We start from the raw sequence: 137762 nt of genomic DNA on the forward strand, positions 1-137762 counted from the left end.
GGAACTTCCAATGACACGGACGGATGGAAATATGCGTCCTTGAGGTCTATCGTGCCAAACCAGTCCTCGGACCTGATCTGTGGCACGATTGTCTCAATGTCAACATTTTGAACTTGAGCTGCATGACTGACTCATTCAGAACTCGAAGATCTAAAATGGGACGCAATCCCCCGTCCTTCTTTGGAACTATGAAGTACCGGCTGTAAAACCCGGTTTCCCTGTTGGAGGGAGGTACATATTCTATGGCCCCTTTCACTAACAGAGTGTTTACTTCCTGTTCCATAACCAGAACCTGCTCGGGGCCCACCACTGTGGGCAGGACCCCCATAAACCGAGGTGGGCATTTCTAGAATTGTATCTGATACCCTTTTCCCACGGTCTGCAGGACCCAACGAGAAACATTTGACAGTACCTTCCACGCTGTCAAAGATTCTACTAGAGGTACCAGCCTCTCGAGACTGGTTTCTGGATTGTGTTGCTGTTGAGTAGTCGGTTCGTCACCCTGTAACGGCGCACCGGCAGGGAACGACCGAACAGACTGCTCTTACACCCTCCTCAGAGGGGGCGGGCATCCCGAGGCCACTACGTCTCCGGGTGGTCCTTGAGATATGTGCTCGCCGGAGACCGCTGCGCCCTGAAACACCGGAGGCGGCAGGGTTGGCAGACTGGTCCCCTGAGGGCACCGAAGAGAGACGGGCACCGTATTTTTCTCCTGCTGTTGAGTAGTCGGTTCGTCGCCCTGTAACAGCGCACCGGCAGGGAACGACCGAACAGACTGCTCTAGCACCCTCCTCAGAGGGGGCGGGCATCCCGAGGCCACTACGTTTCCGGGTGGACCTTGAGATATGTGCTCGCCGGAGACCGCTGCGCCCTGTAACACCAGAGGCGGCAGGGTTGGCAGAACGGTCCCCTGAGGGCACCGAAGAGAGACGGGCACCGTGAAAAGAGGTGTTAACCGCTCTGCTTCGGGGGGGACTACCCTCATTTGTCCTGAGCCCTCAGACATCAGGACTTTTTCGCAGCAGCCTTCTTGGCGGTAATAACGGTCCGCAGATCCGTTTTACCCCTCGAAGACTGCTGGGTTTGAGAGCGCCCTCCGTGTCCCCGAGATTTTTGTGGGGGAGCACGGGAGGAAACGGTCTTTTTCTGAGTGGCACGGTGCTCAGCACTCTTTTTAGATGAGTGAGGCTGCTCCCGCTCAGCAGCTTCAATGCAAGAACGGCGGGGGAGAAGTTTCTGAAGTGCAGCTGCCTGTTTTGAAGCTTCTTGTGATTTAGCTACAGCACTGTTAACTGCATCTCCAAATAACCCTTGAGTGGATACTGGTGCATCTAAAAGAACATGTTTTTCTTTGTCCTTTATGTCACTTAAGTTGAGCCACAGATGCCTCTCAGTGGCCACCAGGGCTGCCATAGAGCGGCCGATGGATTTAGCCGTCTCCTTGGTGGCCCTGAGAGACAAATCTGTGGCTCTACGTAGTTCAGACACAGTATCAGCACTAATACCCCCGCCCTCTTCAGAATCACCCAATAATTCAGCCTGGTAAGCTTGCATTATAGACATTGTATGTAAACACGCTGCAGCTTGGCCGGCAGCGGCATAAGCTTTATGAACCAGAGAAGATGTAAATTTTACTGGCTTGGATGGAAGTGCAGGAGCCTTCAGAGAAGATGCCGTTGCTGGAGAGAGATAGCTCGCGAGCGTCTCTTCCACCTTCGGCATTTCCCCATAACCATGCTCTTTATAATTGTGAATGGATGAATAGTGTGATGTTTGTGCAGTATACACTCGATATGACACTGGTTTCCCCCATGATCTCGACACCTCGGTGTGGAGACCGGGGAAAAACGGAAGGCTTCTGCACTGAGGCTGTGCACGAGATGGCAGGAAACGTTCGTCGAGCTTGCTTTTCGAACGAGCGCCCTGCCTATCTTCTGGCCACTCAATAGATAATCGCTCGACAGCTCTAGTGATAACATCAAGCAATTCTTCAAACGCATGAGACTGAGGTGGCGAATCCTCAGACTCAGCGTCAATACTAACAACGTCCAACTCCTCAGAGCTGGACAATTGCAGTTTTGGTGCCTCCATCGGGGGGGAAACACCCTGATGAGAGGCACTGGATCTATCAGAAGGAGGCTGAGATAAGGCAGAGCCCGTCTCAACATCCACTGATAGATCCATTTGCGAACCCCAGGTCTGTGATTGACGCCGGGAACGCGATCGGGATTGAACCGAGTCAAGCGGGATCGGAGCGTACGCAATGGAAGCGTGTCGCAATGCACACAGTCACCACCCTCGAGTGCTGACTGGGCATGCTCCTCACCCAAACAAACAAAACAAAGAGTGTGAGTATCACCTCCCGTTAAATAACGCGGGCAGGGATGGACACACACTCTAAACTGCTGCTTGCTCGCCATACTGAATATATATATATATGATATAGACAGACAACTCCAAATATACAGATACAGATTTCACACAGAGCGCAACTGAAGACTCAGAAAGCTTTCGTTTTCTGTTTCGGGCCGGCTTTTATAGCTTCCTGGTACGTGACGTCACCCGCCTCTGACGTTCCGCCACACCATTGGACTGATTTTACATGTGCTTCAAGACGTCATCACGCAAAGCGTTCCCCATAGCGTCAGTTTCGACGCAACGCGAGTTCCCTCTTCAGGGAACCCTTCTGTCACCTCACGTGACATACCCTAGTTTGAGAATATATAATAACCACCCAAACACAATACAAACTGCAGGATACCAGTGCTCTGTGAAAAAGTCAGTAATTATTTAATGCCATTATTAAAATTGAGGCATTCTCACATAAAAACAAATATATTGGAAAAACTTTCCATTTGCATTTGAAAATTAACTCAAACTGTTTAACGTTATTTACTTTCTCAGACAGGTGCTTCATATCCCTCACTCCGGTAACTGTCCATGCTGGATCTATCCCCGTTGTTTTAAAAAGTAAGAATGGAAAGCAAATGAAGGCATTACCAGCTACGAGAGAAGCCTCGCGCGCACAGCTTCCCTTTATCGCTAGCCTGCTGTTTGATAGAGACGGGCGCGCGCTTGGGCCGCTAAAAGAATAGCCCATAGCGGACTAGATTTGAGCTCGCTGATATGCTACAGTTTATGCCAAACATTTATTTATTTAATCAGCAATTGGCTAAGCTCCAGTTTTGAGGGAAAGGGAAGCTAATATGCATTCTAAAAATCACAACAATTTGGATAATATTGTGTTTAGAATATATAATAAAATTGTCTTAAATAATGGTTAAAAGGGTTGAAATGTGATGTTTATTATTTTATATGCTTTTTTTGTTTTGAGGACTGCTGATTCTATTAAAAATAAAAATAATGTTTCCAATAAACATTTTATTATTAAACAGTCGTTGGGCACTTTATATCCACTTTTCAAATATTTTCTTCATTTTTATTGAAAATAAATGCCTTTCCAATCAGATATGTGATGGGAAAAAGGCGATTTCAAACTTTCAAACATGCCACACTCCCTACAGCCTCCTCCACAGCAGACGTTAAGTGGACTGTGCACTGTTTTCTTCCCCCTGTTTGGGCCCCAAGTGCGCATTGGCCCCTGGCCCCGTGCCCATAGGATAATCCGGCCCAGACTCTCAGTGGCGGGAGTGTGGGGCTCGCTCCAATCCCCTCGAACTCCACTGGGACTCCCACGATGATGGATGATACAGCAGGATCGCACAATTGGTCAAACGGACTTCCCTCAGGCTAAAAATCCACATGTATAAGTAGCATAAAGCAGCACAAAGAGAGCAGCATAAAACACATCTAGACACAGACGAGACAAGACAGCAATGAACAGAAACAGGAACTCTGGAACACGTGCAAACAAGGATATATAATAACACACCTGAAATGAATGACAACTAATCTGAAACCATGACAATAAACTACACAGTGGAAACAGTGCAGACTGAACAAACTGAAAACAAAGTCCATTGGGCATGACAGATTGCACACAATATTATAAATATTAATATCGATATATAAAAAAGCACTATTAAAACAAGGTAACATTGGAATTTTTTTCTATTATACTGTATTTATAGGCCTATGTATGTATACAGATGTATGTACAGTACAGTATAAATAATTATCATCTCACACATTGTTGATCTGCATTCAAAGTTGATGTTTTTTTTTGTTTTGTTTTTTGCAACAGAACGTTTCCCAGACAGCAAGCCAACATTGAATAAACATTGTTTTTCCATCTGAATCATCATTATGGTTGATATTGAAATTTCAATGTAAAATAAATGTTGAATCAACATTACCATATCGATGAAAACCTGATGTTATTAATGTTGATGGCAACAATATTGGAACAACATTGATCTATAGTTATCTTTATGATTGATTAAGCATTGGTATTTGGTTTACCGGGCGATCACTGAATGTGTTGATAAGTCATTGATTTATAGTTGACCGGGAAACGACGCATTGTTGAAAAGTCATCGACATATAGTTGACCGGGAAATATGATTGAAAATGCATCGATATATAGTTGACCGGGAAATGTGATTGAAAATCTATCGATTTTTGGTTGACCGAGAGATCAACACCAACATACAGCACCGGACACAGCTCGTTTCTGGACCCTTGCCACAAGCGTACAGGTAAGCTTGCTTAATGTTCGATCATATGAATGAATTGTACCTAATCAAATACTATTAGGCTGATCATTAACATAATGCTTAGTGTAACCGACGCAGTGCTGGTCACTGAAATAGATTTTTGTTTTACCATGCGTCAAAATCTGCCAAACGTAGGCTACTATGTGGTTCTCATCTAAGGCTATAAAGTTAGCAAAACCTCAGAGTCCAGTCTATTTTTGTGATAGCTCAAAATACATGTCTGTACCCATTGCTAGTGTCGTGAAATTTAATAACACAGCACCGCCACGAAATGCCGATTAGACCATCTCGTCGTAATACAAATACAAAATATTAATAATCCTCGAGCAGGGCTGCGATATGTGTGCGATACAGTTTTGTAACTCAATTGTGTTTGTTTTCAGAAATGATAACAATCGTTTTATACTAGTGCTTATGCGATATCACGATTTTTGATGATCTTCTCCAAGATCTGCTTTTGAGGAAAACATTTCATTGGCGTTCTGTTCTGCACCTTTTCTGAGCGCGGGGAAGCGCGCGCGCACTGTCAGCGCCTGACAACCAGGCCTGGCGACAAGGGGGGCTTAGCCCCAAATACTTCATAGAAACAATTAAAATGCCTCGTTAATTTTAAAGAAATAGCCTATTTATTATTATTAGCCTGTTTTTGCCTGAGATTTGCGGTGAGATTTACGCATGTGCTCGGGCGTATGCTATATTCCTCCATGCACCCAGTATTTAAGCAGAAATTAATAATTTAAAAAATATATATTTTGTCTGGTAACTCTAATCAATACATTTACTATTTACTTAGTTATAAGTATCCCGTTATTATTGAATTTGAATTTGTTCCAAGTGTTTAAATATGTGTTCTGTTTAACTTAAATGCTAATTTTTTGCATTGTGATTTTATTTTCTGTTTTAGATGCTCTACTCAGCAGATGGGGACAGCCGCCGTCACCCACAGGCTGTGCAAAAGTGGCTGTGCTATGCGCCAGACCGGGCAGGAGGGACTGGACGACAAAATATTCGGCATCAGAGGACATTGAAGTGTAAATAAAGAGTACAAATAATTCAATAAAAAGGCTTATAAAAATGAATTTGTTTTAGTGTGGTGTGTTCAGTGTTTTATACGAGATTTCAAATGTTCTCCTACTACTGGCTGTAGATAAAGCAGGCTATTTAAATTATGGCATTACATTTAAAATTAACATTTTAAAATGATTGAAATTCCATTGAAATCACGTTGATCCTTAGTTTAGTTGAAATTTCAACATTGTTTCAATATTCCTGATAATTGAAATACCATTGAAATTCCGTTGATCTATGGACAGGATTTCAACGTTGTTTCAATATTAAAACAGGGTGCAAAATGATGTAGAATCAACATCAGATTTCGATGTTGATTCAATGACTTATTGTTGAAAAAGGAATGTTGATTTAACATAGTTTCAATGACTGTTTGCTATCTGGGTTTCTATGCATAATGTGTTTCTATAATAAAACCATCTATGATATATCTTAACTTTCAAGCAATATGGAGGCAAAATAACCAAACATAAAGAATAAACTTCACAGCCATGTTATCTTTGCAAGCACAGACTGTTTAATCAGTCTTGCTTTTTATTATATGATTAGCATCAAACAAACAATATAGTTCTTATTCACAGTGATTAAAGATTATTAAAATAAAAGACTGAAAAATTATTACAACCACCAAAATAGGTGGCGATATATTTACCAAGTAGCCTATGTAAATCGGCATTAAACAAAAATAGAATAAAGTAGAATGGCGTGCTTTTTTTAACCTCCGTTTTCATGGTGACTCGTCGATTCGTAGAGCATGTCTTGTGAATTAACCGTGAACATTCAATCTAGGTTGGCTGATGTTACTCCTGGACGAGTATTTATAACCAGCATAGCTTGAGTAAGCAAGGTTTGATTTAGTCAACCAAGAGTTCAGTGTTTGACGGCAAGATAACTTTGCTTTCTTCAGCGGCAGCGCAAATGCAGATTTCGCGATCTTTTAATGATTAATCGTGCTGCTGCTATACAATATGTGCCTCAGTCTCTTTTCAGGCTAGACATCATTATTAAAAATTGTTTACATTAAATCCGATTAAACCTAGTAATTTCAGATAGGCTACGTAAGTTTAAACAACAACACATTTTCAGTTACGCAGAACCCCGCCCACACAGTGACTAATCAGTGACGCGTTACGCGTAGCCTGGCAAGCCTGCAATGAAATGCGTCATAGACGGATTCTATTAATTACTTTGATAGTTTTCTACAGGCATTTCTTCATTATCATGTTTCATATTCTTTGCAGACAGCTTACTAGCATTTCTAGCAGCGTCGTTATTTAGAATTTGAAAATGGGTTCAAAAAATTCTCGTGTTAAATGTGTAGATGTTTCTAACTGTGTGGTCAATTTACACAAAAAAGAGAAAGTCAAAAGGAAGGCAAAAACCAATAAGACCAGCTCAAGTCAAGGTAAGAAAGAGATCTAGACATGTCAATGTTATTATTGGTATATGTAGAGTATGTAGAATATGTAAAGTTTTGTTTTTAAAGTCTAATAAATAATAATAATGCTCAACCATGAATTGAAAAACTACTAGAGAATTCAGTAACATACGGTAATATACTTGACATATAGTGATGAAAGATGGGTAAATGCCTTTAAACAGACATTAAAATGTATTACCTCAGATTTTTATTGAAGTTTTAATGCTGTCTTTACAACTTAAGTCCTAACAAGGTGAAATTGCTCAAGAATAATAATAAATATGCCGCGTTACGTTTGCCCAGTGGGCCGAATTCAAGTCTGAAAATGAAAATGTTGTGCTAATTAGATGGCAAATTAATGAATTCTACATTTGAGCATGTAGGCCTAACTGTTATGGTTACTTAAGGGTTACCAAGCAATATCTGGATTTCCCCATTGATATTGACACAAATGAATGAAACTTAATGTAAAACTTAACTTAATGAATGTAAACTTAACTTAATGAAACTTATTTGGGGTATGTTTTGAAAAGTTGAACTATTTTTAATTTGACACTTAAACAGAGAACAGAACATTCCTGCATGTGCTCACTGACCGACAACTGAGAAAGCGGAATGCACGAATTAGACCTGTCTAAAAAAGCCCCAAAAACTCGCTTCATAATTTCCAGCAAGCTTAGCTGCAGCAATATTAGTGTCTAGTAATGTATACGGTTATCAATCTTTTATTAATAGTATTTCATTAAAACCATCTTTTGGTTATATCATTTCCCTCTTTAGATCAGACTTCTCAGCATGTCACCAGTACCAGTGATGCCGAAGTCCTCAGCGTTGCAGAGGAACCTGGTCATGCTGAAATCGATGACGAGTGGAGTGATGACGCCTTCCAGGACTTAGTCAGAGATTCGTCAGATTGGGGTGCCGACGTCCTCAACTCTTTGAGCTGTATCTTCTCAGACTTAAATGTCAATAATCTCCAAACTCCAGTCTGTGTTGCGACTGACTTGAGTGTTGACGTCCTCCAAGCTACAGTCTGTGCTACATCCGACTGTAGAGTTCCAGTCCGAGATGTGGCCTACTATAGAGCAAATATCCCTCGAGTTCCAGTCCGTGAAGTGGCCTACGATAGAGCCAGTGTCCCTCGAGGTCCAGTCCGTGATGTGGCAGACTGCAGTGTGGACGTTCCCCAGGTCCCAGTCAGTACCACATCAGCTCCAGGCTTGGATGTGGCGGACTGTTGTGTTGATGTCCCTCAATTTACAGTCTGTGCAATATCAGACTGTAGAGATGATGTCCCTCAAGTTACAGTCTGTGCAATATCAGACTGTAGAGATGATGTCCCTCAAGTTACAGTCTGTGCAATATCAGACTGTAGAGATGATGTCCCTCAAGTTACAGTCTGTGCAATATCAGACTGTAGAGATGATGTCCCTCAAGTTACAGTCTGTGCAATATCAGACTGTAGAGATGATGTCCCTCAAGTTACAGTCTGTGCAATATCAGACTGTAGAGATGATGTCCCTCAAGTTACAGTCTGTGCAATATCAGACTGTGGAGATGATTTCCCTCAATTTACAGTCTGTGCCACTTCAGCTCCAGGGTTGGATGTGGCTGACTGTGTTGATGACCTTCAATTTGAAGTCTGTGCCACGTCAGACTGTAGAGTCAACGTCCCCCATGTCGGACAGACAGGGGACACTGTATCACCTCAGTTGAAGCAACTGGAGGTTAAAGAGATTATTGGTAAGTTGACTGTCATGACTCCAACATAACACAAACAGACAAACTTTTGATATTATATCTGTCTTTACTAAAGTCAACTCCTATTTTTCTTTTAACAGACATCGGTTCATGCAGCTATGAAATCGGCAGGAAGCTCGGTGAAGGAGGCTTTGGAAGCGTTTATGCTGGGATTTGCTTGAAAGATGGCCTTGAGGTATCACTTATTTTACTTACATTATTTATCTATCAAAGGCCTCGTTTACACTGTCAGTGAAATGTGACCCAATTCCGATTTTTTGCTCACGTGTGACGCAGATCGGATGTGTTCTATGACCGCGTAAACAGGAAAAAAACGCATGCGTTCGAACATTTCGTGATCGTTTTCAGGCCTTGATCATATGTGGAAATAAATCAGATATAAATCAGATATGTGCCAATGCGACTGTCATGTAAACAGGCAGATCGGATTTTCTGAGGCATTATCTACATCTCCGCAGTTAAATTACGAGAGCAATCCCGTCTCGCATCTGCGAAGGGACGAAACGTTGTGTCGTCATAGGAGAGGAATGTGGACAAATGTTGACACAACATATTAAAGGTTGGCTTGCTCATCCTAAAATTTCGGACCGACCGCTCCTCGTTAAAGCCAATATTTTAAACACAATATGCTCCCACGAGTCCTGAGATCTCTCTCATACTCAATAACTGAAGCATGAGCACAGGCTGCAATGATGGCTCCTTTCGTCCTCCGCCGCCTCAAAATCATGGTGATGTTTGGTGAACTTCGCATCGCAGAGCTAGCATCAAGCATATTTCGTGTTTGTCCATCTGTGCAAGAGAATTTAACCCTTTAAAGGACAAATTCGGTATTTTACACTTAAAAACCATGTTTACAGATCGTTTCTGATGAAATAGAACGGTTAAGATTAAATTTTGGACACATGCTGCTGTATGTGAATCCAATACAAGTCAATGGAATTGGACAAAAACTACGATAAAACCTGTTGGAAAGTGCAAAGTGTTCTTGCCCTATTTTATACACGAATCATTCTCTTCTTTTCAAGCATTCTCAGTGTATCTTATATTCACTACTTAGAGCACTTGACCTCTCAGACCTGTTTAAATTGTTAGACATGCTCTACATGATTAGAATTTAAATTCATGAAACTGAACATGTCTGTTCAAGGTTAATGACTGAAATGATATGAACTCTGCACACACATTGTAAATAACTAACACAAATCCATTTTTTTGTTTTGTTGATCAGGTGGCGCTGAAATTCGCTGACAAAGTGGGTATAGAATGGATCGACATTGTAAGTACTATGTTTCTCTCAGTCTATTTTTCAATAGACAAACTGGTATTGTCAGTAGTTTAGTAGTGGTCTACCATCCTTTCTCCATGTAAGATCATAACAATTGACTTTCTTCTAGGAGGGTCATCCTGAACCCGTTCCACAGGAGATCGGTCTGCTAATTCTTGCCAACAAAGGCCCCAGGGTTCCCCAGATCATCCAGCTTCTGGACTGGGTCGAAGAGGCAGAACGATACATTATGGTTCTAGAGCTGCCTACACCCTGTGAGAACTTGTTCGAATTTCTAGACCGCCACAAAGGCACCCTCGAAGAGAACGTAATAAAGGCTATCGTGAAGCAGGCAACACTCGCAGCTCAAGCATGCTGCCAACGTGGAGTGCTGCACCGCGACATAAAGCTGGAAAACCTGCTGATTAACCCGGACACCCTGGAAGTCAAACTGGTTGACTTTGGGTGCGGCGAAATCCTGACCAATGCGGGATACACGTCCTTTGTTGGTATGTATTATTCCTCAGAGCTGTAAGGTGGGTCTCAAACTTTGATGACGAGTTTGAGACCGTTCGCCTTGAATGAGTCAAGGTCTTACAAAGCATCATGTAATGGAATCCACCATTGTGAATCAATAGCATCAAATTATTCCATCCATGCTAATGATTACCTAGTCAAAATGTTGCTTTAAAACAAGCTGATAAATCAGACAAAATGTCTTTCTTCCAGGCACAGAACCGTACTGCCCCGCTGAGTATTATTTAAACGGCAAGTATCACGGGAAACCAGCGACAGTTTGGTCACTCGGGATACTCTTGTTTGTGCTGCTGTGTGGGAATTTTCCAAATTCAAAAGACGTGGACAAGCTCAATGATAACATCTGGACCAAAGATGGCTTGTCACAAGGTGAGATCTTAATTTCAGCAAAGGAAACTTATAATTCTAAATCATACAAAATAGAACAAAGTAATACAAATGGTTGTGTGGGTAATGCAGTAATATTTAGATATTTCAGCTTAATCAAAGAGAGCGAGTGTGAAGTTTAAGGTAATAATAGGACTTTTCTTCTCTTTCTTCACAGAATGCTGCAAATTACTTTGCTCTCTCTTGCAAATAAACCCAAAGAAGCGGCTTGAATTGGACAATGTCGATCTCCACAACTGGTTTAAGTATTTTAATTGTCAGCCTGAAGAAAAGATTATTGGTAAGTTTACTGTCAAAACTCCAACATAACACAAGACAAACACACGTTTGATACAATATATGTCTCTACTCAGGCACAAAGCAGTTTTCATGTCAACTCTTCTTATTTTTCTTTTAACAGACGTCGGTTTCTCCAGATATGAAATCGTCAGGAAGCTCGGTGAAGGAGCCTTTGGAAGCGTTTATGCAGGGGTTCGCTTAATAGATGGCCTTGAGGTATTACTTATTTTACTTGCATTATTTATCTATCAAAGTGTTCTTGCCCTATCATATACTCGAATCACTCTCTTCTTTTCAAGCGTTCTCAGTGTATCTTATGTTCACTACTTAGAGCACTTGACCTCTCAGACCTGTTTAAATTGTTAGACATGATCTACATGATTAGAATTTAAATTCTTGAAATTGAACATGTCTGATCAAGGTTAATGACTGAAATGATATGAACTCTGCACACACATTGTAAATAACTAACACAAATCCATTTTTTGTTTTGTTGATCAGGTGGCGCTGAAATTCGCTGGTACGCTTGTTTGTGCTGCTGTGTGGGCAATTTCCAGACTCAGAAGACTTGGACGAGCTCAGTGGTAACAGCTGGACCAAAGATGACTTGTCACAAGGTGAGATCTTAATTTCAGCAAAGGACACTTGTAATTCTAAATCATACAAAATAGAACGAAGTAATACAAATGGTTTGTGTGGGTAATGCAGTAATATTTAGATCTTTCAGCTTAATCAAAGAGAGCAAGTGTGAAGTTTAAGATAGTAATAGGACTTCTCTTTTCTTTCTTCACAGAATGCTGCAAATTACTTTGCTCTCTCCTGCAAAGAAACCCAGAGAAGCGGCTTGAATTGGACATTGTCTGTCTCCACAACTGGTTTAAGTACTATTTTTATTCATTTAATTAATTAACAATTTGCAGCCAAGGACCGGGTGGGCCACCCCAGCTCCAGAACTCCCTGTCCCCACACACCAATGCACACCCTGTTTCAGGCAACATTACAGGTCAGAAGTCAGATTGGATTAGAACATTCAGAATATTTATCAGGGGTGGAATTTTTCCAGATAAATCCGGAAATCCGGCTTTTCAGACCTGAAAATTATGCTCTCGTAAATCGGCGCGATGCGCACGCAAGGCACAGGTCGGGTATTGCTAAACATAATGACCGCTCACCACTGTCAACGTTTTTTGTGCCTCTGATTCATGTCTTCATGCGTGCACGTGTGTGTGTGTGTAAAGAAATGTGCTTGTGACATGGATCTACAAAAAATAATACACAAAAAGTGGTGCTGTCGCCGTGTCATGGTAGGTGCGGCGTATATTTTCCTGCTTTTTTGTCCTTTGCCAATCACATCTATGATTTATCCAGTTCCATCTGGTTGAAGATTGAATCATTATTTACTATCATTCCTTGTTGTTTATACTGCTAAATATAACTTACTCAACATCACACATTAACCTGACTTCGCTAGCTTCAATCAGGCTAGTAATTCGCTAGCCTGTTGGCGTGCCATCTGTGCGCTCTTTATTTCTTTCTTTCTTTTTTTTTTGCGCCTTTTACAAGTCCATCAAACAATTTAGGTGAGTAAGATCTGTCAACAAACACGGTAAGTCATGTCATCTTCTCCTCTTATTGTTACTTGCACCTAATGCAACATGTTTAGCATATCCTTTTCTGTCAGCACAGGATTTACATGTGATAAATGCAGGGAGATAGTAAAGCTGACGGGGAAGATTTCAGAACTAGAGAGCTTTAATCAAGGTTAATTGTAAGAGTGCAAGGGCTTTAGATACTGCTTTGGATGCGACTAGCTTAGTGAACTCTTTACATTGTTCGGTTCCGGCTGAAGTAGAGCCCGTGCAGAAGAAAAATTGGGTGACGGTGAGACGCTGTAGTCGCGGGACAAAACACCGCCCTCCCCACGATTACAACTTCAAATAGATTCTCCCCAATCAGTGAAACACCCACTGAGAATCCTGTTGAATATGCCCTAGTTATTGGCGATTCTATTACACGGAACGTGAAAATAGAGACACCAGCCACCATAGTCACATGTTTGCCGGGAGCCAGAGCGCCTGACATCAAAGCAAATTTAAAAGTGCTGGCTAATGCTGCCAAAATGTTAAATACCCTTTGACTAGTAACCAAAAGTCCAAATCATAGTCTCTGCTGCACCAATTTAACTGATATAAATACTAGTGTAGAACATTGCATAGAAACCGTGTCTATTCCTCGTTTAGTGAGATCAAATAATAAATCTACTGCAGGATCTAGGAAAAATCTAATTGTTATTAAAACAGAAAATGTTGCTATTAGTAAACAAAAACTATTTCTAAAGCTAGGTCTTCTAAACATTAGATCACTCACACCTAAGGCAGTTATTGTAAATGAAATAGTCACAGATAATAGCTTCGATGTACTTTGCCTTACTGAAACCTGGCTTAAACCAAATGATTATTTCGGTATTAATGAGTCTACTCCTCCTGGATACTGTTATAAGCATGAGCCCCGTCTGATTGGTCGTGGCGGAGGTGTTGCAACCATTTATAGAGATATTCTAAATGTTACTCAGAAAACGGGTTATAAGTTTATTTCATTTGAAGTACTTGTACTAAATGTTACGCTCTTAGATGTTAGAAAAACATCCCTATTATCTCTAGCCTTGGCTACCGTATATAGACCGCCAGGGCCTTACGCTGATTTCCTAAAAGAGTTTGCAGATTTTCTCTCAGACCTATTAGTCAATGTCGATAAAGCATTAATTGTTGGAGATTTTAACATACACGTAGATAATCCAAATGATGCGTTAGGGGCTGCGTTTACAGATTTATTAAATTCATTTGGGGTCAAGCAAAACGTCACCGGACCGACACATCGTCTTAATCATACACTCGATTTAATTATATCACATGGAACCGATCCAACCGATATAGATATCATTCCACAAAGTGATGAAGTCACTGATCACTACATGGTAACTTGCATATTACGTACTGCTGTAATATGTCATGCGGCGTCGCGTTATCAACCAGGCAGAACAATCCTCCCATCCACCATAGATAATTTCTCAAATTGCTTATCTAATCTGTCTCAGCTGCTGCCTGAACCCAAACAAACAGATGAACTAGAAGAACTAACTAGCACTATGAGCACCATTCTCTCTAGAACATTGGATGTGGTTGCACCTATTAAATTAAAAAAGGTCAGAGAGAAAAATAAAGCACCATGGTATAACAATACTACGCATGTTTTAAAGAGAGAAACCCGTATTTTAGAGCGTAAATGGAAACAAACTAATTTAGAGGTCTTTAGAATCGCGTGGAAAGACAGTATGTCACTTTATAAAAAAGGCCCTAAAACCGGCCAGGGCTGAGCACCTCCGCAAACTAATAGAAAACAACCAAAACAATCCAAGGTTTTTATTTAACACCGTGGCTAGACTAACAAATAAACAGACGTCACCCGAACAAAATATCCCGTTACAGTTCAGTAGTAATGATTTCATGAACTTCCTCACTGAGAAAATAGAAAGCATCAGAACCACAATTGTAAACGTTCAATCTTCAATCGCGCCTTATAATTCAGCTTCAATTATCACCCCGCAAGAACAATTACAGTGCTTTACAACTATAGAACAAAAAGAGTTCAATAAACTTATCACTTCATCTAAAACAACAACATGTTTATTAGATCCTATACCAACTAAACTACTGAAAGAAATGTTACCTGTTGTGGAAGAGCCTCTCCTCAATATTATTAACTCGTCTTTATCTTTAGGTCATGTTCCAAGAACATTTAAACTGGCAGTTATAAAACCTCTCATTAAGAAACCACAATTAGATCATAATAATCTAGCAAATTATAGACCCATTTCAAATCTTCCATTTATGTCTAAAATATTAGAAAAAGTGGTGTCCGCTCAACTGGGCTCTTTCTTGCAACAAAATGATATCTATGAAAAGTTTCAGTCTGGATTCAGACCGCATCATAGCACTGAAACTGCGCTCGTTAAAATCACAAATGATTTACTTTTAGCTTCTGACCAAGGCTGTATCTCAATACCAGTTTTACTTGATCTTAGTGCTGCGTTCGATACTATAGATCACACATTACTCTTAGATCGACTACAAAATTATACTGGTGTTCAAGGACAAGCACTAAGCTGGTTCAAATCATACCTATCTGACCGCTACCATTTTGTCTATTTAAATGGAGAAAAATCGATCATAACTCCAGTAAACTATGGAGTGCCGCAGGGATCTGTATTAGGCCCTCTGTTATTTTCCATATATATGATGCCACTTGGAAATATAAGGAAACATGGAATTAGTTTCCATTGTTATGCTGATGACACTCAAATATATATTTCATCACGGCCGGATGAAAACGCTAAATTTTCCAAATTGACAGAGTGTGTTAAAGATATAAAAGATTGGATGACGCGTAATTTTCTTTTATTAAATCCAGACAAGACAGAGGTAATACTTATCGGTTCAAAAAACCGCCCACAAAACCTCGCACAATACAACTTTAATTTATCCTCTACAGTAAAAGACCTTGGTGTTATACTCGATTGCAACCTGTCTTTTGAAAATCATATTTCATATGTTACAAAAACAGCCTTTTTCCACCTTAGAAACATTGCTAAGCTACGTAATATGCTATCAGTTTCTGATGCAGAAAAGTTAGTTCATGCATTCATGACCTCGAGACTGGATTACTGTAATGCTTTATTAGCTGGTTGTCCTGCATCCTCAATAAACAAGCTACAGTTAGTCCAAAATGCCGCCGCTAGAGTTCTTACGAGATCAAGAAAATATGATCATATAACACCGATTTTATCATCACTGCATTGGTTACCTATAAAGCTCCGTATTAATTATAAGATATTGATACTGACTTATAAAGCCCTAAACGGCTTAGCTCCAGTCTATTTAACGGATCTTCTATCACCCTATAATCCATCGCGCTCTTTAAGATCACTAAATTCAAGGCTTTTGGTCATACCTAGGATATCCAGAACCACCAAAGGAGGGAGAGCATTTTCACATTTGGCTCCAAAACTCTGGAATGGTCTTCCTGATACTGTTCGTTGCTCAGACTCGCTCTCCCAGTTTAAAACTAGATTAAAGTCGCATCTCTTCAACCAGGCATTCATATAATCCTACAGTTCAAACTACAATCCGGCCTCTAGCTCATAAATGCCAGAGGAGAACTGGCCCCCGACTGAGCCTGGGTTCTCCTAAGGTTTTTTTTTCTCCATTAGGTCACCTGATGGAGTTTTAGGACACCATTAGGTCACTTGATGGAGTTTTTCGGTTCCTTGCCACTGTTGCCTTTGGCTTGCTCAGTTGGGGATATTTTGGGGATATTTAATTAAATTTTATCAATCAATAAATTCCTCTTGAAACAAACTTTGTTGTATTATTTTAATTTAATACTGTGAAGCTGCTTTGATACAATCTGTATTGTGAAAAGCGCTATACAAATAAACTTGACTTGAAGTTTATTTGTATAGCGCTTTTCACAATACAGATTGTATCAAAGCAGCTTCACAGTATTAAATTAAAATAATACAACAAAGTTTGTTTCAAGAGGAATTTATTGATCGGCAAGGAACCGAAAAACTCCATCAAGTGACCTAATGGTGTCCTAAAACTCCATCAGGTGACCTAATGGAGAAAAAAAAACCTTGGGAGAACCCAGGCTCAGTCGGGGGCCAGTTCTCCTCTGGCATTTATTAGCTAGAGGCCGGATTGTAGTTTGAACTGTAGGATTATATGAATGCCTGGTTGAAGAGATGCGACTTTAATCTAGTTTTAAACTGGGAGAGCGAGTCTGAGCAACGAACAGTATCAGGAAGACTATTCCAGAGTTTTGGAGCCAAATGTGAAAATGCTCTCCCTCCTTTGGTGGTTCTGGATATCCTAGGTATGACCAAAAGCCTTGAATTTAGTGATCTTAAAGAGCGCGATGGATTATAGGGTGATAGAAGATCCGTTAAATAGACTGGAGCTAAGCCGTTTAGGGCTTTATAAGTCAGTATCAATATCTTATAATTAATACGGAGCTTTATAGGTAACCAATGCAGTGATGATAAAATCGGTGTTATATGATCATATTTTCTTGATCTCGTAAGAACTCTAGCGGCGGCATTTTGGACTAACTGTAGCTTGTTTATTGAGGATGCAGGACAACCAGCTAATAAAGCATTACAGTAATCCAGTCTCGAGGTCATGAATGCATGAACTAACTTTTCTGCATCAGAAACTGATAGCATATTACGTAGCTTAGCAATGTTTCTAAGGTGGAAAAAGGCTGTTTTTGTAACATATGAAATATGATTTTCAAAAGACAGGTTGCAATCGAGTATAACACCAAGGTCTTTTACTGTAGAGGATAAATTAAAGTTGTATTGTGCGAGGTTTTGTGGGCGGTTTTTTGAACCGATAAGTATTACCTCTGTCTTGTCTGGATTTAATAAAAGAAAATTACGCGTCATCCAATCTTTTATATCTTTAACACACTCTGTCAATTTGGAAAATTTAGCGTTTTCATCCGGCCGTGATGAAATATATATTTGAGTGTCATCAGCATAACAATGGAAACTAATTCCATGTTTCCTTATATTTCCAAGTGGCATCATATATATGGAAAATAACAGAGGGCCTAATACAGATCCCTGCGGCACTCCATAGTTTACTGGAGTTATGATCGATTTTTCTCCATTTAAATAGACAAAATGGTAGCGGTCAGATAGGTATGATTTGAACCAGCTTAGTGCTTGTCCTTGAACACCAGTATAATTTTGTAGTCGATCTAAGAGTAATGTGTGATCTATAGTATCGAACGCAGCACTAAGATCAAGTAAAACTAGTATTGAGATACAGCCTTGGTCAGAAGCTAAAAGTAAATCATTTGTGATTTTAACGAGCGCAGTTTCAGTGCTATGATGCGGTCTGAATCCAGACTGAAACTTTTCATAGATATCATTTTGTTGCAAGAAAGAGCCCAGTTGAGCGGACACCACTTTTTCTAATATTTTAGACATAAATGGAAGATTTGAAATGGGTCTATAATTTGCTAGATTATTATGATCTAATTGTGGTTTCTTAATGAGAGGTTTTATAACTGCCAGTTTAAATGTTCTTGGAACATGACCTAAAGATAAAGACGAGTTAATAATATTGAGGAGAGGCTCTTCCACTACAGGTAACACTTCTTTCAGTAGTTTAGTTGGTATAGGATCTAATAAACATGCTGTTGTTTTAGATGAAGTGATAAGTTTATTGAACTCTTTTTGTTCTATAGTTGTAAAGCACTGCAATTGTTCTTGCGGGGTGATAATTGAAGCTGAATTATAAGGCGCGATTGAAGATTGTAGAACGTTTACAATTGTGGTTCTGATGCTTTCTATTTTCTCAGTGAAGAAGTTCATGAAATCATTACTACTGAACTGTAACGGGATATTTTGTTCGGGTGACGTCTGTTTATTTGTTAGTCTAGCCACGGTGTTAAATAAAAACCTTGGATTGTTTTGGTTGTTTTCTATTAGTTTGCGGAGGTGCTCAGCCCTGGCCGGTTTTAGGGCCTTTTTTATAAAGTGACATACTGTCTTTCCACGCGATTCTAAAGACCTCTAAATTAGTTTGTTTCCATTTACGCTCTAAAATACGGGTTTCTCTCTTTAAAACATGCGTAGTATTGTTATACCATGGTGCTTTATTTTTCTCTCTGACCTTTTTTAATTTAATAGGTGCAACCACATCCAATGTTCTAGAGAGAATGGTGCTCATAGTGCTAGTTAGTTCTTCTAGTTCATCTGTTTGTTTGGGTTCAGGCAGCAGCTGAGACAGATTAGATAAGCAATTTGAGAAATTATCTATGGTGGATGGGAGGATTGTTCTGCCTGGTTGATAACGCGACGCCGCATGACATATTACAGCAGTACGTAATATGCAAGTTACCATGTAGAGATCAGTGACTTCATCACTTTGTGGAATGATATCTATATCGGTTGGATCGGTTCCATGTGATATAATTAAATCGAGTGTATGATTAAGACGATGTGTCGGTCCGGTGATGTTTTGCTTGACCCCAAATGAATTTAATAAATCTGTAAACGCAGCCCCTAACGCATCATTTGGATTATCTACGTGTATGTTAAAATCTCCAACAATTAATGCTTTATCGACATTGACTAATAGGTCTGAGAGAAAATCTGCAAACTCTTTTAGGAAATCAGCATAAGGCCCTGGCGGTCTATATATGGTAGCCAAGGCTAGAGATAATAGGGATGTTTTTCTAACATCTAAGAGCGTAACATTTAGTACAAGTACTTCAAATGAAATAAATGTATAACCCGTTTTCTGAGTAACATTTAGAATATCTCTATAAATGGTTGCAACACCTCCGCCACGACCAATCAGACGGGGCTCATGCTTATAACAGTATCCAGGAGGAGTAGACTCATTAATACCGAAATAATCATTTGGTTTAAGCCAGGTTTCAGTAAGGCAAAGTACATCGAAGCTATTATCTGTGACTATTTCATTTACAATAACTGCCTTAGGTGTGAGTGATCTAATGTTTAGAAGACCTAGCTTTAGAAATAGTTTTTGTTTACTAATAGCAACATTTTCTGTTTTAATAACAATTAGATTTTTCCTAGATCCTGCAGTAGATTTATTATTTGATCTCACTAAACGAGGAATAGACACGGTTTCTATGCAATGTTCTACACTAGTATTTATATCAGTTAAATTGGTGCAGCAGAGACTATGATTTGGACTTTTGGTTACTAGTCAAAGGGTATTTAACATTTTGGAGATGTTATCTGACAGAAGATCCGCTCCGAATCTGCTTGGGTGTAAGCCTGATGCCGTTCACTCCCACGTGCAGGACCACAGTTCCGACGCGCTCGTCACCGTTCAGGATCTCGGGAACACGAGCAGCGATTTCAGAAACACGAGCACCAGGAAAGCAGTGACTGTGCACCTTACTTTTACCTAACGTAGCGTGTACGTGCCGAACGATGGAATCGCCGATGATCACAGCATCGCGTTCTGTTTCGCGTAGAGGGGAGAAGCGGTTTTGTGTGGATAACTCAAAAACCGGGAGGGTCGGAGAAAGTCTTGGTCTAAACCTGACTCGCGTCTTCCACTGCGGAACCACCCAGGCTTCGTGGTGGCGTGTTGGAGCCGGAGTGAACGAGACCATGGCTGATTGCGACCGATGCTGAGGAACGCACGGAGTAGACGCGGTCGGAGTCAGCGGGTTAGTAACGTTAAACACTGATTTGTGTGCATTGGCGCGTGATGTTTCAAGAGCCAAACACCGGTCTCTCAGCTCGGCTTGTCTCAATAAAAGGTCGTGGATCTGTTTCTCAACAGCTTCCAGCTCAGACTGCAGTGCGTGCAGCTCAAATGTGTCCTCACCTGCACCAAAAGGTAGACTACTTACATCTGATATATTCGCCATTTTAACAGATGGACAGTGAGTTAGCAACGAAGCTACCAGTGATGCTATCAATATTAATACTAATTTATGACTGAAGTCTTGGATATAATCCGTTTATTTTGAGGAATATTGAGGAGATTCCCCACTTCTATGTAAAGCGCTTTGAGGTCTCAGAAAAAGCGCTATATAAATGTAACAAATTATTATTATTATTATTTTATTTTTATTTATTTTATTTATTTTATTTTTATTTATTTTTTAGTGGTAGGGGTGTAGAGTAGACGCACGATAGGCGAAAAAAATAAAATAAATGTTTGTTTGTAAGTGAGTGTGGAGAAGACGCGTTCAGCCGTGATCCACTGGAGTAACCTATAAGAGTATCCGGAGTTGGATCACTAACTCGCTCTCCCAGTTTAAAACTAGATTAAAGTCGCATCTCTTCAGCCAGGCATTCATATAATCCCACAGTTCAAACTACAATCCGGCCTCTAGCTCATAAATGCCAGAGGAGAACTGGCCCCCGACTGAGCCTGGGTTCTCCCAAGGTTTTTTTCTCCATTAGGTCACCTGATGGAGTTTTAGGACACCATTAGGTCACTTGATGGAGTTTTTCGGTTCCTTGCCACTGTTGCCTTTGGCTTGCTCGATTGCAACCTGTCTTTTGAAAATCATATTTCATATGTTACAAAAACAGCCTTTTTCCACCTTAGAAACATTGCTAAGCTACGTAATATGCTGTCAGTCTCTGATGCAGAAAAGTTAGTTCATGCATTCATGACCTCGAGACTAGATTACTGTAATGCTTTATTAGCTGGTTGTCCTGCATCCTCAATAAACAAGCTACAGTTAGTCCAAAATGCAGCCGCTAGAGTTCTTACGAGATCAAGAAAATATGATCATATAACACCGATTTTATCATCACTGCATTGGTTACCTATAAAGTTCCGTATTAATTACAAGGTATTGCTACTGACTTATAAAGCCCTAAACGGCTTAGCTCCAGTCTATTTAACGGATCTTCTATCGCCCTATAATCCATCGCGCTCTTTAAGGTCACTAAATTCAAGGCTTTTGGTCATACCTAGGATATCCAGAACCACCAAAGGAGGGAGAGCATTTTCACATTTGGCTCCAAAACTCTGGAATAGTCTTCCTGATACTGTTCGTTGCTCAGACTCGCTCTCCCAGTTTAAAACTAGATTAAAGTCGCATCTCTTCAGCCAGGCATTCATATAATCTTACAGTTCAAACTACAATCCGGCCTCTAGCTCATAAATCCCAGAGGAGAACTGGCCCCCGACTGAGCCTGGGTTCTCCCAAGGTATTTTTTTTTTTCTCCATTATGTCACCTGATGGAGTTTTAGGACACCATTAGGTCACTTGATGGAGTTTTTCGGTTCCTTGCCACTGTTGCCTTTGGCTTGCTCAGTTGGGGATATTTTGGGGATATTTAATTTAATTTTAATTTTATCAATCAATAAATTCCTCTTGAAACTAACTTTGTTGTATTATTTTAATTTAATACTGTGAAGCTGCTTTGATACAATCTGTATTGTGAAAAGCGCTATACAAATATACTTGACTTGACTTGACTTGACTCGGGCCCTTAAGAGAGCAGCCAGAAAAATGGAGTGCAACTGGAGGAAAACTAAATTAGAGGTATTTCGCATTTCCTGGAAAAAGAGCTTGATTGCATACAGAGAGGCCTTAAAAGCTGCTAGATCTGCTTATTTTTCAAACCTATTAGAAGAAAATAAGCAAAACCCTAGGTATTTATTTGAAACAGTGGCTAAACTAACAAAAAATAAAGCTTCAAGCCCAGAAGTTTCCAAGCAGCACAGCAGTAATGACTTTAGGAACTTCTTCACTTACAAGATTGATAATATCAGGGAGAAAATTATAACTATGCAACCGTCTACTACAGTATCGCATCAGGCAGTGCATTGTAGTGTCCCTAAGGAAACATTTTATTCATTCATTGCTATAGAAGAGAAAAAAACGCAACTTGATCGTACAGAATTAGTCAATTACAGGCCGATCTCGAATCTACCTTTTCTCTCAAAGATACTAGAAAAGGCGGTATCCTCACAACTATGTTCCTTTTTAGAAAGAAATGATATCTGTGAGGATTTTCAGTCAGGATTTAGACCGTACCATAGTACTGAGACTGCTCTCATTAGAGTTACAAATGATTTGCTCTTATCATCCGATCGTGGTTGTATCTCTCTATTAGTGTTACTCGATCTTAGTGCTGCATTTGATACTATTGACCACAACATTCTTTTAAAGGGGACATATCATGCTAAATCCACTTTTTTAGCCCTTAAATGCATTTTGTTGTATATTTGGAGTGTTTAGAAGTACAGAAAAGTTGAAATTATTCTCTTCAGGTGCTTCGTTGATATCTTTATATTCTGTTTTGGTCATATTTTTCAACCTGTTCCGATTTTTCTGTTCTCTATGACGTTTTTTTTTACTATTATGTCACAGTATTTGCAGCGGAACTGCCAAATAAGGACATTGACTTCCGGCCCACCACTTCGAGCAATCCGCCATTTTTATTTCTCGCTGCAATTTTGTAGTCCAAGCTAAAGGATGCAGAAGTTACGAGAGGGTAAGTTAAAATGTTCGGTTGTTGGATATAGTAACCCGCACGCTTCATTACACCGTCTAATGTAGATGAACAGCACGCTTGTGACAGGGCGCATGTTTAAGTGAAAGAACGAGCAGAGAGAGAGACACGGCACTCTCTCTCTTCGGAGCCAGGCGAAAGTGTAAACAAGACTTCACCGTCTCCAAACTAGGCGCTGTCTTGCTCTCTCTCCCTCGCACATATTAATCAAAATAAATCAACACGGTGGTAAAAGGTCGGAAGACCAAAGTTTCATGTGTAAATACAGTAACACACCATTGCGATACATACATCCATATGAAGACGTTGTTCTGCAGGTTCGTCGTCTTCATTTTCATCTCGCTCCGGCTCCGACTCTGGCTCGAACATGTAAAGCTGGCTGGACAAGTCTTCCGTTGTTGACATTTTGTTAATAACGTGTGAATAAAACGTTTCTGTGCCGCTAGATAATCGTATATCTGCTATCAAACTACAAAAATGGCTGAACGGGGTGGAGTTGAACCGAGTGTCGCCTCTGCAACCTGGAAAGGGGGCGGGGTATGAAGTGTCTCAATTGTATTTAAAGAGACCGCACCAAAACGAGTTGCTCTCAGACGCACATCAGAAAAGGGGTAGAAAAGGGGCCTGTGGAGCTATAATAATGAGGAATTCAGACCCAAGCATTGCAGTTCCGCTTTATATAGACTACAAATGTATGATTTATATGTAAATAGACTCGAAAATGATGTTGGCATAATAATCCATGAGCGAGGGCCCCAAAATTGGTCTAATGTAAAATGTTTAATATACCCATACTATGTATTTGTGAGAGCCTTAAAGGTGATCTAAGTAACTTTTTTACCTTAACTGAACAGCTTCGGAGTCATTGGAATGGTTATATTACTTATTTCGGGCTGAATGGTGGTCGTTTCGCACCCCCCTGGTGCCCGTGAGCGGAAAATACGCACTTGCAACTTTGAGCCGGCGGGTCGCCGGCCGCCGCGTCAGGAAGTATCGCGTGATATCAGGTCTCGCGATGTAAACAATTGCTTTACGGCCAAAAGAAATCTGCTAAAATGCATTTCATTATTGCGCTCCCTCACGCTGTTTGAACCCGAATGAAGAAGACGTTTTAAAGAATGTCCCATCTGCTTTGATGTCGTTGATCTACTAGCCTCTGGTGTCTAAGAATCGCTAACGAGTTTTTACAACAGTGTTGTCAAATATCTATTCCGAAGCTGTGGGGGGAGCTCTAGAGAGAAACCTGCGAGTAAAAAGCGAGAAAACAGCAAAGAAATCCCGAAACTACTGAGCCCTGCTTTAAATTAGACTTGTGCAGCCAGCACAAGTCTTCAAAATAGAATAGAGTGAATAGAATGGACAAATAGGATGGAGACCTATTAGTTGTAAAAGTCAATAAAGAAACAGGTTGTAAAGTGAATATATTTAATCAAAGACTGGTTTGTATGTTGATGTCCATTATTTTATTATCTAATCATCATCATTTTCCATGTCGTCCTCGTCTTCATCTGAACTTTCTACACAGGTCACCTGGTTTTCACACTCTGTCAGTTTACACATGTCTGTACACCTGAGGCCATTTGCAAGACACATACATCGTGGGAGTGAAAAATGTTTTGTGCAGTTGCAGGCGAGTAGATCCAGGACAGCTTCAGGTGCTGGCTGGCCTTCCATCCAGTGCAGCACCAACTGTTCACCTTCCTCCTCTGTCTCCATCTTCCATCCTCTGCCAACAGGGCTTGGCACTTGTGGGTCCTTTTCTAAATATCTTTTCCAAATACCAGCCTGATAGTTAGCTCGCAGTGTGTGTTGCCTCAAGCTATCCTTGCACGGGGGGAATCGATGACTCTTGATTTCACCTTTCTTTGCACAGAAAAGGTGGTACCTGAGCTTGTTGATCATGGTGGTTGATGCTTTTGGGGCATAGAGGACACATGGAAATGCCTCCAGTTTGTTGCTCAGTTCTGGTGAGAGGTCCCATTCCTGGCCCAACTTCAAGAATGTGTCTTGTGTTTCTTTGTTGTTCATCAGGAGTGTAAGAGCCCTTGTCTTCCCTTTGCCTGCAAAAGCGCTTACAGTGTCACATCCTGTGTAGGCGTGCAACCCAATGAGAGCCCGACAAGTGTCCATGCCAACAGTGGCTGCAACCTTCCTGATAGCTACCAGCCTTGTACGGGTTCTTGTGCCACACTTCAGGAACAATGGGGCCTCAATCTAAAGACATGATAAAGACATCTGTGTCTTCTGAACAGATAACTATAGATTGGTATCCCTCTCTTGCGGCATGGAGAAGTAGTCGTCCATCTGCTTCTTCTTGTTGACATTGACAAATGTTACAGAATCACATATCAAGACAGTGAGGAGGTGTCAACTCTTCAATCACAGTTGCATATAGAATCTTCTCCTGTAGCTTTTCTCTGTATTCTGGCTTCCTCCATTCATTCACTATGAAGCTAATGAGACTAGTTTTGTTATTGACTTTGGTCTGGAAGTTCCTCCACTGCCTCACCATCTGTGTGCTTATGATATCCTGCAACTCATGACCAGTCTCTTCACCCCGTAGAGATCTTTCACTATTTTTGATTGAGTTCTGCTTGTATGTGTCGAACACAACATCTATTCTTCTACTCTGACTGCCTTCCCTCAGAGCCATACCCAGGATTGTTGTGGCATTATCTCTGAAAGTAACTTCATCACCTTTCACTCGTTGGACTAAGTTCATCCCATCAACCACTGTGGCAGAGTTTTCTGGGTGTTTTTCCTGTAGTGCTAAATTTTTCTGCAAGGCTGTGGCCATAGTAGCTTTGTTTTGTTTTTCTCAGCAATCCATCCGGTGTGGAGAGTGCCCAGGGCAATGGACCAAGAGGATGAGAAAGGATTTCCTCCATGTTAAGACTACGTACCGTTGCCATCACTATGATGCGTCCAAACAGAGACCTGTCTGCTTTCAAGATGACTGCCCTCCCACTTGATTTCACTTCTCTCTTCTTACACATATCACTGAATGTTTTCAGCTTGTTGGTTTTCATTAACCAACAAGAAGTTTATAACCTCTAAAAGGGTAAAGGGAAAAGGGGTATAGCACGTCAGAAATTAACATTCATTTTGTAATAGCTTTGTCCATCAGGGAGACAGAGACATCAAACCAGTGTCATTCAGTAAAGGGGGAAAGGGGACAACTTTCACAACTTTCACAACTTCCCCTTTTACCTCTACTGGCTGAAATGGGTATTGCATGTCTAAAATTAACTTTATTTTATGGCGCTTTTCCACTGCATGGCTCGGTTCGGCACGGTACGGTTCGGCGCGGAACAGTTCGGCTCGCTTCGCTTTTCCACTGCGTGGTACGACTCGGCTCGGTACGGCACAGTTCGGTTCGCTTTAGCTCGGTTGCTTTTCCACTGCAGTTAGTACCGCTTCAAAGTGGGTGGGACTGATCGTTATAGTTGCCGTCTCTACTGCCATGACATCATCATATTAAATGCGAATTTTTCATTCCGTGTTTCCCCATCCGCTCCTCTGCAACCAACGAGAGGAACGTCTGCACCTCGTCCACTGACCACGATTCAGCCATTTATTTTTTGAAGTTTATACTCTTTTTTTTTTTTAAGCAAATACTTTTAAAACAGGCGCTACAGCGTTGGCTGTTGTCTACTGGCTATTTAAATCTAGCGGGTTTAGTGTCTCGTGTCGTAAATACAATGACGCTGGTAGTGATGATTCTGTCTGACCAATCAGTGATCTGCAGTGTTTTCACGTCACATTTTAGTATCGGTACGGTACGCTTGGAACCTCAACAGAGGTGGTACCATTTAAAGCGAGCCGAAGCGAGCCGTACCGTACCGTACCATGCAGTGGAAATGCGCCATAAGTGAGCCGTACCGAACCGAGCCGTACCGTACCATGCAGTGGAAAAGCGCCAAAGCGTGCCGTACCGAACCGAGCCGTACCGTACCATGCAGTGGAAAAGCGCCATTAGTAATAGCTTTGTCCATCAGGGAGACAGAGACATCAAAGCATTCACATAATACTTACCTTTTATACTACAGTTGAATAAGATTGAATGCATTAATATTATGAACAGCAGCTATGCTAATTATTTCCCATCTGCTTTTCTGTCGTTATCTCGGGACGCTAGTCCCGAGGTAAATAGAGTTCGTCAGCTCCAGTTTGTATCCAGCCTCTCATGGAAACTTCAGATGCCCCAACACCCGTGAAGAGATGACTCGACGCCCGTGAAGAGACGACTCGACGACGGCGATATTTTATGCCCTAAATTAATACATGATTAACTAACTGTATTTTTCTATGTACATTTCTGAAATGCACTTTCTGTAAAGCTGCTTTGAAACAATATGTATTGTGAAAAGCGCTGTACAAATAAATTTGAATTGAATTGAATTGAATTTATTGCCATTTGCTTTCTTTCTTCATTGTCCCATTTCCTTAATGTGGCTTTACAATTGCTGCATATTGCTGATGTCTACAATCAAACAAAATTAACTTTACTGATACAAATCATTATAAGAATAATTATACATTCACATAACCATAAAGAAAATCTTTAACCAAATTAGTTATCAAATTAATATCAATACAAAAGGTTTAAATAAACTTACAAAGCATAGACACAGCAAGCAGAGGAGCAAACAGTCAGCACAAAGAGAGACACATTAGTGAGGCTGATTGGTAATTATCCTCAGGTGAAGAAAGTTCCAGGAAGTGGGCGTGTCTCCCAATAGAGTGACAGGAGAGTGACTAATTGGGATTTTTAACATAATATCTTTGTCCATCAGGGAGACAGAGACATCAAACCACTGTCATTTTGTAGAGGAGGACAGGGGACAACTTTCAAAACCTCTCCTTTTACCCCTACTGGCTGAAATGGGTATTGCATGTCTAAAATTAACTTTATTTTAGTAATAGCTTTTTTCATTGGGGAGACAGAGACATCAAACCACTGTCATTCAGTAAAGGAGGACGGGACAACTTTCACAATATCTCTTTTCACCACTACTTGTGTTTTTGTACAAATTGTACCTTATTTATATTACTATATGATCATTGATTTATATCAATGACAAAATTTGCTGAATTTTCCTGTTAATACCATAAAGCTGCTTTGAAACAATCTGAATTGTAAAAAGTGCCATATAAATAAAGGTGACTTGACTTGATATGAAATTAAAAATGAAAAAAAATTACCATATGTTGATAAAAAGTTCCGAAAATTATCCGGACAACAGCCATTTTGACAGAACTCATGTTTATGCAAAGACATAGGAGGAGATTGAACAAACTGATCAAACAAAATAAAACATTTAAAAAACATAAAAGAGTAAAACAATATTTTTTTACAGCGACAATTTCAAATGATTTTGTGGTTTTTACCTACAGAATACACACAACCACAGCGTTTTCTTACATTTTCGAATGTCTCTTTTTGGAATGTTGACACAGACAGAGTGGTACCACCTTTCACAGTTGCTGCACTGAATCTGGTGAGGGAAAATTGTGACAATTAAACTTTGTATACTTTTATATTAAATCGAACATATTAAGTTACAAATAAACTTTAATCGTTTTTTTATTTTATTTTTATCCTACATGAATAATAAAGTAATATTATTTTCAAAATGAAAACATCTTATTAAATAGTAATCCAATGTACAGTACAATAATGAAAATATTTGATCTTTATTTACTTATTAGAAAAGTACTACAGAGCTTTTGCTATAAAGTTATTTCAAAGTTAACTGCATAATAATTACATCATTATTTGCATGCTAATTATTTAAGTACTTTTAATAATTTAACACTTGATATCTATGTCTAATAGCTCATTTAATAAGAAAATGTACAAAGAAAAGGACACAAACCCATGTGCATGTCCAACAGGAGACTCTTGTCCACAAATGGAGCAATGATCCTTGGGGTTGAACACTGTAATTACATTTTCACAAATCAGTGCTCTATTTTAGCTGATTTTTAACAGACAGACAGACAGACAGACAGACAGACAGACTAGATAGATAGATAGATAGATAGATAGATAGATAGATAGATAGATAGATAGATAGATAGAAAAAAACAAATATGCTACAAAAAACGAATGCATCTTCTTTGGTGAATGTTCTAACATGTCCAATATGAATTGGCTATATAAATAAAAATAAAAAACGGCAGCCAATCAAATTTCTTCCAGTAAGTACATAAAACTGAAATGGCCTACAATTACCAGACAAGAAATAATCTTATATTATGGTAAAATTAATATTTGTACAAAGATTTCTGAAAACTGTAATAAGCTGTAATTCAGCTAGCTTTTTATTATTATTATTTTTGTACTCAGAAACGGTGAAAAAAAAATACACTTTATAGTAAGTATATATAGTAATAAAAGTGTTTCCAAATCAATTGGAAATTTTACAGTTAATTCATGGTTTATCTATTGTAGTGTCTTAACTGTTTATGTATAAATAGATTACTATATACAAATAGTGAGTTCTTCATTCTTTTTCAGGGTAGAAATCAAAATATTTGAATTAGGTCATATGTAAATACTAAGATGATGGTTTTTATTCTTTGTTAACAACATAAGTAAATAATTATCACTGTACATTAGCTCATGGAGAACTATGACAGTTACTTGTGGTTAATACATTCTTGACATACACTATGAGCTTTTGTTTATAGTTAAATTGTAGTTTATTTATTGTATTCTCTACATTGTTAATATATTAATAGGAGTTGTATACTGTGCAGAGTATGTTCTTTCCCATATCCCTAACTCTACCACTAAACCTAACTGATGTATTTTAATGTTATCTCAGGAGAATTAGTATCTATTTTTCCTTTCACATACTTTCCTTGCATTTGCATAGACATAAAAACATAAATTGTTAACACATTGAAAGGATTGCGTTATATACGTATAGTGAAGTGAAGTGAAGTGAAGTGAAGTGAAGTGAAGTGAAGCATGGTGATGGTCAATTATGGTAAACCATACTCGGAATTTGTGCTCTGCATTTATCCCATTCAAGTGCACACTGTATATACTGTATTTCTTTTCTAAATACTCCCTTCAGTGTGCCAATATATGGTTTTATGTCTATATGCTTCATGCATTTGTAACCATTTTAAGGACAACTAAGTTGTAGTGCAGTTAATGTCCTTTAAAGTTTTCGGATTTTCACCTAATCTGAAGTTGAGAACACTTTGCGGTTAATGAGTTTATTAAACTCAGAATTATCAAACTCTTCATATATGAGCTAATTAAATAAATGTAATTAAAACAATCTTGTTAATTGCAGTGACAAGGAATAAAATCACTATTTGTATATATCCTCTTCTTAATATATTAACAATGTACATAATGAAATATATAAAATGTGATTTAACTATATTTTGCAAATGATATGTATGTGCTGTACTACTATATTACTTATGACATTTTACCATGTTTAAAGTTTTATTACAACATCAACAATGACTGAGTAATGGGGTTGATTTGGATCCATTTAATCAACTTTGAGAAAATGTTTATGGCTTAGGTCTCTGATGACTAGACAGAGAATTTCTGCAAATACAAAAGGTTTTCAGTACGTTTGATGCTTGGACCCATTATAATAACCAATAAATATATAAACATTATGTTTTCAGTAGGCTACCATTGTAAAGCCAACATAATAATAAAAATCAAACTCACCACTCAAAAATGACTATAGATCAGTTTGTGGGAACCTTGGCTTTTCATGTCCATGTGTAGTAAAAGAGCACTCACACTCAGGGTTGGGGAGTAATACATGTAACGGCGTTATGTAATCAGGATACAAAAATCCAGTAACTGTAATTCGCTACAGTTACGTCAAAAAACGTAGCCTAGTAATCAGATTATAGTTACATTTTGAAAAAAAAAAAATTACTTTCAGGATTACAATGGTTTAATTTAAAACTTAATAAATCAGTATTTTGGCATAATAACACTGTATATTAAGCGCTGCTTGATTATACAGTAGTTCCTGTTTCTGTTGACAGTAATGACTCATGTGCGCTGGTGCATGCGCAAATAACAGCTGTCTACAATCTCCTCAGACGCTGAATGAATCACTGCTGCTAGTAGAAACGTTGCCCGCGGGACAAAAACGCTTTCAATTCATGGAAACTCCGCTGACATTTTGTTTTCAAAGAAGAAAATGCAAACAACATGGTTGTACCAAAATGTCCTTTCTTAATCTCTTCTCACTTAAAGGGATGTTCGCTGCCTAGGTAACGTAGGGTAACTCCCACTGCCAACGCCCCAAGTTTAGTCAGGCAAATTAAGAAAGATCACGGCTTTAGTCAACATGTAGCCTAGGCCTATTTTCAAATAAACTAATATTTAGATTGTGTAGAAATGTAAAATGTTGTGTTTTTTGTTTTTTCCTTGTTAAAAATAAAACAAAAATAATCTGTAATACCTTACAGTAGCCACTAGATGTCTGTATAGCCCTCTACATAAATATTCAGGGCTGTGTGTTCCCAAGTTGTGGAAATGAGACATGATTGCTTAGTTTTAATAGGTTTTTAGCTACAACATAGTTAATTACAGCTATAAGACGTTTTCTTAAATAGTTTATATTTTGCAAATATTTTACACAGGACCAAATTCTTAATAAATAAAAGGTTTTCAAAAAAATTATATTTCTTCTTGCTTGACTTTATTTATATATGTGACCTTGAAGTAATCCAAAAGTAATCAGATTACATTACTTTCATATTGTGGTACTTGTATTACGTTACTGAATACTTTTTTCATTAAGTAATTTGTAACTGTAACGGAATACATTTTTAAAGTAACCCTCCCAAGTCTGCTCACACTGAAGGATCAGTGCAAGATTCTCCTTAATTGTGTGCTTACCTGATGCTTCTAGGATTGTTACAGCCACCCCCTTACGCAGCTCTGACAGGAGACGCTTATGGGACGGTATCATTATTTCAGATGGTGTCACTGGAAAGGTATGGAGCTTATAATATGACAAAATGATTTGAATTTGAATTGTGTAAATTTGAATTATTTGCAAGTGTAATCTAACAAAATTGAATTTTAGGTGGTAGTTTAAATAGTTCTGAATTAGATTTTTTTTAAACGAATATTGAACATTTGAAATTTAACAAATTGAAATGTTTTTATGGCTGAATTGTATAGACATGTATTTTCAAACAGCTAGTTTTTTTGTTCTGAATTCGTATAGTGCAAATATTCAGTTTAAAAAAATACAGATTCAAATTTTCAAGATGAAGAAATTCGGAACTTCAAATTCAGTTTTCTAAAATTCAAGTTCAAAAATTCAAGTTCAAAAATTCAGATCTTACAGAAAGTAGGTCACAGGTCATCCACAGGGAAGAGTAAAGGATCTCAGATAAGTCGAACAGAGCATTTTGGCTGCACTGCAGTAGTTTTCTGCCGCAAACGCGGTGGTGGTTCAAGAGAATCCGTGTATCTTTCGTTCAGTCGTTTTTTTATTTAATATTAAGAGTAGAAAAATGAGAAAACAGCTTGAGTATTAGATTTCTTCTAATATTCTAGTAATAATAGTCCGCTGCAGCAGTTGCACGGAGCTTACAAAACGCGTGTATTGCAACTATAGGCTACATTTAATTTTCTCATCAAACAACTAGACTAGCGAATGGCTCGGCACAACAGAAGAGCTTAGACAGGGCTTTCTCTCTGTGTAGACCAGCAGTTGGTCTGAATTTGCTATAACCTATAGCCTATTTTCTCGACTGTATAGGCTAAGTCACGTTTTATCATGAAACACGCTGTGATTTATTCCAAAGTGACTCAGGCATATATAATGCATTTAACGTTAAATAATCTAAATGTTGACTTTCAAAAGTAGGCGCGCCAAGAAGGCTATTCTCTGTATTTTGGTTCATTTTTGGTGAGCGCCAGAAAGATCTAAAGAGACCGAGACGCGCTAAAGCAGCGCATCATGTTGTTTTATTTATTTTTCAATGACATGATATTTTGCAGTCATTTTGAATGTACACAAATAAAAATATACATTTTACTGTTTCGGATGATGTCATATTATCTGTATGACTAAATAACAGAGTATTAAGTTATTTCCCAGCAGTGGAACAAATCCAAGTGATGGCGCTCGCGCATCGCGCTCTCACACAACATAGCCTATAGTATCAGTTCTGGCGTTGCTTCATATCGCAGACTGTTCATTATCAAAATGAAACACAGTCAACCAAACATATAAAAAGTTATTCTGCATAATTTAATTGGTCTGTTGTACAATATAAAGGGCAAGCTGTGCCACACACAGTCCTACTCCAAACATTTCCCTTGCTGTGAAGACGCTGATTTAGCCTACGTGTATTTTGGGACTCGACTGAAGTATGAAGCCTTCTTTATATTAATAGTTAGCATCCACATGTTACATTGCAATGAAAACTTTTGACTGAATGAGAGATGCGCGACCGTTTCGATTTAAATAAATTTGTTTAGGCTTGGCGTTTATAAAGGGCACAAAGATGTACTCCGGTACGAACTAAGAGCGCGGGTCTTTTGCCCCCTGGTTGCGTGGGCTTAACTGGGGCTACACAGATTTTTGACGGGGCTTTAGCGCCCCCTAGCCCCGGTGTAGCGCCGTGCTTGAATTGAACCCTAAATTAACGAGAGCCTAGACCACTATATTTAGACCGTAGCCTACGTTCAAAATTAACGTATCTCTTTCTTTCTCATTTTTTTTTGCGTCCTCATCCCGAGTTAAACAGAGACAATTATCCCAAAATAAACGATAGTAATGGTTTACGATCTATGCACCAAGTGTAGGCTATCCGTAGTGGCCATAAGTTTTAAGGAGCACAGATATTGGCTTGGAACAGAATTATAGGGGTTTCTTTTTGTTATTAAAAACAAACAAGCAAGCCCACCGTATATTGCAGCCCACCCCAGGTGAGAAAAACTAGGCTAACACAAACATAACGTAACGCATTACTTTCCATAAAAAGTGGCAACTAGCCTACTTACTTTTTAGGGAGTAAAGCAACAAATACATTACTTTTAAAAGCAATTTTTTCCATCACTGACTATGTTTATGCCAGGTTGTCCAAGAAACATCCAATTAACCAACCAAGCATGTTCAAATAATGTCACTCTTGTAGAAATGTTGCTGCTCTGCTCTTAATATTAAGTTAATGTAAAAGTCTGCAAAAAAAAAGAAGAAGAGTCCTGATCTTCCTTCCACACACACACAAACACACACACACACACACACACACACACACACACACACACACACACACACACACACACACACACACACACACACACGCACACACGCACACACACACACACGCACACACACACACACACACGCACGCACGCACACACGCACGCACGCACGCACGCACGCACGCACGCACGCACGCACGCACGCACACACACACACACACACGTAAAAAAAAAATAACTAAAAAAATATGTTTTGCCGTTATTGGTTATTAGCATACTGTCTATTAGTCACCACGCGCCCCCTGCTGGCAGCAACTTTGCACACACAGCGCATGCGCCAATCGTCCACATAATATTTCAGGAAGTAGACGCACCGGTTCACACCCAAGCGGGAAGGAAGTCGACCGGAAGTTGAAGCCGGCCGCGTGCCACCATCTTGTAGCAGAACTTCACCTGCTGTTAGCATCCCATTGACTCCCATTCATTTTGGCGTCACTTTGACAGCGAATAACTTTACATCTGAGGCGTTTGAAGACTCCATTTGTCCATTATTTATTTCTAAAGAAACACGACAATGTATAAAATGCTCCATTACCATGTAGCTTACGTTATGGCCCAGTAAAAACAGTTTTTGTAAAAGTAGGCTAACGATTGCGTCATAACCACACGACTCTCTGTCGCACAGTAGAGAGATTACCGTATTGACGGGAGGAGAAGCTCGCGGGCAATCGGGGAGACGTGGAGGCAAAATGACAAAATAATTAATCAGAATACCTAGCAAAAGTTTCTCCTGCTCGTAGCTCATGGACACCTCCTACTCACGATCTCCGTCTCTGCAAGATTCGGAAGGGAATGCTTCAGATTTCCATGCCACAGCCACTAGAAGACAGACGGGTTGCTCACGTCACATCTACGTCGTCAAGCTTGGTTTGAGTCTGCGCGTCAGGAACGGAAGTCCTAAAAAATCGCTGAAAATGGGCTTCACTTGCCTCAATTGAGTTCCAATGAGATGACTCTGTCCATTTCTTATACTGTCTATGGTTCACACGTGTGAAGAAGGCAAAACATCGAACCGGATTTTACTATTTTGAAGCTGCGGATGTTTTTTATCTTGTAAGGGAGATGGCACATTTTTTGATAAGCACCCTATTGTCCCACTATCCCGATGACCCGATCCCGAGAGTTTGATCAATAATTTGTGCTGGGCAAGCTCATCACGCCCCGAAATAGAGGAGATTGAAGCTTTAACTGTTTTGATCAAGCAGCTTTCCAATAAATCACAAGAGGAGCGCTTTATTTGTAAGGTGAAGTCAGTTATATGGGATCAATGCATGCCGCTACTGAAAATTATCTCCAGTGCAGAAGATGGAGGTAAGGATCTGCTCAGCTCTGTCTGTGGACTCTTTGCAGTCTGTGTCAGTACCTGTCAGGCTGACGATGTACCTGAGCAGGTAAGTCATGGTCTTCTGCAAGTGCTGATGACGAGAGATGATGGCAACAATGAAACCGGCAGGTTAGACGTAGATGTTGCCATTGAAGTCACTGCAGTGCTGTTATCTAGCATCTCATATGACGGAGACATCATCTCCAGGACTCTATCCTGCACACTTTGCTGTGTCAAAGATCTATCTGACTCCATAGTTTCAAAAATCATAGTGCGGATCTGGTTCACCATACTCAAGTCCTGCCATAAAGAGGCTGAATCAGAGGTCCTACATCAGATATGGGAGGATTTGCTGTCTTGGCATCAGAGAGATCGGACAGAATCAGTGTCAGCTCGGGTTCTGTTGTGTCTCACTGCTCTCTCTGACCACCTCTACTCCCCGGAAACCTCTCAGGACCGGCCAGATCCTAGAAGATCTCAAAGGTTTTTTAGGGCAATTCAGGCCGGATTGACTCACAAGGACAGTGTGACCCGCAAACGGGCGCTTTACCTGCTCACCAGGTGTGTGGCACTGGCAGAGATCAAGAAAGAAGATGTGTTTACCAGCGTGGAACCCCACACAGGTAGGATGATCTTCAGGATCTGTCTGTGCAACATGTTCATGACTTCTAACGTTGTTCACACGTGTCTTGGATCTCTGCAGATGAAATCCTGTTCAGATGGATGCCAGAACAACAGCAGTTATTGAGAGAATTCTGGGAAGATTTTGCTCTAGTGTTAGAGACTCTAGAGGAGAATCAGGTAGGAATACTTTATTTAGAGTTTTAGAATCTTGAAACCCAAATGGCCTAAACTACCATACTAGTCATACTACTTCTGCCTATTTATATACGAAAAAAAAAAAGTAGGGCGGGAATTGATTTTGTCCGGTAATTGATTGGATGGTTGTGGTTTGCAATTTCTGTGATGTCATGTGAGTGACAGGCTGTCCCGCCCTCGTGGCTGTAAACACATCATCAGAGAAAAGAAAATATATTTTGATTATTTGATTCAAATTTCATATTAACTGGCCAACAAACTGAATATTTGTCGGATTATGGAAATTAAATATTTTTTAACTGCATTTTATGTTCACTTTAATAATTAGATTTTATGCTAATATATATTTAACCTCTCTATTTGTGTCTTATGCTGTTTATTTATCTTTTTTTTTAAAGATTCACGTGATTCGACCTGTACTCAACAGGATTGACGTGCTTGTTGAGACAGCGGCAAAAGATACAGTATTCAAGGTTTGTCATGTTTCTTACATGGCAGCACAATATTAGTTTTACTCTAATTTGTCTTAAATCTGTTCCCCGACTCTCTCCATAATCAGGTGGGCTGTTTTCTCCGTCCTGGCTGCTGTGTGTGTATCAGCGCATGTTTCACAGTGAGAACAAGGCAGTAATGAAAGAAGGAGTCAATCACCTGTTAGAGCTGAAAGCACTGCGTCGTTCTGCGTTTGCTTTGGCATTCTCACAGGTATCCATCCATCCTTGAATCTTAAAGGCATAGTTCACCCAAAAATAAAAATTCTTTCATTAATTACTCACTTTCATGTCGTTCCAAAACCGTGAGAAGATCTTCAGAAGATCTTTTTGATGAACTCTGAGAGCTTTCTGTCCTCTCCATTGACAGCTTTGCAACTACGACTTTGATGCTTCAAAAAGTTCATAAAGATATTGTAAAGTGTGGTTTAGTCAATATTTTCTTAAGAGACTCGATCGCTTTATATGATGAAGATTTATTTTAGTCTTTTATTCACATTTAAACATTGATTAGCGAACATAGAAGCTCAACCATACATGCTTGATGCGCGAGAACAAACCTCATTAGTTCTTGATAAAGCTCAAACGTGCTGCGTAACACGAGAATGAACCTCATTGGTTCTTGATAAAGCTCAAACGTGCTGCGTAACACGAGAATGAACCTCATTGGTTCTTGATAAAGCTCAAACGTGCTGCGTAACACGAGAATGAACCTCATTGGTTCTTAATAAAGCTCAAACGTGCTGCGTAACACGAGAATGAACCTCATTGGTTCTTGCTGAAGCTCAAATGTGCTGCGTAACTCGAGAATTAACCTCATTGGTTCTTGCGGAAGCTCAAACATGATGCGTAACACGAGAATGAACCTCATTGTTTCTCGCATGCCAAATGAACATATTTGAGCTTCCATTTACCACATTCTGATGTGTGATTTGGTGAATGTTTATTTGTCAGTACAAGTCTAAATTCAATCTGTTCATCATATAAAGCGATCATGTCTCTTCAGAAAATTTGGACTAAACCGCTCAATTCATATGGATTAGTTTAATGATCTCTTTATGAACTTTTTGAAGCGTCAAAGTGGTAGTTGTCAATAGAGGAACAGAAAGCTCTCAGATTGCATCAAAAAGATGAAGAAGAATGAAAATCTTACAGGTTTGGAACTGCATGATGGTAATTAATGAAAGAATTTCCTTTTTTTGGTCAACTATCCTTTTAACCCTGTAAAATCTGACTTGAATCTGAATTAATAGTCTGAAAAATAGTTTTTTTGAAATAGAACAGTATAGCATACCTTTAGACAATTTTTTTTTTTAAACTTTAAAAAAAGTTTACATATTGATTTTTTTTCTTTTCATATTTGATACATCAGACTTTTACATCAGGCTCATCTAGTATGATATGGGAGAATTTTGAGCTCACACTTGAGAAGGAAAAAAACATTGTGGGGGAAAACATTCAATTCAATGCAATGCATATACTTTCATTAAAAGACTGATGTATCATATTTGACTCACATTTTAGCATGATTTTTATCAAAATGATGCATGGATAATCATGCAAACCAAAGTTGCTTCAGTCAGTAAAATTCAGTCAATATTCAGTATATATTTAATATATCACTAACAATATAAAATAGGGGTGGAACGGTACACAGAAGTCACGGTTCGGTTCATACCTCGGTTCAGACATCACGGTTGGGTACGAGCTCGGTACAATGGAGGGAAAAGCAAAACAAAAATGCAGAAGGCTTGTGCATGTCTCAGGCTGTACCACCAAAGGAAAATAAATTACTTAAGCCTTGTATTTTTTAAATAAGTTTTATTAATAAAGTAAAGTCATAGAACCAGTTTATTTGTAGTGCACTGACAATAGTTTTATATAATTAGTTTATTAATTAAATTAATAAAAAGACCAAAAGACCTAGAGATATGTTTGGTAATTGTACCTGAATGAATTGAAAATTTCAGATTAATATATGTTTTCCTTCAAATTTTAATTAACAGTAACTTAAAACACACGGAGTATGTTTTTATGTTTCCACTGTTCGATCGCGCCCACGCCTCACACAGGCGCACACACACACACAAATATAAGTAAACACTTTGCGACTTTTCGATCGTGCCCGCGCCTCTCTCTCTCTCATTCATATATATATGAATATATATAGATTACAGGTGTCCCTAAAGAACCCGCGTATCTAACAGTAGTTCCGCATTACATTAATTAATTTGCACGCGAGTTTTATTTATTTTTATACCGTGTATTCTCCGTGTAAATTTAAGCACCGAATCATGACGCCCGTACCGTTTCAGTTCAATACAAATACATGTACCATTCCACCCCTAAAAGCTACTGGGGTGGACAAACCAGAAAGAATTAAACAATTTATCACTGATATGGAATAAGAAAGCATGATTACAAAGTCTAACATCAGCTTTTTTTGAACTGTCATTATGAAATGTATTATAATGTATAATTATAATTTTACAATAGCTCGAATTAATATGAAATAATGTTATAATATTTTCTAAATACTGTATGCGCTAAACAATGATGTACATTAAAAAAAACCTCCTGATTTAATTTTAATCTAATAGGCTCTATGCACACGGACATTCCCCGCTTCTGATTTGCAGACACACTGAGGGGGCGGGGCATTACGTAAACAACGACAAACGAAATGGCCAATCATTTCGCAAGAACGCGAGTATTTTGCATATGTCTCAGAATGCTTGTCACAACAGTAGTAAACCTTCTTAAAATGTACGTTTTTATTATTTATTTTTTATGTGCCCAAGATTTCTCATAAACAGCTCTGCGATATAACCTACCGTCATGCACATTGATAGCCAGTATCCGAACTATAAATATAGGTTGTCCGCACAGTTAAATTGTGATGTCTAGGCACTAAAAAAATCAAACCTGACAGTCTGTATATTGGAAAGACAAATTAATGAGTGTTTTTAATTTTTGTGTTTTATGCACTTACATTTATAAATGTTTTCAATTATTTAAAATATCTTTATGAACTGTCATAAAACGGATTTACTGTTAAAGGCATGAAATTAGGAGAGATCAACTGATCATCTGATCGTTTTTTTCACCTTGCCTGGGAAAACAAGCGGTGTTGCGAGGGCGTCGCTCTCTATTTGGGCGCACTTTTCGCACATCTACATTTTAAATAACGAACGTGAGAACGGCCCCTAAAGCAGCTCAGACGAAGTCGGTTATCGCCGATATGCAATATCATAGCAGCACCAAAGTAGAGTTAACATTAGGCAATTATTTCACAACCTTCATTATATGCACTTCGAAAAATTACCGAGGACCTCAATGGTGGGTCAACCCTGCCTACATCCGCTCTATAAAAGTCCTGCGATAGACAGTAATTCTATAAAGCTAAAAATGTATAAACTATCAATCATATGATAGAAGGTTAGAGGTAGATTGAGCACAAAAGGTTGTTCAGCAAAGTTTTGATAATGTTGATAATTTAGAGGCCTTAGAAACTCGCAAATCAAATATGATACAGAAGGCTTTATAGGTTTAGGATAGTGGGATCTTATGCCTTATGAGATAGTCATAACCCAGAAATATGTCACATTATGCAAGTAAAATAGTTTGTGAAAGCATTTATTGATAATGAATGTTTTTCTGGTTGTCAGTTTGTTATCGGCCCTCTCATGGATGTTCTTGCAGAGAGCGCCCTCTATCACAGGTAATTGTCCCCTGGTGTTAAAATTCATACTAGGTGAAGTTTTATTACATAAAACAATTAGTTTGGTCTCTATCTTTGAATGTTTTTAAGCTGTTTGTTTCCACAGGGCACCACAGCAGAACATCAGAGATTGTCCAGAGCTGGGAGTGAAACTCCAAATCTTTATGGTGAATTTCTTCAGCAGTTTGCCAGAAGAGAACAGAGGTAAAGAGGGTTTTGGTCTCTGTTTTAGGCTATTAAATAAATCCATCAGAAAGAGTTCAGGATATTTTGAGTTGGTCTAAATCCTGCAATTCCACATCCAGAAATAATTGCTGTTATTGTGTTCAGGTTCAGTGTTGCTGCAGCTCATTCAGCGTTTGGGTTCACGGCAATGGTGCGCAGTCCCGCTGCTCTTTCTGTCCCAGGCCCTGTCCTGTCTGTCCCCTTGTCCTTTACTGGGATCTGATGGACTCCACGCGTTCAGGTACAAACTACTAGCTGCTGGAATCATGAAATCCTGCAAATTGGAGAAATATAGAGAGAGTTAAAGGAAAGGTTCTCCCAAAAATGAAAAGTTAGACATCATTTACTCACCCTAATGTCGTTCCAAACCCGGTAGACTTCTGTTCATCTTGGAAACACAAATAAAGATATTTTTTAATGAAACCTGAGAGAGTTCTGGCACTCCATTCAAAGTCTATTCACCCAAAACTCTGATGATTCGAAACCTAAAATCGTACAATAAATACTTGTGAATCAAGAGTTTTAAACCAAGTCTTTTGAATAGACACGGCAGACTGTAACAAAAAAAGATGTTTGTAATTCACATGATCTGCTCATAGTATTTTCATGTTTGTGTTTTTTTCAGAGAAGTTCTGCGCTGTACTATGATCACTCACCAGGTTCTTTTGAGAGGAGCTTCACAGTGTTTTCTGCTCCATGCCGCTCTCTGCCTGACAGATGTGGTACTGTACAGTTGCATTTTTCCTTCAGATCCTTAACACAGGGGTTCCCAAACTTTTCCATGACAAGGCCCCCCAAATACCACTAGGTTCTGGCCAAGGCCCCCCTTTTGCAGGATGTGTTATTGAACCCATCGACAATACTATGGCAAATGTAGAAATAAATAAATAAAACATCTAGGTGAACATCAGATTATGTGATGGTGTTTGATACCAGCCAATCAGAAATATTATAGAGATGAACCGATTACAATTTTCAAGGCCAATTCCGATTTGTCATTGAGTTTGACCTGCCGATACAGATTTTAGCCGATTCTGATTTAATTTTTTCTAACCACTTTACAGCACACACAAATATTTATTTTCTATATATATATATATATATATTATAAAACACCACTTTTATCCAAACTGATTAATAAAAACAAGTTTAAATGGGTACATTTTCTATAAATATTTTTGAGTCTTCATTTTCTTGAAGCCTACTGAAGTTCTTGTTAAAACACACTATACATGCAAATTATGTGCATTTTTGGTACTTTTTGTGTGAAATCATATTTATTTTGTCCATCAAAAGTGTGCTTTCACTTTAATTGAGCGTGAGCAGCGCAGCAAAAATAGACTCGGCGCCGAAACCCTCCGGTTCACTGCTGCTCATGCGACGCTCCTGCTTGACGCTCACGCGCTGCTCCTACTCGCGGTGTGAATGCACTCACTGAACATGCACGGCGAAAAAAATTTGCGCTACTCACGCGCCGCTCGCGGTCTGAAACGGCCGTAATTCACAAGGTTTCCTACATGTGCGTTCTGTGTGCACGTGTGATGCTGATGTTGCGCGATGTTAATCATGCGGCGCCCGAGTGCATTTGAATCCATTATGTCAGACTGAAAATCACGTGAAAATCGGCCAATTCTGGTCACCAGCCGATCAATCAGTTAATCTCTAAAAGATTAGCATTAAAAGTATAATGTTCAGATAAGCTATGCAACAAATGATTAAAATGTTATTTTATAACAATACTCATATTAACACATTTTTTTTCCAACTTGCTGCGGCCCCCCTGGCGCCCCCTGGCGGCCCCCCAGGGGGCCGCGGCCCCCAGTTTGAAAACCCCTGCCTTAACACAGTTAAGTCTGATATTAAATAATAGTCAGAATTATCTCTTTAAATGGAGCAGCTTACCTTTAGACAACATTTTTTTATCATATTTGATTGTACATCTGGATTTTATGGCCCTGTAGTATGACACAGTGAGAATATGTAGTTCGCACCTAATTTTTATTTTTATTTAGGCCCAAAGTGAGCAGAAAAAATGCAATTAGGTACAGATGTTGTTATTCATATGTCCAAAATGTAAGATGAAATTCTGGTAGCATTTATGTAAATGTCTTCGTAAGATTATATTTAAATACTTAGTTTTATGCTTAAATTTTCATTGTAGGGGGCAAAACATGTAATGCAATGCAATATAATGATGATTGAGAGATACACATTTCTTAAAAGCCTGTTGAATCATATTTAATACTCACATATTATCATGTGACGTATATAAGTAATGCATTCATGGATAACCTGTGATGCGTGGATAATCAGTTGCTTCAGTCCAGTAAATGTTCATCTTGAAATATTACTAACATTATAAAGTTATCCGCAAGTTATTGTTTACTTTATAAAAATAATTTCACAGCAAAGCATATATTAATATTATAATTATTCTAAAAGTCCTTTTACTTGCTAAAAAGTAAAGTTTGATTATGTTGACAGTTTAGAGGCTTTAGAAATTCTCATATTAAATATAATACTATAAGCTTTATAGGGTTAGTAATAGTTGACTTGTTTTCATCATAAACTCACCCTCACTTTGTTCCAATCCCTTTCTTTTACCATACAATAGCTGAGGTGAGGCAACCTGACATTTAAATAACCCTGTACATCTTGTGCCTCCACATGTTGAAACATGGCTCATTGCCATTAGTTATGAAACATGCACACAACCTCCTTAATGTCATTTCTTAGCAAAGTCATTTAATAGTTAATTTAATGATCAAACAGAACAGATATCTGAATGATTTTCTTGTTTTGGCAGTCCACTGTGTCTCTAGATGAGATTTTTGGTTTCCTTGCACATTTTCGAGCTGATGAGAGTCTATGTCGGGGTACAGCACTTTGGGAGGAGGTAAACTCAAAGTCTAACTAAACCAGAATTTATAAGTCATGCACTAAATGCAAAGTATTTGTATCTTAACTAATATTCACAACGTACTAAAGCTCAAACTTTGCTCCCATCACAGCTGTGTAATTGGCTCCAGACTAATGAAGGCCGTTTTCTTCTGACTGACGGGGATTTAGGCTCTTCTGAACTTTGCACTGCAACTTCAGATTGTAAAAGTGTCTCTATATTCAGCTACGTCCAGCAGCGACTCAAGACCTTTCTCGCAGTTCCAGCCAACTCAGGTGAGAGACAGCACAACATTTTGGCCGAATAGGACATTTCTACATCGACATCCTTTGTCAATCCTGTAACAACATTCCTGTCTATGCTCATTCACACTAAAAGGATGACAACTATAACGATAACGGCACAGAGGACCGATATCCTATCTTCCAGAAAGCCGCTTCTCAGACTCCGTGTGGATGCCCTTCTTGCGTCAAAAAATGCTGGTCTTGGCGAGTATCCTAGTAAACATAGTCTGTTATATCTTAAGTGAGCAAATTGTTCACCTATAAAACGCAGGTGTAACAGTATTTTGGATCCTTGCAGCTCTTAAAGTGACAGCAGCTTAATAAACCAGTTGCTGTCTTTATTTAATGTTAATCAAACAACAAAGGACACAGAAATTCTCACTCATTGCTCTTCTTGACTGAATAACTTTTGTAACTTTAATAAGGATTAATCTATATTTAATTTATACAATGAAGACTATGCAGTGCTATTTTACATTTGATTATTCATTTTCTCTACATGAAAATTACTGTTAGACTTACCTGAAAAATATGAAAAGCTGTGTTTATTTTATTTGTATGTTTGTCTTTGTTCAATTGTATTTGTGCTAATAGTTTTTGCTGTAACAACCTTATTTATTAAGGTTATGGGTCCAAAACAACGAAGACTATAACTAGGCCTATTTGATTTATTTATTACTTTTTTGTGGTGGGGCCAGTAAAACATTATTTTTCAGCGCTGAGCCCTGAAATGACTTTTAATTTCATAATTTTCATCAACTTTTTTTCATTTCAGTGAACAATCCATAAATAAACCCATTGAAATGTCACATTTAGCAATGTCTTTAAAATAGTATGTTGTATATACAGTCAAACCGAAATTTATTCAGACACCTTCAACATTTCTCACATTATCACAGTTTATTCGCTATAGTTTAGAAAATGGAAATAAAATGTGAAAAGAACTCAGAGTTATCAAATCAGTTGATATTTCACTGGTTTTGGCCATCCTTCTGTTAGACTGTCTCACAAATAAATTATGTTTAATAGCTGCCAGCTGTTAAATTTAAGTACACAATTAGATAATACCAATTTAGCTCAACCAATTACCAAGCAATGCTTAATTTTGTTCAGTCGTGGTGTAAAAAGGTCACATTAGCAATTAAAGAAAAAACACTTAAGCAAAACATGGTCAGGTGAAAGTGTCTGAATCATTTTTGGTCCCACATTTTTATACATTTTACTGGTAGTCCACTGGTTGAAGAGTTTTTGGGTATAATATGTCACAGTTTACTTTATTTTGCGATCCTCACTTACATAAATGAACTATATTGTCCTGTACCCACTAGTAAAAAATATATATATATATATATATATATATATATATTCGAGTTTAGGCTGTACGTGAGTATAGTTTCTTCTCTTCTGGCAGATCAAAAAGGAAGTCTACCTGATCCAGCTGAGGCCGAGCTGCTGGCGCGGGCCGTACTGCTTACAGCAGACCTGCAGAAGACCAGGAATGAGGAACCTGGTCTAGAACTGCTTCTCCAGCCTCTACTGGATGTCTTACAGAGACTTAGCACTAATGTCTATCTGGTGCTTCACAAGACGGACAAGAGCCTGCAGTTACTCTTGAGCTTGCTGCGGCTGCATCGCAGACGCTCAGATACAGAGCAGGAGAATGGTGTGTGTTGTGTTTGAGAAAAGAAGACAAACATGCTGTGTTTGGACATGCTGAATGGAAGCTGATGTGTTTGGATGTTTGTAGAAGATGTTGTGGCTGTCGCTTTGAAGACGCACATGCTGTCGGTGGGGGATTCAGTGCAGGAGTTTCTGCTGAGGAGGTTGAGTGGGGAACTGAGGGAGGTGAGTGTTTTCACACAGTAACACACAGAATCCTACCGGGAAAAACTAAGCCTGGGTTGTCAAAACTGGTTTATTGCTGATCAAAGGTGGTGTACCAGCACTAATCAGCGGGTCGACCATGTCGAAACCTGTTCCATCAACCATTTAGACTAGCTGATGACCATCAATTTGAACCACCTAAAACCATGTAAAATAAACTACCATCCGGTTTAGCTGGATTTTCAGGGGATTTTTACACTGTTGTGTCTGTCTTCTCTCTCTAGTTATGTGATGTGGAGAGGTCTGAACTTTATCTCTCAGTATTAAGGGAGCTGGTTCTCACTTACTCCACTGTTTCGTGGTACGGCTCAAATCTGCAGCAGAACTACATCCCAAAACTCACCACTCACTGCTTGAGGATCCTCAATGAACCTTCTGAACAGGTGCAGCACAAACATATTAACTGTTAAATGTGTTCAACATTGATAACAAAAATAAATGTTTCTTGTACACCAAATCAGCATATAAGAATTTCTGTAGGATCATGTGACACTGAAGACTGGAGTAATGATGCTGAAAATTCAGCTTTGACCTCACAGGAATAAATGACATTTGAAATATGTCACAATATTACTGTTTTTACTGTACTTGTCTTGGTGAGCTTAAGAGACTTCTTTCAAAAACATAAAAAATCTTTCCAACCCTAAAATTATCCCTAAAATGCTCTTGTGTATATGCTCTATTTCCCTTCACTTTTAAGTCAAATATAAAGTTAGGCTGTCGTTACAGAAATATTTAATTTAGATTCAAGTATTTAAAAGAACCATAAAGTAAGTCGAGCAGCACAACAGTCTTGTTTAGTTTTTTTTCAAAGCAGATATTCTTTCCCAATTCTTTGAGCTAAACCTCAGTTGTGTTGGTTCATTTTTTTCCCAGTATATTTTCCATATATATATTTGTTTCCGTGTAATTTTGGATGTTTTTTGCATCTCAACCAGACATTACTGAAGCCCACAACTGCGACAGTCAGGTCTGTTCAAGCTCTAAAACAATTTTGGTAGACCTTTGCAATAAGGCTCCATTTGTAATAAGGCTCCATTTGTTAGTTAAAGGGATAGTTCACCCAAACTCGCCCTCATGTCGTTCCAAATGCGTAAGACTTTCATTCATCTTCAGAACACAAATAAAGATATTTTTAATGAAATCTGAGAGCTTTCTGTCCCTCCATTGACAGCTACTCAACTGACACTTTGACGCTTCAAAAAGTTCATAAAGAGATCATAAAACTAATCCATATGAATTGAGCCGTTTAGTCCAAATTTTCTGAAGCGACATGATCGCTTTATATGATGAACAGATTGAATTTAGGCTTTTATTGGAGGGACATGGAGGGACAGAAAGCTCAGATTTCATCAAAAAGATCTGTTCTGAAGATGAACAAAAGTCTTACGGGTTTAGAACTGCATGTGGGTGAGCAATTAATGACAGCATTTTCATTTTTGGGTGAACTTACCAATTTTACATTACATTACACACTACATTGGTTAACATAAACTAACAATGAAAAATAAGCATTTATTAACCTCAGTTAATATCAACATTTACCAAAACATTATTACAATTAAGTTGTATCTAATATTATGAACTAACAATGAAGATTTGTTATTTTTATGAACTAACCTTAACAAAGAGTGTTGCTCATTGTTAATGTTAGGTAATGCTAACTAGGATTTAACTAATGGGACCTTTTTGTAAAGTGTTACCAAAACATCTTAAATCAGCTACCTACTTATATCATGGCTGCTGTGGGTCTTCAATGAAAAGTTCACCCAAAAATGTCAATTCTATCATAATCTTCCACATCCATATGGAGGAGAACTTTTATCAAAGTTTTCTTTTCTGAGGAGGATTATCACTTATTAATTTATGAATGTGTGTTTACTCCAGTCATCCAGAAGATGGCCTCTTGCTGAAGGACTGGGGGCGAATTGTGGCCCAGTTTATTGGAGATCAGTGGACGTGTCTGAGTTTCCTGCAGAAGTCTGCTGGGACCGTCCGGGCTCCTGAAGCTCCTGAGGTCCTGAGGGCTGCGGTGGACGCTCTGGCATTATTGCCTGGCCATCTCGTTCTCCCGGTGCTGGACTTCATGGCATCAGTCCTGCCACAGGTGGGGAAGCAAAAGAGAAGGACATAGACTGTACTCTTGAATTAAATTAAAAGGTTTATTTTTGTGTTCAGTGCCAAGTTAAAAAGGTGAAAAATCTATATTTACAAGAGACAAATAACAACAATACAAATAACAACCTAAGATAGGAAGGCGAGCATGAGAGGTACCAAACAAAATAAATAAATGAAACTCATCTAACTAGTTTTATCAACTAAACTGACAATTAAATAAAATGTAGAACAGAAAAGTCTTCAGCGTGAAACGCCCTAACTAAACTATTCTAAATATTAAAATAAACAAAACAAACAGGGGTGTGGCACTCTCTCCTAAACCTAGTGTGTCTAATACAACGGGACGTTCCTGTGTGGTGCACAATGAATGTTGCACGACTTGCTTACCTACTCGCTCCTCTTCAGCCTTCACACAACGTGACGACTTGAGAAGAGAGAAACTTGCACTTTAATTTACAGGAAGTGTTCTACACTGGGTAATGTAAGGTAACTACATGGGTTACAGGGATAGTTCATCCAAAAATGTAAATTGTGTCATGATTTACTCACCCTCAAGTTGTTCCAAACCTTTATGAATTTCTTTCTTCTGCTGAACACAAAAGAACATATTTTAAAGAATGTCGGTAACCAAACAGTTGATGGGCCCTATTGACTTCCATAGTTTTTTTTCCCCCATACTATGGAGGTCAGTGGGGGGCCCCTCAACTATTTGGTTACCGACATTGCTCAAAATATGTTCTTTTGTGTTAAAAAAGAAATTCATACAGGTTTGGAACAACTTGAGTGTGAGTAAATGATGGCAGAATTTTCATTTTTGGGTGACCTATCCCTTTAAGGTTAGGTTTAGGGGTAGGTTCAGTGTTAGTACCTAGTTATTACCCAGTTATTTTAGTTACTATAATAAGTACATAGTATGAACATTTGGAACAGGACTTAAAGTGCTACCGACAGAACATACACAACTGGACACTTTACATCCACATATACATGATAACATAGAATGCATCGGGCAAGTACTGTAAAGGAACACATAATAAACTCTAGCAACAGCATGTAATCACAAAAACACAGATTCGCGCTAACAAGGTGTGTTCAAGATGGCAGCAGTCAAACAAATCTAGCAAAAAGCTTCCGGGACAGAGGAGATACGGGTATTTAAACGGGTACGGTAAAAGGTGATTTGCAACGTGAACCGGGCCGTCAACTTCTGTGATGAAAAATGACAAGCTGTTCGTCCATTGGAATCTGAAACACAAAACAGATGAACTCCTCGGTGTACTTTAGAGTACGTTACAATTATCATTTCAGATTTAAAGGGCAACAAATACATATTCCACTGTTATCTAAGTAGTCTTCCTTAAAGTCAACTGATAATCTTAGTTGAGGTTTCTTGTGCCAAACAAGTGTCAGTAACATTATAACAACACCAGGAATTTCAGGGAATTTTACAATTGTAGAAATATGATTTTCTGTTGGTAAAAAAAAGAATATATGTGTGTATATTATTTTTCTGTGCCTTTTTACGGACAGGTTATGTTGTTGTGATGCGTGTTTAGTTCATGGGTGTATTTTCACCAGCAGATGGTGCAGTGTGAAGAATCTCTGTGCGTCGAGGCCGTATGTGCATCATGGAAGGTGGTTCAGGCTCTGAGCACAAACCCTCATGACTTCTGGTCCACACTGCAGGGATTCGTGCGCTTAGCTTTTGACCATGGGCTTCTGCAGCTCACAGAGGAACAGAACCCCAGCATCACGGCCTGCATACAACAGGTCAGGGAAAGATCTACAAGCACTTCGCCTTCTCCCTTTACATCCACAACATATTTTGATCAAAAATATATATAGCTAGTGTATATAATAAAAGCTTTCTGGTTTTTGACAGATTTTGAGTGAGCTCATGGAGTTGGCTCAGGTCCGATCAGGGGTGTTTAATGTTCTGATCCAGCATTGTTGTGAGACGTGGCTTCCAGCAGAGGGTGTCCAGTCAGACGCTGTGTTCAGTACGGCTCTCTTACACCTCAACATCCTGACTGAGGCCTGTGTGTACGGCCCAGTGTTCAGAAGAGACCAAAGGTCAATTTGAACAACATTAAGAAAGATATTCAAATAGTAAAATGTTTATATTAATATTTAAATAAATACAGAATAAATATTTTGAAAAAATACTAACAACTCTATATATACTGTGTATATGTATATATATATATATATATATACGCACCAACAGACTTTTTATATATATATATATATATATATATATATATATATATATAAAAAGTCTGTTGGTGCATCAGTGACTACTTATAGAACCTGTCAATCACAGCTGTCAATCATGACGTTACATCACCGTTTTTATAGCATCGCGTAATTAACTAAAAACAAGCTTATTTAAAAAACAGACACTTGAACTTACATCAGCGTGATAAAAAAAACTACAGTAAATGACAGAAACCACCTTTGGAAAAAAGATATTTGAAGTGTAATTTAATTGTTTAGTTGGTCTCACGGTGGAGAATAACACGGGGAGGCGGGGCTTATGACCTTTACTAGGACCAGTCACCGGGGGCGATCGAGACGTTTTGATCGTCAGTTCTAAAAGACCTGCTTTAATTTGTCATTGCACTAACGTAAAATGGTGTGTGAAATATTTATTGTCAGATGATGAATAAACTTGATGAAAAACATACAATTAGTTTGATAGTTTGTGTACAATATTTGTCTTAAATCAATCAAACAATTAGATGATCAGTTGATCCCTCCTAATTTCATTGAATTTATTTAGCAGTAAATCCGTTTTATGACAGTTGATAAAGATATTTTAAATAATTGAAAAAATGTAGAAATGTAAGTGCATAAAACAAAAATTGAAACGCTCATAAATGTGTCGTTCCAATATAGTCATTCTGTCTGGTGTTTTTTATTCCTAGACAACATAATTCTACTGTGAGGACAACCTATATTTATAGTTCGGATACTGGCTATCAATGTGCATGACGGTAGGTAAAGTTAAGGATAAGAGCTGTAAGTTAAAAAACAAGTTGGTTATAGAACTGTTTATGAGAAATCTTGAGCACATAAAAATAATAATAAAAACGTTCATTTTAAGAAGGTTTACTACTGTTGTGACAAGCATTCTGAGATATATGCAAAATACTCGCGTTCTTGCCGAAATGATTGGCCATTTCGTTTGTCGTTGTTTACGTAATGCCCCGCCCCCTCAGTCTGTCTGCAAATCAGAAGCGGGGAATGTCAGGGAATTGGATTACAAATAAATCAGGTTTTTTTTTTTTTATGTACATCATTGTTTAGCGCATACAGTATTTAGAAAATAACATTATTTCATATTAATTCGATCTATTGTAAATTATAATACATTTCATAATGACAGTTCAAAAAAGGCTGATGTTAGACTTTATAATCATGCTATTTTCTTATTCCATATCAGTGATAAATTGTTTAATTCTTTCTGGTTTGTCGTATGTATCAGTAGCTTTTAGGGGTGGAACGGTACATGCATGTTTTCGTATTGAACCGAAACGGTACGGCCGGGTGTCACGTTTCGGTGCTTACTCTGAAGCAGGCAGCGATGTGCAACGCTGAGAGAGAGAGAGAGAGAGAGAGAGAGAGAGAGAGAGAGAGAGAGAGAGAGAGAGAGAGAGAGAGAGAGAGAGAGAGAGAGAGAGAGAGAGAGAGAGGCGCGGGCGCGTTCGAAAAGTCGCAAAGTGTTTACTTATATTTGTGTGCGCGCGCGTGTGTGTGTGTGAGGTGTGGGCGCGATCGAACAGTGGAAAATGAAAACATACTCCGTCATTTTTTTTATACAGGACATCATTCAAACTGCAAAGTGTTTAAGTTACTGTTAATTAAAAAGCAAATACATTTTCAATTCATTCAGGTACCATTACCAAACATATCTCAAGGTCTTTTTGTCTTTTTATTAATTTAATTAATAAACTAATTATATAAAACTATTGTCAGTGCACTACAAATAAACTGGTTCTATGCCTTTACTTTATTAATAAAACTTATTTAAAAAATACAAGGCTTAAGTAATTTATTTTCCTTTGGTGGTACAGCCTGAGACATGCACAAGCCTTCTGCATTTTTGTTTTGCTTTTCCCTCCATTGTACAGAGCTCGTACCCAACCGTGATGTCTGAACCGAGGTATGAACCGAACCGTGACTTCTGTGTACCGTTCCACCCCTATATATATATATATATATATATATATATATATATATAGTAACAAAGTATGTAAGTTACAAAAGTTGCACAATATATCGAAATATCGCAAATGTATATGCATATCGCAACGGCTTGCAATAACTGGGGTCATGAGCAATAGACCAAAAATCACTCACTGCTCTTTGCTGCATAACTTTTGTAGCTTTAATAAGAATCAGTATACTATATAGCCGATATTTAATTCATAGAGTGAAAACTAAGCCGTGTTTTATTTTTAAATTTGATTATTCAGTTTCTGCTGTTAAATAAACCTAATGTAGGATAACCTGAAACCCTAAACCCCGTAGTTTACACTGATGTTAAAATAACACTTATACTTATGCTACAGTAAAACACTGATGTTCACTTTCAGAAGTTGTTGGGATGTTTTCTTGTCACAAAAAGAATGTGAAACACGTATGTAGGTTATATCATTTTGAATATATTTTAAAGATCATTTAAATTAATTTTACACACTTTAAGCATTATCGTATCGAATATCGCATTTTCTTTCGATATCATGCAGCCGTAGTATTTGTCTTTTTATAATACCCATATCTTTTTATATAATATTTTATATTAATCTATTTGACTGCTCTAATACATACGCATATGTGCATAAATAAATCAATAAATATATATATATATATATATATATACACACACTATTATTATTTTATTCATTTATTTTCCTTTATTCTCTTGCTTTCAGGCTTGTTCAGGAGGTTCAAAGCTATGTTGAGCAATTTGGTGATACTTGTGCAGCAAACACAGCTGTCAGCAGGTAAACCACAACACTAGCTGTTTGTAATGTAAGATAGTTGTCACTTTTGATACACTAGTGAGTAATGTTTCATTAAAGCATTCCATAATTGTGAAGAAATGTTGTGGTATGCACATTTTAGAGGTTGGCATCATTGACTAAGCATGACTTTTATAAATAGACTGTGGTTCAAAACTACTTGAATTAAATATATTCATTGTACTTTTCCTCATACAGTAGCATGTCAAATACTTTGATGCTGATTTACATTTATTATTCTGAATCTCATTTCCAGTGATAACAGAGACGATCAGTTTCCTCGAGTGTGTGCTTTGGCTTTTCTCTGCCGCTTGAATCCATCTAATCGTCTCCACCAGCGTCTGATGGAAGAGCTCGTGCAACGATTACTGAGGAAGGTTTGTGTTCAGTTCTTAACTACAGCTCTTACTGGAAATTGGGTGTTCAATTCTTAAAGAAAGCACTTCCTGAAAACAATGAGTGTGTGTTTGATTCTGTTCTGTTCTTCTCATGGTTATTGCATGTGTTTATGATTAAAGTTCCCTCCTGTTTCTCTTTTCCTTCCCTCAGGATGCCGAGATTTCAAAATCCAAAGTACGTTACTATAGCAACTCCATCCAGCACAGAGTGAAGAACCGTGTGTGGCAGACGCTGCTGCTGCTACTGCATAAACTCAGACTGGTTAGATCTCTACACACACGCACATGCATATTAATACACTTGGATTTCAAGGATTTTGGCCGATACCAATTTGATAACAACCTCACAAAGTAATATTAACATTCAGTCATTTCTACTAAACATTACTCGATTAAATCTAGTGGATGTATAACAGGCCTACATAGTTAGACGGGCACAATGAAGAAAAAATATGAATTAATTAAATATTCTATAATGACGACTTATATATATATATATATATATATATATATATATATATATATATATATATATATATATATATATATATATAAAGGCTGTTATTTGTAATAGAGTGCAACAGTTGGGTTCCGGAAATACTTTTTCTATTCATTTTCTCCATAGGGAAACTGATTTTTAACAATAACTTATAAACCATTTAAGACAGCCTTACTGGATTGTAGTTCTCAGCCGTAAAGCCATAAAATTAGGGCTGGGCGATAAAACGATAACGATATGTATCGCGATAGACACGTAATCAATATCAATAAAAAATGCGTTCGATAAAACGTTCGATAATTATTTATTTATTTTTTTCGTTGGAAGAAACCAGCAAAGCAAGTTTGATTGCATGAACAAAGGCACTCACTCTCTAGTAACTAGATAAAACAGAAAAAGTCAGCTCGCCTGACTTAAAGTCTGACCGTAGTCAGACCAATGTCGTCTGCAGATTATGCAAGACCGTCGTCAGTTTTTCTGTTATTCGCGTGCTTATGCGCTGTTCTAGCTAGTTTCTCAGCGCATACATGTGAAGCTCACATGCACTAAAAGCCTGTCTACCAGCGCCTGAATACTAAGTTATCTTTCGAGTCTTATTTTGCTAATACTGTTATACACACAAGGTTTACATAAACTAGTCGGATATGTCTAAAGTGAAAGCAAACTTGAGAAAATTGAGAGAAAATCTGCTTGTCAAATGCGTGTATAATAGACGCGTCGCGCGCAGCTCTTAAAGAGACAGTAGTAATAGTAAACACGCTGCCGCTTGTCCTTAAAGATGAACTGAACTGAAAAAAAAAAATTTGATAACGTGTTGTTTATGACAATTAAAAGTAAATGACACTAAAAAAAATTATAAAAAATATCAATATAGCTTTTTTTAAAAGCAACACAAAAATTGCGTTTGTTAGTATAAGAACGCTGGCAATTCTGATGACGTCACTGGAATGGTAGGACCTGCGAAGGTATATGGCAGCTGCAACTGCAGGTCCTATACACACGAAAATGAGTCATTTTGGTTACGCGTTTGAGCCTGTGAGGGACAGGCCAGTAGTACTGACTACCACCACAAGGAGAACGATCAGTTTCAGGCTTCACCTACAGTACAGGATCGTTTGGGGGGAGCGGCGCGCGCTGTATCGATTCGCCTCACTGATCAAGTGCAAAAGAAACTACGAGCATGCAACGCCGTTACGTTGTAAATTACACGAAAAGTAATGCAGGTATGATCCAGATTGTATTTACAATGTACATAGTCAATTATTAATGGAGCAATAGTGGTTCATGGTGTTATAAGAGGGAAATGTGGTGGGAGGTTGGAGGGCTGTAGTAGCCTGTCATGCACTCTCATTTATTGTATACAAGCACATTATGCATTTTATTAAATAGAGACTGCTTATATATGTCGTGTGCATTTAGAGAAAAATACTAAAACATGGTTGAGGTACTGTGCGTTTTAGAAAGTCGAGGCAGATAAATGGCAAATGTGATTGGACGAATTCATCCAATGGGATCGCTTGTTCAGTTAGCTGCACGCAAAATGTTAAAATCAAAATACTCCCTGCATCAACAATGTTTCCTGACACGATGAACATCAGCTAGCTTCAGGGTGAGTAGAGAGGGACATTGGATTCTGTTGACAGACCTGCTGTGGTTTAGTTAGCTGCTAATAAACGCATCAATCTGTGATATCGTCGGAGTCATTATTTATTTATACAGTTTATATGGTCGGAGTGGTGGCTAGCTTGTGGAGTTTGACAAAAGTGCTTCCAACGTGTTTAGCTGCTAGCTCTTTACCTAGGTTGGATCGTTTGGTATCTAGCTTGGTTTTGTGACTCAATTTCAATGAATGCCGAGTGTGTCAGTCTCAGTTTTGTTGAACGCTATAAAGCCTGGTTTCCTTGTCAAAGTTAACGTTAGCCTGTGCAAATGTATCGTAACCCCAGCTGCCTTAATAATGCGTTTACTAGCAGCTAACTAAACCGCAGCAGGTCTGTAAACAGAATCCAATGTCCCTCTCTACTTACCCTGAAGCTAGCTGATGTTCATCGTGTCAGGAAACATTGTTGATGCAGGGAGTTCAACTCGCAGAACTAACGTTAGCTGCTAGGTTCATAGTAAGAGGTATCTGTGTGCAGTAACCGGCCGTGCAGTATTTTGATTTTAACATTTTGCGTGCAGCTAACTGAACAAGCGATCCCATTGGATTAATTCGTCCAATCACATTTGCCATTTATCTGCCTCGACTTTCTAAAACGCACAGTACCTCAACCATGTTTTAGTATTTTTCTCTAAATGCACACGACATATATAAGCAGTCTCTATTTAATAAAATGCATAATGTGCTTGTATACAATAAATGAGAGTGCATGACAGGCTACTACAGCCCTCCAACCTCCCACCACATTTCCCTCTTATAACACCATGAACCACTATTGCTCCATTAATAATTGACTATGTACATTGTAAATACAATCTGGATCATACCTGCATTACTTTTCGTGTAATTTACAACGTAACGGCGTTGCATGCTCGTAGTTTCTTTTGCACTTGATCAGTGAGGCGAATCGATACAGCGCGCGCCGCTCCCCCCAAACGATCCTGTACTGTAGGTGAAGCCTGAAACTGATCGTTCTCCTTGTGGTGGTAGTCAGTACTACTGGCCTGTCCCTCACAGGCTCAAACGCGTAACCAAAATGACTCATTTTCGTGTGTATAGGACCTGCAGTTGCAGCTGCCATATACCTTCGCAGGTCCTACCATTCCAGTGACGTCATCAGAATTGCCAGCGTTCTTATACTAACAAACGCAATTTTTGTGTTGCTTTTAAAAAAAGCTATATTGATATTTTTTATAATTTTTTTTAGTGTCATTTACTTTTAATTGTCATAAACAACACGTTATCAAATTTTTTTTTTTCAGTTCAGTTCATCTTTAAAGGGATAGTTCACCCAAAAATAAAAATTATCTCATTATTTACGCACTCTAATGTTGTTCCAAACCTGTATTAATTGCCTTCTAATAATTTCTAATATTAATATTTTGAAGAATGTGGGTATCCAAACAGTAGCTGGTCCCCATTGACTTCCATAGGAGGAAAAATATACTATGGAAGTCACTGGGGTACATCAACTGTTTGGTTACCCACATTCTTCCAAATAACTTTTATTTTCAACAGAAGAAAGAAACTTATTCGAGTTTAAAACAACGTGAGAGAGTAAATTATGAAAATTAGAATTTTTAGGAGAACTATCCCTTTAATGTTAATAAAACAACAAAATGTTAAGAGAAAATCACTCACTGCTCTTGACTAATAACTTTATTAATAGCTTTAATAAGTATCAATGTATAATTTATAGAAAATAGAAAGAAATAGATTTATATAATTTATAGAAAGAAATCGTAATATTATATTTTTGCCATATCGCCCACCCCTTTATAAAGCATTTCTTACGTATTCTTTAATTTTGCACCTTAATGTTAAGAGATAATTGTTAAGTGTTCATTGTGATTTTAGACTTTTGAGTTTTCCATGGTCGTGTTGACATTTCTGCCTTTTTAACTGATGGGATTATAATCAGAGGTAGGTTAAATTTAAAATAAAAAATCTTTAAATGTAATATATTTGTCTCCTGGACTGGTCCTTATTTTAAATATGTTATAAAAAAAATTCAATAATTATCGATATCGACCGATATGAAACACTTATATCGTGATACAGTTTTCAGCCATATCGCCCAGCCCTACATAAAATACACAGTCTTGTACCGAAAGTTTTTATTTTTTTGCTTCAAATCGAAGTTTGTAAAGTTATGATTCACCTCATGGCTGATTGGCTTGGTTCATGGCTTATAATACTTTATCAAAAACTTTTTTTTAAATCCCTATGGGAAAAATGAATGAAAAAAATTCTTCCGGAACCAGCGCTGCTGAAAGAGTGGGCGGGCACTAATGCAGTCTATACTAAATAAAACAATCTTGCTATTTTTGTTTTGTTTGTAATCTTCTTTTTTTCTTTTTCTTTTTTTTTTTACAAACATGAGATGCAATCTAAATTGCAATATATATATTTGAATTAGATTTTTTAATGTATAGATATATATGATGTATAGATCATGTATGTGTGTGTGTGTGTGTGTATATATATATATGTATATGTGTGTGTATATGTATATATATATATATATATATATATATATATAATGCAACTTATTTTATATAAATTATTAAACCTTTTTTTAAAAAATCAAACCATTTTCTATTTACACACACACACACACACACACACACACACACACACACACACACACACACACACACACACACACACACACACACACACACACACACACACACACACACACATATATATGTATGTATATATATGTGTACATATATGTATATATATATATATGTGTGTGTGTAGAAGAAATGTAAAAAAATTATATGTGTGTGTTTGTAAAAAAAATTAAATTCAGTTTTTCCATATGAAAATTAGTTATGTTTTTCTAGCAGGTAAGACTTATATAGTCACTTTAATAGTGTACTTTGTTATCTGCCACAGGAGTTTGTGTCGGACTGTGTGTTGAGTCACGTGTGTGAGGCCGGGTTCTGCAGTAACCAAGCATCCGTCAAGTACCTGATCGAATGGACCCTGATCCTGATCCTCCATCTGAACCCGTCTCGCATCCAGAACCTGTGGAACTGTTTCAGTCTGGTGAGTCTGAACTTATTAACTCACAAACCTCAATCTACAAACAGGTGCAACACATACGCAACAAAACCAGGCTTGAATGCTTCTCATTCCAAGTTCTGCGGTAGAAAAAAAGAACTAGATTAAACTCGGACAGGAGGAAGTATTTTAACACCTAAAATGTTACACACAGCAGCTTGAGTTATGTAGATATGTCTATTTACTGGTAAATAATTTGTTTTGCAGGAGCATGAGAAGACAAGAACAAGCATTTGCACTTTTTTCTCTGTCCTCGTGCACCTGAACGTCCTCTTCCCGAAACTGCAAGATAAGGTGCAGTTTTTATAATTTTAATCTAATTTCTTCCTCTGCGAACAGGAAGAAATCAACATTTATTTGTGTTTTCTCTCAGGAGGTGCAGTGGCGTAGAGCGGTGGAGGTGAGCCTGCAGTGGTGTTTCAGTCATAACTTCAGCGTTCGTCTCTATGCCCTGCTCGCCCTTAAGAGGGTGTGGGAGCTGGAGGACGCCCGTGCCCTGGAGGAAAACCTGGGTGGGCTGACCACGGTGGTCCAGGCCTGTTTACAGCAGGCTGAAGCCATGCAGAACACTGGGTGAGAAAAGATTCACTCATTAACCCTGTAAAGCGCACTTCATCTTATTTGATTCGGGAATTTCTAAGGCCTCTAAATTGTCGACATGATCAACTTTGAAAAATGCCTTCTGATGTCTAATTGATAGTTTATGCTTTTTTAGCAAGCAAAAGGCCTTTTAATAGAACTGTAAAAATGTCCCCCTTCAGGCCGTGGTAAATCGGAAATCTTTACTGATTTTTGTTTAGTAAATTTAAGAACTTTAATATTTCAAGATGAACACTTATTGGACTGAAGCTATTTAGGTTTAATTGATTATCCATACATAATTTTTTTTAGAAAGATCATATTAAATTGTGACCTTCAGGCTTTCAATGAACGTATATTTGTCAGTCATCATATGTTTTCCCCCCACAATAAAAACTACAGAGCTTTGATCAGAAAAATCTAACGCATATTATTGGGAGATACAGAGTGACAACAGATATTTATAACCATTTTATGTAAGTAGTCTGCTATACTGTGATACAGATCTCATTAATTTACATTAAAGGTGCTCTAAACGATGTTGGGTGATGTCACTTGTTGTTCGAAGTATTGTCAAACAAAACAGAGGCTAGCTTGATCCCCCCCCCCCCCTTCCGTGCTTCCTGAAACAGTCATGAACCATTTAGAAAAAACAAACTGGATTTACCCACCTGTCCAGCAAAAACAGAGCCACCTGAATGTCGGATTGGAAGCCCTTCTGCCGTCGGAATTCTCGCCACCTTTTGAATGCTTTTCCTTTTCAGGACTTCACTGTTCCTTTTCCCTCATCTTTGTTATTTGTTCATCGGAAAGTCGTCTCTTTGGTCGTGTGTCGGCCATATCAAAATTCTCAAGAATATACATTTGTAACGTTAGTCGTTGTCGTTGTCTAGGACATCTCTTCTCTAGCTAACTTCCCTCTACATGCTTCTCTCTCCTCCACTCCCCACACGTGCATGCGAACTAACCCCCAAACCCCCACCCCCAAATCATTCTAGTCTGTTATTGGCAGGAACACTGTTTGTTATGTTTCGTGGTCCAGGCTGGGCCAGTTTGTTTTTCTTGCCGTTTGTGGAGCCTGGGCTGTCTACAGAGACCGTGTTTTTTTTACAGTGTGTTCAGGGGACAGGCAGCTAGCGGATAGTGAGGAGATGTTTGCTGTATGTGACAAAAAATGTTTTAGCCTAAAAAACGCGTGACATCGCTTAGAGGACCTTTAAGTCTATCAGAATTTTTTATCAGCAAGTGCACCAAATTACATATTTTTTTGCTCAGTTTGGGCCTCTGAATAAAACTAGTGTTTTTTCCTCCTTTAAAGGGATACTCCACCGAAAAATGAAAATTCTGTCATCATATACTCACTCTCATGTTGTTTCAAACCTGTATGAATTTCTTTCTTCTGCTGAACAGAAAGGAAGATATTTAGAAGAATGTCAGTAACCAGACAGTTTTAGATACCATTGACTTCCATAGTATTTTTTTTTCCTACTATGGAAGTCAATGGTATCTAAAACTGTCTGGTTACCTACATTCTTCTAAATATCTTCCTTTCTGTTCAGCAGAAGAAAGAAATTCATACAGTTTTGAAACAACATGAGGGTGAGTATATATGATGACAGAATTTTCATTTTTCGGTGGAGTATCCCTTTAATATGAACTCCATATCTGCTTTACAGGGTTTAATAGACCTGTGAATGCGATCCTAAATTATAGCGACAAATTTTGGGACTGGTTTTTCTTAGATTCTCAGAAGAAACCTGGAGATACCAGAGACTTGTAAAACCTTTTTTTTTTTTTTTTTTTTTTTTTTTTCTCCACAGAAATGCAATGAAAAATTGGTCTAGAATCCAGGAGCATTTCTTCTTCAGTGCTTTCCACCCAATCAGGGATTACAGTGTTGAGGTGAGATCTCTCTCTCACACACACACACACACACACACGGTTTTGCTATCTTTGTGGGGACTCTCCATAGGTGTAATGATTTTTATACTGTACAAACTGTATATTCTATTCCGTTACACACACACACCTTTTTTTCCTATTGTCTGTGTATAATGTCATTTGTTCTGACCTGTCATAATCCATCAGCATCACGTTCTCTGCTTCTCCAGACAATATTCCAGACCTTTCCCAGTCTCTCAGAGTTGTCAGAAGATGAGTGGCTTCCACTGTGGAAATTTGAGAGTTTTGTTGTCTTCCCGATGTGCGCCGCCCTGCCTTTGAAGAACCGTGTGAGGGATCTCTGTGAACTCCAGCCTGGTGACTGGATCCAGCAGGACAAAGGTAATCACCACATGAGGGCAGCAGAGAGCAGGAACCTCACCACACTTATAAAAACCATGAGAATCTTCAGCTATTTCCCTGGTTTCAATCAGTGTGAGGGATACGGTCTTGTCAGCTCTAATGTTCAGTGTTTTACAGCACCAGCTAATTTGTTAGAAGAAGAGTGAAATCATTACATTACAAGCACACATGTTATATGTCTGATATGTCTGACGAGCGCTGGGCAGAAGTTCAGAAGAAAATCACCCCGTGGAAGATGAGCATCCAGGAGCAGGAGCCTGAGCTCATGGCCCAGCAGAGGGCAGCACGCCTGGGCAAACTCACCAGCAACCTCCTGGTGGTCGCATCACTCATCGACAAGCCCACCAATCTGGGCGGTAAGACAAATAGACAAAATGAATGATAGTAATATTATATAGGAGAAGGGATCAATAAAATTGTTTATGATGGCTAAACCCTAGAAAACATCTGATCATATCGATGTGGATGTTTGAACGAGCTCAGCAATTCAGCACTCCAGTGAAGGCATATTTAATATAGCACTTTATACAATAGATTGCTTTAAAACAAGCAGCTTTACAGTATTGAATATAAAACAGTGTCATGTAGTCATGGATTGGACTATGCACTTTCTGTTTCTGTCTGTAATATATATATATATATATATACACACATATATACACATATATACACTAGTGCTGGGCAACGATTAATCGTGATTGATCGCATCCAAAATAAGTCTGTGTTTACATAATTTTTGTGTGTATACTGTGTATAATTATTTTGTAAATACACACATATGCATGTATATATTTAAGAAAAATGTGTTATTTAGATATAAAATATTTATGTATAATATAAATTATGTATTTTTTTATATATATATATACACACATGCAAATATTTCTTAAATATATTTTTATTTTATATTATCTTAAACTTATTTTGGATGTGATTACAGGGTTCCCGTGAATCCTTAAAAAGTCTTAAATTAGATTTTTTTAATTTTAGGCCATAAAAAGTCTTGTTTTAAATTTTAGATGACACTTTGACTTAAACATATCTAAATGCTTTCCAAATTAAAACTATCTAATTCGCATACATATTATCTTTTAGAAAAAAATGTCCATAGGTGAAAATGCTCCTGGAAATCAATTTAAGGTGGCAAATATCGCCCCTTAATAAAAATGTTAATTTCTGTCACTTCTTTGAACTGACCACTGCATAGAATATGAAAAATATGAATTTCTTTGTGAGTCTGCTGTCAACAACAGGCCTAAACCAGCCATGGTACCAGTACAAAAATACACTCAGTAAAATATCATCTAATTATTATCAACAAAACTATATTGAAATTTCGCCCCTAATGTACGGTATTAATTTTGATTTCTTCAGGTCTTAAAAAGGTCTTAGAAAGCCCTAAATTGGACTCTAAAAAGTGTGCAGCAACCCTGGATTAATCGTGATTAATCATTGCCCAGAACTAATATATACCTAAAGAAAATAGTGATTAGTGATATAGATATAAATGCAGATCCCACTGTTTTGATTAAATAAAATTAAATACGAGTTTTTGCTCTAGTTTTATGCATATAGGTGTTCCCTAAAATTTGATTCAACAAGAAATAGTGCAATATATTATCACCTTTCTTGCAGTACCACAATATATCAAATTGTGATGCATATCATATCACCAGATTCCTGGCGAAACATAGCCCTATTATTGAGTGCATCCTGTTATGGTCTTCATTGTCTTTGCTGTGACAGATGCTAGTGTGTCTCACACTGTTTTCATTCTGTTTGATCTTTGTTGTTTTCTGAATGTCATCATTGCAACTATAACAGAGACATTCAACACACACATCTTCCCTTCTGAATCAACCAACAAATCTGTTTTAACACAAGCTCATCAAAAAAGGCTCATTCATCACATTCAAACATTCTGCACAAGCCAACTATTGTTTGTTTGATAGGCATATGGTTTTCATTCATGCTTTATCTCAGTCACATTCTATGAATAAATATCAGCGCTCAGTTGCCTTCAATAAGACTGATAAAAGAAACCACAGATGAATATGAATGTCTGTATCATATAATATAAGTGAAATGTTTTATTTGATGTGTTTTTGAAAGAAATCTCTTATGCTCACCAAGACTGCATTTATTTGTTTGATCAAAAATACTGTAAATTTAAAATCATTGCAATTGTATTCTATTTTACTATATTTTAGATTTTTTTTTTTTTTCATGTGATCAAAGCTGATTTTTCAGCATCATTACTTCAGTCTTCAGTGTCACATGATTCTTCATAAATCATTCTAATATTCTGATTTGATGTTGAAAACAGTTGTGCTGCTTTTTTCCCCCCTCTAAGGATTATTTGATGAATAAAAAGTCAAGATAACAGCATTTATTTGAAATATGAAATATAAAAATATCTATCTATCTAGACGTGTTACTATTAAGATTATCAGAGGACTAAACCGCAAGTGTTTGTGTGTCTTTTCCAGGTCTGTGCAGGACGTGTGAGATCTTTGGGGCCAAAGCTCTGGTTCTGGACAGTTTGCGACACATTAATGATAAACAGTTCCAGGCGCTCAGTGTGTCTTCAGAGTTGTGGCTGCCAATGCTTGAGGTGTGTTTTTATTTCTGGCCAGATATAGATTCTTTATTTGTATAGAGTATCAATTCTGTTCAGTTTATTTTGCAGCCTTTTTGACAAATATATCAGTTGCTCAAAACTAATCCAAACTGCAAAAATTGTGTGTTTTTTTTTTTTTTCAAAATCAATTGTTTCCACAATTGTGGTACTAGGGGTGCAGAAATTACACACTGCAGCTTTAAAGAAATAGTTATATTTTCATATTTCCTCTAAGTGTGAGTTGAAATAAGCCTAGATGTTATTCTTCATAATCATGCATTACATCAGCCAAATATGTACCACACAAAACCATCAGAAGCTCGGTTTTGTGGGGTGAAATGTAGAAAATGAGCATTCTGTTGATTGAATCTGTCATGATTAATGAAGCTGTTCAGAAATCTCAAGTTATCTGCCTTCATTTTCCAGGTGAAGCCCGCCGAGTTGTCAGATTACCTGCAGCTGAAGAAGAGAGAGGGATATTGGGTAATAGGTGTAGAGCAGACATCCAACAGCCAGAGTTTACAAGATTACACGTTTCCTGAGAGAAGCCTCCTTTTACTCGGGTAAACCAACACCTCCAACTCACCACCCAAATTCTGTCTATATGCAGTGGCCCCAAATAGTGTTTGTACATCTCAGCCATCTCAGAATGTTCAATCATATTAGCAAATGTCCTAGCAGAGTAGCTACAGAAATGTTTGACAACCACATTTTAAGTTTTTACATTTTGTTATGTAATGCAAATATATTTATACATTTTTAAGGATCAGTGACTCTAATAATTATTTGATGACTTTGATAAAAAAGGATGCGTCTTTTAAAAATGTAGCTTAAACGTACATTATGTAACTTTTTTCAATCCTTCTTCCAAAACATATTTTTTGTCTTACCCTAATTCACTATGGTAAGCCTATAAGTGTTTGTTTTAGACAGGTCGGGATGGTTTTCGCTGGAAATTGCGTACATAGGCCACTCGCCTGTGCATGTCTAGTCATATCTGTAAGTAGAGAAAAGATGCTATGTGGGAGTGACATAGGTTTGTTGTCTCAATGAGGAATAAAGTTTATCATGGAGCGTGCTAAATTAAAAAAAATAAAAAAAAATAAAAAAACACTGATCAGAGGAGAGTCTGCTGGCAAAAAGAGAACACGGCAGAGCTCGTCATAAAACAAGAATCAACATTAGCTTGGCTTTTCGGAGATGGCAAGAATTGAGGGGTTTGAAATGTTGTAAAGGCGACGCTGAGATGGTGGTTTTATTACTCAACTGGTGAACCGATAAATTGCCTTTTGTAGCTTTCTAACGGAGTTTATTGTAAAACATTATCTATTGTGAAGGGTCATTTCATTATGGGTTGTTGTAGTGCAGGAAGTTCTGTGTCTATTAATGGGTATGTAGATACAATAACATTCAGCTAGTCAGCTTGAGATCCTTTTCATCTAAACTGGTTATATCTCTCAAGCCTATTTGTAAATGTTTTATGAGCAGTAGGATAATCTCTGTTTTTTGTTGGTTTTTTTTGTTATGAGAGAGAACCATATTTATCCGCACAGCTGAAGCACAACCAAAAAGAATTTCTTCCGCAAAATGCATGAAGTTTTGTTTTTAAAACACTAGAGGTTCATAGGGATTAAAGTTCTCCATCGCTACGACGGATTTCCGTTAATTGCAGCGAGTCTGCGACGGATTTCCGTCAATTGCAGGGTTCCCGCCTGTCCTTATGTCTTAAATTCACTTTTCACAATTTTAAGGCTGTAATTATGCATACCTTTCTCAAACAGTGTAATAATTGTCTTAATTTCAGTTTGAATAGGTCTTAAATTAAGGAAAGATAAGGTGTATTCACCCTGCTGAGGGGGATGTGATCAAAGCCTGGAGTGGAGCGAAAGCACGTTCCTCTCTGGACTCTAAGCGGTCTGTAATCCACCCTGGGTTTTCTATTCCGTGCACGGAAAAACCTTGTTCACTCCATTTTAAAAGGAATTTAATATCGCGCCGGCGCCTCCATGTCCTGATTGTATTGTCTGCTATATTTGCTTCTCATTTATTAAATCTAGGCGATTGGTTGATGAAACATTGGTTAAAATTAAGATACAAGTTATACAAATGAAGTTCACTTTAAAGAAAGGTTTTATACAAAACAAAACTTAATGAAGTGGTCAAAATCATGTCTGACCCACTCCATATGTCTCCCGATATATTGCGCTAGAGTTCTCAACGGGTCGGGTCGGCCCGACAAACCCGACGGGACCCGCGGGTTCGGGTCGAAAATATAAACAAATGACTCGGGTCGGGTCGGACGTCGGGCTTAATCTTTTCCGCTCAGTAAAAAAAAAAAAAAAAACATTTATTAATCATCGCACCGTAAAGAAAGGCTGGCTACTGCGTGCAACGTGCATCATGGAGAGGGGCGGAGGCAGACCTGACGCCGCTGCGTGAACGCCTTTAGCCTGGCCTGGAGAAGAAGATGGAGTTGATGAAAAGTAAATAAAAGTAAGCATACGATTATGTTTGTAGGCTAGGCCTATTTTGTTTAAAAACTCTTCAAAAATTGTGTGGTGTGAAAAGTAGCCCGCCCGCTGGCTGGGTACATGTTTGAGTTCTTTTTATTTATTATTGTGTGAAGATTTTTATTTAAGGCATATTTATATAGCTTAAAGTTTATTGTTTCAGTTGTTTGTATTGTTAAAAGGCGTGAATATTAAAGGTTGATTTGAATTCCCGTCTGCTGGTCATGATAATAGGCTACGTGTATGAGAAAAAATAAATAAATGCGTTGATCCGTTTATAACGGATATAACGCAGCGTCGGGCCGCGGGCCGGGTTCGGTCAGATAATCATACCTGTCAAGTATCCCGTTTTGGCCGGGAAAGTCCCGTATTTTACCCTTCTTTCCCGCCGTCCTCCCGTATTAGTATTTTCCCGTAAATCTCCCGGTTTTTAACCTTATTAAAAATAATAATAGCTACGGGCCCGGACGGAGTAAAAAAAAACAAAAAAACATTCCTAATCTGAGTCTGTCAGTAGCCTCGCTATAACTGCCACCTGCAGTAGCCTACTACAGGTGCTGTAGGTGGCAGTTGTCGCGAGGTTAGTGTCTGAGGTCAGATGATGAGTGACAACCCTTACAGTCTATGGTGACAACGCGGGAAAAAAACAGAAGAAAAAAAAACAGAGACGGATGATGGACGCTACAGAGACGGAATGGCACGCACAGTATTTGTAGTGTTCTCTGTACCTATTATCCTGTGCATTGTTCATAATAAAGTTCGTTAAAAAAAAAAGAAAAAAAAAAGACGGAAGGCACTCCTGCCAAAAAACAAAACCCTCATGTAAATACCGTGAATGCAAAGTCTGCAACAAATTTGTACAATAACTCACTAAAAGAGTAAAGAAAAGTTAGGCTATGTGAAATGAAAAACTGTAAAAGAAAAGCAGTATGAAAAATGAAAAAATTGTGTGGATTGAAAATAAATTGTAAATGTAAAGACAAGCAATGAACAGAAAATATGCAAATAAGCCTTTAAATAAATGCTCTTCATATACACCATTTTGTGTTTTCATTTAGGCTATAATATATTGGGGAGGGGGAGGGGGAGGGGGGGGGGGGGGATTTCCCTTATTTTCAAATCCAAAACTTGACAGGTATGCAGATAATTCATGTTGATGTGTCGGGTTACATCGGGTCCGGGCTTTAAAAGCCACCGGCCGGGTCGGGTCGGGTTGTAATTTTCAGGCCCGTTGAGAACTCTATATTGCGCATCTAATGATCCTATCTTTCTCATGCCCGCACCCACCATTGAGGTCCACGAGGTCAGGACTTCGGTAATTTTTCGAAGTGCATATAATGAAGGTTGTGAAATAATTGCCTAATGTTATTTACGCAGAATCTGATCCATTCACCAACTTAACAATGTTTTATTACCTCGTGTAGTATTGAGAAAAATAACGTACTGGAACATACAACCTTTTTTTTTGTTTAGTCATTTAAAACATAAGAATAATAATGGTAGACCTGTAAAAATAAATTCAATAAAACATAATGTATAAAAGCGATAATGTAAAATAGTTGTGACAATCATCACTCCAGTTACTTTAGCGTAGGTTTATTTTTTAAGTCAATTTCTTTAGACATAGGCTACCTTAAAGGGATAGTTCACTTTGAAATTAAATTTTGGTATGTTTTAGCTTACCTCAAGGGCATCCAAGATGTAGGTGTCTTTTTCCGCAGTAGTTTCAATTTTGATATTTTTAGGTCAAACCGTTCTTGTCTGTCAGTCATATAATGCAGGTCTATGGTCACCACCTCAAAGAGTATGCACAGAGTCCAAATTAAAACAATTCCCCGTCGTCCAAATTAAACAATTCCCCATCGTAAGTACACATTGATGGCCTAAGACACGAAACGAGCGGTTTGTGTGAGAAAACGAACAGTATTTATATCGTTGTTACCTCTTGTACACAGCCACGTCCAAGTGATCTGAGAGCGCGGGCGGGTATAGATATATACAATAGAAGTCGCCTTGGCTACTGCAGTTCATTGGAACGGTACCGTGGCCAAGGCGACTTCTATTGTATATATCAGGGATGCAAACACATGTATGGTCAAAAAAGAGAGAGGTTATCGAAGCCCTCGCCCCGCGGCAAATATCCAGATACTTACATAATTGTGATGAATTTAATCCTTTGTAAGTTATCATTTTGCAGTGTAAGATTACAGTTAACACCTTTAAATATTACATAAATGTATTATTTATTTTTATTAAACTTAGTGAGTGTATAAATCAGCAGCAAAAAGTAATTCTTGAGAAAATCTGCACAGTAATTTTATAAAATCTAAACATGTTAATAAAAACAAATTACTATTAGTACTCTTATAAAATTCAATCAGGCAATCATACATTTCAAAATGTTATATTTATATATGAATGTCAAGAATTCAGAAGTGTATATATTTATATAGCCTACACTACACTACAAAGAAATAATATACAATTAAATTATGCTTATTTTAAATGTATTGTGCAGGCTAGGTATAAAAAATATAGGCTTTTAATAATCTTTCAGTGCGCAAAACCATGATAATATGAAACGCTTCAAAACAGAGCGCACAAAGCGCGTATGCGCATCGCGGGTGCAAAATGATGTGCTCAAAGCAACATGGAGTCACAGTGTGCAGCGCTGCTCAAGTGCGCATTTTAAAAGTTCACATTATAATGTGAATATTATATATTCACATTATCAAGTTCAAGTTCTGTTTATTTCTAAAGCACATTTACTACCGGCCAACATTATAATGTGAACTTTTAAATGCGCACTTGCGCACATTGGAGAGAGTTTTACCGTGCATCCTGCTGTAACCGGACGAGGCACGCGCGCTGTTTGAATACTGAATGGAGAATGATTGACAGTCGCAGAGGAGGGAAAACGAGTTTCCGTAAACTTTAATTTAATTATGTAATTTAATTTAGACTTCTGTCCCTCACATTAAGCTATGAAATGGCTTCAGATGACTTTGTGAAATTATAATCAGACGCTCTCAGACCCAAGTCACCCAAACTGACGTGAAAAAAGCGGGAGGCGCCGAAAAGCGCGCTGTTTGCATCCCTGATATATCTATGCCCGCCCGCGGGCGGGTATAGATATATACACTAGATGTTAAATAGACTTTAACACTAGACGCACCAAAATGTTAAATACCCTTTGACTAGTAACCAAAAGTCCAAATCATAGTCTCTGCTGCACCAATTCAACTGATATAAATACTAGTGTAGAACATTGCATAGAAACCGTGTCTATTCCTCGTTTAGTGAGATCAAATAATAAATCTAATGCAGGATCTAGGAAAAATCTAATTGTTATTAAAACAGAAAATGTTGCTATTAGTAAACAAAAACTATTTCTAAAGCTAGGTCTTCTAAACATTAGATCACTCACACCTAAGGCAGTTATTGTAAATGAAATAGTCACAGATAATAGCTTCGATGTACTTTGCCTTACTGAAACCTGGCTTAAACCAAATGATTATTTCGGTATTAATGAGTCTACTCCTCCTGGATACTGTTATAAGCATGAGCCCCGTCTGATTGGTCGTGGCGGAGGTGTTGCAACCATTTATAGAGATATTCTAAATGTTACTCAGAAAACGGGTTATACGTTTATTTCATTTGAAGTACTTGTACTAAATGTTACGCTCTTAGATGTTAGAAAAACATCCCTATTATCTCTAGCCTTGGCTACCGTATATAGACCGCCAGGGCCTTATGCTGATTTCCTAAAAGAGTTTGCAGATTTTCTCTCAGACCTATTAGTCAATGTCGATAAAGCATTAATTGTTGGAGATTTTAACATACACGTAGATAATCCAAATGATGCGTTAGGAGCTGCGTTTACAGATTTATTAAATTCATTTGGGGTCAAGCAAAACGTCACCGGACCAACACATCGTCTTAATCATACACTCGATTTAATTATATCACATGGAACCGATCCAAGCGATATAGATATCATTCCACAAAGTGATGAAGTCACTGATCACTACATGGTAACTTGCATATTACGTACTGCTGTAATATGTCATGCAGCGCCGCGTTATCGACCAGGCAGAACAATCCTTCCATCCACCATAGATAATTTCTCAAATTGCTTATCTAATCTGTCTCAGCTGCTGCCTGAACCCAAACAAACAGATGAACTAGAAGAACTAACTAGCACTATGAGCACCATTCTCTCTAGAACATTGGATGTGGTTGCACCTATTAAATTAAAAAAAGGTCAGAGAGAAAAATAAAGCACCATGGTATAACAATACTACGCATGTTTTAAAGAGAGAAACCCGTATTTTAGAGCGTAAATGGAAACAAACTAATTTAGAGGTCTTTAGAATCGCGTGGAAAGACAGTATGTCACGTTATAAAAAGGCCCTAAAACCGGCCAGGGCTGAGCACCTCCGCAAACTAATAGAAAACAACCAAAATAATCCAAGGTTTTTATTTAACTCCGTGGCTAAACTAACAAATAAACAGACGTCACCCGAACAAAATATCCCGTTACAGTTCAGTAGTAATGATTTCATGAACTTCTTCACTGAGAAAATAGAAAGCATCAGAACCACAATTGTAAACGTTCAATCTTCAATCGCGCCTTATAATTCAGCTTCAATTATCACCCCGCAAGAACAATTACAGTGCTTTACAACTATAGAACAAAAAGAGTTAAATAAACTTATCACTTCATCTAAAACAACAACATGTTTATTAGATCCTATACCAACTAAACTACTGAAAGAAGTGTTACCTGTAGTGGAAGAGCCTCTCCTCAATATTATTAACTCGTCTTTATCTCTAGGTCATGTTCCAAGAACATTTAAACTGGCAGTTATAAAACCTCTCATTAAGAAACCACAATTAGATCATAATAATCTAGCAAATTATAGACCCATTTCAAATCTTCCATTTATGTCTAAAATATTAGAAAAGTGGTGTCCGCTCAACTGGGCTCTTTCTTGCAACAAAATGATATCTATGAAAAGTTTCAGTCTGGATTCAGACCGCATCATAGCACTGAAACTGCGCTCGTTAAAATCACAAATGATTTACTTTTAGCTTCTGACCAAGGCTGTATCTCAATACTAGTTTTACTTGATCTTAGTGCTGCGTTCGATACTATAGATCACACAATACTCTTAGATCGACTACAAAATTATACTGGTGTTCAAGGACAAGCACTAAGCTGGTTCAAATCATACCTATCTGACCGCTACCATTTTGTCTATTTAAATGGAGAAAAATCGATCATAACTCCAGTAAACTATGGAGTGCCGCAGGGATCTGTGTTAGGCCCTCTGTTATTTTCAATATATATGATGCCACTTGGAAATATTATAAGGAAACATGGAATTAGTTTCCATTGTTATGCTGATGACACTCAAATATATATTTCATCAAGGTCGGATGAAAACGCTAAATTTTCCAAATTGACAGAGTGTGTTAAAGATATAAAAGATTGGATGACGCGTAATTTTCTTTTATTAAATCCAGACAAGACAGAGGTAATACTTATCGGTTCAAAAAACCGCCCACAAAACCTCGCACAATACAACTTTAACATCATAGGATGTCCTGTTACTTTATCCTCTACAGTAAAAGACCTGGGTGTTATACTCGATTGCAACCTGTCTTTTGAAAATCATATTTCATATGTTACAAAAACAGCCTTTTTCCACCTTAGAAACATTGCTAAGCTACGTAATATGCTATCAGTTTCTGATGCAGAAAAGTTAGTTCATGCATTCATGACCTCGAGACTGGATTACTGTAATGCTTTACTAGCTGGTTGTCCTGCATCCTCAATAAACAAGCTACAGTTAGTCCAAAATGCCGCCGCTAGAGTTCTTACGAGATCAAGAAAATATGATCATATAACACCGATTTTATCATCACTGCATTGGTTACCTATAAAGTTCCGTATTAATTACAAGGTATTGCTACTGACTTATAAAGCCCTAAACGGCTTAGCTCCAGTCTATTTAATGGATCTTCTATCGCCCTATAATCCATCGCGCTCTTTAAGATCACTAAATTCAAGGCTTTTGGTCATACCTAGGATATTCAGAACCACCAAAGGAGGGAGAGCATTTTCACATTTGGCTCCAAAACTCTGGAATAGTCTTCCTGATACTGTTCGTTGCTCAGACTCGCTCTCCCAGTTTAAAACTAGATTAAAGTCGCATCTCTTCAGCCAGGCATTCATATAATCCCACAGTTCAAACTACAATCCGGCCTCTAGCTCATAAATGCCAGAGGAGAACTGGCCCCCGACTGAGCCTGGGTTCTCCCAAGGTTTTTTTTCTCCATTAGGTCACCTGATGGAGTTTTAGGACACCATTAGGTCACTTGATGGAGTTTTTCAGTTCCTTGCCACTGTTGCCTTTGGCTTGCTCAGTTGGGGATATTTTGGGGATATTTAATTTAATTTTATCAATCAATAAATTCCTCTTGAAACAAACTTTGTTGTATTATTTAAATGTAATACTGTGAAGCTGCTTTGATACAATCTGTATTGTGAAAAGCGCTATACAAATAAACTTGACTTGACTTGACTAGATGTCGCCTTGGCTACGGCAGTTCATTGGAACGAAACCGTAGCCAAGGCGACTTCTATTGTATATACCTATACCCGCCCGCGCTCTCAGATCACTTGGACGTGGCTGTGTACAAGAGGTAACAACGATATAAATACTGTTCGTTTTCTCACACAAACCGCTCGTTTCGTGTCTTAGGCCATCAATGTGTACTTACGATGGGGAATTGTTTAATTTGGACGACGGGGAATTGTTTTAATTTGGACTCTGCATGCTCTTTGAGGTGGTGACCATCGACCTGCATTATATGACTGACAGACAAGAACGGTTTGACCTAAAAAGATCAAAATTGAAACTACTGCAGAAAAAAAGACACCTACATCTTGGATGCCCTTGAGGTAAGCTAAAACATACCAATATTTTATTTCAAAGTGAACTATCCCTTTAAGTGAACATTAAGCCGTAAAACACTTAGAAAACAATTGAATAAAACAAGGATGTAAAAAGTAACCTAAAATTTTTTTAAATAAATAAATAAATAAATATAAATATATATAAATATGTATAAATAAATAAATTATATATATATATATATATATATATATATATATATACACAGCGGGGAAAATAAGTATTGAACACGTCATCATTTTTCTCAGTAAATATATTTCCAAAGGTGCTATTGGGGATATTTTGGGGATATTTAATTTAATTTTATCAATCAATAAATTCCTCTTGAAACAAACTTTGTTGTATTATTTTAATTTAATACTGTGAAGCTGCTTTGATACAATCTGTATTGTGAAAAGCGCTATACAAATAAACTTGACTTGACTATTGACATGAAATTTTCACCAGATGTTGGTAACAACCTAAGTAAGCCATACATACAAAGAAACAAACAAAAATAAGTTCAGAAATTAAGTTGTGTAATAATGTGAAATGACACAGGGAAAAAGTATTGAACACATGAAGAAAGGGAGGCGCAAAAAGGCATGGGAAGCCAAGACAACAGCTGAAAACTTACAGTAATTAAAAAGCAATCCAGCCCCCTGTCAGTGGAAATTAATAACAGCTGGTTCAGTCCCAAATGATGGCCTACAAAAAGGTGTCATTGCCAAGGTGTCACACAAGACACATCTCATGATGGGTAAAAGCAAAGAGCTGTGTCAAGACCTTCGCAACCTAATTGTTGCAAAACATAATGATGACACACACACACACACGCACGCACGCACGCTCACAAATATAAGTAAACACTTTGCTACTTTTCGATCGCGCCCACGAATATATATATTCCAGCATTGCAATCTTTACATCGCAGCCTGCTTCAGAGCTAAGGCGGGGCTACAGATTAGGTGTCCCTAAAGAACCCGCGTATCTAACAGTAGTTCCGCATTACATTAATTAATTTGCACGCGAGTTTAATTTACTTTTATACCGTGTTTTCTCCGTGTAAATTTAAGCACCGAACCGTTTCGTTTCGAATACATGTAACGTTACCGTTCCACCCCTAATATTACTCATAAAAAAAACTAGATATTGCGAATACATGTTTGCTTCTAAAATAAAATATCTGCTTTAATTTGTCATTGCACTAACGTAAAATGGTGTGTGAAATATTTATTGTCAGATGATGAATAAACTTGATGAAAAACATACAATTAGTTTGATAGTTTGTGTACAATATTTGTCTTAAATCAATCAAACAATTAGATGATCAGTTGATCCCTCCTAATTTCATTGAATTTATTTAGCAGTAAATCCGTTTTATGACAGTTGATAAAGATATTTTAAATAATTGAAAAAATGTAGAAATGTAAGTGCATAAAACAAAAATTGAAACGCTCATAAATGTGTCGTTCCAATATAGTGATTCTGTCTGGTGTTTTTTATTCCTAGACAACATAATTGTACTGTGAGGACAACCTATATTTATAGTTCGGATACTGGCTATCAATGTGCATGACGGTAGGCAAAGTTAAGGATAAGAGCTGTAAGTTAAACAACAAGTTGGTTATATAGCAGAGCTGTTTATGAGAAATCTTGAGCACATAAAAAAATAATAAAAACGTACATTTTAAGAAGGTTTACTACTGTTGTGACAAGCATTCTGAGACATATGCAAAATACTCGCGTTCTTGCCGAAATGATTGGCCTTTTCGTTTGTCGTTGTTTACGTAATGCCCCGCCCCCTCAGTGTGTCTGCAAATCAGAAGCGGGGAATGTCAGGGAATTAGATAAAAAATAAATCAGGTGTTTTTTTTTTATGTACATCGTTTAGCGCATACAGTATTTAGAAATGAACATTATTTCATATTAATTCGAGCTATTGCACAAATATAATTATAATACATTTCATAATGACAGTTAAAAAAAGTCTGATGTTATTGTAATCATGCTATTTTCTTTTTCCATATCAGTGATAAATTGTTTGATTCTTTCTGGTTTGTCGTATGTATCAGTAGCTTTATAGAAATGCTGTCTATATCGCAGGACTTTTATAGAGCGGATGTAGTTCAGGACCTCGGTAATTTTTCGACGTGCATATAATGAAGGTTGTGAAATAATTGCCTAATGTTAACTCTACTTTGGTGCTGCTATGATATTGCATATCGCCACGATAACCGACTTCGTCTGAGCTGCTTTAGGGGCCGTTCACATGTTTGCGCTCTCACGTTCGTTATTTTAAATGTATAGATGCGCGAAAAGTGCGCCCAAATAGAGAGCGACGCCGTCGTAACCATAGATGATGTCTATGGTCGTAACGCTCGCTTGGACAGAAGGTGCGAGCCGAGCGCGAATTCCAGCGCGACGCTTCACGACATATGTGGCTCATTTAAACCATTTTCAGATAACGGTCTTAAAGTGCGAGTCTTCGAGATGTAAGTAGCTAAACCAAACAACTGTTGACGATAAAACTATTAAAGGAGTAACAGAAACAATCAGTTTGCAAAGACTGTATCAATCAAATCTCAGCTTTTGGAGACTACGAGAAGAAGAAAGAGAGAATGTGATTGACCCTTAATTGTTTAAATACATTTTGAGGCCATTGTACAAGTGATCTCTTTCAATTACTTCTTATGAAGAGCAGCGTTGTGAAGGGATGTGAAAATAGAAACGTTTCAGTTTGCGCTGACGATGCAGTTTAACATGAGGCTAATTGATGTGTCTCTCCCTGTGAGATTTCCTCACCTCTGAATGCAGAGAGAGAGAGAGAGAGAGAGGAGCATGTTCTGACTATGGTTCTGACCATAGACTGGTTCTGACATGCCGAGCGCTCATCAGCAAAACCACCCAACATATTATTTAAAAGCTTGGTTTATTAGTTCAATCAGCACCTGCACTTCTTATCTGACCTCCTCAGCAGGCCTAGATTAAATTAGTGTTTCAATTTTTACAGAATGCATTTAAAGACCATGTAAATATTATTTTGATTTATTAAGCTTTAAGGTCATCTATATGCTAGTGTAGACCTACTTCTATATTTACAGAATGCATTTTAAAAGACATTCAGATTTAAAAATTACATTTTTTATTTATTTTATTAATTAAGGTTATTATCTATATGCTAAAGTTGACAAACTTTCAGTAGATAGGCTATACACATTAACATTTAGAGCCTTTCTCTTTAAGGAAGATGTAGCAAAAAATACAGATGGCCGATCTTGTCCGAAGAGGCATATGCTAATTTTTGTCCAATATAATTCCCAAATAGCATTTCATTTTCCATGTGCTTCTTCCAAAAGGAAATACGGGAACCAAAAATGCACTTGTCAAGTAATTTATTTTTAGGCATTAAACAGGGTAAATGTTTTAAACATAAACATGCCAGTTATAGTATTGTAGAACTGTGAATGATGGGCGGGTGCCGATTTTGTGTGGGTCTGGTCAATGGCGTAAAAGTACCATTTTAAATGGCTTTATAAACTCATTAGCTTGACTTGAACATACCTTAGCATTCCATCGAATATTGATTTTTTTTTTATTCTGCTTGGTGCGGTGCATGACTCTAAAGTGTCTGTTTGTCTCCGAACAGTAATGAAAGGGAAGGCATTCCTGCAAACCTGCTGCAGCTGGTGGATGTGTGTGTGGAGATTCCTCAGAACGGTGTCACCCGCTCCCTCAATGTGCACGTGAGCGCCGCCCTGCTGGTGTGGGAATATACCCGCCTGCATTTAGGACAAAACCCCGCAGCCCCTCGGTGCTGAATTTGCTGAGCAAGTCTTGTGTGTTTTAGCAGAAAACATCTGTCAGTATTTGGGAGATGTTGCATTTTACACCATTTTTCTAAGGAAAAGTTGTGATGCATAAGATGCGTTTTGCATGACAAGACTCTGTTGTTCCTTTTCCTTCCCTTTGAGTTTTTATTTTTCACTCTGTATTGACAAGTGTTGTTTGATGACTTTGTGTTTTATCTTATATTTTAAGAGAAGTATTTTAATATACATTTGAATTTAGATTAAATAAACCTTTTTTCTCTCTCACAATGACTAAGTTGATATTTAATTCACATTTACACATCATATTTGTTCCCACGCATGTAGCATGGACAAATGCAAAGCAAAAGGTCTCAATTAATCACATCCATAGCCGTTGTAATCCCTTGAGAAACTAAGCATCTGTGTAAATATAGACTGTTTAAATGAGCCACATATTCAAGCGGTCTGTTTTCTCTAGCTGTGTAATTCACAAGTCAAGCGTTTGATTTTTCCATGTTGTCATCGCTGTGGATAAACTGATGAAGGGACCCTGGAGATAGTAAACTGCACTGTCAGGTGCTCACAGGGCAAATGAAGAACCAGAGAGGAGTCAGAAGCAAACTGTCTGCTTTAAGTATAGGCAGGTTATTATATTTTGATCAAATACTGTAATATATTCTTAAATGAGCTTTTTGCATTTTTTTTAAACTAAATGGCCAGGTTGCTTGTGACGCACCTGAGATCGGGATATCAGACTGAGTGTTTTTAAATGGAGTCCTCGGCTGGTGAGTGGTTTGATTCAGATGAGTCTGAGTTTCAGATGCGGACTGCACTGAGGAACTCAACCGTTCTGTCGCCTCGAGCGCGTCTGGTGCTGGAGACTCTGATGGTGCTGATGAGTCTGGCCGCAGTGACGGGTGAGCTTTACACTACGCTTCATTAGTGTGTGTGAATGTCAGAGATGTCGTGTGGACATGAGAAAGTTTTGCATTTGATGTCTAACTATATTTCAGATGAATTATTATGGTATAAGATCAAATGATTTGTGTTAAGTTGTATTAGCTGTAACATGCAAAAACTAATATTTTAGAAGAAAACATTTCTTGTGAATATTGTTTTGACTGGTATCTAAAACAGTGCTAACAAAATCCATAGCCCTAATGACATCATCCTGCAGGATATGACTATTTTTGGTGGGAAACGACAACCCAAACATCTAGTTTACCTCCTCTTTACCTACCTCCAGTTTGTAGTGTGTTGTGGCATTATGTGCTTTTGCCTTTCTCTAAAACATTCTATCCTGTAAGACATTAGTATGATCATTTCAGAATAAAAAAAAAAATATATATATATATATATATATATAGTTTTAAACACATTTTGGTAACACTTTACAATAAGGTGTTGTTAACATTAATGTATTAACTAACATGAACAAATACAGTAACAAATGTATTGTTAGTTCATCTTTGTTAACATTAGTCAATCAAGACCCAGCTGTTTATTGTTTATGATATTCACAGTGCATTAACTAATGCTAACAAATACAACTTTTGATTTAATAATGTATTAGTAAATGTTGAAATTAACATTAACAAATATTAATAAATGCTGTAGACATGCAGCTGTAGATATTACTAGTTCATGTTTACTAATGTTGTTAACTAATATTAACTAATGAAACCTTATTGTAAAGTGTTACCTATATTTGGGGTGATGTCAAGAACAATAGAAATAAAATGCATCAATCAAAACTTACTATGCTGCAAGATTCAGAACTGAAAACGCTTTACTCATTCCAAATAAACTATTGAAACTAAACTGCAAAATCATTGCAGACATCTGTGCTTTTGTGACGTCACACTCATAAACACATTGACACAATATATAACAAATATTGACATTGACATGATTTCTTTTTTTCTGACTATTTTATTATTTTATAATAGAATTTGTACAAAATTAATCCAAAAATGTGTTTATTCTGTTGTGCTTTTGTTCCTCCTTTTCAGGAAACTTTCTGGTCATTGTGATTGTGGCAGCCACAAAAACCTTCCACACCGTGACCTCCGTCCTGATCATCAATCTGGCCATTAGCGATTTCTTAGTGGGAATAGGTGTCATGCCGTTTGTGGCAGTTTCCATTATGAACAACGGATGGGTCAACTACAATGTTAGTACATAATGCTTTACATCCAACATTTATAACTTAAAGGTGAAGTGTGTGAGATGTCTGAACCACTAGCGAGACCAAACGGAATCGCAAAAGTAATGACCGTTTCCAAACCATCTGCCATTCGCTGACCAAGCCATTAGTCCCGCCCCCAAACTCAAGCCATTGGTTGAATTAATGTTGCAGGTTTAAGGCCTGTTCATAATAAAAATGATAACGGAGGATAACATTCTTTTTATTATAAGAACCCCACAGTTTTAAATGCTCTGAGCTCTTAGTGATTTCAGTTATACCGTTCCTCTATCGTTATAGTTGTGGTGTGGACTTCACTATTCTCTTATTAGAGTAAAGGGTTAGTTCCCCCAAAAATGAAAATTCTGTCAGTAATTGCTCACCCTCATGTTGTTCCAACCCCGTAAGACTTTCGTTCATCTTCGGAACACAAATTAAGATATTTTTGATGAAATCTGAGAGCTGCCTCACTCCTTCATAGGCTTCTTTGTAATTGAAACTTGCCGGCCCAGAAAGTTAGTAAAGACAATGTTTAAAATATTCTAAGTGACTACAGTGGCTCAACCATAAGTTTATCAAGCGACGAGAATACTTTTTGTGCTAAAAAAATAACGACTTTATTCAACTATTAATTTTCTTCTGTGTGGCCCTCTGAGTGAGTTCATGTAGTGTAACAGCGCAGCGCTTCTGGGTTGTACGTCAGAACGTAGGCTCACTATTGGCCGACGCTGGTCATGCGTGTAATGCTGGCCAATAGTGAGCCTACGTTCTGACGTACAACCCAGAAGTGCTGCGCTGTTACACTACGTCAACATCTTGGGAGAGATGGTTGAATAAAGTAGTTATTTTTGGGGGGTTTTGCGCACAAAAAGTATTCTCGTCGCTTGATAAACTTATGGTTGAGACACTGTAGTCACCTGGACTATTTTAAACACTTTTTTTTTTTTTTACTAACTTTCTGGCCGGCAAGTTTCATTTACAAAGAAGCCTATGGAGGAGTGAGACAGCTCTCACAGTTTGTGTTCCGAAGATGAACGAAAGTCTTACAGGGTTGGAACAACATGAGGGTGAGTAATTACTGACAGAATTTTCATTTTTGGGTGAACTAATGCCTGTTCACCCAGATAACCGCAACTATAGCGATAACTATATTACACCAATGAATGACAAACGTTCTGTTTATTATAAGCTCTTTAAAGTCAGAAGGGTTCTGATTGGCTGTCAATGTTTTTAACATTCATCAGTAGGAAAAAAAAAAGTGCAGAGGTACCGAAGTCAGTACTGAATTTTTAAAAATTCAGCATTTTCCTCTTGCATTTTGAGCGCTGTTGAACGGATTCTTAAACCCCTCTGATTGGCCATTGCGTTCATAACATATTTGTCTCTAAATTGGCCATTGTGTTCACACCGCTCAATCTGTGGTTGGCTACCATGATCAACGCTTCAAAAACATGTCGTCTTTGACGCTCTTCATCAAGCGCTGAGTGTTTGAAAACGACATATCAGTGGATCTGTCAATCAGTGGATATATTAGGGATCCGCTGATAGATGCCTGCTTTTAAACGCTCTCGTGTGTATCTATGTAAGCGCTCTATGAAGAGCGTCAAAGATGTCATTGTTGATCATTGTAGCCAATCACACACATATATCTTGAGTGCGTTATCACAATGGCCAATCACAGACATGTATGTTGAGCGCGTCAACACAATGGCCAATCACAGACATGTATGTTGAGCGCGTCAACACAATGGCCAATCACAGACATATATGTTGAGCGCTCAGCACAGTGAAAACTCTACTAGGATGATTGACATTCTGAAACAAACATAACAATGTTTTGCATAGAACCAGTGTTTATTTTAACATTGATAAAATTACATAGATCACCTTTAAGTTGTTAAAGTTACAAAATAACATTCTGAGTAGGGATGCACTGATATGAAAATTTTGGCGAATACCGATATTTCTTTTTATTTGAAAGCCGATAACCGATATTTTGACCGATAAATCTAAATCCAAATTTTTATATTATTTTTGAGAGCCTAATCACAAAAACAAAAGTCTCACCATTAAAGTCATGTCCCAAGCAATTTTATGTAGCCTATATGACAGACTTGTGCTGCACATGCTACACTTAACTGTATTTTCCTTTTTTTTAAAGTGATTCTAATCATATTTCAAGCAATTCAAAACCATCATGGTGAACAGTGCGCATCTATAGTGTCTGAGCTGAAGGAAATAATCCCTTATTTATCGTCTTTAATATATCGTCCATATTTTCTTATCAGGCCAATAACATTAAAAATGAACATATCCACCACCATATCGGTATCGGCATATATATCGCATATAATTTTGAGTGCATTAACAGATGTTTTTGCTCATTTTGAACTCTCTCTTGATCTTCTAGGATCTATGTCTGTATGTCGGCTACACATCCTCAGTCTGCTGCACCGCGTCAGTTTTAACACTCGCCGCTATTGCCCTGGACCGTTACTTCTCCATCGTGGACTGCCTGCGGTACGGTTCCCGCTGCACGATATGGAGAACCGGTTCCGTGGTGATATGGATTTGGCTGCAAGCTATGTTGACCAGCTGTCCTCCTCTCCTCGGCTGGAGCAACATCAGTTTCGTGGCTCCCATGTACAGCTGTGCTGTGAACTGGGCCAAAAGCCCAAGCTACACGGTCATTATGGCCTCCTTATCTTTTCTTTTACCGGCTATAGTCATCCTGTTCTGCTATGTGAAGATTGTCCGCGTGGCACGATACCATGCTAGGAGGATCCACAGTTTGGAAGAACATCTCCAGCGTAACAGAGCCACATCTGTCTTGAATCTCCAACACTCATTCATGGACACCTACACACCATCCAGGCTGATTTACTACGTGAGTGGGAGGTTTGTGACGGATCAGTTGGATGTTCCTGATGAAGTTGCTCCAGATGCACCATCTGAGATGTCTTCCAAGTCAACTGGTGGACGTCTGCACTCTTTCATGGCTCAAATCCATACCAGTAGCCCTCAACATCCCAGTCAACCTCAGCATCATGGAGTTCTGAGGTTATTTCTGGTCATCGCTGCTTTTTTTCTTATGCTGGACGCCCTACATCAGCGTAGCTCTGGTGCAGGCCACCGAAACCGCCCTGTCCCGGCCCAGGAGCGTTGTTCCCCCGTCTGCTGTCACTTTCTCCTATTGGCTGGTGCTGTTTAATTCAGATATCAACCCGTTGCTGTATGCGCTCCTCAGCAAGCGCTTCCAAGGTGCCTTCCAGAGTTTGAGATGGAAGATCCAGGCCAGGTTGGGATGCGTTGTGGAGAAAGTAGGAGCTGAGAGATCTACAGGTGGAGGTGAGAGTGACCCCACTAACAGATCGACCCACACTTCCACGGCGCACTCCAGAAACGACGGGGAGTCGACGTACTCTTCCGTTTTTGCTCTCAGCTCTCAGTTTCCCAACAGCCTCAGGGAGCAATTGAATAATGTTCTTCCGCTGGCCACTTGTTCTCGTCCTGTTTGTCATGAATGTGGTGGACGGGGTTCGAGGGCGGTGGACCACCTGCAGGTTCCCTCCAAACAGCGTGAGCGGAACAGACTCCCTTATTCTGCTGCTACTAAAAAGAAACAAGCCACATTCTTTTATGGACAGATCACAGTTAGAGTGGAACATATTTGCTGAGTGCATCACATACAGTCCTGCATAATGGAAACAAAGATGAATGTTATTTGTATTTTGTGGGTGGATGATTATTTCAATGGAATGTTATGGGTTCAATAAAATGTAAGTTCTATGAGGCATTAAAAAGATTAAATAATAATATTGCCATAATGAGGTTGTAAAGAAAATGTAAAGTTTTACAAAGACAACTGAAAAAAAAAAAAAGAAAGAAAAAAACCCATTGATTATTTATTGTGAAAATGTAGCTTTGCCACCACAGGAATAAATTACATTTTAAATATATATTAATATTTAAGAATAATGTGTTTTTAATCAAATAAATGCAGCCTTGGTGAGCATAAGAGACTTATTAAAAAAATCTTAATTGTTCCAAACATTTGACTGCTATTGTATATATTTATATAATGGATTATTTGTAAAATATATATTTTTCAATATTTAAAGCAAAGGTTTTTATTTATTATTTATTTATTTGCTTATGGTTGTAACACGGGCCAGTGTTTTAGAGGGCTTTAAAGCAGAAAAAGTGAAGGTCATATTTTTTTGTTAAAGCACTTACATTAATTATTCAGTACAAAACTGTTTTTATTTGAGCTTTTAACTGGTCTAAATCTTCCCTTTGTTTAGGTGGACCTATTTTGTATGTGGATGAACTCGAGGTCATGCGTTGCTGACATGATTTCTGTAGGTTGTGGCTTGTCATGTGAAAGTTACTGGGGTTTACCAGCGTTACGTGTTTGTGACATTTAAGTGAACAAATGAAATACCATTTTTACACAAACAAGGTCAGTAAACAGTTTTGTTATATTAGTCTCACGCTAACTTTCTTTTAATAAACCATTTTAATGTTTACTGCCTGGTCTGTGTTCTTCCTTATAGGTGCTTTATAATAACTGCATTTTTTATTTATACTGCCAGTTATGTTGATGACTTTTATTTTCCTCTCAATTTCACCATTACCATCTTCACTCATCATCTTCATGGTCTTTAAACTATGTATAATCTTTGTCTTCTCTGATGCATCAAATGACAAAATATTAAACGATTTAACATAACTGGCAGCTTTTATCTAATCAAATTTTGACACAAGGTATATTCTATTTATTAAAATATTCCACAAATTCAATTGATGGATAACCCACTAAGATGGTCTCTGTGAAATTGGGCATGTTAAAAAAACCATTCATTCTCAGCATAAGCCTGTTTGATATTCATCAGTCTATAGGATTGGTTTGTTTAGAAACAAAACAAACAGAGAAAATATAGATTTACATGATACATGTGAAAACAGACAAAGCGGATCTATTAAATGGATGATTTATTTGTTTTCTTGTCATTTTCCTCAAATGTGATCGTAATGCATTTCAGTGTAAAAATCATTCCTTACAAAGGTTTACAATAATGTCTAGCAATAATTCCAGAGGAATACAATATTATATTTATTGTCATCATAACAATGACAATGGGAGACAGTGCTGATGAGATCCTATTGCAAATCAAAGAAAAGGCAGTGAAGCCATCATGTAGCATTTATTGGCGTTTTCTGCATGCGTTTTCCTGTAGAACTAATTTCCATCCAATGGAACAGTCCATAAGATAAAAACAAAAACAAAAATGCAATGCATTGTTTAAAAAAAAAAGTGACTGGAGTCTTATGAAGTGCAGAATGTTTTCAGTGTATTTAAAGGTGGTTATCAGTTCCAGTCACCACCTTTTTCAAAGCACATAGTGTAGGTGCACTTTTCAGAAATGGTCATACATTCACTGGATGCACATGCCACCCTTTAACGGTACACATCTTGCTGAAGATTGCCTCTTCGGTTCGCCAATACTGCCCCTGAAGTGTCCTCACAGTGGTTAGCATGTGACTCTGAAAAAAATGTGATGGAATCAAAGTATAGCTTCAGTATAAACAGTCTGGATGCTGTAGTTAACCCCCTAAAAATCTCCATTCACAGTTTAGGAAAGGAAATCCCTTTAGACCTCAGATGCACCCATAGGACGGTAGACCTTTGTTTGTACAAGGAGAGCTGGAAATCTGCAGTCTTCCAGCATCCCAGCAAACCTCAGCACCATGGTATCCTATTCCTGTTTCGCTCTTTCTCCTAAACCCTCCATATCGCTGTTAACCAACATGAGTTCAAAAACACCTTCATTCACAGTTTGGGAAGTGGAGTCCCTCAGATGCAACTGTTGCTAGGTAGAACTTTGTTGTATTAGATGACAGCATATGTTGCAGTTCTTAATGTCTACGTCAATGTTTGGCACGTATGTTCTAATGGGCACTGGTAGTGATTCGTGCCAGTCAGTCTGAGCTCCAAAAAGAGTGTAACCATCTGAAGATCTGCAGGGACTCTTTATTGTGGAGATATTGGTTCATGGGTCTCTTGAGCAGAGGTCTCAAACTACCACTAGCCTGGTAAAATCCACCATTTGGGCCTGTTTTACGACCATACAGTTGAACTATAGAGTTAATGAAGACATATTTCCTAGCATAATGCTCTGCATGTTTAGTGGAGTAATAATGCTTGTATTCTAAACTATTTAAATGTTCTTTTCTGCAATTAGCAGTGTAAGAAAAATCACAAGCTAGCTGTGACATAACAATCAGAAATATTTCGATATAAAAAAAGACTACAAAGCTATCAATCTACATATGATATTCAAAATATTTATATATATATATCAGACAGGCAAATAAAGTGGCTGGAGTATAGCTGTAGTGCATCAAAATTAGAAACTTCTATCCACTGAAGACTTATTGCCACAACAAGACTGTTCCCTGTGTAAACCGCTCCTGTTTGAATCTAGTTTGATGTAGATGCATGTAACTCAGACTTATTTTCTGTGCCGTGCAGTGTTTGCTTGTTTTTATTAAATGGGCTACAGCTGTTCTTTTACATTCAAGTTTTAGGCCTGTAAAAGCCATGTGGATAATAAGAAATGTATAAAATTAAATTGCAATATATAATATACATTAAATTACAACAATATATAAAATAAAAATTAAACATTATTAATTGAAATAAAATAACATGTAAATAGTAAAGGTTTTATTTAAAATATTAAAAAATTAAAGTCTATAAAGGGATTGGTGGGCTCGATTTAAGGATAAACTTGACACTTGATAGCCCAAATTTGGCCTGTAGGTCAGTCGTTTGAGACCCCTGCTCTTGAGTTCCAAGACCCAAGTCATTGTTCCAATACACTTACAGTTGTAAGATGAGCAAAAAAAAAGTTTAAAAAAAGGTTTGGCTTTAGGAAATCGTCTGTTATAATGTGCATGAGGGTAAATGATGGCCTACGGAGTCTCGTTGACTGAGGAATATTAGGGAATGAATGTCCTTCCCAGCATTATCCAGTCACTGGAATAAGAACGGGAGAAGGTTTGTGCGTGTCAGTGAGGAAACGTGGACATGGAGGTCCTGGCCCGTCGGGTCCAGTTGAGTCCTGAGCTGGTTCCGGTCTCAGCCGGTTCAACAGGCTGTTCCCGCTTTCTGAGTTTGGTGCCGAGCTCAATTAATCACTGATCCCAGTCCTCCGGTAACAGCAGCATTAGGAAGCCCAGACAGATGATCAACACGGCGATGAGTCGCACTGTATTGAAGTGGATATCACAGGTGTACAGGTCCACCACTGCAACACCAACAACACACACTTTAGAGCCACCACGGTAAAATGTCTATGAAGTTGCAATGACTGCCCACTTTGCTGCACGTACTGATTTTGCCGAGTTAGACACATTCCTGGGTCAACATATTTTGTTGATCCTGGAACAACATTCTGGTCCAAAAATTTAGTCCAAACCATATCCCTACCCCTAAACCTAACCCTACCCATGAGCTATGCCTAAAATCAGAAGGAAATGCTTGGTGAATAACATTGACGTAGAAGCACCTAACTCTCCTAAACTTGACATACTGTAAACTTGTCCCTCAAATCTGATTGGACTGTTGTTCCAGGATCAACAAAGATGTTGATCCAGGAACATGTTGCACTTGGTGAAATCAGGTTCTGCCACTTTGCTATACTCAGTGGGACAGGGTTCAAAAACAGTTTCACAAAAAACTTTAGACATATACAATGAACTAAGAGTGTAACTGTATATATCCCTTTAAGTCAGTCAGTGGCACAAAATATAGGTTTTCTATAAACAAGTTTGTTTTTATATTTAAAAAAGTTTACTTTGATGAAAATGAACTCACTTGCATTGACAGGGACACTCAGCACAATGCCAAGTGAAATCAGCTCAGGGTATGTAATGGCAATGCCAAAATTCACCAGCATATTGAATGCTGTAGAAGAAGAAAATGATGAACAGTTATATGTTATATATCTCTTCTAATTGTTGCACATTACATAAACAATACTCTACTTATAATAATATACTTTTTTCTGTCAGTATTGTATTTACCTAGTAAGAGTCCAGCCACTCCACACATGTAGGCCCAGGGAAGATCAGCTACGGATGTGAAGTACTCAACATGTGTGAAGTACAGTATAACTGGCACAAAGCTCATAAAGACAAAGTTTGCACCGCCGACAATGGTTAGAAACAGAGCCGCCTCTCCAAACTTGCCACTGCCCAAGACGAGCTTGAAAAGCACCTGAGAAAACATAAACAAAAAGACCAGCTCAGATAAGTTAGTTTCGGTTAATTGGTTCATTCAGGTGGTTCATTTCAATGATCATTCAATGCTATTCACATTATACTTGTTTTATTTTAGCTGTAATACATTCACCAGCCACTTTATTAGGTATACCTGATCAACTGATTAACTCAAATATTGAATCAGCCAATCACACAGCAGCAACTCAATGCATTTAGGCATGGAGACATGGGCTCCGTCCAGAAACAGAACAGGGGAATGAAAAGAGTAATTTAACCATCTGAACAGAACCATCAGTTTCTTATTTCATAGCACCTTTTTAAGCGTATAATAAACCTCTGTTTAGTTAATTGTACAGTACTTGCAATGCCTTTGCCGTTGAACGAGTGTCCGCATATGCAGTCTCGGGAGAAAGTCTTGATGGTTCAGGGGTCAGATGGTGCTGAAGTTGCAATTGATTTTCTCCATGATGAATGAAGAAATTATGATGAACTTGCGATGTTAGCCTGTCTCAGTTGTTGTTGAGGTATTACAATACTTGAGGCCCTGTTGACGTGGTTGTGCCAACTCCGGGACAAAGATCCCTTGGCATTCCACACGGACAGTAACCAGGAGAAGACGAGAGAGAAGAAGAGGAGAAGAACCGTGTGCAGGAGCACTTTAACTTCTATAGAGGTCACTCCTCCAGGGTGGTCAGTAAGCCAATAGTAACTTAAGCTTTAGAAGGGAACATTTACGACTCTTTGTCTTCAAGGCAAGCATAGTATTTTGCATATGTAACTGGATCGGGTGTTGATGCAGACACTATTAAAGATTCTTGTAATATTAATATGTTGCATATGTATCATCATATAATATACATGATCATTTAGATCAGGGGTTTTCAACTGGTTCTGTGCCAGGGACCACCATTCTGACTAACAAGTAATCGGCGGCCCACTATTGTGTGTGTCTGTGTGTGTAGTGTGTGGATTCCTTTGTCAGATAGCACAGTCAGACGTCGAATTGAGGAAATGGCATTAAAAAAAAAGAAAAAAAGAGTTTGTCATGTCATTTTGCTGTGTACTGAACCTATTCACGGCTCCATCAACATTTCATGCCAAATCGCTATATTTCCTTGTTTAAAATGTACTGCAAGATGCAGTTTCTTTCCAAATAGCGATAAGCGCCAAACCTATTTTTAGCCTAAACGCGATACATCCTCTCGACTAATCAGAATTCTTTCTCTCTCTCTCTCGCTCTCTCACCCTCAAATCACTCGCGCGTATCGCGCCAGACGCTCAATTTTCCTCATTCGCGCGACCGCGCCGCGCTAAACGCCTCATTCGCGCTGCAGGACCTCCAGATGCGCGTAAACGCGTCTTTACATTGACTTGACATGAAAATCACTTGCGCCAGACGCTCTATTCGCGTTTGGTGTGAACGCTACTCACTCACTCACTCATACAAGGTCATGTTGTGATTTGTTTTATGTAAAGCGGACAATGGTTCTACTTTTTATGGGTTTGACACTTTACTGAATGCCAATGTATTTATTACTGACTGACTTGCCTTTTTTTTAAGACAAACTTTTTTTTTTATGGAAAAAAAAGTGATTTCAATAGTGAAATTATGTAGGCTGGAATGCATGTCACGGACCACATGCAATGCCGCCGCGGACCACCAGGGGGCCGCGGACCACCGGTTGAAAACCCCTGATTTAGATCATCAAAATACAAATTCGTAGATACCAAAAAGGGTATATTACATAATGTAAACAAGTTGTCACAGAATAAGAATATGTGAATAATAAAATTGACAAAAATGTCAGAAAGAATCTTATAATTCCAAGATGACGACCATACAAGTAATAATCCTACACAAAATGGGTCTTACTCACTAATAATTGCGCACACTATTCGTATTTATACGCACATTTAAACTTCTCATGTAGCCTAAACGTTCCGCCAAATTTATTTCAAATGTTCTTAACCCTTGTGCATCAATTTAAAAAAGTTACTCATAGGTCCAAAGAGGACAAAAATGTCCATGTCAAAAAACTGTCATAAAAAGTTGAAGCTTGGGAGCACAGACTTAACTTTGGTATCATTTTAAAGAATACCCTTAGCAGATTATTGCTGAAGTTAAGTTTATGAAAATTATTTCTGAATATTATTTTATATAAAATATATATTTTATGAAACAAGTTGAACTCTAAAACGGCTAGAAAATCAAAGCCATAAATCTAAATAAGTTGTGTTCCAAATTTGAGGTTGATATCTCAAAAAATTTGCTTTCAGTAAGATTTTGTTTGGGCGCAGTACCAAACTTTCCCCATTGGATCCCAGCAAAACTCACAATGAACACAATGATTGGCTTTGTTATTTGCAGTTGAGTTTTTCTCTCTCAATACTACAAACACACACATGCACACAAACACTTTTTTTTTTATAACACACATACCAACCACACTCTGACATCCATACCAACACACGCATACAATTATCATTGCATAATTTATCCAACTGGCTCTATAATAGCTCAAAATTCATGCAGTTAACATTAACAAAAAAAAAAAACTTACTCATAGGTCCAAAAGGGACAAAAATGTCCAAGTCAAAAAACTCTCATAAAAATGTTATGCTTGGGAGCAAATACTTGAGACCAGACTTTCCCCATTGGATGCCAGCAAAACTCCACTGGTGAACACAATGATTGGATTTTCGATTTGCAGTTGAGTTTTTCTCTCTCAAATATTACAAGCACACAAACACACTTTTTATTTTATTACACACATACAAATCACACTTAGACATCCAATACCAACACACCCACACAATTATCGTTGCATAATTTATCCAGTTAGCTCTATAATATGCCGAAGCAGAAAACAGGAATAAAGCGAGTATTTGCTTTATATGCCTAACCTGAAAAAATGGTACCATCTGATAATTTTTTTTAAAAATGTCAATTTTGAAGCCTTGCCAACAGAATGAAAGCCTATTAAAAAAGATTGCATCATTTTATAGTTAAACGGCACAGGGATTCAAAAATGCAGTTTTAATGGGTTTCAATGGGGCCATTTTTGTCCAAAAGGCGCTGAGAGGAAGTATTTTGTGTAACTAGTGCAAAATAGATTTTTTAAAGGAAATGGTGATGAAATAGTAAAATTCCAATAAAAATACACACCTGTGACAAATTTTATGCAGTTAGCATTAACACAGGCAAAGTGATCAAAAAAACAAAACTGAAAAGGACAAAAATGTCCTCAAGGATGCACAAGGGTTAACCTTGTTATAATGTTGATGAAGTCGTAGTATCTAAATGAGCGAAAGTAAGTGCCTGAGGAAAGTAATTTACATAAAACACACCCAAGCCATGTCCATATGAGGGCATTCTGCACACCCTTTTCTTTCGTCACTCTCGGCACACTCTCTAAAGATGCATTCTGCCCTGAGAGCACACACACAGCAAGATCCCCGAGCAATGACAAGAGTGGCATCCTTAAAACAAGTTAAAAAAAATTCATCAAGTTTATTCATCACCTGACAATAAATATTTCACAGACTTTTTTACGTTAGTGCAATGACAAATTAAAGCAGTTATTTTATTTTAGAAGCAAACATGTATTCGCAATATCTAGTGTTTTTTACGAGTAATATGTAAACATTTTCCAATTTGGTGGCTATAAAAATCTTACACAAGAGGGCAGCAGAGTTCATCGCATGTAAGGTAATTTGTCACATTTTATTAAAACGTATCGGTTACCTAACGTAACCTCTGTTCTCTCTAGAAGAGGGAACGAGTATTGCGTAAGTAGCTTACGCTGCGGGAAAAGTCATCTTTCTCGAGATATGAAGCCAAAAAATTATCCTTAATTTTTATAATCTTGTCAACGCAGTGCAGCAGCACGCAGACCTAGAGCAGGCTAACTAGCGTGCTCATTGGCTGCCCTGCCGCAACTGCAGCAGCCTACCAGTGAGCCTGGCGTGACGTCACACCCAATGGGAGCGCTCAGCGCCCCCACGCGTCACGGCCCGTAAGAGGGGCGTGGCTTAGCTTATAAAATGAGGCTCGGGGGCTGCTTTCTCTGGTTTTTGTCGCTTGAAGCGAATGAGCTCGTGGCGCGAGCACGGCAGGTTACGCAATACTCGTTCCCTCTTCTAGAGAGAACAGAGATTACGTTAGGTAACCGATACGTTCTCTTACGAGAGGTTCTCTCGTATTGCGTAAGTAGCTTACGCTGCGGGAACTCCCTTGTCAACGCCGTGCGCGCCCAGCATCCACTGAATGAGTCCCAGGGAAGTCCGGGGAACACAAAGAGTGTGAGCCAGGCGGCCAATATGATGGCTAGCGCGAGTACACAAGCACACAATAGGGCATACAGAGCGGCGCGGCCGGTCTGACTGACAAACCCTTGTATGGTACAGCTCAACCAGGAGAGCTAAATCAACAGCAGTAGCCCGCGCACAGAAGTGGGCCGGCCTACGCGAGATTTAGACTGATAAAAGTTTAGCCTGCAGGGCGGGAACTTCCAGATTGTAAAATCTAACAAATGTAGAGGGGGAGGCCCAGCCCGCCGCCGTACAAATGTCATGAATGGAAATTCCACTAGACCAAGCCCACGACGAGGCCATGCCTCTAGTAGAGTGGGCCCTGATGCCCAGGGGGCACTGCAGGTCTTTAGACGCATAAGCAGCTGCGATAGCGTCCACTATCCATCTGGACAGACTGTGTTTCGAGGCGGCGAGACCCTTAGTGCGCCCACCAAACGAAACGAAAAGCTGCTCCGAGCGCCTGGCGGCGGCGGAGCGCATAATGTAATATCTCAGTGCTCTGACAGGGCAAAGGAGGTTACTGTCAACCTCGCTGCCGGTTGCCGGCAAAGCTGAGAGAGAAATGACCTGTGCTCTGAAGGGTGTGTCCAAAACTTTGGGGACGTAACCATGCCTTGGTCTGAGAATGACTTTAGAGTCATTAGGTCCGAACTCCAGGCATGAGGCGTTAACTGATAACGCATGAAAGTCACCCACACGTTTGACTGAAGACAGAGCTATCAGAAAAACGGTTTTGAGCGTAAGGTATTTCATATCCACAGTTTCCATGGGTTCAAAGGGATGCGCTTTCATGGCCTCTAAGACCAGGGAAAGATCCCAAATAGGAACCGAAGGGGGTCGCGGGGGGTTCATCCTCCTAGCTCCTCTCAGGAAGCGGATGATGTATGCGTTTCTCCCTAATGCGCGGCCCAGCGCCGAGTCGGCGAAGCTGAGATGGCCGCAACATATACTTTGAGCGTGGATGGGGACCTGCCCAAGTCCAGCAGCTCTTGGAGGAAACAACGCACACGTGACACCCCACATGCTTGTGGATCCAGCCCTTTGGCGGTGCACCATTTATTAAACACAGACCATTTAGACGCGTAGAGCCGCCTCGTAGAGGGAGCACTAGACTGTGTGATCGTGTTTACAACCCCTGTTAGCAAGTCAACGGGTATCCGTTGAGAGTCCATGCATGCAGAGACCAGCGCTCTGGATGAGGATGCAAGATCGAGCCGCGGGCTTGAGAGAGAAGGTCTCTTCTCACCGGTATCGGCCAGGGAGCTGTGTCTGCCAGCCGTATTAATCCGGGAACCATGTCTGATTCTCCCAATACGGGGCTATGAGGAGCACCATGTGGCGCGCTTCCCTGATTCTCCTGATGACTTGTGGCAACAGAGAGACCGGGGGAAAAGCGTATAGCGGGCCGCTGGGCCAGGCTTGGGCCAGCGCGTCCTCGCTCTTTGAAAAGAACCTTGGGCAGTGCGCGTTGTCTATTGACGCAAAGAGGTCGACTTTCGCTCTGCCGAAACGGCGCCACAGTGACTGGACTGATTGGGGATGCAAAGACCACTCCCCCAGGGGAACGTTGTCCCTGTACAGTCTGTCGGGGCCCTCGTTCAGGTGGCCAGGCACATGCGCGGCTCTCATCGAGCGCAGAGAGTGCTGAGCCCACACGAGGAGGCGTTCCGCCAGGGTGCAGAGCGACTTCGATCTGACACCGCCCTGGCGATTCACATAGGCCACTACCGATGTGTTGTCCGTGCGGACTAAAACATGGTGACCTGGGAGGAATGGGAGGAAGTGTTTGAGCGCTTTCTTGACTGCGAGCATCTCTAGACAGTTTATGTGTGTGAGAGACCCGGGTTCGAATCCACTGTGAGACACCAATGTGTCCCTGAGCAAGACACTTAACCCCTAGTCGCTCCAGAGGCGTGCGACCTCTGACATATATAGCAATTGTAAGTCGCTTTGTATAAAAGCGTCAGCTAAATGAATAAATGTAAATGTAAATGTAAATGTGTAGGAGATTCTCCTGGTCTGACCAGCGGCCATAGACCGGTCTGCCCTCGAAGAGCGCTCCCCAACCTAGGTTGGAAGCGTCTGTCGAGACAACTTTCCGGTGTGAAATCACTCCCATAGTCACTCCAGTGTGATACCATTCGGCTGCCAGCCAGGGCTGCAGGGCTGAAATGCAGCCCTGATTCACTCTGACTCGCGAGCCGCCGGTTTCCCAGGCTCGGCGGGGCACGCGCGCTTTCAGCCAGCGTTGAAGCGGCGCATGCGCGGTAAGCCCAGCTGGAGCACCGCTGCAGCTGAGGCCATATGCCCCAGGATACGCTGGAATGTCCTCAGCAGAACCTGGCTGCCTACTTTGAAGGACGCGGCGAGGTGACGGATGCGGCGCGCGCGCTGCTCCGACAATCTGGCCGTCATAGCCACCGAGTCAGTTCTATTCCCAGAAAGGAAATTGACTGATGGGGTGATGGCGAGCTCTTGGTCCAGTTGACCGAGAGACCCAGACCTTCCTCTCTCCAGAACTCCCGGGAGCAGAGCAACTGGGGGAAAGGCGTACAGACGTAGCCTCGGCCACGTCTGTACCATAGCATCCAGTCCCAGAGGAGCTGGATGCGTGAGGGAGAACCAAAGTGGACAGTGAGACGTCTCTCGAGACGCAAACAGATCCATTTATACTTGGCCAAACTCCGTCCATATCAGCTCCACCACCTCGGGGGTGGAGCCTCCATTCCCCGGGCCTCGGCCCCTGTCTCGACAGAGTGTCTGCTCCTATATTCTGGACCCCGGGGATGTAGGCTGCTCTGAGTGACAGCAACTTCCCCTGGGACCACAAGTGGATATGGCGTGCCAGATTGGATAATGGGCGCGAGCGCAAACCCCCTTGGTGGTTGAGATAGGCGACTACCGACGTGTTGTCCGTATGCACTAACACATGGTGTCCCCTGAGATCTGTGATAAAGCTCCTCAGAGCCCGGAAGACAGCTAACATCTCTAGGCGATTGATATGCCAGGAACGATGATGGTCTTCCCACAGACCTTGAGATGAACGACCCTCTAGGATCACTCCCCAGCCCGTGAGGGAAGCATCCGTCGTTAGCAGTTTGCGACGACAAGGAGCTCCCAGCACTGGGCCCTGGGACAGGAACCAGGGTTTCTTCCACATAACCAAGGCACGTAGGCATCGCCGCGTGACCTTGATTGTGCGAAATGGGTTGCCCCTCGGGGAAAACCCTCTGGTCCTGAGCCACCACTGCAGGGGCCTCATGTGCAGTAGTCCAAAAGGTATCACGTTGGAAGCTGCTGCCATGAGACCCAACAGTCTCTGGAACTGTTTGACAGTGAGTAGCTGGCCTAGCTTTACACTTTTCACAGCTGCAAGGATGGAATCTACACGTGGCGGTGACAGGCGCGCCTGCATCGACACTGAATCCCAAACCACGCCTAAAAAAGTGGTCCTCTGAAATGGAGAAAGCACACTCTTCTTGGCGTTCAGCCGTAACCCCAGCTCTTTCATGTGGGCGAGAACAACATCTCGATGTTGAACCGCCAACTGATGCGACTGAGCTAAAATCAACCAATCGTCGATGTAGTTCATGATGCGAATACCCTGGAGGCGCAGAGGCGCCAGAGCTGCATCCACGCATTTGGTGAAAGTGCGGGGTGATAAAGCCAGGCCGAATGGAAGAACTCGATATTGGTATGCTTTGCCCCCGAAAGCAAACCTCAGGAACTTCCAATGACACGGACGGATGGAAATATGCGTCCTTGAGGTCTATCGTGCCAAACCAGTCCTCGGACCTGATCTGTGGCACGATTGTCTCAATGTCAACATTTTGAACTTGAGCTGCATGACTGACTCATTCAGAACTCGAAGATCTAAAATGGGACGCAATCCCCCGTCCTTCTTTGGAACTATGAAGTACCGGCTGTAAAACCCGGTTTCCCTGTTGGAGGGAGGTACATATTCTATGGCCCCTTTCACTAACAGAGTGTTTACTTCCTGTTCCATAACCAGAACCTGCTCGGGGCCCACCACTGTGGGCAGGACCCCCATAAACCGAGGTGGGCATTTCTAGAATTGTATCTGATACCCTTTTCCCACGGTCTGCAGGACCCAACGAGAAACATTTGACAGTACCTTCCACGCTGTCAAAGATTCTACTAGAGGTACCAGCCTCTCGAGACTGGTTTCTGGATTGTGTTGCTGTTGAGTAGTCGGTTCGTCGCCCTGTAACGGCGCACCGGCAGGGAACGACCGAACAGACTGCTCTTACACCCTCCTCAGAGGGGGCGGGCATCCCGAGGCCACTACGTCTCCGGGTGGTCCTTGAGATATGTGCTCGCCGGAGACCGCTGCGCCCTGAAACACCGGAGGCGGCAGGGTTGGCAGACTGGTCCCCTGAGGGCACCGAAGAGAGACGGGCACCGTATTTTTCTCCTGCTGTTGAGTAGTCGGTTCGTCGCCCTGTAACAGCGCACCGGCAGGGAACGACCGAACAGACTGCTCTAGCACCCTCCTCAGAGGGGGCGGGCATCCCGAGGCCACTACGTTTCCGGGTGGACCTTGAGATATGTGCTCGCCGGAGACCGCTGCGCCCTGTAACACCAGAGGCGGCAGGGTTGGCAGAACGGTCCCCTGAGGGCACCGAAGAGAGACGGGCACCGTGAAAAGAGGTGTTAACCGCTCTGCTTCGGGGGGGACTACCCTCATTTGTCCTGAGCCCTCAGACATCAGGACTTTTTCGCAGCAGCCTTCTTGGCGGTAATAACGGTCCGCAGATCCGTTTTACCCCTCGAAGACTGCTGGGTTTGAGAGCGCCCTCCGTGTCCCCGAGATTTTTGTGGGGGAGCACGGGAGGAAACGGTCTTTTTCTGAGTGGCACGGTGCTCAGCACTCTTTTTAGATGAGTGAGGCTGCTCCCGCTCAGCAGCTTCAATGCAAGAACGGCGGGGGAGAAGTTTCTGAAGTGCAGCTGCCTGTTTTGAAGCTTCTTGTGATTTAGCTACAGCACTGTTAACTGCATCTCCAAATAACCCTTGAGTGGATACTGGTGCATCTAAAAGAACATGTTTTTCTTTGTCCTTTATGTCACTTAAGTTGAGCCACAGATGCCTCTCAGTGGCCACCAGGGCTGCCATAGAGCGGCCGATGGATTTAGCCGTCTCCTTGGTGGCCCTGAGAGACAAATCTGTGGCTCTACGTAGTTCAGACACAGTATCAGCACTAATACCCCCGCCCTCTTCAGAATCACCCAATAATTCAGCCTGGTAAGCTTGCATTATAGACATTGTATGTAAACACGCTGCAGCTTGGCCGGCAGCGGCATAAGCTTTATGAACCAGAGAAGATGTAAATTTTACTGGCTTGGATGGAAGTGCAGGAGCCTTCAGAGAAGATGCCGTTGCTGGAGAGAGATAGCTCGCGAGCGTCTCTTCCACCTTCGGCATTTCCCCATAACCATGCTCTTTATAATTGTGAATGGATGAATAGTGTGATGTTTGTGCAGTATACACTCGATATGACACTGGTTTCCCCCATGATCTCGACATCGGGGAAAAACGGAAGGCTTCTGCACTGAGGCTGTGCACGAGATGGCAGGAAACGTTCGTCGAGCTTGCTTTTCGAACGAGCGCCCTGCCTATCTTCTGGCCACTCAATAGATAATCGCTCGACAGCTCTAGTGATAACATCAAGCAATTCTTCAAACGCATGAGACTGAGGTGGCGAATCCTCAGACTCAGCGTCAATACTAACAACGTCCAACTCCTCAGAGCTGGACAATTGCAGTTTTGGTGCCTCCATCGGGGGGGAAACACCCTGATGAGAGGCACTGGATCTATCAGAAGGAGGCTGAGATAAGGCAGAGCCCGTCTCAACATCCACTGATAGATCCATTTGCGAACCCCAGGTCTGTGATTGACGCCGTGCCTCGGCAGCGACGGGACCAGAGCCCTGGGGAACGCGATCGGGATTGAACCGAGTCAAGCGGGATCGGAGCGTACGCAATGGAAGCGTGTCGCAATGCACACAGTCACCACCCTCGAGTGCTGACTGGGCATGCTCCTCACCCAAACAAACAAAACAAAGAGTGTGAGTATCACCTCCCGTTAAATAACGCGGGCAGGGATGGACACACACTCTAAACTGCTGCTTGCTCGCCATACTGAATATATATATATATGATATAGACAGACAACTCCAAATATACAGAGACAGATTTCACACAGAGCGCAACTGAAGACTCAGAAAGCTTTCGTTTTCTGTTTCGGGCCGGCTTTTATAGCTTCCTGGTACGTGACGTCACCCGCCTCTGACGTTCCGCCACACCATTGGACTGATTTTACATGTGCTTCAAGACGTCATCACGCAAAGCGTTCCCCATAGCGTCAGTTTCGACGCAACGCGAGTTCCCTCTTCAGGGAACCCTTCTGTCACCTCACGTGACATACCCCAGTTTGAGAATATATAATAACCACCCAAACACAATACAAACTGCAGGATACCAGTGCTCTGTGAAAAAGTCAGTAATTATTTAATGCCATTATTAAAATGTAGGCATTCTCACATAAAAACAAATATATTGGAAAAACTTTCCATTTGCATTTGAAAATTAACTCAAACTGTTTAACGTTATTTACTTTCTCAGACAGGTGCTTCATATCCCTCACTCCGGTAACTGTCCATGCTGGATCTATCCCCGTTGTTTTAAAAAGTAAGAATGGAAAGCAAATGAAGGCATTACCAGCTACGAGAGAAGCCTCGCGCGCACAGCTTCCCTTTATCGCTAGCCTGCTGTTTGATAGAGACGGGCGCGCGCTTGGGCCGCTAAAAGAATAGCCCATAGCGGACTAGATTTGAGCTCGCTGATATGCTACAGTTTATGCCAAACATTTATTTATTTAATCAGCAATTGGCTAAGCTCCAGTTTTGAGGGAAAGGGAAGCTAATATGCATTCTAAAAATCACAACAATTTGGATAATATTGTGTTTAGAATATATAATAAAATTGTCTTAAATAATGGTTAAAAGGGTTGAAATGTGATGTTTATTATTTTATATGCTTTTTTTGTTTTGAGGACTGCTGATTCTATTAAAAATAAAAATAATGTTTCCAATAAACATTTTATTATTAAACAGTCGTTGGGCACTTTATATCCACTTTTCAAATATTTTCTTCATTTTTATTGAAAATAAATGCCTTTCCAATCAGATATGTGATGGGAAAAAGGCGATTTCAAACTTTCAAACATGCCACACTCCCTACAGCCTCCTCCACAGCAGACGTTAAGTGGACTGTGCACTGTTTTCTTCCCCCTGTTTGGGCCCCAAGTGCGCATTGGCCCCTGGCCCCGTGCCCATAGGATAATCCGGCCCAGACTCTCAGTGGCGGGAGTGTGGGGCTCGCTCCAATCCCCTCGAACTCCACTGGGACTCCCACGATGATGGATGATACAGCAGGATCGCACAATTGGTCAAACGGACTTCCCTCAGGCTAAAAATCCACATGTATAAGTAGCATAAAGCAGCACAAAGAGAGCAGCATAAAACACATCTAGACACAGACGAGACAAGACAGCAATGAACAGAAACAGGAACTCTGGAACACGTGCAAACAAGGATATATAATAACACACCTGAAATGAATGACAACTAATCTGAAACCATGACAATAAACTACACAGTGGAAACAGTGCAGACTGAACAAACTGAAAACAAAGTCCATTGGGCATGACAGATTGCACACAATATTATAAATATTAATATCGATATATAAAAAAGCACTATTAAAACAAGGTAACATTGGAATTTTTTTCTATTATACTGTATTTATAGGCCTATGTATGTATACAGATGTATGTACAGTACAGTATAAATAATTATCATCTCACACATTGTTGATCTGCATTCAAAGTTGATGTTTTTTTTTGTTTTGTTTTTTGCAACAGAACGTTTTCTATGCATAATGTGTTTCTATAATAAAACCATCTATGATATATCTTAACTTTCAAGCAATATGGAGGCAAAATAACCAAACATAAAGAATAAACTTCACAGCCATGTTATCTTTGCAAGCACAGACTGTTTAATCAGTCTTGCTTTTTATTATATGATTAGCATCAAACAAACAATATAGTTCTTATTCACAGTGATTAAAGATTATTAAAATAAAAGACTGAAAAATTATTACAACCACCAAAATAGGTGGCGATATATTTACCAAGTAGCCTATGTAAATCGGCATTAAACAAAAATAGAATAAAGTAGAATGGCGCGCTTTTTTTTAACCTCCGTTTTCATGGTGACTCGTCGATTCGTAGAGCATGTCTTGTGAATTAACCGTGAACATTCAATCTAGGTTGGCTGATGTTACTCCTGGACGAGTATTTATAACCAGCATAGCTTGAGTAAGCAAGGTTTGATTTAGTCAACCAGTTCAGTGTTTGACGGCAAGATAACTTTGCTTTCTTCAGCGGCAGCGCAAATGCAGATTTCGCGATCTTTTAATGATTAATCGTGCTGCTGCTATACAATATGTGCCTCAGTCTCTTTTCAGGCTAGACATCATTATTAAAAATTGTTTACATTAAATCTGATTAAACCTAGTAATTTCAGATAGGCTACGTAAGTTTAAACAACAACACATTTTCAGTTACGCAGAACCCCGCCCACACAGTGACTAATCAGTGACGCGTTACGCGTAGCCTGGCAAGCCTGCAATGAAATGCGTCATAGACGGATTCTATTAATTACTTTGATAGTTTTCTACAGGCATTTCTTCATTATCATGTTTCAAATTCTTTGCAGACAGCTTACTAGCATTTCTAGCAGCGTCGTTATTTAGAATTTGAAAATGGGTTCAAAAAATTCTCGTGTTAAATGTGTAGATGTTTCTAACTGTGTGGTCAATTTACACAAAAAAGAGAAAGTCAAAAGGAAGGCAAAAACCAATAAGACCAGCTCAAGTCAAGGTAAGAAAGAGATCTAGACATGTCAATGTTATTATTGGTATATGTAGAGTATGTAGAATATGTAAAGTTTTGTTTTTAAAGTCTAATAAATAATAATAATGCTCAACCATGAATTGAAAAACTACTAGAGAATTCAGTAACATACCGTAATATAGGCCTACTTGACATATAGTGATGAAAGATGCGTAAATGCCTTTAAACAGACATTAAAATGTATTACCTCAGATTTTTATTGAAGTTTTAATGCTGTCTTTACAACTTAAGTCCTAACAAGGTGAAATTGCTCAAGAATAATAATAAATATGCCGCGTTACGTTTGCCCAGTGGGCCGAATTCAAGTCTGAAAATGAAAATGTTGTGCTAATTAGATGGCAAATTAATGAATTCTACATTTGAGCATGTAGGCCTAACTGTTATGGTTACTTAAGGGTTACCAAGCAATATCTGGATTTCCCCATTGATATTGACACAAATGAATGAAACTTAATGTAAAACTTAACTTAATGAATGTAAACTTAACTTAATGAAACTTATTTGGGGTATGTTTTGAAAAGTTGAACTATTTTTAATTTGACACTTAAACAGAGAACAGAACATTCCTGCATGTGCTCACTGACCGACAACTGAGAAAGCGGAATGCACGAATTAGACCTGTCTAAAAAAGCCCCAAAAACTCGCTTCATAATTTCCAGCAAGCTTAGCTGCAGCAATATTAGTGTCTAGTAATGTATACGGTTATCAATCTTTTATTAATAGTATTTCATTAAAACCATCTTTTGGTTATATCATTTCCCTCTTTAGATCAGACTTCTCAGCATGTCACCAGTACCAGTGAGGCCGAAGTCCTCAGCGTTGCAGAGGAACCTGGTCATGCTGAAATCGATGACGAGTGGAGTGATGACGCCTTCCAGGACTTAGTCAGAGATTCGTCAGATTGGGGTGCCGACGTCCTCAACTCTTTGAGCTGTATCTTCTCAGACTTAAATGTCAATAATCTCCAAACTCCAGTCTGTGTTGCGACTGACTTGAGTGTTGACGTCCTCCAAGCTACAGTCTGTGCTACATCCGACTGTAGAGTTCCAGTCCGAGATGTGGCCTACTATAGAGCAAATATCCCTCGAGTTCCAGTCCGTGAAGTGGCCTACGATAGAGCCAGTGTCCCTCGAGGTCCAGTCCGTGATGTGGCAGACTGCAGTGTGGACGTTCCCCAGGTCCCAGTCAGTACCACATCAGCTCCAGGCTTGGATGTGGCGGACTGTTGTGTTGATGTCCCTCAATTTACAGTCTGTGCAATATCAGACTGTAGAGATGATGTCCCTCAAGTTACAGTCTGTGCAATATCAGACTGTAGAGAAGATGTCCCTCAAGTTACAGTCTGTGCAATATCAGACTGTAGAGATGATGTCCCTCAAGTTACAGTCTGTGCAATATCAGACTGTAGAGATGATGTCCCTCAAGTTACAGTCTGTGCAATATCAGACTGTGGAGATGATTTCCCTCAATTTACAGTCTGTGCCACTTCAGCTCCAGGCTTGGATGTGGCTGACTGTGTTGATGACCTTCAATTTGAAGTCTGTGCCACGTCAGACTGTAGAGTCAACGTCCCCCATGTCGGACAGACAGGGGACACTGTATCACCTCAGTTGAAGCAACTGGAGGTTAAAGAGATTATTGGTAAGTTGACTGTCATGACTCCAACATAACACAAACAGACAAACTTTTGATATTATATCTGTCTTTACTAAAGTCAACTCCTATTTTTCTTTTAACAGTCATCGGTTCATGCAGCTATGAAATCGGCAGGAAGCTCGGTGAAGGAGGCTTTGGAAGCGTTTATGCTGGGATTTGCTTGAAAGATGGCCTTGAGGTATCACTTATTTTACTTACATTATTTATCTATCAAAGGCCTCGTTTACACTGTCAGTGAAATGTGACCCAATTCCGATTTTTTGCTCACGTGTGACGCAGATCGGATGTGTTCTATGACCGCGTAAACAGGAAAAAAACGCATGCGTTCGAACATTTCGTGATCGTTTTCAGGCCTTGATCATATGTGGAAATAAATCAGATATAAATCAGATATGTGCCAATGCGACTGTCATGTAAACAGGCAGATCGGATTTTCTGAGGCATTATCTACATCTCCGCAGTTAAATTACGAGAGCAATCCCGTCTCGCATCTGCGAAGGGACGAAACGTTGTGTCGTCATAGGAGAGGAATGTGGACAAATGTTGACACAACATATTAAAGGTTGGCTTGCTCATCCTAAAATTTCGGACCGACCGCTCCTCGTTAAAGCCAATATTTTAAACACAATATGCTCCCACGAGTCCTGAGATCTCTCTCATACTCAATAACTGAAGCATGAGCACAGGCTGCAATGATGGCTCCTTTCGTCCTCCGCCGCCTCAAAATCATGGTGATGTTTGGTGAACTTCGCATCGCAGAGCTAGCATCAAGCATATTTCGTGTTTGTCCATCTGTGCAAGAGAATTTAACCCTTTAAAGGACAAGTTCGGTATTTTACACTTAAAAACCATGTTTACAGATCGTTTCTGATGAAATAGAACGGTTAAGATTAAATTTTGGACACATGCTGCTGTCCCGAGAATTTTAGGTTTCTTTCGCCCCCCCCACCTCCAGAATGGCTGCAATCCTTCCTAAAACGCATTAAACTTTAGTTTACAAAGACGTGAAACTCACCGAGTGGTCAGGGGTGTTCACTGATATGCTCACACAAAAATTGCTGCAAAAGATTCTTTCCAACAGGTTTTATTGTAGTTTTTAATCCAATACAAGTCAATGGAATTGGACAAAAACTACGATAAAACCTGTTGGAAAGTGCAAAGTGTTCTTGCCCTATTTTATACACGAATCATTCTCTTCTTTTCAAGCATTCTCAGTGTATCTTATATTCACTACTTAGAGCACTTGACCTCTCAGACCTGTTTAAATTGTTAGACATGCTCTACATGATTAGAATTTAAATTCATGAAACTGAACATGTCTGTTCAAGGTTAATGACTGAAATGATATGAACTCTGCACACACATTGTAAATAACTAACACAAATCCATTTTTTTGTTTTGTTGATCAGGTGGCGCTGAAATTCGCTGACAAAGTGGGTATAGAATGGATCGACATTGTAAGTACTATGTTTCTCTCAGTCTATTTTTCAATAGACAAACTGGTATTGTCAGTAGTTTAGTAGTGGTCTACCATCCTTTCTCCATGTAAGATCATAACAATTGACTTTCTTCTAGGAGGGTCATCCTGAACCCGTTCCACAGGAGATCGGTCTGCTAATTCTTGCCAACAAAGGCCCCAGGGTTCCCCAGATCATCCAGCTTCTGGACTGGGTCGAAGAGGCAGAACGATACATTATGGTTCTAGAGCTGCCTACACCCTGTGAGAACTTGTTCGAATTTCTAGACCGCCACAAAGGCACCCTCGAAGAGAACGTAATAAAGGCTATCATGAAGCAGGCAACACTCGCAGCTCAAGCATGCTGCCAACGTGGAGTGCTGCACCGCGACATAAAGCTGGAAAACCTGCTGATTAACCCGGACACCCTGGAAGTCAAACTGGTTGACTTTGGGTGCGGCGAAATCCTGACCAATGCGGGATACACGTCCTTTGTTGGTATGTATTATTCCTCAGAGCTGTAAGGTGGGTCTCAAACTTTGATGACGAGTTTGAGACCGTTCGCCTTGAATGAGTCAAGGTCTTACAAAGCATCATGTAATGGAATCCACCATTGTGAATCAATAGCATCAAATTATTCCATCCATGCTAATGATTACCTAGTCAAAATGTTGCTTTAAAACAAGCTGATAAATCAGACAAAATGTCTTTCTTCCAGGCACAGAACCGTACTGCCCCGCTGAGTATTATTTAAACGGCAAGTATCACGGGAAACCAGCGACAGTTTGGTCACTCGGGATACTCTTGTTTGTGCTGCTGTGTGGGAATTTTCCAAATTCAAAAGACGTGGACAAGCTCAATGATAACATCTGGACCAAAGATGGCTTGTCACAAGGTGAGATCTTAATTTCAGCAAAGGAAACTTATAATTCTAAATCATACAAAATAGAACAAAGTAATACAAATGGTTGTGTGGGTAATGCAGTAATATTTAGATATTTCAGCTTAATCAAAGAGAGCGAGTGTGAAGTTTAAGGTAATAATAGGACTTTTCTTCTCTTTCTTCACAGAATGCTGCAAATTACTTTGCTCTCTCTTGCAAATAAACCCAAAGAAGCGGCTTGAATTGGACAATGTCGATCTCCACAACTGGTTTAAGTATTTTAATTGTCAGCCTGAAGAAAAGATTATTGGTAAGTTTACTGTCAAAACTCCAACATAACACAAGACAAACACACGTTTGATACAATATATGTCTCTACTCAGGCACAAAGCAGTTTTCATGTCAACTCTTCTTATTTTTCTTTTAACAGACGTCAGTTTCTCCAGATATGAAATCGTCAGGAAGCTCGGTGAAGGAGCCTTTGGAAGCGTTTATGCAGGGGTTCGCTTAATAGATGGCCTTGAGGTATTACTTATTTTACTTGCATTATTTATCTATCAAAGTGTTCTTGCCCTATCATATACTCGAATCACTCTCTTCTTTTCAAGCGTTCTCAGTGTATCTTATGTTCACTACTTAGAGCACTTGACCTCTCAGACCTGTTTAAATTGTTAGACATGATCTACATGATTAGAATTTAAATTCTTGAAATTGAACATGTCTGATCAAGGTTAATGACTGAAATGATATGAACTCTGCACACACATTGTAAATAACTAACACAAATCCATTTTTTGTTTTGTTGATCAGGTGGCGCTGAAATTCGCTGGTACGCTTGTTTGTGCTGCTGTGTGGGCAATTTCCAGACTCAGAAGACTTGGACGAGCTCAGTGGTAACAGCTGGACCAAAGATGACTTGTCACAAGGTGAGATCTTAATTTCAGCAAAGGACACTTGTAATTCTAAATCATACAAAATAGAACGAAGTAATACAAATGGTTTGTGTGGGTAATGCAGTAATATTTAGATCTTTCAGCTTAATCAAAGAGAGCAAGTGTGAAGTTTAAGATAGTAATAGGACTTCTCTTTTCTTTCTTCACAGAATGCTGCAAATTACTTTGCTCTCTCCTGCAAAGAAACCCAGAGAAGCGGCTTGAATTGGACATTGTCTGTCTCCACAACTGGTTTAAGTACTATTTTTATTCATTTAATTAATTAACAATTTGCAGCCAAGGACCGGGTGGGCCACCCCAGCTCCAGAACTCCCTGTCCCCACACACCAATGCACACCCTGTTTCAGGCAACATTACAGGTCAGAAGTCAGATTGGATTAGAACATTCAGAATATTTATCAGGGGTGGAATTTTTCCAGATAAATCCGGAAATCCGGCTTTTCAGACCTGAAAATTATGCTCTCGTAAATCGGCGCGATGCGCACGCAAGGCACACGCAAGGCACAGGTCGGGTATTGCTAAACATAATGACCGCTCACCACTGTCAACGTTTTTTGTGCCTCTGATTCATGTCTTCATGCGTGCACGTGTGTGTGTGTGTAAAGAAATGTGCTTGTGACATGGATCTACACAAAATAATACACAAAAAGTGGTGCTGTCGCCGTGTCATGGTAGGTGCGGCGTATATTTTCCTGCTTTTTTGTCCTTTGCCAATCACATCTATGATTTATCCAGTTCCATCTGGTTGAAGATTGAATCATTATTTACTATCATTCCTTGTTGTTTATACTGCTAAATATAACTTACTCAACATCACACATTAACCTGACTTCGCTAGCTTCAATCAGGCTAGTAATTCGCTAGCCTGTTGGCGTGCCATCTGTGCGCTCTTTATTTCTTTCTTTCTTTTTTTTTTGCGCCTTTTACGAGTCCATCAAACAATTTAGGTGAGTAAGATCTGTCAACAAACACGGTAAGTCATGTCATCTTCTCCTCTTATTGTTACTTGCACCTAATGCAACATGTTTAGCATATCCTTTTCTGTCAGCACAGGATTTACATGTGATAAATGCAGGGAGATAGTAAAGCTGACGGGGAAGATTTCAGAACTAGAGAGCTTTAATCAAGGTTAATTGTAAGAGTGCAAGGGCTTTAGATACTGCTTTGGATGCGACTAGCTTAGTGAACTCTTTACATTGTTCGGTTCCGGCTGAAGTAGAGCCCGTGCAGAAGAAAAATTGGGTGACGGTGAGACGCTGTAGTCGCGGGACAAAACACCGCCCTCCCCACGATTACAACTTCAAATAGATTCTCCCCAATCAGTGAAACACCCACTGAGAATCCTGTTGAATATGCCCTAGTTATTGGCGATTCTATTACACGGAACGTGAAAATAGAGACACCAGCCACCATAGTCACATGTTTGCCGGGAGCCAGAGCGCCTGACATCAAAGCAAATTTAAAAGTGCTGGCTAATGCTGCCAAAATGTTAAATACCCTTTGACTAGTAACCAAAAGTCCAAATCATAGTCTCTGCTGCACCAATTTAACTGATATAAATACTAGTGTAGAACATTGCATAGAAACCGTGTCTATTCCTCGTTTAGTGAGATCAAATAATAAATCTACTGCAGGATCTAGGAAAAATCTAATTGTTATTAAAACAGAAAATGTTGCTATTAGTAAACAAAAACTATTTCTAAAGCTAGGTCTTCTAAACATTAGATCACTCACACCTAAGGCAGTTATTGTAAATGAAATAGTCACAGATAATAGCTTCGATGTACTTTGCCTTACTGAAACCTGGCTTAAACCAAATGATTATTTCGGTATTAATGAGTCTACTCCTCCTGGATACTGTTATAAGCATGAGCCCCGTCTGATTGGTCGTGGCGGAGGTGTTGCAACCATTTATAGAGATATTCTAAATGTTACTCAGAAAACGGGTTATAAGTTTATTTCATTTGAAGTACTTGTACTAAATGTTACGCTCTTAGATGTTAGAAAAACATCCCTATTATCTCTAGCCTTGGCTACCGTATATAGACCGCCAGGGCCTTACGCTGATTTCCTAAAAGAGTTTGCAGATTTTCTCTCAGACCTATTAGTCAATGTCGATAAAGCATTAATTGTTGGAGATTTTAACATACACGTAGATAATCCAAATGATGCGTTAGGGGCTGCGTTTACAGATTTATTAAATTCATTTGGGGTCAAGCAAAACGTCACCGGACCGACACATCGTCTTAATCATACACTCGATTTAATTATATCACATGGAACCGATCCAACCGATATAGATATCATTCCACAAAGTGATGAAGTCACTGATCACTACATGGTAACTTGCATATTACGTACTGCTGTAATATGTCATGCGGCGTCGCGTTATCAACCAGGCAGAACAATCCTCCCATCCACCATAGATAATTTCTCAAATTGCTTATCTAATCTGTCTCAGCTGCTGCCTGAACCCAAACAAACAGATGAACTAGAAGAACTAACTAGCACTATGAGCACCATTCTCTCTAGAACATTGGATGTGGTTGCACCTATTAAATTAAAAAAGGTCAGAGAGAAAAATAAAGCACCATGGTATAACAATACTACGCATGTTTTAAAGAGAGAAACCCGTATTTTAGAGCGTAAATGGAAACAAACTAATTTAGAGGTCTTTAGAATCGCGTGGAAAGACAGTATGTCACTTTATAAAAAAGGCCCTAAAACCGGCCAGGGCTGAGCACCTCCGCAAACTAATAGAAAACAACCAAAACAATCCAAGGTTTTTATTTAACACCGTGGCTAGACTAACAAATAAACAGACGTCACCCGAACAAAATATCCCGTTACAGTTCAGTAGTAATGATTTCATGAACTTCTTCACTGAGAAAATAGAAAGCATCAGAACCACAATTGTAAACGTTCAATCTTCAATCGCGCCTTATAATTCAGCTTCAATTATCACCCCGCAAGAACAATTACAGTGCTTTACAACTATAGAACAAAAAGAGTTCAATAAACTTATCACTTCATCTAAAACAACAACATGTTTATTAGATCCTATACCAACTAAACTACTGAAAGAAATGTTACCTGTTGTGGAAGAGCCTCTCCTCAATATTATTAACTCGTCTTTATCTTTAGGTCATGTTCCAAGAACATTTAAACTGGCAGTTATAAAACCTCTCATTAAGAAACCACAATTAGATCATAATAATCTAGCAAATTATAGACCCATTTCAAATCTTCCATTTATGTCTAAAATATTAGAAAAAGTGGTGTCCGCTCAACTGGGCTCTTTCTTGCAACAAAATGATATCTATGAAAAGTTTCAGTCTGGATTCAGACCGCATCATAGCACTGAAACTGCGCTCGTTAAAATCACAAATGATTTACTTTTAGCTTCTGACCAAGGCTGTATCTCAATACCAGTTTTACTTGATCTTAGTGCTGCGTTCGATACTATAGATCACACATTACTCTTAGATCGACTACAAAATTATACTGGTGTTCAAGGACAAGCACTAAGCTGGTTCAAATCATACCTATCTGACCGCTACCATTTTGTCTATTTAAATGGAGAAAAATCGATCATAACTCCAGTAAACTATGGAGTGCCGCAGGGATCTGTATTAGGCCCTCTGTTATTTTCCATATATATGATGCCACTTGGAAATATAAGGAAACATGGAATTAGTTTCCATTGTTATGCTGATGACACTCAAATATATATTTCATCACGGCCGGATGAAAACGCTAAATTTTCCAAATTGACAGAGTGTGTTAAAGATATAAAAGATTGGATGACGCGTAATTTTCTTTTATTAAATCCAGACAAGACAGAGGTAATACTTATCGGTTCAAAAAAACGCCCACAAAACCTCGCACAATACAACTTTAACATCATAGGATGTCCTGTTACTTTATCCTCTACAGTAAAAGACCTGGGTGTTATACTCGATTGCAACCTGTCTTTTGAAAATCATATTTCATATGTTACAAAAACAGCCTTTTTCCACCTTAGAAACATTGCTAAGCTACGTAATATGCTATCAGTTTCTGATGCAGAAAAGTTAGTTCATGCATTCATGACCTCGAGACTGGATTACTGTAATGCTTTATTAGCTGGTTGTCCTGCATCCTCAATAAACAAGCTACAGTTAGTCCAAAATGCCGCCGCTAGAGTTCTTACGAGATCAAGAAAATATGATCATATAACACCGATTTTATCATCACTGCATTGGTTACCTATAAAGCTCCGTATTAATTATAAGATATTGCTACTGACTTATAAAGCCCTAAACGGCTTAGCTCCAGTCTATTTAACGGATCTTCTATCACCCTATAATCCATCGCGCTCTTTAAGATCATTAAATTCAAGGCTTTTGGTCATACCTAGGATATCCAGAACCACCAAAGGAGGGAGAGCATTTTCACATTTGGCTCCAAAACTCTGGAATGGTCTTCCTGATACTGTTCGTTGCTCAGACTCGCTCTCCCAGTTTAAAACTAGATTAAAGTCGCATCTCTTCAACCAGGCATTCATATAATCCTACAGTTCAAACTACAATCCGGCCTCTAGCTCATAAATGCCAGAGGAGAACTGGCCCCCGACTGAGCCTGGGTTCTCCTAAGGTTTTTTTTTCTCCATTAGGTCACCTGATGGAGTTTTAGGACACCATTAGGTCACTTGATGGAGTTTTTCGGTTCCTTGCCACTGTTGCCTTTGGCTTGCTCAGTTGGGGATATTTTGGGGATATTTAATTAAATTTTATCAATCAATAAATTCCTCTTGAAACAAACTTTGTTGTATTATTTTAATTTAATACTGTGAAGCTGCTTTGATACAATCTGTATTGTGAAAAGCACTATACAAATAAACTTGACTTGAAGTTTATTTGTATAGCGCTTTTCACAATACAGATTGTATCAAAGCAGCTTCACAGTATTAAATTAAAATAATACAACAAAGTTTGTTTCAAGAGGAATTTATTGATCGGCAAGGAACCGAAAAACTCCATCAAGTGACCTAATGGTGTCCTAAAACTCCATCAGGTGACCTAATGGAGAAAAAAAAACCTTGGGAGAACCCAGGCTCAGTCGGGGGCCAGTTCTCCTCTGGCATTTATTAGCTAGAGGCCGGATTGTAGTTTGAACTGTAGGATTATATGAATGCCTGGTTGAAGAGATGCGACTTTAATCTAGTTTTAAACTGGGAGAGCGAGTCTGAGCAACGAACAGTATCAGGAAGACTATTCCAGAGTTTTGGAGCCAAATGTGAAAATGCTCTCCCTCCTTTGGTGGTTCTGGATATCCTAGGTATGACCAAAAGCCTTGAATTTAGTGATCTTAAAGAGCGCGATGGATTATAGGGTGATAGAAGATCCGTTAAATAGACTGGAGCTAAGCCGTTTAGGGCTTTATAAGTCAGTATCAATATCTTATAATTAATACGGAGCTTTATAGGTAACCAATGCAGTGATGATAAAATCGGTGTTATATGATCATATTTTCTTGATCTCGTAAGAACTCTAGCGGCGGCATTTTGGACTAACTGTAGCTTGTTTATTGAGGATGCAGGACAACCAGCTAATAAAGCATTACAGTAATCCAGTCTCGAGGTCATGAATGCATGAACTAACTTTTCTGCATCAGAAACTGATAGCATATTACGTAGCTTAGCAATGTTTCTAAGGTGGAAAAAGGCTGTTTTTGTAACATATGAAATATGATTTTCAAAAGACAGGTTGCAATCGAGTATAACACCAAGGTCTTTTACTGTAGAGGATAAATTAAAGTTGTATTGTGCGAGGTTTTGTGGGCGGTTTTTTGAACCGATAAGTATTACCTCTGTCTTGTCTGGATTTAATAAAAGAAAATTACGCGTCATCCAATCTTTTATATCTTTAACACACTCTGTCAATTTGGAAAATTTAGCGTTTTCATCCGGCCGTGATGAAATATATATTTGAGTGTCATCAGCATAACAATGGAAACTAATTCCATGTTTCCTTATATTTCCAAGTGGCATCATATATATGGAAAATAACAGAGGGCCTAATACAGATCCCTGCGGCACTCCATAGTTTACTGGAGTTATGATCGATTTTTCTCCATTTAAATAGACAAAATGGTAGCGGTCAGATAGGTATGATTTGAACCAGCTTAGTGCTTGTCCTTGAACACCAGTATAATTTTGTAGTCGATCTAAGAGTAATGTGTGATCTATAGTATCGAACGCAGCACTAAGATCAAGTAAAACTAGTATTGAGATACAGCCTTGGTCAGAAGCTAAAAGTAAATCATTTGTGATTTTAACGAGCGCAGTTTCAGTGCTATGATGCGGTCTGAATCCAGACTGAAACTTTTCATAGATATCATTTTGTTGCAAGAAAGAGCCCAGTTGAGCGGACACCACTTTTTCTAATATTTTAGACATAAATGGAAGATTTGAAATGGGTCTATAATTTGCTAGATTATTATGATCTAATTGTGGTTTCTTAATGAGAGGTTTTATAACTGCCAGTTTAAATGTTCTTGGAACATGACCTAAAGATAAAGACGAGTTAATAATATTGAGGAGAGGCTCTTCCACTACAGGTAACACTTCTTTCAGTAGTTTAGTTGGTATAGGATCTAATAAACATGCTGTTGTTTTAGATGAAGTGATAAGTTTATTGAACTCTTTTTGTTCTATAGTTGTAAAGCACTGCAATTGTTCTTGCGGGGTGATAATTGAAGCTGAATTATAAGGCGCGATTGAAGATTGAACGTTTACAATTGTGGTTCTGATGCTTTCTATTTTCTCAGTGAAGAAGTTCATGAAATCATTACTACTGAACTGTAACGGGATATTTTGTTCGGGTGACGTCTGTTTATTTGTTAGTCTAGCCACGGTGTTAAATAAAAACCTTGGATTGTTTTGGTTGTTTTCTATTAGTTTGCGGAGGTGCTCAGCCCTGGCCGGTTTTAGGGCCTTTTTTATAAAGTGACATACTGTCTTTCCACGCGATTCTAAAGACCTCTAAATTAGTTTGTTTCCATTTACGCTCTAAAATACGGGTTTCTCTCTTTAAAACATGCGTAGTATTGTTATACCATGGTGCTTTATTTTTCTCTCTGACCTTTTTTAATTTAATAGGTGCAACCACATCCAATGTTCTAGAGAGAATGGTGCTCATAGTGCTAGTTAGTTCTTCTAGTTCATCTGTTTGTTTGGGTTCAGGCAGCAGCTGAGACAGATTAGATAAGCAATTTGAGAAATTATCTATGGTGGATGGGAGGATTGTTCTGCCTGGTTGATAACGCGACGCCGCATGACATATTACAGCAGTACGTAATATGCAAGTTACCATGTAGAGATCAGTGACTTCATCACTTTGTGGAATGATATCTATATCGGTTGGATCGGTTCCATGTGATATAATTAAATCGAGTGTATGATTAAGACGATGTGTCGGTCCGGTGATGTTTTGCTTGACCCCAAATGAATTTAATAAATCTGTAAACGCAGCCCCTAACGCATCATTTGGATTATCTACGTGTATGTTAAAATCTCCAACAATTAATGCTTTATCGACATTGACTAATAGGTCTGAGAGAAAATCTGCAAACTCTTTTAGGAAATCAGCATAAGGCCCTGGCGGTCTATATATGGTAGCCAAGGCTAGAGATAATAGGGATGTTTTTCTAACATCTAAGAGCGTAACATTTAGTACAAGTACTTCAAATGAAATAAATGTATAACCCGTTTTCTGAGTAACATTTAGAATATCTCTATAAATGGTTGCAACACCTCCGCCACGACCAATCAGACGGGGCTCATGCTTATAACAGTATCCAGGAGGAGTAGACTCATTAATACCGAAATAATCATTTGGTTTAAGCCAGGTTTCAGTAAGGCAAAGTACATCGAAGCTATTATCTGTGACTATTTCATTTACAATAACTGCCTTAGGTGTGAGTGATCTAATGTTTAGAAGACCTAGCTTTAGAAATAGTTTTTGTTTACTAATAGCAACATTTTCTGTTTTAATAACAATTAGATTTTTCCTAGATCCTGCAGTAGATTTATTATTTGATCTCACTAAACGAGGAATAGACACGGTTTCTATGCAATGTTCTACACTAGTATTTATATCAGTTAAATTGGTGCAGCAGAGACTATGATTTGGACTTTTGGTTACTAGTCAAAGGGTATTTAACATTTTGGAGATGTTATCTGACAGAAGATCCGCTCCGAATCTGCTTGGGTGTAAGCCATCAGCACGGAAAAGCCTAGGACGCTCCCAAAACAGATTCCAATTATTTACAAAGAGCAGTTTCTGCTCATTGCACCATGACATTAACCATTCATTTAGCGCAAATAATCTGCTGAACTTTTCATGCCCTAATCGGTACGTGGGAAGCGGTCCTGAAACAATGATCGTTGTTTCAGGCGATGTGCTGCGTACCGTATCGATTAGATTCCTGATTCTTCAGAATCTCCGTCCGGCGCAGCCTGATGTCGTTCACTCCCACGTGCAGGACCACAGTTCCGACGCGCTCGTCACCGTTCAGGATCTCGGGAACACGAGCAGCGATTTCAGAAACACGAGCACCAGGAAAGCAGTGACTGTGCACCTTACTTTTACCTAACGTAGCGTGTACGTGCCGAACGATGGAATCGCCGATGATCACAGCATCGCGTTCTGTTTCGCGTAGAGGGGAGAAGCGGTTTTGTGTGGATAACTCAAAAACCGGGAGGGTCGGAGAAAGTCTTGGTCTAAACCTGACTCGCGTCTTCCGCTGCGGAACCACCCAGGCTTCGTGGTGGCGTGTTGGAGCCGGAGTGAACGAGACCATGGCTGATTGCGACCGATGCTGAGGAACGCACGGAGTAGACGCGGTCGGAGTCAGCGGGTTAGTAACGTTAAACACTGATTTGTGTGCATTGGCGCGTGATGTTTCAAGAGCCAAACACCGGTCTCTCAGCTCGGCTTGTCTCAATAAAAGGTCGTGGATCTGTTTCTCAACAGCTTCCAGCTCAGACTGCAGTGCGTGCAGCTCAAATGTGTCCTCACCTGCACCAAAAGGTAGACTACTTACATCTGATATATTCGCCATTTTAACAGATGGACAGTGAGTTAGCAACGAAGCTACCAGTGATGCTATCAATATTAATACTAATTTATGACTGAAGTCTTGGATATAATCCGTTTATTTTGAGGAATATTGAGGAGATTCCCCACTTCTATGTAAAGCGCTTTGAGGTCTCAGAAAAAGCGCTATATAAATGTAACAAATTATTATTATTATTATTTTATTTTTATTTATTTTATTTATTTTATTTATTTTATTTATTTTATTTATTTTATTTTTATTTATTTTTTAGTGGTAGGGGTGTAGAGTAGACGCACGATAGGCGAAAAAAATAAAATAAATGTTTGTTTGTAAGTGAGTGTGGAGAAGACGCGTTCAGCCGTGATCCACTGGAGTAACCTATAAGAGTATCCGGAGTTGGATCACTAACTCGCTCTCCCAGTTTAAAACTAGATTAAAGTCGCATCTCTTCAGCCAGGCATTCATATAATCCCACAGTTCAAACTACAATCCGGCCTCTAGCTCATAAATGCCAGAGGAGAACTGGCCCCCGACTGAGCCTGGGTTCTCCCAAGGTTTTTTTCTCCATTAGGTCACCTGATGGAGTTTTAGGACACCATTAGGTCACTTGATGGAGTTTTTCGGTTCCTTGCCACTGTTGCCTTTGGCTTGCTCGATTGCAACCTGTCTTTTGAAAATCATATTTCATATGTTACAAAAACAGCCTTTTTCCACCTTAGAAACATTGCTAAGCTACGTAATATGCTGTCAGTCTCTGATGCAGAAAAGTTAGTTCATGCATTCATGACCTCGAGACTAGATTACTGTAATGCTTTATTAGCTGGTTGTCCTGCATCCTCAATAAACAAGCTACAGTTAGTCCAAAATGCAGCCGCTAGAGTTCTTACGAGATCAAGAAAATATGATCATATAACACCGATTTTATCATCACTGCATTGGTTACCTATAAAGTTCCGTATTAATTACAAGGTATTGCTACTGACTTATAAAGCCCTAAACGGCTTAGCTCCAGTCTATTTAACGGATCTTCTATCGCCCTATAATCCATCGCGCTCTTTAAGATCACTAAATTCAAGGCTTTTGGTCATACCTAGGATATCCAGAACCACCAAAGGAGGGAGAGCATTTTCACATTTGGCTCCAAAACTCTGGAATAGTCTTCCTGATACTGTTCGTTGCTCAGACTCGCTCTCCCAGTTTAAAACTAGATTAAAGTCGCATCTCTTCAGCCAGGCATTCATATAATCTTACAGTTCAAACTACAATCCGGCCTCTAGCTCATAAATCCCAGAGGAGAACTGGCCCCCGACTGAGCCTGGGTTCTCCCAAGGTATTTTTTTTTTTTCTTCATTATGTCACCTGATGGAGTTTTAGGACACCATTAGGTCACTTGATGGAGTTTTTCGGTTCCTTGCCACTGTTGCCTTTGGCTTGCTCAGTTGGGGATATTTTGGGGATATTTAATTTAATTTTAATTTTATCAATCAATAAATTCCTCTTGAAACTAACTTTGTTGTATTATTTTAATTTAATACTGTGAAGCTGCTTTGATACAATCTGTATTGTGAAAAGCGCTATACAAATATACTTGACTTGACTTGACTTGACTCGGGCCCTTAAGAGAGCAGCCAGAAAAATGGAGTGCAACTGGAGGAAAACTAAATTAGAGGTATTTCGCATTTCCTGGAAAAAGAGCTTGATTGCATACAGAGAGGCCTTAAAAGCTGCTAGATCTGCTTATTTTTCAACCCTATTAGAAGAAAATAAGCAAAACCCTAGGTATTTATTTGAAACAGTGGCTAAACTAACAAAAAATAAAGCTTCAAGCCCAGAAGTTTCCAAGCAGCACAGCAGTAATGACTTTAGGAACTTCTTCACTTACAAGATTGATTGAAAATTATAACTATGCAACCGTCTACTACAGTATCGCATCAGGCAGTGCATTGTAGTGTCCCTAAGGAAACATTTTATTCATTCATTGCTATAGAAGAGAAAAAAACGCAACTTGATCGTACAGAATTAGTCAATTACAGGCCGATCTCGAATCTACCTTTTCTCTCAAAGATACTAGAAAAGGCGGTATCCTCACAACTATGTTCCTTTTTAGAAAGAAATTATATCTGTGAGGATTTTCAGTCAGGATTTAGACCGTACCATAGTACTGAGACTGCTCTCATTAGAGTTACAAATGATTTGCTCTTATCATCTGATCGTGGTTGTATCTCTCTATTAGTGTTACTCGATCTTAGTGCTGCATTTGATACTATTGACCACAACATTCTTTTAAAGGGGACATATCATGCTAAATCCACTTTTTTAGCCCTTAAATGCATTTTGTTGTATATTTGGAGTGTTTAGAAGTACAGAAAAGTTGAAATTATTCTCTTCAGGTGCTTCGTTGATATCTTTATATTCTGTTTTGGTCATATTTTTCAACCTGTTCCGATTTTTCTGTTCTCTATGACGTTTTTTTTTACTATTATGTCACAGTATTTGCAGCGGAACTGCCAAATAAGGACATTGACTTCCGGCCCACCACTTCGAGCAATCCGCCATTTTTATTTTTCGCTGCAATTTTGTAGTCCAAGCTAAAGGATGCAGAAGTTACGAGAGGGTAAGTTAAAATGTTCGGTTGTTGGATATAGTAACCCGCACGCTTCATTACACCGTCTAATGTAGATGAACAGCGCGCTTGTGACAGGGCGCATGTTTAAGTGAAAGAACGAGCAGAGAGAGAGACACGGCACTCTCTCTCTTCGGAGCCAGGCGAAAGTGTAAACAAGACTTCACCGTCTCCAAACTAGGCGCTGTCTTGCTCTCTCTCCCTCGCACATATTAATCAAAATAAATCAACACGGTGGTAAAAGGTCGGAAGACCAAAGTTTCATGTGTAAATACAGTAACACACTATTGCGATACATACATCCATATGAAGACGTTGTTCTGCAGGTTCGTCGTCTTCATTTTCATCTCGCTCCGGCTCCGACTCTGGCTCGAACATGTAAAGCTGGCTGGACAAGTCTTCCGTTGTTGACATTTTGTTAATAACGTGTGAATAAAACGTTTCTGTGCCGCTAGATAATCGTATATCTGCTATCAAACTACAAAAATGGCTGAACGGGGTGGAGTTGAACCGAGTGTCGCCTCTGCAACCTGGAGAGGGGGCGGGGTATGAAGTGTCTCAATTGTATTTAAAGAGACCGCACCAAAACGAGTTGCTCTCAGACGCACATCAGAAAAGGGGTAGAAAAGGGGCCTGTGGAGCTATAATAATGAGGAATTCAGACCCAAGCATTGCAGTTCCGCTTTATATAGACTACAAATGTATGATTTATATGTAAATAGACTCGAAAATGATGTTGGCATAATAATCCATGAGCGAGGGCCCCAAAATTGGTCTAATGTAAAATGTTTAATATACCCATACTATGTATTTGTGAGAGCCTTAAAGGTGATCTAAGTAACTTTTTTACCTTAACTGAACAGCTTCGGAGTCATTGGAATGGTTATATTACTTATTTCGGGCTGAATGGTGGTCGTTTCGCACCCCCCTGGTGCCCGTGAGCGGAAAATACGCACATGCAACTTTGAGCCGGCGGGCCAGCGGGTCGCCGGCCGCCGCGTCAGGAAGTATCGCGTGATATCAGGTCTCGCGATGTAAACAATTGCTTTACGGCCAAAAGAAATCTGCTAAAATGCATTTCATTATTGCGCTCCCTCACGCTGTTTGAACCCGAATGAAGAAGACGTTTTAAAGAATGTCCCATCTGCTTTGATGTCGTTGATCTACTAGCCTCTGGTGTCTAAGAATCGCTAACGAGTTTTTACAACAGTGTTGTCAAATATCTATTCCGAAGCTGTGGGGGGAGCTCTAGAGAGAAACCTGCGAGTAAAAAGCGAGAAAACAGCAAAGAAATCCCGAAACTACTGAGCCCTGCTTTAAATTAGACTTGTGCAGCCAGCACAAGTCTTCAAAATAGAATAGAGTGAATAGAATGGACAAATAGGATGGAGACCTATTAGTTGTAAAAGTCAATAAAGAAACAGGTTGTAAAGTGAATATATTTAATCAAAGACTGGTTTGTATGTTGATGTCCATTATTTTATTATCTAATCATCATCATTTTCCATGTCGTCCTCGTCTTCATCTGAACTTTCTACACAGGTCACCTGGTTTTCTCACACTGTCAGTTTACACATGTCTGTACACCTGAGGCCATTTGCAAGACACATACATCGTGGGAGTGAAAAATGTTTTGTGCAGTTGCAGGCGAGTAGATCCAGGACAGCTTCAGGTGCTGGCTGGCCTTCCATCCAGTGCAGCACCAACTGTTCACCTTCCTCCTCTGTCTCCATCTTCCATCCTCTGCCAACAGGGCTTGGCACTTGTGGGTCCTTTTCTAAATATCTTTTCCAAATACCAGCCTGATAGTTAGCTCGCAGTGTGTGTTGCCTCAAGCTATCCTTGCACGGGGGGAATCGATGACTCTTGATTTCACCTTTCTTTGCACAGAAAAGGTGGTACCTGAGCTTGTTGATCATGGTGGTTGATGCTTTTGGGGCATAGAGGACACATGGAAATGCCTCCAGTTTGTTGCTCAGTTCTGGTGAGAGGTCCCATTCCTGGCCCAACTTCAAGAATGTGTCTTGTGTTTCTTTGTTGTTCATCAGGAGTGTAAGAGCCCTTGTCTTCCCTTTGCCTGCAAAAGCGCTTACAGTGTCACATCCTGTGTAGGCGTGCAACCCAATGAGAGCCCGACAAGTGTCCATGCCAACAGTGGCTGCAACCTTCCTGATAGCTACCAGCCTTGTACGGGTTCTTGTGCCACACTTCAGGAACAATGGGGCCTCAATCTTGTCACAGAATGCTAAAGACATGATAAAGACATCTGTGTCTTCTGAACAGATAACTATAGATTGGTATCCCTCTCTTGCGGCATGGAGAAGTAGTCGTCCATCTGCTTCTTCTTGTTGACATTGAAGAGTTGACACCTCCTCACTGTCTTGATATGTGATTCTGTAACATTTGTCAATCACAGTTGCATATAGAATCTTCTCCTGTAGCTTTTCTCTGTATTCTGGCTTCCTCCATTCATTCACTATGAAGCTAATGAGACTAGTTTTGTTATTGACTTTGGTCTGGAAGTTCCTCCACTGCCTCACCATCTGTGTGCTTATGATATCCTGCAACTCATGACCAGTCTCTTCACCCCGTAGAGATCTTTCACTATTTTTGATTGAGTTCTGCTTGTATGTGTCGAACACAACATCTATTCTTCTACTCTGACTGCCTTCCCTCAGAGCCATACCCAGGATTGTTGTGGCATTATCTCTGAAAGTAACTTCATCACCTTTCACTCGTTGGACTAAGTTCATCCCATCAACCACTGTGGCAGAGTTTTCTGGGTGTTTTTCCTGTAGTGCTAAATTTTTCTGCAAGGCTGTGGCCATAGTAGCTTTGTTTTGTTTTTCTCAGCAATCCATCCGGTGTGGAGAGTGCCCAGGGCAATGGACCAAGAGGATGAGAAAGGATTTCCTCCATGTTAAGACTACGTACCGTTGCCATCACTATGATGCGTCCAAACAGAGACCTGTCTGCTTTCAAGATGACTGCCCTCCCACTTGATTTCACTTCTCTCTTCTTACACATATCACTGAATGTTTTCAGCTTGTTGGTTTTCATTAACCAACAAGAAGTTTATAACCTCTAAAAGGGTAAAGGGAAAAGGGGTATAGCACGTCAGAAATTAACATTCATTTTGTAATAGCTTTGTCCATCAGGGAGACAGAGACATCAAACCAGTGTCATTCAGTAAAGGGGGAAAGGGGACAACTTTCACAACTTCCCCTTTTACCTCTACTGGCTGAAATGGGTATTGCATGTCTAAAATTAACTTTATTTTATGGCGCTTTTCCACTGCATGGTACGGCTCGGTTCGGCACGGTACGGTTCGATTCGGCGCGGAACAGTTCGGCTCGCTTCGCTTTTCCACTGCGTGGTACGACTCGGCTCGGTACGGCACGGTTCGGTTCGCTTTAGCTCGGTTGCTTTTCCACTGCAGTTAGTACCGCTTCAAAGTGGGTGGGACTGATCGTTATAGTTGCCGTCTCTACTGCCATGACATCATCATATTAAATGCGAATTTTTCATTCCGTGTTTCCCCATCCGCTCCTCTGCAACCAACGAGAGGAACGTCTGCACCTCGTCCACTGACCACGATTCAGCCATTTCTTTTTTGAAGTTTATACTCTTTTTTTTTTTTAAGCAAATACTTTTAAAACAGGCGCTACAGCGTTGGCTGTTGTCTACTGGCTATTTAAATCTAGCGGGTTTAGTGTCTCGTGTCGTAAATACAATGACGCTGGTAGTGATGATTCTGTCTGACCAATCAGTGATCTGCAGTGTTTTCACGTCACATTTTAGTATCGGTACGGTACGCTTGGAACCTCAACAGAGGTGGTACCATTTAAAGCGAGCCGAAGCGAGCCGTACCGTACCGTACCATGCAGTGGAAATGCGCCATAAGTGAGCCGTACCGAACCGAGCCGTACCGTACCATGCAGTGGAAAAGCGCCAAAGCGTGCCGTACCGAACCGAGCCGTACCGTACCATGCAGTGGAAAAGCGCCATTAGTAATAGCTTTGTCCATCAGGGAGACAGAGACATCAAACCACTGTCATTCAGTAGAGGAGGAAAGGAGACAACTTTCACAACCTCTCCTTTTACCCCTACTGGCTGAAATAGATATTGCATGCTAAAATTAACATTCTTTTAGTAACAACTTTGTCCATCAGGGAGACAGAGACATCAAACCACTGTCATTCAGTAGAGGAGGAAAGGAGACAACTTTCACAACCTCTCCTTTCACCCCTACTGGCTGAAATGGGTATTGCATGCTAAAATTAACATTCTTTTAGTAACAACTTTGTCCATCAGGGAGACAGAGACATCAAACCACTGTCATTCAGTAGAGGAGGACAGGGGACAACTTTCACAACCTCTTCTTTTATTCCTACTGGCTGAAATGGGTATTGCATGTCTAAAATTAACTTTATTTTAGTAATAGCTTTGTCCAACAGGGAGACAGAGACATCAAACCAGTGTAATTCAGTAGAGGAGGACAGCGGACAACTTTCACAACCTCTTCTTTTACCCCTACAGAATACTATTACTTTATTACTAAAGCTATTACTTTATTTTAGTAATAGCTTTGTCCATCAGGGAGACATAGACATCAAACCACTGTCATTCAGTAGAGGAGGACAGGGGACAACTTTCACAACCTCTCCTTTCACCCCTACTGGCTGAAATGGGTATTGCATGTCTAAAATTAACTTTATTTTAGTAATAGCTTTGTCCAACAGGGAGACAGAGACATCAAACCACTGTCATTCAGTAGAGGAGGACAGGGGACAACTTTCAAAACCTCTTCTTTTACCCCTACTGGCTGAAATGGGTATTGCATGTATAAAATTAACTTAATTTTAGTAATAGCTTTGTCCATCAGGGAGACATAGACATCAAACCACTGTCATTCAGTAGAGGAGGAAAGGGGACAACTTTCACAACCTCTCCTTTTACCCCTACTGGCTGAAATGGGTATTGCATGTATAAAATTAACTTTATTTTAGTAATAGCTTTGTCCATCAGGGAGACATAGACATCAAACCACTGTCATTCAGTAGAGGAGGAAAGGGGACAACTTTCACAACCCCTCCTTTTTCCCCTACTGGCTGAAATGGGTATTGCATGTCTAAAATTTACTTTATTTTAGTAATATCTTTGTCCAACAGGGAGACAGAGACATCAAACCAGTGTAATTCAGTAGAGGAGGACAGGGGACAACTTTAACAACCTCTTCTTTCACCCCTACTGGCTGAAATGGGTATTGCATGTCTAATATTAACTTTATTTTAGTTATAGCTTTGTCCATCAGGGAGACATAGACATCAAACCACTGTGATTCAGTAGAGGAGGAGAGGGGACAACTTTCACAACTTTTCCTTTCACCCCTACTGGCTGAAATGGGTATTGCATGTCTAAAATTAACTATTTTAGTAATATGTACAATATTTGGTGTTTGGCTGGTTAAGGATGAGTGCTACCAGAATGGTGTGTCGATTAGAACACAGGAATGAGTCCAGAAGTTACTTCTCAATTGATTTATTCATTTATTATTCATGATTCATTTATCCTGTTACTTTATCCACTACAGTAAAAGACCTGGGAGTTATACTAGATCGCAACTTGTCTTTCGAAAATCATATTTCATATGTTACAAGTTTCTGATGCAGAAAAGTTAGTTCATGCATTCATGACCTCGAGACTAGATTACTGTAATGCTTAATTAGCTGGTTGTCCTGCATCCTCAATAAACAAGAATGTACAAAAGCGTTAGTCCAAAATGCAGCTGCTAGAGTTCTTACTAGGTCAAGAAAATATGATCATATAACACCAATTCTATCATCTCTACACTGGTTACCTATTAAGTTCCGTATCAATTACAAAGTATTACTACTGACCTATAAAGCCCTAAATGGTTTAGCTCCTGGGTATTTAACGGAACTTCTATCGCCCTACTACAATCCATCACACTCTTTAAGATCACTAAATTCGAGGCTTCTGGTCATTCCTAGGATATCTAAGTCCACTAAAGGAGGGAGGGCGTTTTCACATTTAGCTCCTAAACTCTGGAATGGCCTTCCTGATATTGTTCGAGGCTCAGACTCGCTGTCCCAGTTTAAAACTAGATTAAAGACGCATCTCTTTAGCCAAGCATTCACATAATACTTACCTTTTATACTACAGTTGAGTAAAATTGAATGCATTAATATTATGAACAGCAACTATGCTAATTATTTCCCATCTGCTTTTCTGTCGTTATCTCGGGACGCTAGTCCCGAGGTAAATAGAGTTCGTCAGCTCCAGTTTGTATCCAGCCTCTCATGGAAACTTCAGATGCCCCAACACCCGTGAAGAGATGACTCGACGCCCGTGATTGTCTAAAATTAACTTTATTTTAGTAATAGCTTTGTCCAACAGGGAGACAGAGACATCAAACCAGTGTAATTCAGTAGAGGAGGACAGCGGACAACTTTCACAACCTCTTATTTTACCCCTACAGGCTGAATCGGGTATTGCATGCCAAAATCAACATTCTTTTTGTAATAGCTTTTTTCATTGGGGAGACAGAGACATCAAACCACTGTCATTCAGTAAAGGAGGACAGGGGACAACTTTCACAATATCTCTTTTCACCACTACTTGTGTTTTTGTACAAATTGTACCTTATTTATATTACTATATGATCATTGATTTATATCAATGACAAAATTTGCTGAATTTTCCTGTTAATACCATAAAGCTGCTTTGAAACAATCTGAATTGTAAAAAGTGCCATATAAATAAAGGTGACTTGACTTGATATGAAATTAAAAATGAAAAAAAAATTACCATATGTTGTTAAAAAGTTCCGAAAATTATCCGGACAACAGCCATTTTGACAGAACTCATGTTTATGCAAAGACATAGGAGGAGATTGAACAAACTGATCAAACAAAATAAAACATTTAAAAAACATAAAAGAGTAAAACAATATTTTTTTACAGCGACAATTTCAAATGATTTTGTGGTTTTTACCTACAGAATACACACAACCACAGCGTTTTCTTACATTTTCGAATGTCTCTTTTTGGAATGTTGACACAGACAGAGTGGTACCACCTTTCACAGTTGCTGCACTGAATCTGGTGAGGGAAAATTGTGACAATTAAACTTTGTATACTTTTATATTAAATCGAACATATTAAGTTACAAATAAACTTTAATCGTTTTTTTATATTTTTTTTTATCCTACATGAATAATAAAGTAATATTATTTTCAAAATGAAAACATCTTATTAAATAGTAATCCAATGTACAGTACAATAATGAAAATATTTGATCTTTATTTACTTATTAGAAAAGTACTACAGAGCTTTTGCTATAAAGTTATTTCAAAGTTAACTGCATAATAATTACATCATTATTTGCATGCTAATTATTTAAGTACTTTTAATAATTTAACACTTGATATCTATGTCTAATAGCTCATTTAATAAGAAAATGTACAAAGAAAAGGACACAAACCCATGTGCATGTCCAACAGGAGACTCTTGTCCACAAATGGAGCAATGATCCTTGGGGTTGAACACTGTAATTACATTTTCACAAATCAGTGCTCTATTTTAGCTGATTTTTAACAGACAGACAGACAGACAGACAGACTAGATAGATAGATAGATAGATAGATAGATAGATAGATAGATAGATAGATAGATAGATAGATAGATAGATAGATAGATAGATAGAAAACAAAATCAAACATGCTACAAAAAACGAATGCATCTTCTTTGGTGAATGTTCTAACATGTCCAATATGAATTGGCTATATAAATAAAAATAAAAAACGGCAGCCAATCAAATTTCTTCCAGTAAGTACATAAAACTGAAATGGCCTACAATTACCAGACAAGAAATAATCTTATATTATGGTAAAATTAATATTTGTACAAAGATTTCTGAAAACTGTAATAAGCTGTAATTCAGCTACTTTTTTATTATTAGTATTTTTGTACTCAGAAACTGAAAAAAAAATACACTTTATAGTAAGTATATATAGTAATAAAAGTGTTTCCAAATCAATTGGAAATTTTACAGTTAATTCATGGTTTATCTATTGTAGTGTCTTAACTGTTTATGTATAAATAGATTACTATATACAAATAGTGAGTTCTTCATTCTTTTTCAGGGTAGAAATCTAAATATTTTAATTAGGTCATATGTAAATACTAAGATGATGGTTTTTATTCTTTGTTAACAACATAAGTAAATAATTATCACTGTACATTAGCTCATGGAGAACTATGACAGTTACTTGTGGTTAATACATTCTTGACATACACTATGAGCTTTTGTTTATAGTTAAATTGTAGTTTATTTATTGTATTCTCTACATTGTTAATATATTAATAGGAGTTGTATACTGTGCAGAGTATGTTCTTTCCCATATCCCTAACTCTACCACTAAACCTAACTGATGTATTTTAATGTTATCTCAGGAGAATTAGTATCTATTTTTCCTTTCACATGTACCTTTCCTTGCATTTGCATAGACATAAAAACATAAATTGTTAACACATTGAAAGGATTGCGTTATATACGTATAGTGAAGTGAAGTGAAGTGAAGTGAAGTGAAGTGAAGTGAAGCATGGTGATGGTCAATTATGGTAAACCATACTCGGAATTTGTGCTCTGCATTTATCCCATTCAAGTGCACACTGTATATACTGTATTTCTTTTCTAAATACTCCCTTCAGTGTGCCAATATATGGTTTTATGTCTATATGCTTCATGCATTTGTAACCATTTTAAGGACAACTAAGTTGTAGTGCAGTTAATGTCCTTTAAAGTTTTCGGATTTTCACCTAATCTGAAGTTGAGAACACTTTGCGGTTAATGAGTTTATTAAACTCAGAATTATCAAACTCTTCATATATGAGCTAATTAAATAAATGTAATTAAAACAATCTTGTTAATTGCAGTGACAAGGAATAAAATCACTATTTGTATATATCCTCTTCTTAGTATATTGACAATGTACATAATGAAATATATAAAATGTGATTTAACTATATTTTGCAAATGATATGTATGTGCTGTACTACTATATTACTTATGACATTTTACCATGTTTAAAGTTTTATTACAACATCAACAATGACTGAGTAATGGGGTTGATTTGGATCCATTTAATCAACTTTGAGAAAATGTTTATGGCTTAGGTCTCTGATGACTAGACAAAGAATTTCTGCAAATACAAAAGGTTTTCAGTACGTTTGATGCTTGGACCCATTATAATAACCAATAAATATATAAACATTATGTTTTCAGTAGGCTACCATTGTAAAGCCAACATAATAATAAAAATCAAACTCACCACTCAAAAATGACTATAGATCAGTTTGTGGGAACCTTGGCTTTTCATGTCCATGTGTAGTAAAAGAGCACTCACACTCAGGGTTGGGGAGTAATACATGTAACGGCGTTATGTAATCAGGATACAAAAATCCAGTAACTGTAATTCGTTACAGTTACGTCAAAAAACGTAGCCTAGTAATCAGATTATAGTTACATTTTGAAAAAAAAAATTACTTTCAGGATTACAATGGTTTAATTTAAAACTTAATAAATCAGTATGTTGGCATAATAACAATGTATATTAAGCGCTGCTTGATTATACAGTAGTTCCTGTTTCTGTTGACAGTAATGACTCATGTGCGCTGGTGCATGCGCAAATAACAGCTGTCTACAATCTCCTCAGACGCTGAATGAATCACTGCTGCTAGTAGAAACGTTGCCCGCGGGACAAAAACGCTTTCAATTAATGGAAACTCCGCTGACATTTTGTTTTCAAAGAAGAAAATGCAAACAACATGGTTGTACCAAAATGTCCTTTCTTAATCTCTTCTCACTTAAAGGGATGTTCGCTGCCTAGGTAGAACTCCCACTGCCAACGCCCCAAGTTTAGTCAGGCAAATTAAGAAAGATCACGGCTTTAGTCAACATGTAGCCTAGGCCTATTTTCAAATAAACTAATATTTAGATTGTGTAGAAATTTAAAATGTTGTGTTTTTTGTTTTTTCCTTGTTAAAAATAAAACAAAAATAATCTGTAATACCTTACAGTAGCCACTAGATGTCTGTATAGCCCTTTACATAAATATTCAGGGCTGTGTGTTCCCAAGTTGTGGAAATGAGACATGATTGCTTAGTTTTAATAGGTTTTTAGCTACAACATAGTTACTTACAGCTATAAGACGTTTTCTTAAATAGTTTATATTTTGCAAATATTTTACACAGGACCAAATTCTTAATAAATAAAAGGTTTTCAAAAAAATTATATTTCTTCTTGCTTGACTTTATTTATATATGTGACCTTGAAGTAATCCAAAAGTAATCAGATTACATTACTTTCATATTGTGGTACTTGTATTACGTTACTGAATACTTTTTTCATTAAGTAATTTGTAACTGTAACGGAATACATTTTTAAAGTAACCCTCCCAAGTCTGCTCACACTGAAGGATCAGTGCAAGATTCTCCTTAATTGTGTGCTTACCTGATGCTTCTAGGATTGTTACAGCCACCCCCTTACGCAGCTCTGACAGGAGACGCTTATGGGACGGTATCATTATTTCAGATGGTGTCACTGGAAAGGCCTCCACTACCTCCTTAGCCATCTGTTTGGTAACATAAATAGCATTAAATAAACTTGCAAAATACATTAGCCATAGCAGAATAAGAAATTGAAATATTACACTGTCAAGGTTATGTAAAATTTTGTCTTGTTCCAAGGTTACATAAAATTGTTACCTGCATGACATAAACTCCACAGCTGTAACCATCTTGCTGTATGTATATGTTCAGTAATCCTCATCTCATGTTGTCAGATCGTTGTGGCTTCCCCGGTGTCGTGTGCTGTTCCTGTGTGGCTCTCTCTTCTCCTCGTGTGGCTCTCTCTTCTCCTCGTGTGGATTACCTTTCTTTGTGGATCATCATCGTTGTACTTCACTCTGTATGGATTGTTTATTGTTCCTGGTTCCTGAGCACATCGATCACCACACGCCATCTCTGGGTTGCCCATCGGAGTCCCTGCGTCACCTCACCATCTGAGTGTTTGTTCCCCGACCTGTGTACTCATCTGACCAACTTCTAATAAACACCTTTTACTTGCATTTGTACCCGTCTCTGTTTCACAACAATAACAGCCTCAAGTACAGTAGTAAACTCTTTTGTAAATGATGACCTGGTCAATATTGTGTTTGCCTCTGGAGGGATGTAGTCGTCCACTGCCTGCTTCTCATCCAGAGCGTCTTGTGGAATTTTTATTCCACGAATGTGGTCATGGAGTTTTTGAAGAAACTGATTTACAAACTGTGTGTTTGATTTGGTATAAAAGACATGGCACATGCACTTGAAAATGTCTAATGCCTGCTTCAGACTTGTGGTGTTCATTAGTTGTGCCACACAGTGAGTAGCGAACTCTTTCAAGCCCTTGTCTGTTGTTCTTCTGCCAACTGCTCCATGGACTGCCTTAATTATATGGGCAGAACATAGGTGAAGAATAGTTAGTCTGCTGAAGTCTGTCATGGTGTCGTTTCCTGTAACTAAATTGTAGCTGTCCTTTAGGTAGGCATGTATATCTTGTTTGTTGAAAGACAATAGAACACTCTGGATGAGTGCCCAACTATAGTCGGTTTCAACCCCGTGTATGTTGTAGAGAGTGAGTTTCCGTAACTTTGTTACAGTCTGATGCAACCAAAAAGAAATGTTTGGGATCATGTGGTCATTTGTTATTTCAGACACAGGAAGAGGAGGCTTGTTTTTTCCATGTCCTGGTAGGTTGATGCTGTAGTACAGCACTCTCTTTGCCTGACTTGGAACTCGACTCACAACCCCTCCAGTAGCATCCAAATACAGGGTAACAGGATTTCCTTTTCTGAGATGTTGTACAAGAATGACCAGTCCTGTCTCAGTGTAAAGATGCACTCCAAATGGATCCACCTGCAGATGTTGGACATATCCTGGGCAAAATCTGTATGACAGATCTGTGTCTTTCATAATTTTCTGAGTCAACATCAGCTCCAGGATCACATCATCATGCAGTCTGCAGCTTTTTTGAATTTCTCTAGAAATGACTTTGAGTATGTTTTTATTTAAACTTCTAGTAATGTTTCCAGCCATCAACTCAGGAAATGAAGCTAGCGTAAGTTCTGCCAGGAAGACTCAATCGTTCACGTCATGTATTACCTTCTCATCTATCCAATCATATCCTAATAGCCAGTATAAAAGGGTGGTACTTACACATGTCTGAGTTCGCAGATGCTGTCGCTTCAACCACCTCCATCCTCCCCATCCACCACCAAGACGGGACTTTTCCTTCATCTCCCTAACATTTCTATGCTGGGTCCTCTGATCACTTCCCCTATTTTCCTACCTAACGAAGCATCTCTCTCTTAAGCCTGGTTCAGGACTCATCTAGTTTCTGTCCTCAAAATCTGCAGTTATCTCCCTCCCAGTATACTGGTCATTCCTCAGGATCGGGACAGCCACTTCAGTAGATGAACGTGGCATTTCTTCTCCAGCTATCAAGATGCTGGGCAAATGGTCTTCCACTGCACTTGAGTCCTAAATAAGACCAGATTTAAAAACTATCCTCGAAGCTCAGCAAGCTCTCCAGTAACAGTCCAGGTAAATATCTATTTAAACACTGGTGGTGGTGTCTGGCCAAGTGGCTTTGCATGTATTATGATGGCTGTGGTTCATCGACTGGACGGCCAGCAGCCACGTAGCAAATTAAATTGCTGCGATCAGACGACAGATCCAAAAGTGGCTGAGACCTACGCGACAGAACAAAAAGATGGCCTGTGGCCCATGTGACAGATCCAAAGGTGGCTGTGGCTCACGTGATCGTAACAATATAATGGACAGTGGTCCATATGACAGAACTAAAAGATGGCCTGTGGCCCATGTGTCCTATCAAAAGATGGCCTGTGGTCCATGTGTCTTATCAAAAGATGGCCTGTGGCCCATGTGTCCTATCAAAAGATGGCCTGTGGCCCATGTGTCCTATCAAAAGATGGCCTGTGGCCCATGTGTCCTATCAAAAGATGGCCTGTGGCCCATGTGTCCTATCAAAAGATGGCCTGTGGCCATGCGTCCTATCAAAAGATGGCTTGTGGCCCATGTGTCCTATCAAAAGATGGCCTGTGGCCCATGTGTCCTATCAGAAGATGGCCTGTGGCCCACGTGACTTATCAAAAGATGGCCTGTATATAAAAAAAAATATATATAAAAAAAACATGCATAGGTTCTAATATTTTTTCTTTCTATTTTAGGAACTTCAGGATTCACGACGGGCGGGTATACTTCCTCTACCGTTCTTTGGGGATGGGCCCCGTCTCGGTGGATTATTACTCCACCTAATTTTTGGGGGTGAGCTGCGCCCCTGCCTTCGTCTTCAGGCAGGATATGCAGATTCCGTACCCTCGGAATGCGAGTTACGGACAGGGCCTACGCCAAAGAATTTGATTGTTTGCTGAGCTCTTAAATAAATGTTCATTGTCACAGTATTAATTCTCCCGAGTCTTTCTGGTAGAACTGGTGTTTCCCTCAGATTTTTGTAGTACACATTACTTACTCCTTGTACCACTTCTTTGGCAATCTTGCCTCTCTTCTGGTAACTAGCTGGCCGGGACCTTATCTCCGGTTTCAAATGGGTTACCTTACCAATTCTTGTCACCTGAATTGGAATTCGTTTGTCACTGCTCAATGGTTTGTGTGTAATATGGAAAATATAATGTGCATTGAAAGTTTGAAAGGAACATGATGCCTTGACTGTCATAAATGGACACCGATACTTTCGACTATGAGTGACCTTTAAGTGCTGGTATGTAAAAACCAGTGTGCAGCAGGGATTTGCTTTACGAAATATTTCATAAATTACACGTGTCCATGATTTCTGCAATTTTCTGCTACCCGGCAAAGGCCTTATCTTTTTCCATTTCCGTGTGGATATGTACATTGTAAAAGACTTGGGTCCTGGCCTTGTGGTTCTGTATGGCTTCTTGTGATGTTGCTGTTGGTCCGCAGATGTTGGTGCCACGTCACGCTCTCCATCGCTGTCTGTCAGACCCACAGGTGAGAGATGGTCCGCAGATGTTGGTGCCACGTCACACTCTCCATCACTGTCTTTATGGACCCCAGGTGAGAGATGGTCTGCAGATGTTGGTGCCACGTCACGCTCTCCATCGCTGTCTTTATGGTCCCCAGGTGAGAGATGGTCCGCAGATGTTGGTGCCACGTCGTGCTCTCCATCGCTGTCTGTCAGACCCACAGGTGAGTGATGGTCCGCAGATGTTGGTGCCACGTCACGCTCTCCATCGCTGTCTTTATGGTCCCCAGGTGAGAGATGGTCCGCAGATGTTGGTGCCATGTCGCGCTCTCCATCGCTGTCTATCAGACCCACAGGTGAGAGATGGTCTGCAGATGTTGGTGCCACGTCACGCTCTCCATCGCTGTCTTTGTGGTCCCCAGGTGAGAGATGGTCTGCAGATGCTGGTGCCACGTCACGCTCTCCATCGCTGTCTGTCAGACCCACAGGTGAGAGATGGTCCGCAGATGTTGGTACCAGGTTACACTCTCCATCGCTGTCTGTCAGACCCACAGGTGAGAGATGGCCCGCAGATGTTGGTGCCACGTCGCGCTCTCCATCGCTGTCTGTCAGACCCACAGGTGAGAGATGGTCCGCAGATGTTGGTGCCACGTCACGCTCTCCATCGCTGTCTGTCAGACCCACAGGTGAGAGATGGTCCGCAGATGTTGGTGCCACGTCACGCTCTCCATCGCTGTCTGTCAGACCCACAGGTGAGAGATGGCCCGCAGATGTTGGTGCCACGTCGCGCTCTCCATCGCTGTCTGTCAGACCCACAGGTGAGAGATGGTCCGCAGATGTTGGTGCCACGTCACGCTCTCCATCGCTGTCTGTCAGACCCACAGGTGAGAGATGGTCCGCAGATGTTGGTACCAAGTTACACTCTCCATCGCTGTCTGTCAGACCCACAGGTGAGAGATGGCCCGCAGATGTTGGTGCCACGTCGCGCTCTCCATCGCTGTCTGTCAGACCCACAGGTGAGAGATGGTCCGCAGATGTTGGTGCCACGTCACGCTCTCCGTCAATGAATCTGGATCCGGGACTTTCTTGTCCAGCTCGCGGAGGAGATCGGCCTGGAGGATCTGAAGCACAGCCATGGAGTGCAGGGCGGAAGCGGCCTGGCCGGCGGCAGCGAAGGCGCGGCCGACGAGGGCTGAAGTGGTCCTGCAGGCCTTGGACGGCAGGGCAGACTTTGAGCGCCATCTGGCGGATGGCGGGCAAAGGTGCGTTGCCACAGCTTCCTCAACCGGGGGAATTTGTGTGTATCCCTTCTCGGCGGCTCCGTCCACTTGGGAGAGAGTTGAAGAGGCCGGAGAGCGGAGTCTAGCGGAGAACGGGGCGTTCCACGACTTAGAGAGCTCAGCGTGGAGCTCGGGCAGGAAGGGTGCTGACCTAGAGGCAGGCGCTTGGCGGCGGCTAGGCAGAAAACACCCGTCGAGCCTGTTGGGCGCGGGCTCCTTCGGTGGGGACCAGTCGAGTCCCAATTGTTCGACCGCTTTGGTGAGGAAGCGGAGAAGTTCCGCGTCGACACTGGAGCGGGACCGGCTAGACTCCTGTGTTGAGGATGAGGAGCGGTGAGAACCCGACCACTCCTCGCTCTCCGAGTCAAGGATAGAGCAGCTGTCTGCGATAGCAGCGTGGTCCGCTTCATCCTCTGAGGCGACGGCAGTGGGGGCAAAGGCCGGCCGCTGCGCGTCAGGAAGGAGAGGAGGAGAAGGGGATAGCGAGGCTCGCGGGAGGGGCTCCGGCGAGCGCTCAGCTACTGCTGCAGGTTCCGGTGGCCTCTGAGAGCGGCGTTTCTTCTTACACGGCCCGGTGGAGGCAGACGGAGAGACAGCGGGGGCGTCGAACAAGGCGCGTCGAGCCCGCAGGGTCGACATCGGCAGTTCTTCGCACAGTTCGCAGCCACCCGAAGAGAGGGCGATGGCTGCGTGGTCCGGACCCAGGCCCGGTCTCTGTCGCTGAGCGGAGCTTTACATGAAATGCAAGGCATTTTACAGTATGCAATGAAAGGATATAATCGCCGGATAGCGAAGCAGGCAGGGATGCTGAAGGCGGCGAAGACGGCCGGCTTCCTCAGGCGAATCCTCGGCTTGCAGGTCGCTAGATTCGACGGCGGCTTCCTCAGAGTTCAGCGATGCGGAGAGCTTCGCTGAAGAGACAAAAATCAGAGAAAGCAGCCTCCGAGCCTCCTTTTATAAGCTAAGACACGCCCCTCTTTCGGGCCGTGACGCGTGGGGGCGCTGAGCGCTCCCATTGGGCGTGACGTCACGCCAGGCTCACTGGTAGGCTGCTGCAGTTGCGGAAGGGCAGCCAATGAGCACGCTAGTTAGCCTGCTCTATAGGTCTGCGTGCTGCTGCACTGCGTTGACAAGATTATAAAAATTAAGGATCATTTTTTGGCTTCATATCTCGAGAAAGATGACTTTTCCCGCAGCGTAAGCTACTTACGCAATACGAGAGAACCTCTCGTAAGAGAACTATTATTTTTTAAATGTGTAGGCTACATAACTGTATATTGATCGTATTTATTTCAAAATATAAATATTTGTAAAAATTCTGTAAGATCTGTTAAGCGCAATTCCAAATAAGGCCAGTTAGTGTCACCAACACAATTAGAAGTGTGCGTGTGTGTGTGTTTGATACTGGTGTTCCCTAAGTTATGGGGTCCAAATATCCACAGAAATATAGTAATACCAGTCAATTTTGACCTTGTGGAATTTTTTTATTTTTTTTGTGTGTGTGTTTGTTGTGTTTTCTGAAAATGTAAAAATGCAGAAATTGTTGTTTGATACGTAGGTTTAGAGGTAGGTTTATTGTAGTAGGACAGAATATACAGTTTGAATATATGCCTATGGAATATCCCCTAAAAAAACATGAAAACCCAACTTATGCTTGTTAAAACTTACTTATACTCAACACCTTATTTTGAAATGTAATTTTCATTTTTATTCATTGGAACCCAGTGGGTACTTGGGAGAAAGCTCTCAGTATTGATGATGATTAGGTTTAGTTAAGTCAATTAGAAATATACTGACTTGCAATGGAATGGTTTGAAAAGTCATAGAAAACTCTCCTGAGTCTCTGTATTTCCCTAAATATTCAGAGTAAGATAAAATAAGAATCACTGTTCATTTTGCAAGAAATACCATAATTAAAGGGTCTTTGGCATAAATTGTCATTTTTAATTAGCGGGTGCATGATCCAGTAATAATCGATATTTTAAAACAAATGACGGTATTGTTTTTTAATATGTTTAGTATTTTGAATTTCCAAGATATACAGTTTGTAGTAAGTGACATATTTATTTAGATACTTATTTATTTTATATACAAAATCATGAATATTTTTATTGTGGTGTTTCTATTTTTTTCTATTCTGCCACTGGCCAATGCATATGGAAAAAGGACCAAGTCCAAGCATATTTAAGTGCTTCCCTGATGTTGTAAGAAATACAGCATTTTAATGAACAAGTAAAAAAAAAAAAAATTCTTTGTAACATATTTAGAACTCATATTTAACTCTATTTTTGCATTCTTGACAGTTATATTTGAGGATTGGTTACTAAGATCAGTACTTAGTCAATAAAAAAAATTATCCTGACATTAAATTGTAGTTGTATAAATATGTATAGGCCTATTTATCAACTTTTTAAAAAAAAATATATTTGAATCTTGCAGACTTCCATATAAACAATGCAAAACCACAAGTGTGTAAACATTTTATTTAACATTTGAACATAGTAACATATCTAACACAGACAAAACATGACATTTAGTTTTTGTAAAAGAAAAAAGAGAGTTTGTCTTATGTCAATTGCCCCCCTCTACTGAGTTTTACATCTCTCTCTTCCTAATGGATAATAAATAAAGTAGCTATTGGCTTGTCAATAAAATGTTTTACATTTTGTAAAATAAATGGCTATTACAAAAATAAAGTTTAATTTGGTCATGAATTTTTCCACCAGTAGGGGTAAAAGGAGAGGTTATGAAATTTGTCCCCTGTCCTCCTCTACTGAATGACAGTGGTTTGATGTCTCTGTCCAGGCACGGCGCCAGGATTTTTTCTCTACTGGTGCTAATGGGGAGCTGGACCGATACGTGGGGGTGCTAAGAAAACAATTGATTTTCATTACTTAAGTTACTCTATAATATAGAGGTTCTCGTTTTTTCAATAAAAGCAGCTATGATACACAGCACATTAACTGGATTTGGCCAAAGAATAGTCAACAAAATAACTAAGCCTAAAATTAAAAACGTTAAATAAAAAAATAAAAAACGTTATCCAATCACTGCTTAACTGCTTAAAAAATATTGACTAATATTGTTATATTAACTGTGCGTATACATAATATAGATTTTAATAGCTTGATACTCTTTAAATATTTTGTTACATTATTAAAAGTTTCGGTGCATAGGACAGACCTATCCGCGATCGCTCTCCATGGTTCTGACCAAAGAAGAGAGCTTTGGAATCTCCATTACGCATCATACCTGGGCTGCATTTTCCGATAACATTGTCTCTTAGCGCGCTACAAAGACTCTTAAGGTATAGCTTAACTAAAGGTATACTACCACTAAAGGTATATCATTGCTAGGCGTCTTCAGGGCTATCATCCACTCGCGAGGCAGAGGCGCTGAAAGGCAGAGGCGCTGGCGCCCTCCTAGCAACGGCGCTGTTTTTGGTAAAACATGATTTTGACCACTTCATTAAGTTTTGTTTTATAGAAAACTCTTTTTAAAAGATTTTCGTTTTGTATAAATTGTATCTTAATTTTGATCAATGTTTTATCAATCAATTGCCCGTATTTAATGAATAAGAATCAAATATATAGCAGACAATGTAATAAGGAGCCTTAATTGCACGTGAACCGGAGGGCGCCGAAACTCAGCTTGTGCCTCACAGATTTGAGAAATATAGGCTATATATTACAGAAAGTTTGAAATGTCTACTTTTAAACGAAAATGTTCAAACCAAAATAAATAGGCTACTCTCTGATTATGTAATCCAAATGAAATGTGCATTTCTCTGGCGTTCATGGCGAGTCCGCATCGTCAACTTCATCTTTGCAGCGACACAGAGAACACCAGTTTATTACTAAACAATTAAATGTCTCCTTGCTAATTTAGACACATTCATAATCATTACTTTAACCGGTTCTTTGTGGCAAGTTTTATGCGTGCGGCTTATTAT

The 137762-nt window shown here is 39.4% G+C and overlaps 1 protein-coding gene, 1 long non-coding RNA gene and 1 pseudogene across 4 annotated transcripts; 2 read left to right on the top strand and 1 right to left on the bottom strand.

The window, feature by feature from the left end:
• Positions 1 to 35734: 35734 nt before the first annotated feature.
• LOC309486907 (putative methyltransferase TARBP1) lies at positions 35735 to 78194 on the top strand (annotated as a pseudogene). Its single transcript, XR_014211716.1, has 29 exons — positions 35735 to 36717; positions 36798 to 36895; positions 37312 to 37386; positions 37473 to 37618; positions 41073 to 41125; positions 41232 to 41329; positions 41456 to 41591; positions 41976 to 42072; positions 44157 to 44246; positions 44362 to 44524; positions 45945 to 46196; positions 46281 to 46378; positions 46642 to 46822; positions 47294 to 47387; positions 48305 to 48524; positions 50117 to 50305; positions 50418 to 50608; positions 53473 to 53544; positions 53819 to 53939; positions 54112 to 54222; positions 59024 to 59176; positions 59399 to 59485; positions 59565 to 59764; positions 61591 to 61672; positions 61882 to 62053; positions 62281 to 62430; positions 64564 to 64688; positions 65121 to 65257; positions 77816 to 78194. The product of XR_014211716.1 is annotated as a putative methyltransferase TARBP1 (transcript).
• Positions 78195 to 78385: 191 nt separating this feature from the next.
• LOC309486989 (G-protein coupled receptor 161-like) lies at positions 78386 to 84802 on the top strand. Of its 2 annotated transcripts, XM_082154525.1 has the most exons (4): positions 78386 to 78622; positions 78799 to 78895; positions 79991 to 80151; positions 82574 to 84802. In XM_082154525.1, exons 2-4 carry the CDS (start codon positions 78799 to 78801, stop codon positions 83372 to 83374), a joined length of 1059 nt encoding a protein of 352 aa, XP_082010651.1. In that variant the 5' UTR covers positions 78386 to 78622; the 3' UTR covers positions 83375 to 84802. The 2 variants fall into 2 exon arrangements, with proteins under 2 accessions (XP_082010651.1, XP_082010650.1); XM_082154524.1 differs by having other exon boundaries at positions 78386 to 78895.
• Positions 84803 to 87364: 2562 nt separating this feature from the next.
• On the bottom strand, positions 87365 to 88798 carry LOC309487057. The gene is made up of 3 exons (XR_014201743.1): positions 88255 to 88798; positions 88046 to 88135; positions 87365 to 87476 (listed from the first exon to the last, which is right to left on the bottom strand). It is a non-coding gene; the product is annotated as an uncharacterized lncRNA (long non-coding RNA).
• Positions 88799 to 137762: the final 48964 nt, after the last annotated feature.

Source organism: Leuciscus leuciscus, assembly GCF_965113295.1.
Source record: "Leuciscus leuciscus genome assembly, chromosome: 22".
Lineage (NCBI taxonomy): Eukaryota > Metazoa > Chordata > Actinopteri > Cypriniformes > Leuciscidae > Leuciscus > Leuciscus leuciscus.

Coding starts and splice junctions, on each gene's coding strand:
- LOC309486989 (XM_082154524.1), top strand. CDS start 78,748: ATGGAGTCCTCGGCTGGTGAGTGGTTTGATTCAGATGAGTCTGAGTTT. Junction 78,896..79,990: donor GAGTCTGGCCGCAGTGACGG/GTGAGCTTTACA, acceptor CCTCCTTTTCAG/GAAACTTTCTGGTCATTGTG. Junction 80,152..82,573: donor ACGGATGGGTCAACTACAAT/GTTAGTACATAA, acceptor TTGATCTTCTAG/GATCTATGTCTGTATGTCGG.